The sequence below is a fragment of the Desmodus rotundus genome, chromosome 1 (genome assembly GCF_022682495.2).
Source record: "Desmodus rotundus isolate HL8 chromosome 1, HLdesRot8A.1, whole genome shotgun sequence".
NCBI classification, from domain to species: Eukaryota; Metazoa; Chordata; class Mammalia; order Chiroptera; family Phyllostomidae; genus Desmodus; species Desmodus rotundus.
In genome coordinates, this window is record NC_071387.1 from 128,516,022 (window position 1) to 128,660,200 (window position 144,179).

Sequence of the window (144,179 nt, forward strand, 5' to 3'; positions counted from 1 at the left end):
AAAATACTAATAGCAGAACCAGGGAAACCAAGTGACAACTGCACAGACCTTAGTAAGAAGGAGGTAGACCAAAGGAAATTGGGGTATGAGCTCCTCTCACCATTCTGTTATTTTCTTTTTTTCTTTTTCCTTCTTTCTCTTTTTCTTTTCTTTCTTGTGCACTTTCTAAAGAATCTTTTAAAAACAAATTTTGGGTGTCATTTGGTCCTGGTAACCATCCATTCACAGGGAGGTAAGAGGAAGAAGTGTGCATTGGTAACAGGGAGAGATGGTAGGTCACACGTGGGCTGGCAAACACAATTTTTCACTGGTGGAAAAGGACTGTGGGCTAAATTACTTCCGAAGACTATTTATAAAGTCATTCCCTATTTGGTACCTTTATTTGCTTTGTGCAACAAAGCAAGCTCTTGAAATTTAAAAAATTTCAGTTAGTTACCTAAAAAACTTCCCCAGGACGTGACCAATATCCCACCCGCCAACAATGAAGTGAACTCAGGGGTTTAAATTTCCTTCCCGCAGGCGATGATCAGGTGAACTCCGGAGTCTGCTACCCTGTCTCACCCAGTCTGAACAGGTGACCATGACCTGCGCTGGGTATTACCGCCTCACACTCACCCTCTGACATACCTTGAAGGCAGCACTTTTGCAATGAACTCACACATTCTGAACTGAACTCAAGGAATGCAATAGCCTTCCCTGAAATTCAGAATTTCTCTCAAAAAACCTGAACATTTTAGTAACTTAATTAATCTTTTTCCATTTTTCAGATTACAAAAAGGCACAGAAGCAAAACCAGTTTTTTAATGCCTAATCCCACTCAGTCTATTCATTAATATGAGAATTTGCTAAAGGATGGAGTAATAAATTGCAAGCCTCTGAGGCACCGACTGTCTCACTATTGGGTTGGCATTCACTAAAATTTACAATGATGTCAAAGTAGGATCTTTGCAGTAACACTTCATTTGCTCCAGCCGAGTTTTACTCTAAAATACTGAGGAAAATTCAGCACTCATCCAGTGTATCTCTGTGCTTTTGACTAGTTAACATGTTAATCAAGGAAAGGGCTGTGCTGTCCAACTATTAGATAAGTTATTTGGAGAAGAAAAAATATTTGTCTATGAATTTGGATGAAATGTTTCCAAGAAGAAATTATAAATGGGCCCTATTTTAGTTCTTTCCTATTATGAATGACAGGCTTAACATTCCTAGAAACCTTAAGAATATAATGACTCCATCTTTAAAAGCCTCCAGGGATTACTGTACATTAACGTATCAGAGTCAGTAAATTATTCATCTATAAATTAATCTTAATTTCTACCCCCTTCAATTTGAAAGCTAAACTTCTGAGTCTCCACTTCAGCAACTTTGTATCTGAAGAGTCTACATCTGTAAAAACATTTCTAATGAAAACACAAAGACAACCCCCAGAGAAGCAAATAGAATGAGACTTAAGTATATAGCAGCAGCCTTCCTACAGTTACATTCCTAACAACAGTGGATTCTGATTGGATGCCAAAGAGCGGTTATATAACACAATCAGAGAGCACTGTAGTTCTTTCGGGTTTTGTGAAGAATGTAGGTGCTTAAACAATTCTGTATTTCTCCATTTACACCAAGGTAGATGGGTTACATCTTTGTCTGAGTCGCGGAAGCACAGGGCCCATGGGCCAGGAAGAAGCGTCATCTGATTGTGTTCTAGGGCGGGGGGCAGAAAAGTGCATGTGGAGCAGTCTGGGCTCCAAGGCCTGTGTCGCAGTTGCCAAAACACAAGTATCAAAAGATGGATTTAAATTTTCAAGTCAGAACATATTAAAAATTATTCAACCAGACTTTATTCAGCATTCCCATACAAATCATTTTATCAGTTAATAAGACCACCAGCCAACAATAAGACTATAGCCAACAAACAGACACTAAGCCTATTTTAGGGAACTAGTAATTCATTGTGAAAATTCTAATTTGTCCATGGTTTGGACTATTTACTAAATTAAACCACCAGTAGTTTTTAAAAATCTTTTTATTCTTTTTTGAAAGGATAACAAAACCTTAATTTTATAAACCTGAAGGCATTACAAGCCCATGTTTCAAGGATCCTCCAATTTACTTTTAGAAGACAGGCTAATGTTCACTCATTTCAGGTTTTGTTAACAAAGATGCTGCAAACATAAAATGACGTCTCTGGGCCATTCCTACGTCAAGGGCTGAGGAGATCGTATCTTCAAGGATGGATTGACAGGCAACTCGTGTGCAGAAACTTTCAGCACAAAAACACTGGGTAGGCAGATGAGGCAGAATTTGAAGCAAACTTCAAAAAAAGTGTGGTTAAGAAAATATATATAACAAAATTTTAACCATGTTAAGTGACTAATTCAATGGCATTAAATATATTCACGATGCTGAAGAACTATTTCCACTACCCATTATCCAGACAATACACAATCTTTCGTTCACTCTTTTCTTTATGAATACAGCCGATACTGAGTTGCATGTGGCAGGCACTGTTTTAGTCCTGGCATATAGCAGGAAGTAAGACAGACCTGACCTCTGTCCTCGTGGGCCTTATGTTCGGGGTGACTGTGCTTCTCATTGGCTCCAAATTCTATAAAACTTGTGGGAAAGAGGGCCACTTTGGTAAGATACTAATGGCATGATACAGGCCTTGTCAATAATCCATTTCCGACATCACAGGGTTGCTCAGAGATGTTACAGCAGAACATTATCTACCTTTCACTATTTATTTTTGGTCACTGCTTTTATAGGTACCAGACAGTAGAACGGGTGAGCTATATTCTTAACTGGCCAAATGTTATACCCTGTGTCAGCCTTCTGCACCCGTCATTTAGTTCAACATCTGATTAAATTTTGTATACCACAGAAACTCATCATGGAAAAATACTTCAGGTTTTCTAGTATTTCCAATTTTAAATGTGGGATTTTATTTATATGAAATGTCCAGAATAAGCAAATCAACAGGGACAGAAAGGATGTTAGCAGTTGTTAAGGGATGGGGAAGGGGGGCAGTGGGAAGACTGAGGCATCATAGCTAATGGGTATGGGGTTTTTTTGGGGGATGATGATAATCTTCCAGAATTAGTAGTGATAGATGCATACTGTATAATACGCTAAAAACCACTGAATCGTATATTTTAAAATGGTGAGTTTTATTTATGGTATATGACTTTATAAAAAAAAAAAATCAAGTTAGGTATTCAGTCAACCTGGACATAATAGTAGTGAGAGGCCAAATTTTAAAAGTGCATGCATACCACCAGCGGACCCTTCTTATAGACTGCAAGAACCAGGTCAGTCCCTTTTGAGGTGGCTGAGGACAAGCAGTATGTATTGGAAAGATCCGAGGCCTCGCAGTCATGCTGGGCAGTATCTGGACAGAGCAGTTAAGTAGACAAGAAAGTCATCTGATCACACTACACGACCTACTTGTACGATGTTTGTGCAGTGCCCCCAAACATCCCTTAGTCATACTCAGAGTCCCACATCTGCAACAGGAACCCGGCTCTGGAAAGAAATGCTGGGAAGTACCTATAGAGAAACTCGGCACCACTCGGCAACCCTGGGAGACACGGTGCGCCCCTCCCACGCAGTATGTGCTGACCTTAGACATGGAAACGACTTTCTCCATGTGAAGGAATCACAAACATTCTGAAGGTGAAATTTATTTCACATTAAAATAGTGACGAAAGGTCTGCTGTTGTATGTAGTAATGAGGAAATTTATTCATTCACCACTTACTTGCTCAATTCATTCATCTACTGTGGTCACACTCAACTCCCAGGGTTTGGCAATAATTTTAAAGCAATCAATATAAACATGCTAAATGCCACATACAAATGAAATGGCTGTTGCTAAAGGACTACAAAGAGGTGTTAAAATTTCACTCTTCCAGTTTTAAGACCTGTAGAAAGCATACGCAATGTAAGCCCTTAAACACCAGATACAAAGTGACTTGATGCGGGAAGTGTCAAGAGCTTTCTCACTAGGTTTAGAACAAAGTAACAGATTGATCAGGAACTCAAACATGCATACAATTATGATTTTATTTCTTAAAATACATAGCCAAAAGATAGCTTTACAGAAGGCAAAATAAACCACACATCCATTTTAGAAAAGCCCTTCTCCTATCTTTAAATCTAAGGCCCCCTCTAGTGTTTGAGATCAGTCACACAAAGCACTCAATGCAACTGAAGGCACAGTCACCACTGTTCACCGGGGACCTTCCAGAACAAAAAGAATACTCGGTTCCATTGATGTGGCACAAAAATCAATGAGAGAAAATGCCTAACCATAATTAATATTTCAGATTCCTGCGATGATTCACATTCATTATTCTCTCATTCAGTAATTTCTGTTATTTACTGCTAGGTTGTTTTTAGATTAATACTTTGTTAATAAAGAAAAAAACATATAATGCATGTAGGGATTTTAATCTCCCAAACAAGGTATATATCTCCTTGGAAAGCAACAAAAAATTGAGTGTTACCAAATAGCCTATTCTGCTTTTATAGAAGTTATCAGTAACTAATATATATGTGTAATTTCCTAAAGTACATACTTAAATTTATTATGTTTGGGAATCAGAAATTTCACACTAGATATTAAAGCTCACCAAATCTGTAAATTTTGTAATGAACATGTTCAGTACCCTGTAAAAGGATGTGGGAAATGATGCTTTGAGGGCAAATATTAGCTCTGAAGAGTATGATGTAAAGGGATTCTTAAGTTTATACAGACATGGCACTTAAACCCAATGATTTAATCTCATGTACTTTTAAAAAAGATTGATTAAAATTAGGGGGAGAAAAAAATGTTTATTTTCTCAGCTAAAGCCTTTAAGTGTCTGTTCCCATGTTCTAAAACAGAGTTAACAAAAGAAAATGATGTGATCTCCAGCAGGAGGCTGACAAGGACCTTATTAAGCTATTACTTCATATTCTTAATAGTTAAGAGCAGAATGAAAATTTGAAAATTAAATCTTGAAACAAGTTTAATCTGTATTAACTATTTAAATAAATGACTGATTTGTCTCTCAATATTATCATATGGCTTCTCTGCACTGATCCTGCTTTCTGTTCTCAAGCTTGTCATTTGTAAATGCTTTAACCAAGACATTTAAAATGAGTTAAATAAAGTGGGTTACATTTACAATTGGTCTAAATAAGATATCTATATTCAAATGACTAAGACACAACATGCTTACAGTGCAACACACACTCTTTTGGCTCAACATGAAAAGTTACATAACTGGAAATCGCTGCAGTCATTTCTCCTAGAACAAATTTAGTGAAAAGCTGTTTTGAAAGTTAGCCATGAAATTATAAATTATGAGAAACACAGAAGAGTCATTTAAAATGAGTATATAAAATGCAATTACAAATTAAACCAGAATGGGAGGTAGCATAAAGTAAATAAAATCAAATAAATACTATACAATAGCATATAAAATTTTGCTTATAAAAATTGAAAATTGTATCTTAAAACATCCATTTTACCTTCATCTAAAGGTTTTACAATGAAATTAAAATTTGGACCTGGAGTCTATAAAGATTTTCCAAATGTTGTTAATTACTGGTACTGTTTTTTGCCAAAACCTCTCTGATCTGTCGGTCAAGTTCACTTATTATTCGGTCCTCGTGATTATACACACCCGTCCTCATCAAAGTATCCCTTTCTTCTATTAGGCGAGTCAAATAATCATCCAAACCTCCTTCCAATGCATTGCCTTGTGGACCATCCATTTTTCCACTTGCAATCTCTCTGGAATCCTGGTACTGTTTTTGTTCTTGTTGCCTTAACCTGAGAAGTCAAGAACAAATACCACTCTAGCAGGCAACAAATATTGTTTTGATTTTCTTAACAACGCCACTTAAAACAAAATGACTTAATGGTAAAATTCGTTTTTAGTAATATTTTCAGGAAGAAAACAAAAACCAGTGTTACACTTGGCAAGTCAGAGTAGGCACACTTATAAAAGACAGTTTTAAAAACAATACTTGTTTTTCTAATTATAAAGCACATGAAAACTGTAGAAATTTTGGAAATGTGTAAAAAAGAAAATATAGTTATCATAATCTCATCCAAAGATCAATCTAAGTAATAATTTTCTGTATTGCTTTTCAATTAAAAATGCATATGTATTTTAAATACATATTTTTCTAAAAAATTAATATTATATATACACTGCTGTATACTACTTTTTTCACTAATGAATCAAGAAGAAAAGTCCTTACTATATGAATTTTAGTTCACTAATTATTCATAGAAAGTGAAATTTGATAAATGTACATTTTAAGACTTGGTATGGATATCTTCAAGTAAGAAAGGAGAGCAGGTGCCAGCCTGGGATTTGGGTATTTCCAATAGGGTATCGTTAATCAAACTGCCTTGAAAATGAAGAATGTGCTTCCCAAATGAGAGTAAGGGCAAGTTTGGACATGGAGTATGTTTTAATTTAATTTAGAATGAACAATTAAAATGTAACTTTATACCCTTCTATGTAACTGGCTACAAAAATGTTTTAATTTGCAACTACTCCTAAGTTTGTCTTTATAAACAGGATAAAGCAGCTGCACAGAAGCCGCTGCTTCTAGAAGGCGTTTGGAGCAAGCAAGCCCATGAGAACCAAACCCACTTGTGAGTTTACATGTGCAGTGGGCAAGAAGAGCAAGAGCCACTGCGAAGTGAGTCCTGCTCTGACGGACAGGAGGACAGGCCCCGACAGGGTGCAGATCTGTTGGTGGAACACAGCTTCATTTGTTCAGATGACCCTCTGAAATGTCAACTGATTCACAAAAAAATTGGGAAGTGAAGAATACTATCCAAGGACAGCAAATATTTCTATGTGTTTTCGGGCAAAAACAAAAAGCCTAAACAGAAAGGCACTGTGCTTTGGGACTGGGGTGGAAATCAAGTGGTTAATGGGATACTGGTAGCAATTTAAGAAATTCATGTGCATGCATGAGGGAAGATGATTTCTGAATAATTGTTTCCCCTGTCCGAATTCTTATAGCTCTCTTGGAGGAAGACGTAATTTAGGCAAATTAATGACATACAACAAATTATGTACCAGAAAGTCCAACCATTTGCTCGTTCTTCTGTTTATACATAAAGGACAATCCAACCTTTCACACACCTGATTGCTTATTTCTACCAAAGCTTTACTAAAATGCAAATCATCAATCATGGTAACTATAGGATCTTAGAACCCTGTAGTTGATGAAGCCCATAATGAAGTCAAAGGAAACGTTACTTCCCCGGCAAACACTATGTCTGCACTCCATTCATACACTCCTTGTCACTAGGAACCTACTGCTCTGTAGAACTTCCGAGGAAAAGTACCTTCTCATGTTGAACTTAGTATGCCTTTATGCTTTCCAGTATCTGGCTATGATTCTGCTCAAGAGGATAACCTACTACTTTACTTCTTTTTAATATCGGAACCTTCCAGATACGTAAAGGCAGCTATCTATTACGTACTCTGCCCGAGAGTTCTCTTCAAGTTCAACATCCCTTAGTCTTAGAACCACTTCAGCACAGCAGTGGTGATTGCAGGGTGGAGGGGGATATAAGGGGACAAAATGGTAATGGAAAAAAAAATACAAGAAAAAAAGAACTTCTTGGTCACACTCCATCGGAAACTCTTAGGTAGCTCATTTCCCTTAAAGTGTGTTGCACATTGGTTAAGAACACCCTAGAGGTGTTGAGTACTGAACACTACCTTCGTGAATATTCCTAACTCCACTGGTTTTTGTCAGGCACGTCACACTGTTATTAGTGGCCACTTAAATCCTCAAGGCTTCCTTATGTGAACTGTTTTTTAAATATCAGTCTATCACTTAAGAAATTTTTCTTAGGACTATCAGTCAAGATGGCGACATAGACAGACATAGCTCGCTTCTTTGCACAACCACATCAAAATTACAACTAAAATATAGAACAACCATCATTCAGAACTACCAGAAATCGAGTTGAATGGAAATCTGACAACTACGAAATTAAAGAAACCACATCCACTCAGACTGGTATGAGGGGTGCAGATGTGGAACAGGCTGGTCCCACACTCATGTGTGGTAGATAAAAATTTGGGAGAGATCTCAGGAGCACGGAGTCCAGGCCCCACACCAGGCCCCCCAGCCCAGGGTTTCAGTGCCAGGAAGTTAAGTCCCTACAACTTCTGGCTGCAAAAACCAGTGAGGATTGAGTCAGTGAAAGAAACTGCTGGAGCCCCAAGCAGTTCCTCTTAAAGAACCCACAATGGCCTCGCCTGCTCAGACTCACTCCCTCTGAGCTCCGGCAGCAGGGTAGCAGCTGTAAGGCACCAGTGGCATACTGGGAGAAACTGAAGTGTTTGGCATCAAGGTGAGCCGAGGCCATTGTGCCTTTTCTAAACCTTTACGCCACAGAGCCTAAAAGCTGGACCTTATCTGAGACTATCAACCTGGCTAACACTGTTTGACTGGCCTTCTTATGAACCTACCCAAGCTGTTTTTCCATATGAATGGCTGGTCTTGGTACATGCTGTACAACTTCCTAAATCCTCTCAAAACAAGTCACAGCTGGCCTCAGAGAGCCACAGGCCTGGCACTAGCAGCAGCCAGCCTAGACTCACAGCTTGGCTTCACTTAGGAACCTCCAACCCCAGCACACATACCAGTCATCTGAGATTGCTTTATAGCTTAGGCAGGGCAGCACTAGGCAAAACACAGGTGGGGGCTGACCTTGGCCTGCACCACCCAGGAAACCCCAGAGCCAGTGTGCCCAGTGGACAGCTACAGACCATGTTGGAGCACCACCACCCTACCTTGCACAGAGGGTGGAGGTTGGTAGTAAGTGGTCACAGCCAATCCTTGCAGCTGACTGGCCTGGGTAAATCCCTCCCATTATCTGCCAATAGTAACCAAGGCTCAACTACAAGAGAAGTGTGTACTCAGCCCACACAAAGGGCTCACCACAAGCACCTGACTTGGGTGATAGGGGAGGCTGTGCTACTGGACCCTACAGGACACCTACTACATTAGGCTACACTACCAAGATACGGAATCAAAGCAGCTCTACCTAGTACATAGAAACAAACACAGGGAGGCTGCCAAAACGAGGAGACACATCACCCCAGTGAAAGAACAGATCAAAACTCCAGAAAAAGAGCTAAACGAAATGAAGATAAACAATCTATCAGATGCAGAGTTCAAAATACTGGTTATAAGGATGCTCAAGGACCTTAGTGAGGACCTCAGCAGCATAAAGAAGACCAGTCAGAAATAAAGGGTTCACTAACTGAAATAAAGAACAATTTACAGGGAAACATCAGTAGAGTAGATGAAGCCAGAATCAAATCAATGATTTAGAACATAAAGAAGCAAAAAGAAAAAGAAAAAATCCAAAAAACTGACAGGATAAGCAGCCTTTGGGACAACTTCAAGGGGTCCAACATTCGCATCACAGGGGTGCCAGAAGGAAGAGAGAAAGAACAAGATATTGGAAGTCTCTTTGAAAAAATAATGAAAGAACACTTCCCCAATTTGGTGAAGGAAATTGATATGCAAGTCCAAGAAGTAGAGAGAGTCCCAAACAAGATGGATGCAAAGAGGCCCACTCCAAGACACATCTTAATTAAAATGTCAAAGATTATAAAAAAACAACTAGAACAGGAACAGAATCACAGAAATGAAGATCACATGGAGGGTTATCAGTAGAAAGGGGCAGGGGGGAGAATGGGGGAAAAGGTACAGGGAATAAGAAGCATAAATGGTAGGTACAAAATAGATATAGGAGGAAGTTAAGAATAGTATAGAAAATGAAGAAGCCAAAGAACTTATACGTACAACCCATGGACATGAACTAAGGGGTGGGAGGGGGGTGCAGGGCAGAGTGGAATAAAGGGGAGAAAACAAATGGGACAAATGTAATAGCATAATCAATAAACTATATTTTGAAAAAACAAAATGCCAAAGGTTAAAAGATAAAGAGGGAATCTTAAAAGCAGAAAGAAAAAAAGTTACGTACTTACAGGAGAGCTCCCATAAGACTGTCAGCTAATTTCTCAAAAGAAACTTTGCAGGCTAGAAAGGATTGGCAAGAAATATTCTAAGTCATGAAAAGCAGAGACCTACAGCCCATATTGCTCCACCTAGCAAAGCTATCACTCAGAATCAAAGGGCAGATAAAGAGCTTCCCAGACAAAAGCTAAAGTAGTTCATGATCAATAAACCATTATTATATGAAATGTTAAAGGGACTTATTTAAGAAACAGAAGATCAAAGCTATGAACAATAAAACAGCAAAAAATACATATCCATCAACAATTAAATCTAAACAACAAACTAAGCAAACAAGAACAGAGACAGAATCATGGATACAGAAAGCGTTTTGACGGCTGCGAGACAGGAATGGGTGAAGAGGTGAGGGGGCTAAGAAGTAGAAATAGGTAGTTACAGAGTAGCCATGGGATGTAAAGTACAGCATAGAGTAGCCAAAGAACTTACACATATGACTCATGGACAGGAACATCATGATTCCTGTCAGGATTGCTTGAAGGAGCGAGGGGTGCTTAGTAGAGGGGAGCTAAGGGGTACATATCAGGACGTAATAGCATAATCAATAAAATATAATAAAATTTATAAAAGTTAAGGGGTTGTAATAAAAACAAGATTTTTCTTACAATTTGTAAAGAGGACTCTGCTTTTGACTGTAATATATTTAATTTTGTTGGATTCAGTTCTCTCTGAATCCTAATTTATTAAGCTATTAAAGATAACATTCAAGTTTGTATGACCTACGAATTTGATAGAGAAAATGGTTATCTTCATTTAAGTCACAAAACAGTACTTAGCAAACAACAGAGGCTTAATATATATTCGCTCAACTGAAGCCAGGAAGTGCTACATCACACACTGCCTAGCGCTGGGGCGGCACCCTAAGGGCACAGTGCGTCGGGCAGCGCGTCTGCGGCACGGGTGAAAGCGAGCCAACGCACTGTCCATCTGGTGAAGGTGCAGTGCCCATACCTGTACAGTACCCAACTCCTGATGATGATGATAAATGCCTATCTCGCTGATCTATGTGTTTGTTATACTGTACTTTTTATCTTTATTTTAGAGTGTACTCTTTCCACTTACAAGAAAACAAGTTTTCTATGATCTTGTTACACAGGCAGCAGCCCCACACATCTATTTACTGCGTCTCTTGACTGCATCCTGTTCTCGGGTTTGACCTAATCTTGCACTGTCTGGTCAGGAAGGCGCTATGCAGGCCTGTAGCCCAGGAGCGATAGGCTATACCGTATGGCACTGGTGTGTGGTAGGCTCTACCATCCAGGTTTGTGTAAGGGTTCTCTGTGACGTTCACATAACGAGAGAATCACCTAACAACGCATTTCTCAGAACGTATTCCTGTCATTAACCAATGCATGACTACCTGGTGGCAAAATTTTGAAAGGCAAGGATCATATTGTAATTAATTTGTTGTATCTTCCAAGTCCACACTACACAGTAGATGTCATATAAACATTTGAATTAAAAAATAGCATGAATTGAGCCTTATAGCATAGCATCATAGACTCTGACCTTTTCCAACTGATATTTATACCTTAATATCCTACATGTACTTATTTAATTCAGCTCTGAACCCACCTAATAGTGATTGAGTTTTTCCAGCTTATACAGAGATGTCACGGGATATGGTGTCAAATGAACCGAACTGTCCCCCCCCCCCTTATTAATATGCTGAAGCTCTATTCCCCAATGTGATGGTCTGTGACTTTTTGGAGATGATTAGGTTAGATGAGATTGTGAGGACGGGGACCTCATAACGGGATGAGCGCCACTGTGCAAAGAAACACCGGGGAGCCTGCTCTCTCTTCCCACCATGTGGGGACAGTGGGAAAGCAGCTGTTTGTAAGTCAGGAAGAGGGTTCTCACCAGAAACCTGCCATGCTGACATGTGATCTTGAACTCTGCCCTCCCGAATTGAGAGACAATAAATTGTTAATTGTTTAAGCCATCCATCCACGGTACTGTATGGCACCACAAGCTAAGACAATATGCTCTACTAAAACAGAAATACTATTTCTTGATAAACTAAGTTAAAAAGTCTTCCCTAAAACTCACCTCCAAAAGGACTATAATTTCTTATTATGCTTCTTCCTAAAGATGACTTTTCTAACAAGAAATGCTGCTGAAATTGAAACTAAGATGAACGTGACACTACAGGGACGCCCTGTGCAGCAGAGGAGCTAAAAATGCAACTTCTGGAGTCAGATCTGAACTCTGGCTCCAGTGAGTTGCTAGCTGTGTGACCTTGGAAAGGGTACTCAAATTTCTTTAATTCTCGGTTTCCTAATCTCTAAAATGGGGATAATAGCTTCCTCAAAAAGTTGCTTTGAAGATAAAAGAAAAGAAAACAGGCATGTGAGGCATTTAAAACAGCTCCTGGCACACGGTAAGGGTTCAATCAATAAAAGCTATTCTTTACATTATTATTGTAACTAAATTTGAAATTTCTTACATTTTTTGTAATTAAAAACTTAGTATAATTATCTTGAAACAGTAGCAATAATCCTGTAATTACGGAGATATAAAATTTAAGATACTAATGCTATGAATGGAAATGAAAAAGCTAAATAGATTTATTACAGCTACATTCATAAAAATTTTGAGTGTAATAATATTCTTGGGCGTGACTTTACAAATCAGCTATATTTTATAGTATATGATCTGCTTTATTCTTGAAAGACCTGACATACTTTCCCTGGACCAATGACCAATTAAAAGGTTGTCCCAGCCCTGGCTGTGGGTTCAGTTGGTGGAGTGTTGTCCCACGCACCAAAAAGGTTGCAGGTTCAATCCCCTGTCAGGGCGGGTATGGGAGGCAGCCAATTGATGTTTCTCAATCTCCCTTCCTCTCTTTCTAGGGTCAAAGGGTATATCAGGTGAGGATTTAAAAAAAAAATTATAAGAGGTTGTCCTATTGGAGCTTCTGTTTTGTATGAAAAAGAAATGTAATGTTCTAGTTACTATACCTGTTCAATTCATTTCTTATATCCAACAATTCTTGTCGCTCAGTTTTTACTGAATCTTTTTCCTCAGAAGCCAGGTAACGTAGTCTCATCTGTTCCAATTCTTCTTGCTGCTTTTTAAGACGAGCCATTTGACTTTCTTGCTCCCGCTTGAAAGAAAGAAACAAGCCAGATCCTTAATGTTAGGAATAAATACATTTCATGTGACTTTCGTGAATCATAATCCTGTTTGACGGTACCCGTCACATAGCCATGCACTGCCAATTCTATGAGTTGCATATTACCTAGAAATGACCAGGTTCTCTTTTAAGACTCTTTCCATTATTTCTCCTCTTATTATAAGCCATAATCTTTCATGGCCCAATCTGTGACTGAGGTTAGCTTAATGGCATAAGATAACAGAAGCTGAAGGGAAGAGAGTCTGATGACAACACAATAAATTGACCCAAGGATCAATGGCAAGAGCAGCATCTAAGAAATGGTTAATTACACAAAAATGTATCCAGAAAAAATCAGTAATTGTCCCTACACTGTCACTAATTCTACTCCCATCTTGGGTAACAATACGCCTTTCCACTCTTCACTCAGGCTCATACACAAACCTACGCACATGACAAAGTGTCTTTAAAATACATGTGTAACATTCCACAGAATGCATATTCCATGCTTTCCCCCAACCACTCTCTCAATAACACAGACTTCCGTTACTGCAAGCAATGCTGCAATAAAACACCCTATCATCTAATGCCACACACAAATGTTTCTACGTATTTTTTAGGGACAGGTGCTTTTCTTTCTTTAGGACAGAACTTCAAAATAGGAGAGCTAGACCAATAGGTATGTGTCCTCTTTGAGACAAATAAACATTTACTGAATAACAGAAAACCACTAAATCACAAGTGTACATTTTGATAAAACTTCACAAAATGAACCACTCGACCACCATCCAGATCAAGAAACAAAAAATGATCAGAACCCTAGACGTCCCTGCATCTCCATCCTTACCCAGACATAACTACCACCCTATTTTCTAAATAAGTTCTGACTGCTTTGAACTGTATATAAATGCAATTGGACAGTATATATTACTTTATATCTGGCTTCTTTCACTTAACATCGTTTTCAAATGCATTATTATGTGTAGTTGATGATTCAAGTTCCTATTTGCATTCCACTAGAAAAATATACAATTTATTCATTCCACCACTGAGGAACATTTGGGTTTCTAGTTTTGTATTATAAAGCTAATATGAACATACTGTACACATCTTTTAGTCCATATTTGTATGCATTCCTATTGGCTACGTACCTATGATTCAAACTGCTGGGTCATAAGGCTGTGAGAACTTCAGCAGTAGTAAGTATCGTTAGTTTTCCAAGCAGTAGTACACGTTTACACTTCCACGTGAGCACTCCTGTGTTCAGTGTTCCTGCCAACATTTGGTAATGTCAATTTTTTCTTTTTCATTTAGGTTGTTCTTATAGATTATGTAGCAGTATCTCATTGTGACTTTATTTTGCATTTTTTCAAAGACTAATGAGGCTGAACATGTTTCAATATTTTTAATGGCATTTGTTTATCTCCTTTTATAATGTTCCTGTTCAACTACTTGGCACTTTGCTCTACTTGGCTACCCATCTTTCTTTACTGATGTTCATAGTTCTTTATATACAGGGTGGGGCAAAAGGAGGTTTACGGTTGTATGGGAAACAGTTTATTTTTCATGTTATTTATTAATTGTATTTTTTATATAAACTGTAAACCTACTTTTGCCCCACCCTGTATACTGGGTAAGTTCTTTGTCACTTACTTCCAGGTATTCCACTGCCTGTTATTTAATTAGATGCAGCATCTAACAGGAAATACCTGTTATTCCACTGTCTTATGGATTCCTTCACTTTTGTTGAAAAGCCATCTGTCAGTCTTGCTGCTGCTCCTATGAAGGTAATGTCTCCCTCCACCTGCAGAGCTTTTAAGGTTTTCTTTGCTTTTTGACAATTTTTCTGTGATGCATCTAGATGTGATTTACTTGGTATTTATCCTGCTGAGAGTCAGTAGATATTCTTGAATCTGTGACTTGGTATCTTTTTCACTTTTATAGAATTTTCAGCCAGTATTTCTTCGGATATCGCTTCCTCCCTACATTTTCTATTTTCTCCAGGAGGTTGCTATACGCTGAATGTTTGCATGTTCCCAAAATTCTTAGTTGAAACCTAATCCCCGATGTGATGGTGTCAGGGGATGGGGCCTTTGGAAAGTGATTAGGTCATGAAGGCAAGCCTTTATGAATGAGGTTAATACCCTTATAAAAGAGGTCTTACAAAGCTCCCTACCTCCCTGTGAAGATGGAAAAAGATGGCCATTTATGAACTGGAAAGCAGACCCTCACCAGACACAGAACCTGACAAGGTGTACGCACGCTGACCTCAGACTTTAAGCCTCCAGAATAGTGAGAAACAGATTTCTGTTGTTTGTAAGCCACGGAGTCTATGGTATTTTGTTATAGCAGCCCAAATGGACTAAGACAGGGGTCTGCAGTTACAAGAGGTAGTCAGTCCCATATACTCTATCCCACATGTTGTTTAGGGTCTTTGCTGTTATTTTCCATCTTTCCCCCTCTTCTCTTGCTTTAGTTTGGATACTTTTTACCGACTTCACACATCCTTGCCTCTGCTATGCTTATTAATCTGCTCTTAAGTCTTCTATTGAATTCTTACATTTCACTCACAATTCTTTTCAGTTCCAGCATTTCTATACGACTCGAAAGATTCCACTTCATCATTGCATTTCCCTGTCATCACCCACTTTCTGGAACATAGTGTTAGTAGTTATTTCAAACTCTGTATCTGGTGACTCCAAAATCCTGATTACCTGCTGATTTACTTCTTCTGAGCAAAAGACATAAAAAGGCATTCCACAAAAAGGACATGTAAGTGGCTAATAAACATGAGACGATGCTCAAAGTCAATCAGGGAAATAAAAATTTAAGCCACAACATGATACTATTTAACACCCACCAAACTGGAGAAGGTTAATACATCTCAATAGCCTTTGGACACGGTGCGAAGAATAACAACTACACACCACACGTGGGGGCTGCGCGCAGGAGCTGCATCCTGCAGATTTACACAGCCACTTGAGAAAGCAATCTGACAGTATTAGGTGGAGAGAAAAAATGAGCAATCCCTACTAACAAAAATCCCACTTTTAGATATCAACACTAGAGAAACTCTTATACCTCTCTTACATGTAGAAAAATTTTGTGTTGTCTTATTAAAAGAAAACTTGGAGGCCCTGGCCGGGTAGCTTATTTGTTTAGATTATCATCCCAATATGACAAGGTTGTGGGTTCCATCCCCAGTCAGGGCACATGCAAGAATCAACCAATGAATGTGTAAATTAAGTGGAGCAACAAATCAATATTTCTCTCTCTCTCTCTAAAATCCATAAATTAAAAAAAAACTTGGAAAAAAAATGTCTACTTAGAAAAGACTGGATAAATAGTGGTATATTCATATCTTTAAATTTTAAGTAATAAAAATTAACTATAGCTAGCATCAAAATAGCTAAACCTCAAATAATTCTGAGTCACATAAGGTGGTTACAAAAGAATAATTCAAAGAGAATGATCCCATGTATATAAAATTAAAAACATACAAAAGGAAACAGTGTGGTTTATCAGCATTTTAAATATATCTTATAAAATTATAAAGAAAAACAAAGGAATGAGAAATACCAAATTCAGGAAAGTAATTACCTCTGGAGAGGGTACAGTTGAGAAGACAGAGGGCTTCCCAAGCACTGGTAACACTCTGTTTCTTAGCCTGGGAGTGGGGGTTGTGGTGTATACGAATCTTTTTTCTTCTTTGGAGTGTGCAATATGTTTCATTAAAAAATTATTTTTTTTTAAAAAGAAAAAGTACACCAAATTGTTGTATCTTCCCGAGGAGATTAGGTTACTGGTGATTTTTATTTTCTATGTTATAATGCTGTAAAGTTTGCTTTTTTTTTTACTACTGAGCAAGTAAATTTGCAAGCAGAAACAATAAAAAGTTCACTATTTTATTTAGGTTACTTTATAAAATTTTAACATTATAAAACTTGAAACATTTTAGTTCTAAAACATATAAAGCAAGCCTTGAATTTTTAATCAAGAATCCAGAATTAATAATAATCACACACGTACACACAAAAATTAGAGTGTAGTGAAAGAAATCCTTTCTGTTGCCAGGTGCTCTGGGTTAAAGACTCCTCAATCAAGAGAGTATAATCTTTATTTTGCCTTGGCTGCCTATAAATCCAGAGAGGAGATGTAAACATACACACACTAGACTAAACAGCGGCTAAAAAGTGGCCACTACGTACTCTCCCACTCACACATATCATGTATGTCTGTGGGAAAAAAGCTTACAACTAAACTAAGGAACTCAAGTAAAGTTTTCTGAAAATAACCCAGAGCTGACAAGTCAGTAGGAGGGCCTGGATGCTTTCAAGACACAGTTTTTAACCAAGACTTGGACCTCCAACTGTTTTCTTAAACAAAGATTTACGTCCTATCCCTGGCTAAATTACTTATAAATTAATCAAATTAATTACTCTGAATGGATAAGCAGGAGGCTGGACAAGATAGTGCTGATGTCAGCCAATGAAGTCTGTGTTGTTTTAGCTAAATATATCAGCTTAGTTTTAAACAGATCTACTGTGCTCAAATATGGTGAGGGACCCACATCCTACCCAAAATCTTAGTTCTTAGTCCTCAACACAAGGAGTAAAGCGATAATCTTAACTTGAGTATTTGTAGTACAATTTAATTCAAGTATTTGTTTTGGTTTAAAAATATTTCTATAGTATATCTTCATGGAGATGGAGGAGGAGGGGAAGGAAACTAAATTACTCCTTAAATGTATCACAACTAGAACTCTGTAAAGTCAGTGTTACACAGTATTTATACCAAAGATACCAAATCCAGAATGTTTGGGTATCATTTCCTTGTTTTCTAAGTTAGGGCCCATTTTATGCGATATTTATTAATATTTTACAGCTATCACCTACCCAGTTACAAAAAATTAAAAAAACCCAAAAGTTTACAACTTGGAAACACAGACTTTTATGGTTGTGAATTTGAAGAGTTGTTTCTAAATAATTAGAAGGTTATGATTTTTTAATTCACAGATTGACTGTACTAGTTCACCTCTGAGTAATGGAAATCTCTGTTTAAACATTCTTTTGGCAATAGGCACCAAGCATTAGATCTTATTTCCAAGTTTTACCAGCTGGGTTTTGTCATTAACATTTATTAACAATCTAAGATATGACTTTTGCTGTCTAATCCGTACTACACAAATGTTTTGTATGGCCCTCCAGAGGATTTTGCTGTGACAAATTACTGGCAGAGATTATAGTCCCGTGGCTATTCACCAGAGGCAATGTAAAATTAACATGGTACTAATCCAATTTAAACAAAATGTTGCACAAACAATTCTCTGAACAAAAGCAGAGAATTCCAACTTTATATTCAAACACAATGTTTTTAATAAAACATTTTTGTAAAAAAATTGAAGTAACTTTCACACATATGAATTGTGCCGATTTGATAAAGTTATTAATTTTAATCTTTCAAGGACAGTTAGTGGCAGAGCATGATTCCCTTTGGTAATCCCAATGTCTGTTACATTTCTTCTTAAAGTGTTTTCTCAAATGTGGCCTACAGAACATCAGTGGTTCCTACGGAACTTGAAATCTGTTCACGGTGTCGTTTCTCAAGCAGAACATTTATGGGGCAAGGAATAGAACTGGTCTGTAATGAAGATCACTGCATTCATAAAAAGAGACGGTTTTCATGATGCAGTAGTTGACAGTTGAATCAGTAACTTAACATTGTTTTCTTCATAATACTCTTACAATAACTCAAAAGAAAGGAGGCCTCTGAACTTTTGTGATCCTCTCTATTACTAAGAAAAAAGCTAAAATTACTTTGTCAATGGTTTTTAGGCAGGAAAACACATGGAAAGGGAGAGTAAACAGAAAATAATGAATCAAATGTAAAGATGAAGATGACAGTAAGTGTATGAGGATACACGTTTGTAAGGAGTAAGTGGGTGGGTCTCCTTTTGAAGGAAACCACTTCAGTGCCTCAGTGTAACACTGACAAAGAGTCATTAACTTGGAAGATTCCTTTCAGAACGTTATTTATTTACTTGTATTTTTAGAACTATCTCAGTGAAAACAATGTCATCTGTCAATCTACAGATAGGAAGTTTACTCAAAGTAAAAAGCTTTTGCATGGATATTTCTTAATGAGAAACATGATGAAATTATCTCTGTCAATTATTATTACTCATTTCTCCAAAAGAAATGCCCTAATCAGCAACTAACACACTTCCATCTTTTCATTACTAATTTTGGTAGTGCCTTATAACCCAGGTGGGAAACACAAGGCCCGAGGGCCGAATCTGGCCCTCCACCTTGTTTCTACCCGGCAGCAGCACGGAGCTCCTTGCCCCTAGTTAAGGAGTAGTTACATTTATACACAGTCCTAAAATTACATTCGGACCTTTGAAGGCAACCGCAAGGCTGATGTGGCCCCCAGTGAAAATATGCTTGACACCCCTGCCTTATAATTAATTATCATTGCATTAGCCTCTTCACCTTCACACAGCTACTTTTTCAACAAAAGGCACTAGCTCCCATTTCTTCCCCTTGTACTCTTTGGAAACTTTAAATGATTTCAAATATAATAATGATATTTGAAACATTTCTCCCTTAGCTTTGAGTGAGAAAATACAATGACAACCTGTTGTCTTCTCGTTTTCCTAATATTTATCTTCATTTGCATTGCTCACTGCCCTGCTATATGCTAGTTAAATATCAGATGAACTCGAGGTTCCCCAGGGGAGAAAACTGCTGTATCAAGAGCATCTGTCATGGTGCCAAGATGCATGTGTTCATTTTTTTTTTTCATTTACCGACCAATAAGTACTTGCTGAATGAATGAAAAAAAGAATGAACAAATGCAATTAACTACAGATGTTTCTTTAGACTCAATGCACTCTCTTCTCTTTATGTGCAAACTTTAGGGAGCACACCTACTGACACCTGCAGATGTGTACACTTGGCCCTTACATGTGTTTGTTTCCTTCTGTACAGTTTTCTACAGAACATCTATTAAAACTACCGTCCCAATACAAAGTATTGTTATTATTCAAACTATATTCTACTCTACTCCCCTATTGCTGTTACTATAAAACAGTATCTTCCTGTTCTTAGACTTAACATTGTTGATACCTATCATTTCTTTGGACAGTGAGTCGTAAGTACTTCTAGCACTTGTTCTGTTCATCAATATCCAAAGCTACCATCTAAATTGGGTGCCCACTGACTGAAACCAAGAACACTACACAATAGCTTTATGGCTCATCTCTTTTTTCCAACAATTACCACTTATTGAGCATGTACTACATACAAACACTATTAAATGCTTTTAAACCCACTTATTTAATTCTCAGAACAACCTGTGAGGAAAAATTTCAACATACTAATGAGAAGAATAATCAGAGAAGTTAAATTACCCAAGCTGCAGAAGTAAAGAGGTCCATCTCAAATATCGTCTCTTGTATGACCCCTTTCCTAAGCCCCATTACATAAATGTACCCTGTATGGCTCTTTTCAGGGCTACTACCATTAGGTAGTAAATGTTGTATTTATAGCTTTCTTCCCTAGTACTAAATTGTAAGCTCCCCGGGGGAAAGACTTGTTTTACTTATAATCTATAAACCTAGGGCAGTACCTTGAATATAGGAGACCCTCAGTACAAAATATGATTATTCACTCATCTGTCTTGAGTTCTGTGAATATACATAAAATATTTGCTATTGTTAATACAGTGGTCCCCCCCCCCGCCCGTGGTTTTGTTTTCAGTGATTTCAGTTATACATGGTTAAGATCCAAAAATATTAAATGGAAAATTCCAGAGAGAAACAATTCTTAAGTTCTAAACAACTGCACACCATTCTGAGTAGTGTGGTGAAATAATCATGCAGCCCCACTTCACCCCACCCAGGAGGAGAATCATCCCTTAGTCAAGCACAGCCACACTATACACACTACCCACTCGGCAGTCACTGAGGAGCCCTCTCAGGCAGCTGTTGTGGTATCACAGTCCTGTGTTCAAGTAACCCTGATGCTGCATCACACTGGCTGTGTCAGTCACCTCACTTCATCCCATCACACATCATCTCACGGCATCATCTCACATCATCACGCGGTGAATACAGTAAAGTATTTTGAGATAGAAACAAATAACTTTTATTACAGTATATTGTTACAACTGTTTTATTTTTAGTTATTGCTATTCATCTCTTAACTGTGCCTCATTTATAAATTAAATTTTATCATACATATGCATGTATAGGGAAGAAACAGTATATACAGGGCTCAGTACTATCTGTGGTTTCCGGCATCCACCAGGGATCCGCTATGATTAACACAGGACTACTATGTTATTTTATACTTATAATCTCAATTCATCTATAAGCTATGTTAGCCTCATTTGCCTTATTTATTCTCATGCAGTCTAGTACATATTCCTTTATGAAGGTGGTAAGCACTTAGTGCAATACCATAAGGATGCTTTAATAGCATTTGATGGTTATGGAGATACATTAAGAAAAATTCAAATCTGAAAAGACCCTATGTACCAAATTTCATTTAGAATAAAACTGACACATTAAGAGAGAAGCAAAACTTACAATAAGATAACACATTATTGATCCATGTGTTATCTAGTAGAAGGGAAAAAATGTAGAATTCAGTAAACTATCACTTTTAAACCCTTATAGAATTATGTAAAAATTCCCTGTGATTCCTTCCTTAATTGAATAAGTTACTGTGTCTTCTTAGGAATAACATTTAAAGTATGTTCTTAAGTTTGAGGACATGTTAAATGTTTTAATTTATCCTTAAATTTCTCCCCTCAAAAGGTATTCCCAATAGAAAGAAATTAAGACTGAAGAAAGGAATCGCAGTAAAAGAAATCATCCAACTTCTGGGAAAGAGAACAGCTGGCAATTAAAGAAAAGGACCTAAAAGTTTGATGTTTCAGTTTTTAATTTACAGAAGGAGGAACTTATATATAACAAAAAAAAAATTAGCCCAAATCTCAAAAACAGCACTGGAGATTCAAATGCAGACTTCTGAACATAACAGGTATTGCCAAATATGCAAACTTGTAGAGAATCAAGGGAAAAAGACATAAAGAACAATCCATCATCAGCCATAAACTACATACCTGTTTAAGTCTGGCGAGTTCTTTCAAAGCTCGTCCCCATTGTTGCTTGTAATGTAGTTTAGACTTGGTTGCAGATTCCAACTTTCTTTCAAGTTCAACCTAACAGTGATTAAAATCATATCAAGTGAAACACTATACCACTGAGTACAATCACTGAAAGATAATATATACAGAGAGTCTGGCTTAAGAAAAGAGTTTATATAGTGTGACATACGACATCATCTAAAACTGTTATATAATTTACTATAAATATTATGGCACATGAACATTTTCTTGTTTAAAATATAGTCGTATTTTTACTGCCTAACAGCCTTTACTAAAAGGAACTGAATTAGTCTTAACCTCCAGACAGTTACTGTAAATGTATTTAAAACATGTATATTATATAAAGATCATGGGTGAAAAATCTTTTTTTTTTTTTTTTAACAAAAAGCAGTTCTAAATGTTAGCATTCCAATTTAGTTGGCATTCTAAATCTTAGAACCAACTTACTCCTTTTGGAGGCCTTTCGTTATGTGGAATTTTGTCTTATAACAAGGAAAGCTAATAGATTCTTTTATAACTATATTTCAGCAAAAAATCATAAATAGAATGCCGAAAACAGTGAAATGTTTAATCAGAAAGCAGTTTACTAGGAAAGAGTACAAAGTCAAAAATATTTTAAGAATGTTAAAATAAACCCAAGTGAAAGACAAATAATGCTCCTAATAACCATCAGCTAACTCTTATTTTCTATTTTTCCTCAAATATATAAAGAAAAACATGAAAGTGATTCAATTAAAAAACCCAGGCTATTTATACTTGCAGCAGGCAGTCTGCTGTGCATGAACTGAAGCCAACTTGGCTCTGTTTTGGAATGTACTCGTCTCAGTGGTTCAGCCCAAGTACCAAACAACTTCATGCAGCCGGCAGACAGCTTCACTATGTAAGTGATAATGTAATAATGCGCCTCAATTACAGTGAAATCCTGCTAATCTAAACTGGTCCAATTTTTTACTATGAAATCAACTTTTTCCCATACACACAATTCCTACTGTTCTGCAGGAAAATAAAACTGAAGACACTATACAAAAATTCAAACCTCAGAAAACTCATATGAAAATAAAATGAAAGGAAAAGCAGATTGCCAAATTCCTTTCACAAAAGACCAGAACATTCTCTGCAGTAATATATGACTTTGCGGAGTCAAAGTCTCTTCTGCTTTACAAATTCCTTGTGCTTGGATTTAAATATGTTGACATTTTATAACTAGATTCATACATCTTAAATTGAATAATACTCTGAGATTATCGAAGATGACTTTCACTTATGCCCCAAAGATTTAACATACTACTTGGAAATTTAACAATAGGACATATGTCAGAAGAATAAGAAAAATCTTTTTAAAAACTGTGAGGTAAAAAAGCAGTCTTTGAGGAAGTCTAGTATCGTGATGGGCCCAAGGATAAGAGTTGGGGCAGGGACGAACCTGCAGAGAGTGCGGAGGGTCAACACACTGACTCCATCAGAAAAAGCTGTCTAGGTGGGTTACAGAGGTTTTGCCGCGATTATCCAAATAATTCACATCTGCATAGTTATTCACACTAATTTAAAACACGTGTATAGTCAATACATATACTTTATTCTTACAAATAAAAAATTGTAGCTAGCAAGTCTGACACATAAACCTCATTTTTCTAATTTATTCCTATTACCAAGTCAATTATTACTAACTTTATTTTTAAGGACACAGATGCCTCTATAACTCTAAAGAAATATATGCACCCAAGTCCCAGAAAAATGCACACAACCAAAGACCTGGAGTTAAGAGCCCTTACTGTGAGTAGATTTGAGGCTTGGGAAGCATTTGTGCTGATATATCATATAGACTTCTCTCTTGAAGTATTTCCAGTTTTGGTATTTTATATTCCTAATGCCCTTTCCTTAGCTCAGGCTCTTCTCATCTTCTCTTGTCTCCTCAGCCTCAAATCTACCTATCTACAAATTTTGCAAATCACTATTAGATCAATTCATTCTCTACTAAATAATCTACAACAGCCACTTCTTGCTTATAGTATTGAGCCTAAACTCTTCCGCTAGGTTTCAAGGCACTCCCAAATATAATTTCCATCCTACTCACTCAATCTGCTTTCTCGGTATTCCTCAACAGGAAACCCTCTACTCCAACCACCACGTGGGTGTCCCCTACCCACCCCTTTCTCTTTGCCTGAAGTACTTCCTGAGCCCGCCAATGCTTTCTTTTTCTTCTCTGCTTGCTTAAAACTTCATATTCAGTGCAAACACTACTTCAATCTGGAACTGTCTTAAAATTATTATATTCTGAACACCAAATGATTTCTCCTTTCTGAACTGCAAAGGGTTTCTATTACATTCCCTGGTATTTGATTATACACAGTCATTTAAGGGTCTCTGAGACATTTCCCCAATTACACTACAAACTCGCTTCTCTCATTTTCTTTCCCCTTTTGCCCTAAGGGATGAACACACAGTAGATACTCATCGAATATTCTTAAATACATAAACAACCTATGTATGTCCTAATTATAATGCTTCCCATATTTTATTTTTTCAAAGTCCCATTTTTTAAGCAATCTAAAGACACTTCCTAGCTAAAAGCAAATCAAATTATTATTCACTTCTTACACAATAAAGGGATCAAGAATTACATTTGATAAAACTACTGTTCATTTCCTTTTAGACCGTTTCAGTGAAAAGGGAAACTGTCCTACTGAAGAGAATGGGTAATCACAAAAGGAAAAAGCTCTCAATCAGACATAACCAGAAAGTCAGACTTAATCAGATACTTCTTTATTCATGCCTTCTTTTTCGTGTTTTTGTCTTTGTTATTACTTAAGAAATAAGATTCTGCCCTCTTCTGGCTCCAAAAACACTTACAAAGACTTTCCAGAAGAGCTAAGAAGCCTTGCTTACTATGCACTGAAACATGCTGAATGAAGTCATTAGGTCTGACATAGAGGCTGCCCCATTATGCATTTTTTTCCATCTCTCTTTCAAATTCGTGGTGCTCTTTATATTTTTAATGATTCGTGGTGCTCTTTATATTTTTAATGTTTAGTGATTTTACCCTTTTGGTAGTTAAGGAATTTTAAAAATCACTTAAATTTCTATAGTAGATATTATCTAGTTCTAGACTATATTTAGAAAAGATGAAGAAGATAAAGCTTCTGCTCTGATTTTGAGATAATTAGTCTCTAAATTTCCCAAGATAAAATGGAAACATTCCTTGACACTTCCTTAGCAGAGCCTGTGAGACTCGATGAGATACTGACTGAGTGGTTCCAGTCTCCGGTAAGTAGCACGGTATTCACATTTATAGACACAGAAATACTTTAATAATTGGTTTTTCAAAATAAGGGTGGGAAACGGCTAGCTGGATTTAAGTTCATTGGTAGAGGAATGAGGAAAAGATGAAAAACAGAGGAATCAAGAGACTGTCTAGGTATGTAAGAAGCATAATCAACAAGACTTGTCCATTAAATAGATGTGGGGGTAAAAAGAGGAACCAAAGATAGCATGGCAATTAATGGGCCGCAGAAACATTTAACGGGTTCAGAAACACTAGAAGAAACCAATGAATACCCTCCTCAATTCAAAAGGCTTTCTTCACCACACTTCCTTCCATCTCCAAGCTTTCCATACATTTGCACTTTTTGCTTCTCGATGTTTCTTCTTTCGAAGAGTAACTTCTGTGCTCAATCTCTTGTTTTGTTTTTGATGCCAAATTTTCTATACCCTCTGCGAACTGGCTTATTAAAGGGCAGTGACTTAACTGTCAAACACATGGCCTTTCTTTCCTCAGCCATTTTTGACTTTCCATTCATGAGAGATTATTTTTATTTTCTCATTCTTAAAACAACTCCTTTTCTTTTGTGCACCACACAAAGCTGCATTTACTATTTCTCCAGATCTTTTTAGCTTACTTCCCCAACTCTTGCATCTTGTCTGTGAAGCTGAACTTTCCCACTAAATTTTATTTTCAGTTGTCCTTCCTAAACACTCCTTGAACAATTTTATCCACTTCCAAGGCTGTTATTGTAATTTATTAAAATGACGGGACCAACTCTGTCTGTCTAACCCTTTTCTCTCTTTCTACTATATGTTCTCATTTTTAACCATATGTAGTGAACTTCTCCACTTTTTCTGCTAACATCTCAAATGTAATCTGTCTAAAACCAGAATTATCTACATCTTCTATCTCCCCCAAAAGTTCATTAAAATTCATTAAGCCAATCTGGTAAAGTTGATCATAATCTCTGACTTTTCTTTCCAGGTGAAATACAAATTCTTTAACTTAGCATCTAAGGTCTTCCCACATTCTCTTACCAGGCTTATTTTCATCTACGGTCTTCCCACATTCTCTTACCAGGCTTATTTTCATTTTGAAATGAAATCAGAATTTACTGATGAAACTCTATGTTCTAGTCAAGCTATTTTCCAAATAGGCAATAGACTTTTTAACCTCAATACAATACTTCTCCTTGGGATAACCTCACCCACATATTTACCTACTTAAAATTTCACCTATTCTTGGGTTCCATACCCAGTTTCACTTTTTTGTTATACTTAATGTGTAATGTGCAGAAGTGACTTTGTTTTCCCTTTGCATGCAGAGCATTTATTAAGAGAAAGTTAGGTGATACTATTATTTACCTTTCACTATACTTATTTAAGTAAGTTCCTTGTCTCCTTTAAAAAAAAAAGATTTTATTTATTTTTAGAGAGGGGGAGGGAGGGAAAAAGGGAGAGAAACATCAATGTGTGGTTGCCTCTCATGCATCCCCTACTGGGGACATGGCCTGCAACCCAGGCATGTGCCCTGACTCAGAATCGAACCAGCCACTGTTTGGTTTGCAGGTCAGTACTCAGTCCACTGAGCCACACCAGCCAGGACCCTTGTCTCCTTTTATAACTTATTTACTTGACTCTGTCCTGAACATTTTTGTATCATTCACGACAGCATTTACCATGATGTCTTAAGTAGTACAAATCTTTGCTGGATAATGAAAAACCAATTATATCAATTAGCATCCTTCCAGGAAGTCAGAAATCACTCTAGGTCTTTCAAACAGATATAATATAATATAGGAATCTCATTAGACAGCTAAAGACAGAGCAGCAATGCCAAAGAGGATATAGTGAGGTAACATAGTGATTAGCAAGAGCAGGAAGTCCCTACTTCTTCTAGGTAGGAGGGATTACAAAAGAAGTAGTTCTTGCTATCAGGAACCCAGAGACTGGGGGTGTCCAGTGAGCTAGAATCACAGTGAGGACTGTCCAAAGGAAGCTGGCGAAAGAGTGTCTTGTGGGAGATAGCACCATAAAAAGATACGACTATTATCAGGCCAAAAAAAAAGGAAGCAGAGAGAAGACAGAATTGCCCTAGCATTGACTCCCATCCACCAGTCTTCTGTTAGTGCCCCCTAGTGGCTGAATCTATAGAAATGAAAGGGCAAGGAAGCCTTCAGTACAAAGCTGAGAGGGAAAAACAGGCAATGGCTGGCAATGACATTCTTAAACTTCTAACAGTGGTTTTTCTGTTTATTACCTACTATCTTCCTGTATATGCTATATCTTTTTAATAATGCCTAAAATTATCAGCACATATTGTAAGAGCACATATTATTCAAACTTAGGTTGTCTGTTGCACATTATACCTTTTTTAATGCCTAGAACCTAACTAAATGTCCTTTCTATTTGTGGGGAATCCCAATATAAGTGAGAGGCAGGATCTGGCATCTAACCACAGAAAACAAAATCGAGTGGATATCCCTTCTTCCAAGCTAAGAGCAAAGTACATACAGGCCTGTGATTTAAATAAATGCTCCTGTCTGGGACACTGAATCTAAAGGGTAGGAATATGCAGAGAGAGTATTCACAATGGCTACTGCAAAACTGGGGCTTCAACAGTATGACACCAGAACCAGGGAAACAGAACCAGTGCCATGCCAGTGGCAGCCCCAGCAGCAGCATCCTGAGTAGACTGTTTTGTGATAGAAGTATGCCTTCCTTGCTCACCCTGGTTCCTGCCCATATTTTGAAACCGCTTCTTCAGCCTTTCTGACAACTTCGTGAATTCCTTTATTCCTAGAGTTAGTCATTTCTGTTGTTTGTAACCAAGGACTCCAATTAGTATAAGCTACTGACAATGTCATGTGCCTTGAATTCTCTGACGTGTTAATATCAGAATACTTCAGTGAAATGTTACAGTGTATATCCAAGTGTCATTACTGACTTCACGAATTGATCATTAGGACTAATTAAGTTGCCATAAATTGACATGGGTACCTTTTCCAAAGTGAGAAGGTTTATTTCAGACTGTAGACGGATTTCTGGTTTGTTGCTTTGCTGATCCTTGAACTGATGGAACTCTTTTTCCAAAATCTTATACTTATTTTCAGCATCATTAAGCTGTATTAAAAAAAAGTATTACAGCCATTTTAAAACAGATGTAAGTTCAATATTATAGAATTCAACAGTGTCGTTTTTTCTTATTCTAAACATGTTCATAGTAGAAAATTTAGAAACATAAATATATGAGAAAAATTAAGATCTCTAGCAATCCTAAAAATTTAGTAAGTCAAATGATTGACAACATACAAAAACTTTTTTTAAGAGTATAAAATTTCTTATGGAACCAGTATCATAGGAAACTATTTTTGTTAAATTATAGATGGCAAATGAAAAAGTTACCTTATAAAAATACTGATGCTTTATACTTAAGATGTTACAGGTAAGAAGATTGAAGATTATATAGATAGAGCAGACTGTCATCAATGAAAATCAAGTTTAATTTTAATGCAGTATTTATGGTTCTTAAAATTGGGCACTATATGAATTTTGTACTTCAAACACTACTATTACAATTTAAGGAAATGTAAAGATTATTTGGCCCAACCCCTTCATACTTATAGGTAAGAGCACTGAGGGTCAAAGGGCTAGTGAGCTAGTCAGTGGCAGAGGCATGACTAGAATTCCAATCTTGTCATCCCCCGGGACATGCTCTAATGGAGGGCAGGAGATACTTCCTTAATTCAGAAGAGCTAGACTGCCTTAACTAAATACTCCATAAAGATATTCAATCTGAGATTCAAAAAAAAAAAAAATCAAACATAAATAAGCACCGTTACAGATGCTTCCCCAAAATATAAACCAGTATAACTATCCATCATTAGATAAGTCAATTATTCCTCCATTAAGACATAAGAAAACTAAATTTGAAATACTAAGAAAATGTGTGGTAAAAATAGACCTTAAATTATCAATAATAAATTGTTTTATGCCAACAAATACAAACAATTCTAATTAGAATTTATCAGGCATCTTTAGGTAATACTATACTATATGTGTAAATATTCCAAATAACAGAAGTTTCCTTCTTTGAACATCTAGACTTTTATTTTTAAATTTGAATAAAAATCTTTCTAAAGTATCTCACCTGCTTTAAACAAAACCTAATAAACTTAATATTTAGTATTTGTTTCCTATCATTCAGGGACTTTATCATAACCAATTGCTGTGGTTACAATCAGGTGGTAAAGCAGTGAGCTGTCAGGCGGACTAGGCTCTTTTTCCTTTGCTAAGTGGTCCATAAACTACGTTGCTTTTTTTGAGTTCTGGTAACTGCCTTTACGTATCTGAACAGAGATACTTTATCTCCATCAGTTTTTGGCTGACAGTATGTCTATCGGTCCCTTCTACCTATCTAGTTAGAATTGTACATATGGTACATGTAACCTGATTCAGAGTAAGGGCCTGAAAAGGTTGTACAAAGAAAATGTAAAATGTTTACAGTCACGCATGGGCTTGGCAACATGGGTATCTCAGAAACTTCTGCTGCTCCCCACCCCCCAGTTTTTTCTCAGGTCTTTAGATTATGTTTTAGGAGTTCCTTGGGTAAATTTTCTGAATACTAGTTCTTCCCACAAAGATGTTAGCTAATTATACCAGTCTGGGACAAGGTAGAGAGCTGGGTTTTTTCAAGAACTCCCCTGGTTCTCTAGATGGCTGAATCTTCCCAATAATTGGGAGAGGAGAAGCATTTGGTAAATCCCATCACAACTGCCTACTTTTTAACTTTATCTTTCATATTTTAAATGAGATCTCCATAATGACAATCAAATTCATATTTATGACTGCTAAATAATGTGACCCTAACTGACCCTGAAGTGCTATGAACACTATTCTTCATGCCAGAATTTACCGAAGACTTTGGAGGCATTCATCATACATACCCAATCTACAATGAAAATTTCCAACATAAGCTTAATATTGAACAGATTGATGCTTTTATTTTTTAGCAAATATGTATTAAGACCAGATTATGTGACCAAGGCTGGCTGGGCGCTAGGCATACAGATACAAAACTGAAATACAATCTAACAATCTGACACTGATCAAATTACTACACTAATGAAAATTAAAAAAAGAGAAGAATATCCCATGAAAATATATAACAACTTGCAGAGCAGGGGTCAAGGACGATTTCCCTGGGCAAACAGCACACACAAAGATCCTCTGGTTTTGTGAAGCTAGCACAGGGTGCTGGATGACCTAAGGAGGACCGGTGTGGCTGGTGTACAGGGCAAATGCGGAAGAGCGGGAAATGAGGTGAGAGAGACAGGCTAATTCCAAACTACACAGAGGTTGTAAGGCAAGGTAGTTATTCTGATCTTTATCCTATGAGCAACAAGATGACACTGAAAGGCTTTAGAGGAGAGTGTCATGATTCCCAAATGTCAAAAATATCCCTGGCTGCAACAGGAAGAACAGGAGTAAAGAACACTTACAGGAAGTTCAGGCATGGATGGGAGGGTCATGCTGGGTTTTAAAAGCCTTTACACATTCAATTAGAGATGTCAAAAAGGCAGTTAGATCGCTGGGTCTAGAGTGCAAAGGAAAGGTCTGGGATAATAAATGTGAAAGTCCCAGAGGCAGATTGTTTTTCTTCCCATGGGCATTAATAAGATTGTTGAGTACAAAGTAAGTCTTGAACTTGAAGTCTAAAATGTACTGGCTAAAGGAAAACAAGCCTGCAAAGGAGCCTGAGAGTGGCCAGAAAAGCAGAGGCGAGAAAGGAGAGTGGTGTTAGAGAAGTTGAGAGAAGAGAATATATAAAAAAATGACAATAGCGTTGATGTCAATAACTGAGTGAGATGAGAAATGAAAGGTGCCCACTGAACTTAAGTGACTGAGCCACTGGTGGCTTCTTTGACAACTGGCTGCCTAGAGCACTGGGCATGAAAAGCACAGTAGGGTGGGTCGGGAGGTAAGTGTAAGGTGAGGAAATGAAGAGGAGCGCAGACAATTCTATCATGAAATCTGGTTCTTAACTGAATTCAGTCCAGTGACAAGAAGTATATCTATGTTTGCTAAAAGGAGATTTACCAGAAAAAGATTTTAAGCTGAGAGTTACCTGAAATGTAGCATAATCTCATGCAAATAATTGTAAGAAAAGGAAAATTATTCCAATATAATCCTTAGCTTTGACTTAGGAAAAGAAGATCCAATTTAAAGTATATTTAAATGTCAGTGTAATAAATATTAATCGTCCAAATTACTGTGAGTTTTTGTAACATTTTAGTGAACCATACCTATCATTTCTAGATGCAAATAAACTCTAAGTGTAAAGAGATGACAGGTATTTCATCCAACCTGCTGCTGAAGTCGGTGTTTATCCTCTTCTAGCTGCTTGATCTTTAACCTTTCCAGTTCTACTTGGTGAACACAATCTTCCTTGGCCCTGCGGATAGAGCTCTGAAGTTCTTGCAAGTTCCGTTCACGTTCCGATTTCAGTTCCTTTCTTTCTCTTTGAAGCTTAAAAACAAGGCATCTTTGAGAGGCTGACCTATTATGAGCCGCATTATACTGTTCAATATTCTGTTCTATATAAACAGTCAAATGTTCAGACTGCTTACAAATTTACTTTCATACACTTTCCAGTAGAGACTTAATCTCCAAATATAGTGAAATTATAAATTTTCAATCATTTAATTTTAATATACAAAGTGTATACAAAAATCCACTTATGACTTGTATATATTCAACTGAAAATGTCCTAATCACTTAAAATTCTGACTTGAATAAATCCATTTAAATGTATAAGCAAATAAACCCAAGATCCTTTTCTTCTTTTAGAAAACTTATTTTCTGCCTAATCACACAGAAAGTAGACTCTTAGTATTAGGAACAAATATACATTTTAAGTTTAAACATCTACAACAATTTAGACATCCCAGAAAATGTATAAAGATAAGGTTTGGGTGATATGCTGAGAAAACTTTAAGAAACATATTTGGGTAGGTAAGGAGCATATAACTTTAATATAGAAGAAATTCTAATTATTTTGAAATGACTTTTATAATAATTTTGAAAAGTAGGGTAAATTGTAGTAAGACCTAACAAAAATGCTAACTAGGCCTACTACTCATCTGTTCTTGGTATCCAATCTTTAAAGGGCAAGAAAGAGAGATAAGTTACTTCTTACTGAAAACAAAATTAGGATTCTGGACCCCTGAGTTTGTGCTACATTTTCTCTTGCCTCTAGGTAATGCAACTATCCATTCCTTTACATAATGGGGAAGTTAACCAAATATCTCCACTATTGCAGAAGTCAACCAAACTGGCTGAATAATAATCAACCATTTCAAACAATAAATACTTCCTACCTATTCCTTACATTCTAAAACACAAAACATGCTTTACCCAGGTGAAGAGCAGTTTTTTTCCATAATACTCCAAAGACAATTTCTATGAAATATATTTTATATAAATGTAAAGAAATAAATGAATGGTTTAAACCTAATATACATATACAGATTCTGTGAAATAAAGATATTTGATACATGGCCCTGACTGGTTTGGCTCAGCTGGTTGTGCACTGTCCAGCAAAGAAAAAGGTCACTGGCTGTATTCCCAGTCAGGGCACATGTCTGAGTTGTGGGTTCTATCCCTGTGGGGTGCTTACCAGGGCAACATACGCTTCTCACATTGATGCTTCTCGGCCTCTCCTCCCTCCCTTCCCCTCTTTCTAAAAATACATACATAAAATTGTTTTTAAAAAAATATCTGATAGACAAATACAGTACCTCTGATTCTGTACTGGCAAGCTGCTGCTCTCGCCTCTCTAAATCAATTAGGGTTTTTTGAAGTTTTCCTTCCAGAATAGTATACTCAGCCACCTAAAATATAATAAATTACCTTAAATCTTTTCCCCAAACTCAAAACACACACAATTTCAAAAATATATACACAAGACACTATCATTAACATTCTTCCTTTCCTCCTTAAATTTCTATACAAGATAGTACCTTTTTCTTTACTAGTAATTCTCTCTCTCGGTCCCTTTTCTTCCATTCCTCTGCAAGAGCTTGCATATGAGCCAGTTCTTTCTGCTTTAGCTACAAAAGGAAGAAAAATAAAGCCAGGAAAAAACCTAAATATTTCAAGTAAACAAATCAGTTGTTTTCAGTTAAAAATTAAGCGATCACTGCCCTGGCCGGTGTGGCTCAGCTGGTTGGAGCATTGTCCTGTAAACCAAAAGGCTGAGGGTTCGGCCCCTGGTTGGGAGTGTATAAGTGGCAAAGACTGATGTTTCTCTCCCTCTCCCTCTCCCTCCCTTCTCCTCTCTCTAAAATTAATAAGCTTGTCCTCGGGTGAAGATAAAAAAAAATTAAGTGATCATTGATATGTTTCTTTCAGGTGCTCTACTTTCTTCTTTTTTTTTTTTAAAGGATGCCCGAGGCAAGTGTTAATAATACCCATATAATTCAGGAGAGTACACGCTAAGTTCTGTTCCCTAACTCCCATGTTTAAAGACTCACGGTTCCAAGTTCCAGCAGGGTACACTAAATGAGGAGCTGAAATTTGAAGAAATCCCCATGTTTTTAACCTCTGAACTCTAACCTTCAGTCCTAATTTTGCCTAAGACAAAGTTTAGGGGAAATGTGAATGGCTTCTGCCAGTCCGTCACATTTAGAATATTTTGTTCTCAGTTTTTCTTTAGGAGTAAGGTATTCCTGACTCACAGAGGGACTAGATAGGGGTCCCATGGAACACAGCATATTTCTCCTTTGCCATAGTAGGCTTCACCAGGCAGAGAAAAAAAAAAAAGTTTTAAAGTAACATTTAAAAAGTAACCTGATTTTCAAAGATGTCTTCTTGCATCTCTTTCCACATTTCTAGCTCAAGGGCTGCTTTGTATTCTAAGGTTTCTCGAGGCTCTGCCTGGATTTCTGAAGGACAAGGTACGGGAGGAAGAGAAGATGGCTTCTGTTGTACAGCAGCTACACCCTAACATAGGAATGAAAAAGCACATTGAAACAAATACACTCACTCACATAACATTAGATCCATTTTAAAGAGTGACTTGACAACGTTTAATGATAGGTACCTGAGATGAATCAGAGACAAAAATCTCACGTGTTTTTACTAGTCCATAATCTTCTAGAGTCATTGTGTAAGAAAGACTTATTATCCTGTTATTTGACCTACAAATGAAACAAAAATATATTAAAATTCATGGAAACATTTTTATATTTCTCCTCTTATGTTCCCAATGCTATAGCATTGAGTTGGTAACATTTCCTGCATCTGGCACTCGCTGCTGAAACTGCAGCAGTTCCTGGAAGCTTCAAAAACTCCCACATACGTGATTTTATTGGATCACAAACACCCTATTAAGTACACACCTCTGTTTACTATAAAAAGACCTACAAGAACTGTAGGTTACTTGAAAAAAACAAAGTATAAAATACAGGAGAAGTTTTAACTATCACTGCCCACAAGTTATTACTGCTAAAATTTCTTTCTTTCTTCTCTTTGTTTTATCTGTAGGTATATGTAATATGTACATACACATAACACTGTTTTGTCCTTTTTTTTCTATTTACATCGAGATCATTGTCTTATGTCATAACTATTAATTTAAAAATGTAATTTCAATACCTGTAAAATATACTAAAGAATTTATGTAGTAAATAAACTTAATTCCTCTATTCTTGAATATATATAGGATTTTCTGAGTTGTTATTATTATTATTATTTTACTTTTCCTGGGATGAATACACTTGTACATAAATCTTCTGCTAGGCATGAGCACTGACTCAGGATAATTTCGAGAAGTAGAATAACTATGTTTTTATGAGTATGGTTATCTCTCTGTAGCACAGAACTGCATGTAGCATTTATCATTAATTAAATAAAAACAACACAAAATGTTAGAGGAAAATAGAATCTGAGCAAACACAAACAAAAACAAAAACATGGCTTAGTCTAAATCAAATATATTCCAAAAACCCTTGGTTAGATAAAACTTAAGTCAACGTATCACACACAATTAGAACTTAATCAACTTTTAGATTTTCTTCCAATCGCATATATTTTAGAAGAAACTTAAAAAGTATACTGAAGCACTACGACCTCTGAGGTTTTTCACTTAGGTAAATCTAAAACTTCTCAGTCTAGAGCAGGGCAATAAAAGTTAGTATTTATAACAAACAGCATTAAAATAACTTCAAATTGTAAGGATTTGATTATTTTCATTGTATTCTACATATGATGATAAAAAGTGCTAATTTTTAAAAGAGATTTTCAAGAGCAGGAGTTAAAAGAATTTTCAGTTACCCAGAGTATCTGATTTTCAAAACACCTGTTCCCAGATCTTCCGAGTGAATGAAAGTTTTACTAAATCATCACTCTCTGGAAGTGGCTACTGAGGGGAAAGAGTAAGGGAAGGAATTTCAGTAAAACTTTTTAGATCTCAGCTTTTTACTGAGCCTAATTTCCTTATACTTTCTTACTATGCCTTAAATAGAAAGACACGTCATATATAATGCCAAACAATTTAAATTTCTACTGTTAAGTTTTAAAGATCACTCAACAAATACATTATTTTGTCTGAAATATGTGAACTCCAGCTTTTCACTCTGGCAATGAATTTCAGGGCCAGAAACACATTTTTTTTAAAGGGCAAACATTTGTAACATTCTCAGACTTCAGTAATGACGTAAAAGTTGAAATATTTTTTAAGAAAAGTCATTGCCAATGCAAAATAATGTAAGAATACATGGTAAATTTGACCTTGAATTACTAAATAAAAAGATCCTGAATTTACAATTGCCAGGCTAAACGGAGGGGAAGGAAATACTCAACAGTCCGAGCAAATATTACGGTATTATATAAGAATAAATTCTTCACGTTGTGAGGGTATAATGGGTATTAGAAAGCTAACGAACAACCAGGATATAGTTCCCACAGGTCAAACAAAGATCAGAAAAAAGATGCTATGACGAGATAAGGTTATAGCTCATCAGAATAGATCAGAATAGAAAGAAAAGACATTTGCAAAGTGCATTACCCTTGTGCTGCTGTAATAGGCACACTTTCACTGTGAGTTTGACGCCAGCACTGTTCACCATTAGAACCTAAAAAGCGAGTTTTCTCTGAAGACAAGATGTTAGAAAGCTGGATTCTGGCGATTCCCAGAAGCAAATCTTTACTCATTTTATCCTTGTGCCATAATTCAATCAGCAATGGGATCCTGAGGAAGAAAGAAACATATTCATACCTATCAAACTCTGAACTAAATCTTTTTTGGACTAAAATCTTTGGATTCCATTAATGTAGTCAAAGATGTATTTGTTACCTGGAATGTGAAAGCTCAATTCCATAGGTAACAGAAAATTCCATTACATCTTCTACACCTCTTTCCTTGCAATAAAGAAACCCTTCAAACACTATTATTCCCACAAATGGTTAAGTTTCAGTTACCTCTCATTCTTCTTTTTAAAATATTATAAAAATTTGAATTTTGATACTATGATAAAGTAAAATGACATTTCACAGATCTCATTTTTCTTCACAAATCTATTTAAGGTAATTGAATTAACACTTCCATTTTACATTGATAAAAATGGAAAAAGAAAATAATATACTACAGTCATTCAGTGAATCAGTAATAAAAACTAAATAGTTCATACTCATCTCCGCTTATATTAGGAAAAGGCAAGACTACTTATCAAAGTTTCTTTACTACTCATAGACTGTTTCAAGTTAGTTCTAATATCTAAACTTAGGCAAATAAGATATGAAGATCTGAAAAGAGCCTTCATAACCACATAAAACTTTGTAGCAAAGGGATGTCACAGACCTTATTAGTGTATTTGTTTCTAGATTCTCAAACGCATAAACTGCTATGGATTTAAACCTACAGGAATCCCTCTTGTTTATAGAACAGACTTTTCAAGAGGTGACTCGAGAAGATGTTAATAGTATCACATACACAGTGTAGTATATACATTACCTTAAGAAGGTATCTTGCAGCTGATGAGGCATAGTCGCAAAATCGAATGCACAGTAAGACTGGGGAAGAAAAACTTCCATGTTTTTCCGAACTTCTACAGGAGGATTAGTCATAATAGGAGCTGCACTTCCAAAGAATGGATATGAGTACCTAGAATTTCAGAAAAACAAAATCTTAAGAGTTTACAGAATTTATAGTCTGTTAAAAAAACGACAGTATGGAAAAACATGGGACTTCTGGCCACGATGGAGGCATAGGTGGATATACCGTGCCTCCTCACACAACCAAAAGAAGGACAGTAACAAATTTAAAAACAAAAGGCCAGAACTGCCAGAAAATAGAACTATATGGAAGTCTGAGAACCAAGGAGTCAAAGAAGAAACGTTCATCTAGACTGGTAGGAGGGGCAGAGACAGGCAGTTGGAGCAGAGTGGACTCGAGGCAAGGCAGCAGCTGGACGACCGGGCAGGCCCATATTTGTGTGCAGATAAACTGGGAGGAACTACTAGGGAATGTGACGGACTAAGCAACTGAGGGTTGCAGTGCAGCGGCGGGGGGTGGGGGCTGGGGGGCGGGGGGCAGTGGGCAGAGTGGAGATAAAGCCTCAAAACCTCTGAGTGAAAAAACCTGTAGGGGTTGAGGCAGCAGGAAAGTCCCAGCCTCACAGGACAGATTGTTGGAGAGACCCACAGGGTCCTAAAATGTACACAAACCCACTCACCCAGGAATCCGCACCAAAAGGGCCCAGTTTGCTTGTGGGTAGCAGGGGAAGTGACTGAAAGCCAGCTGAGAGCCCAGCAAGTGGCACTGTTCCCTCTTGGACCCCTCATCCACATACAGAGCCACAACACAGTAGTATGGGTTTCCCCCTCCCTGGCAAACACCTAAGGCTCCACTCCTTACTATGTAACAGGTGTGCTGAGACAAAAAACAATATGGCCCAAATGAAAGAACACATCAAACCTCCAAAAATACAACTAAGTGATGAAGAGATAGCCAACCTATCAGATGCACAGTTCGAAACACTGGTAATCAGGATGCTCACAGAAATGGTTGAGTACAGACCCAAAATAGAGGAAGAAGTGAAGGCTATGCAAAAGGAAATAAAGGAAAATGTACAGGGAACTAACAGTAACAGGAAGGAAACAGGGACTCAAATCAACGATTTGGACCAGAAGGAAGAAGGAAACATTCAACCAGAACAGAATGAACAAATAAGAATTCAAAAAAAATAAGAGGCTGAGGAACCCCCTGGACAACTTTAAATGTTCCAACATCTAAGTCATAGGGGTGCCAGAAGGAGAAGAGGAACCAGCAAGAAATTAAAAACTTAGCTGAAAAACGTAACGGAGAACTTCCCCAATCTGGCAAAGGAAATAGACTTCCAGGAAGTCCAGGAAGCTCAGAGAGTCCCAAACAAGTTGGACCCAAGGAAGCACATACCAAGGCACATCATAATTACATTAGCCAAGATGAAAGATAAGGAGAGAATCTTAAAAGCAGCAAGAGGAAAGGAGACAGCTACCTACCATAAGACTGTCAGCTGATTTCTCAAAAGAAACCTTGAATGCAAGAAGGGGCTGGGAAGAAGTATTTGAAGTCATGAAAGGCAAGGACCTACATCCAAGATTACTCTATCCAGCAAAACTATCATTTAGAATGGAAGGGCAGACAGAATGCTTCCCAGATAAAGTCAAGTCAAAAGAGTTCATCACCAAGCCCTTATATAAAATGTTAAAGGGACTTATCTAAGAAAAAGAAGAAGATCAAAAGTATGAACAGTAAAATGAGGACAACTCACAACTATCAACAACTGAACCTAAAAAACAAAAACAAAACAAAAACTAAGCAAACAACAGGAACAGAATCACAGAAATTGAGATCACATAGGGGGTTATCACTGGGGAGGGGGAAGGAGGAGAATGGGGGAAAAGGTACAGGGAATAAGCAGCATTAATGATAGGTACAAAATAGACAGAGGGAGGGTAAGAATAGTATAGGAAATGGAGAAGCCAAGGAACTTTTATGTGCGACCCATGGACATTAACTAAGGTGGGGGAATGCTGGTGGGAGGGGGTGTACAGGGTGAAGGGGAATGAAGGGTAGAAAAAAAAAGGGAAAACTATAATAGCATAATAAAAAAGTACAATATGAATATTATGAGCAAACAGAATTTTTAAATAAGTGATAAAAATACATTATTGTTTACTCTTTTCACCAACTTTAAAATATACAAATATTTTGTGTTGATATAAAATAATAGAAATTATACAGAAAATGCACCATTTGCATAGTACTACTTCCCAAGTTGCTTTACAGGTAATCCATCAATTGTCCTCTGTAGAAGAATGACAATTCTGGGGTCTTGAAGGCAATAACACCAAATAAGGAAGAGATAGTAATTTTGATGCAATCCACATAAGACAAAGAGTTAGGAATGAAAACAACTCACTAAATAAAAACTGAGTTCCCATTTGGTAAAGAGTTGCTTAAGGGTTCCAGTCCTCTCGTTTTCATCTTTGAACTCCCAGGGACAAGTAAGCAGTTTCCGCCACATAGTAACACTCGAGGAAATCTTGCTGAATTTAATTTCAAAACCTTTTTTCCTTTATACAATCATGTCTTGATCTTTTATGAGCTAAAGAGCCCTTAATCAACTCCAAAAGGGTGCTTTTATGGTACCGTCTTTAAACAGAGAATCAAGGATGAAAGCAACTCAGATATACTACAGGTGAATCAAAGAGTGACACAACACTTTTTCTTCCTTTCATCATAAAAACCAAACCAGATAAAACGGAAGAATGCCTGACTTGAAGTTCTTTTTGTATTTAAAGCCAAATACAAAGATATTACAATGCTCACTTAAATTTCATGGTGTATCTTATTATTCATTATGAAAACTAGAATTTAAAGCCACTACTAAAAGTTGCTTTCCTCATAAGAATCCTATGCATTCATTCCTTCTCAATATAATTATACATCCATTGAAATCAGGGAACCTCAGAGAGTTCATACCCTAGAAATTCACTACCCCACTATAGGTTGTTGAGATTAAAAAACAACACACAAACTTTTTCAAATACCACTGCTACCTTACAAATCCCATTACATAGTTGCAAACCACAATTTCGTACCAATGCAGGGCGTAACATACAATTTATCAACACAGAAAATACTAAACGGCCAGCATTTTTAATAACAACTTAAAATGAACCTTAGACAGGACCAGTAGTCCTTTTTTAAAAATTTCAGTCTTTCCCCTTTTCTTTGCCAAGTGAACTACTAGCCTCCCTCACATACTAACTTCTGAATCTGTCCTTCACTAGGTTGAACTCTTTGTTTATAGGACACATACAGTGTAGTGTATGTACCCCGTGGACCCCTGATACCCGGCACACTTCTGGCATAGTGCAGGCACGTCACGATTAGACAAACAGCCTCTACGGCAAAAAGGAAACACAAAAGCTAGGATTAATGCTTTCCAAGTGGTTTGTATAAGGCTTCCTCTTCACGGCATCTAATTTTACATCATCCCTGTTTCTACGCTTCTGGCCACGTTCTCTTTAGATATTCTAAGATCAGATTCCCTAGGACAACAGGAGAGCGACCTCAATACAGGAATAGAGGGAGAAAAGATACCCCCCGCCACAAAAAAAACCTGAGGTAAAGAATAATAATTCTATTTCTAAAAACAATTTTTAAGAGATGTTACGCAAACTCGGAGGAAAACTGTAGCTGTGAGAGGAAACTTTTCTAGCCTCAATATTCAAGTAAAAACAACATTTTAGCAATGACTCTCTGCCTCCAACACGAGGTAAAATGCAGAACTTAAGCTGCGATGGAAAGACTTCCATTCTATGAATTCACAATCACACTGTGCTGGGTCCCTTCGATTCTGTCCATTACTCACATCAAAGCTCGGGGGATTTTGGAAACAACGTCATAAGAAATCAAAGAATTGAAACATTAGATCTAAGTATGAGTTGATTTATGCCTCTGAAAAGCAAATATGCTTCAAATAACAGCAGGAAGCCATGTGCAGCCACTGACATTCCCGGGAATGGCGATCCGAGGTGACAGGAAAATTTACTCCCTTCAATCACATAAAGGCCAACAACCTCATTGCAAATGCTGCTGCTTGCTCCAAAGGAATTTATGAGAAGAAACCAAATACTCCAGACTAAAACACATTATTGTATTATATTTAATTTCTATCTCAGCCACAAGTCTATGAAAATATAATATTACTAAAAACAAACTAGTGTATAAAGCCATTTAACTGAAGGAAATACATATTTCAATTTTTTATACTGGAAAGTGTGGACACATTCCAGTTACAGTTCATTAAATTTGGTTTTTAGAGTCACAGCTGTAAAATGTAGGTTTAGGGAATATAACCTCCCATTATAATACAGGTTTTACAGAAAAATCAGATACCTTCCATTATTTTGACCTGTGGCACCATTTCCAGAACCACATTTTAAGTTCAAGAGTCACATTTTAAATAGGACCATTAATACATTATTATCAATACTTACAATTATTTCACTGGGACAGTTAAGACTGTTACCTCTCCTATCACCAACGCCAGCCTGGCTTACCCTCTTTTAGTACACTAATTCAGTAAGTACTGTAACTTCTTTGGTGACATTTCTCTCTCTGCAACTTCCCAAAAAGAGTGAAGGCATTTCTCCTCAGAAAATACTACTTTGAAACAAAATCACAACACACCTTAACATACAGTTGATTGGAAATCCAACTTCCAAGTCATGGACACTCCTCAAGTCTAGTGAGAAGCAGAAATGATGCGACGTCGCGGGAACAGCGATCTTCTGTCCCGAGGCTGTTTCTGCAGCATTGGATGTAGTCACCGGCTGGGCCAGCGACACGGGCACAGAAGGACTGATGGCTGAAGCAAATGTAACAATGTTTCCTTAAATAATTCATTTGCTAAGTTTTTCTTAAGTTATCCAAATACTTTAAAGATATCTCCTTTACCTTCAAGTAAGGAATTTCACCATTTGGTTTTATAAACATATGAACTGAGGCATAAACATCTTAAAAGTGACTCATCTCAAACTGTGCAAACTTTCATTCCCATTATAGAACTGTGCATAAGAAAGAGCTTACTCTTAGCATGTACTGCAAAAACGGAAGCCCACAGTACTGGGACAGTTATGTGTGACAGCTGCCTGATTCCCAAAGGCAGCTGATCAGAACTTAGCATTAAGGGTTCTATTTTATACTTAGTGCAAGTATAATTACAGTACTTTTTGAAAAGCAGTTTTGGTTAATTTAGGGACATATGACATAGTCTAATGAAAAGCGAAAACTTGAAAAAACAGACCTATCTGGCGTAACCCTGTTACAGACCAGAGATGTTCAGTGCGGGTCTGTCCTACAGCAGCTCAGTGACAAAGCTGCAATCGCACCCACATTCCTAACTCCTCGTGACCACTACTCCAGTTACTTACACTTCTAAATGTAACAGTAGACCCGTATCTGATGGATGGAAAACCTTCTAAAGCCAGATAAATATGCATTCACAGACTCCCTCTTTGGGATCAAAAATGATTATTATGAGTTTACTATAAGAAACAGTAATCCCTCTAAAACTCCAATGTATTCAAGATAGTCAAGAATTTACTAATTAAAACTCTCTGAAAGAACCAGAATTTATAAAAACATTGTGTATTTACTCTTCAAATGTTTAAACTTCAGTCACCTTCAAAGTACTCTTCATGTGATGCAATACCCCTATCAAGACGTTTTTGTACTGCCCAGAATGGTTTTTGAACTCATCCATTTTGATGCCTTATAGTGCTCCTGCCATTTTTTGTTTCACCTCTTCCACATCAGCAAAAGGTTTCCCTTTGAGGACTTTTTTCATTCACAGGGAAACAAAAAACAGTTGCTGGGGATGAGACTGGGTGAGTAAGGAAGGTGGGGCATGAGGGTCATGCTATTTTTTATCAAAAACTGCTGGGCACTCAGTGCAGTATGAGCAGGTACACTTGCAAATCACCCAATGAAATGGTCAAACACCATTTTTATTGTTTTTGTTGAAAGAATAAAAAAAATTCACTGAGGCCAAGTGTAGCGTCTTACAACGGCAGCTGGTCTATACACTGATACAGATGAGTTCCTAGAATGCTCACTGAGTGGGGAAGCTGGTACCACAAGGGGCCCACCCTCCAGAAGATAATTCCAGGGGATTTTGGGGGGTCCTCCACTAGATGAGTGTTCTAGGAACCCTTGCATATTCTCTTTTTTGTTGTTTAATTTAATCTTTATTATATTTTTTCTCCTATATTCTTTAATTTCTTTTGAACAGGCTACTATTTCTAGTACAAAACTAAAAGAAAAACATTCTTACCGTTTTGCAAGTATATAATGAAATTAAATGGAATACAATTACTTTAAATTGATTTTTTTTACACTGCTGCACATTATTGGTTCTTTCAAAAACTCAATTTTTACTTAGATCCCATGAAAAGTCTCAGTCATTTATCAGACAGCTGCAAAGGCTGTACCTGAAAGATCTGCTGAAACAAGATCTTACCCTTTGGGTTCGGCTTTGCGTCCTTATCGTACTGTAAGCTTTCCACTTCACTTTCTGTTGCATCGTCTTTGGTTGGAGGTGACTGGTCGTGAGGTATAACAGGGGACACACTTGGTGATTTTGGCTCAGTGAGTTTCTCCTTTATGGGGGTTAAAACTCTCTTCTTTGAATGCTGTGGCTCATGTTCATTCTGGGTTTTTAACTCAATTAAAGACTAAAAACAATTTTTAAATAAAGTATAATTTGCAAAGAACTTTCCTTCACAATTAAGCAAAAAACTTGACGTTGACTTTTTAAAATATAAGCTTCCTTTCCCAGTCTGGATATTCCTAGTCTATTTTTCTTCATAATTTGCAAATTTTCTTATAGCATCTAGGACCAGAAAAAGGAAGATGAACAGGAAGGAAATATATCCAGAGCTATGTACCAAAATGTATCCTAATGGGTCAGAGGGAACATTGGATAAAAGAAGTCAGGTATAGGTATCCCTGGGAATGGTTATTCATACCAAGGCCTACACTCCTTCAAAAAAATACACAGCCCAGATGTCTAGTATGATTTTCTTCCTCTCTTCTGGTCTACTACCCTCTAAAAATATATACATATGTATTTCTTAAACTCTCACTTCAGTTTTTCTATCTTTAATTCATAAACTATACAAAGATCAATTCTTTAAAAGAACACGATGCTGAAGTTGATTTGGGGATACAGTATGTACAAGAACAAACCATGCACGTTCAAATAAGTGCCCATCTCCACTGCCTAAAGAGAGCGTAGGGACTATAAAGCACTAATGAACCAAGGACCTTATCTTAGCTCAGGTGAATCAACCCCCAAAAAACCCATTAATGCAGATTCCCAGAAACTAGGTCTAAAAAATGTTGTCTTTTGCTGGAGCTCCTTTTCTGCCAGTCACTGACTATGAGCTGAGGGTGGGGGAATAGTTTCCACTACATGGGAGGACCGCACCCAAAAGCTTTGAATAGTCACTTAAAAACCGGAGCAGTGAAAGCCACAGCGCTTTTCAGAAATGTCTTTTCAGAAAGGAGGTACCATATGATGTAGGCTACTGATTAAGAGTAGTAAATAATAAACTTTCTCATGCTAGGTAACTCTTCTGAAGTTGAGCTTCTGTGAGAATCACGAGTGAAACCGGAGAGGCTGCAGTGGGGGAGGAGGGTCACTACTTGCCTGTGTGTCTATGCCTTCCCTCTGCAGAGCCACGGACACGCCCAGAGTTGGGGCCAGCTCCACAGGAATGGGTGCAAGCTTTTGTTTGGCTCGGTTCGGAGGGTCAAGGGTAAAAGCGCCCTCAACTGTGACTGGGTGCTGGTTGATTTCTGTACTACCCTTTTTCAGTAATCCAGTCAAGGGTATTTCTGTACTTCCAAGTGACTGGTCTCCACAGCAGAGATGGATCTAATAGGAAAGGGAAAATCAAGACAGGGTTTTATATTTTCTTGTTTCTCCTAAACACAAACTTTAAAAGTTATAAAACTTAACAAGAACTTGTGTTCCATAGAAGGCAAGTATAATGCAGGTTATCTTACTGATCTGCAGTGACTAAGTAATAGATTCTGATGTGATTGTTAAACACTGTTGATCAGGCACAACATTTACCAAGAACTCGATAATAAAGCTATTACTTCTTTTTCATTTTTTCTTTCAGTACTGTATAGACATATGGTATACCCTTTTTTTCCTGTCTCTTTGGTTACTACGGTTACTTTAATATTTTACTATGCTATTTTACGTATGCACATTATACCATGTGCTTGAATTTAAATAGAAAACAAATATTTGAACAGTTCTTTTCCATTTCCAGTTCAATCCTAACTTAAACACATTTCTAAAAAAATAAGTAAGTCAGTAGACCCAGCTATATTTGGAAATTAAAGAACCTCAAATAATTGTGTTTCATTTTCTTTTCTTGCTTTTCAGACTTCATTTATTAAAAAAGTGCTTAACAGTAAAAGGTAAAGGAGAATACCCCTGGGATGGAATGTACTGTTCATCACTGATAGCTAATCAAAACTTCGACAATCCCACCTTTTACAACAACAACAACAACAAGGAAATTCCAAGCAGGTGCGTGTTATATAACTGTTCTTTTCCCTTACGATGTTGAAGCCATGGCAAGCTTAGCATTCATAGAAACAATAAGCAATCACAACATGAAAATATTTTTAGTTCTAACATCAGCAATATCTGTAACTTAGTCTTAATGTTATTAGATGTCATGATTATAATGGGCTGGAGAAAAGGAATTTTTATGACTTAAATGTTCTTGAGAATCAAACAAGTCAGTACTTTACGTAAGAACTGATATATCAAATATAGAATAAAATTAAATGCGGCTTTTCTCTGCATCTTATCATTTCATAGAGCCTTTCGCTTTCTAAATATCTTGGATTTAGCACAACCACCTCTAAAATTTAGTTCTACTAAAATGCCTCAATGCTTCTTCTCACCTCCCAGGCAAAACACAAGCCTGATCAATTGATTATAAATAAATGACTATCAAATCCTACAGATGACTATCCTATTTTAGGTTAACTTAAAGCAATTGTAATACAAATAGAACAGTAATTTTCTCTAGGTAAGGTTCACTTTTAGAGTCCAGTCCGTGTCGAAATTAGTTTATGAAAACACCCATTCAAGGGCAGGTTTTAGAAAGTTATGTTATCTCTTTGCTGTTTTTTAAAAAAATATTTATTTATTCATTAGAGACAGGGGAAGGGAGGAAGAAAGAAAGGGAGAGAAACATGGATATAAGAGAGAAACATCAATTGGTTGGTTGCCTCTCGCACCCTCCCTGGCATGGGGACTGAACCCGGAACCCAAGCATGCTCCCTGAATGGGAATCACACTGGCGACCCTTTGCTTTGTGGGTGATGTCCAAACAACTGAGCCTGCCCAGTCGGGGCTCTCTTGCCTTATTAGCAAAGGGGAATATAAATTCTGAACTCTGAAGTGGGATCTATGTGCTTGCAGCTACCTCCACCAACAGTAACGAAATCTTCCCTGTGCTCACAGCTTTCAATGCAAGTATAATTTTTTATTCCAAAGGACTGATAACTGACATATCTCTTTTCACAATTAACTAGGAAGGAGGTGTATCTCTTAAAATTCCGAAGTAACTATTATGCCATGACTTTACAAATCAGGGTAACTTCTAAAAAATTAAAAGATGTGGCAGAAAAATGACCTCCACTATTAAGATGGTTTCGGTACCTCTCCAATAGTTAAAAGAATCATTTCTAATAAAAAAACAATTTTCTGCAGTACTTACCTGTAGTTTAGACTGAAGAGCTAGGTAAACACGAAGAATTTCTATACTGCTTCGTATTCGAACAGATGCTCTCTCTGGCTCAAAGTTTGGGTTGATCAAATCATTGAAGGGTTCATTTGTAACATCATTTCCCAGTAAAGAATAGTAAAAGAAGAACTCAGGCTGTCTTTCTGGAAGTTTCATGGTACATGGAATTAACTAAACATTTAAAAATAATGAAAAAAAGAGAGTATTACTTTGTAAACCATTAAACATGCTTAGTATGTTTGATGAACTCCAAAAATATTTGCAAAACTGTTAATCATTTTTTAATTTCAAGTCTTAAAAATCACTCAAAATGTCTAAATCTCTGCCAAATTACATTCAAATTACTAGTTTGATTTTTATAAGTTTATCTTAGAAGAGCACAGAGACAAAAATAATTTTATAGATTTATATTGCTTTTAAAGTTTATATTTCATTCACCTGATCCACGAATACATAAAAGTTCATTAGGAAGAAAATGGCCAAGTGTTTTACAATTGAGTTTTCCTTATTTCCACATATCCTATTTAATCTTTTCCTTACTCTGCCATCCTCTTCATAAATGAGAGAAGGTTGTTAAAAAATCTTAATCCAGGCTATTTAATGTAACACCTTAGTCCAGACTTTTGATAAAAAAGTGTTTAAGCCACTCTATCAAAATTTGGAGACCTGTAAATGAGCAGTTGTTGAAGGGTACCTTCTGTACTAGGAGTGATCTTAAAGTTGGTAGTTTTACAGCCACATATGACAAAGACATTTGATTCTTGTCCCATAAAACATAAAATATCTTTAACAGACCTTTAATGTCCACTAGAAAATTGTTAAAAATAACAATAAACTATAAACAACTGATGTGTTCATCATCAGGAGATAGCTGAAATATATGAGGTCTGTCCGGAAAAATTCCAGCCACTGTTAATATATCGAGAACGATTTGTGCGACATCGATGTAACCTGGCAGCCAATGAAAGTGGACTGGAATGTGCATGTGTGAACAATGACGACTTCACTGTACCAGTCAGTGGGGGTGCAGATGTCATTAAATGAGAATGTGTACTGTGTGGCCATTGCATTCAAAATGACTGAGTGAGTAGAACAACAAATCTGCATCAAATTTTGCGTTAAGTGGGAACATTCCTCCGCAGAATCTATTCAGATGATTCAGAAGGCCACAGCTATGGGCAACTGGTGACTGGCAGTTTCTTCACAATGATGCAACAGCTCATGCATCACTTTTCATGCAGAGTTTTTTGGGAAAACATCAAATCACCCAGGTGATTCAGTTCCCTTACACCCCAGATTTAGTGCTCTGTGGCTTCTGGCAATTCCCAAAACTAAAATCACCTTTGAAAGGGAAGAGATTTCAGACTAATACAATATGGCAGCTGATGATGACTGGGAGAACTGTGGGAAGTCCCAAGGTGCCTACTTTGAAAGGGACTGAGGCGTCATTGTCCTATGTGCAATGTTTCTTGTATCTTGTATCTTCTTCAGCAAATGTCTCTATTTTTCCAAAGTACACGGCTGGATACTTTCTGGACAGGCCTCATATTAAGTGATCATACAATGTGTCTGCTAAATGACAATATAATGACATGAAGTTATCTGAGATATGATGTTGGGTAAAATGTTATAAGACAGTTTGCATAGTTCATATAAAATTGCTGTAACCACTTAGATTAAAACAGATTAAATGAATTTAATTCATATCCTGAGCACATAGTAAATATCTAATAGTTATTTTTTTTATGTAAAGTATAAAGTAAAATAGGTGGTCAAGATAGCAGAACAGATAAACCTTTGCCCACCTCTTCCCATGACCATATAAAATTATAGAACCACCACCATTAAGAACCATGCAAAGACTAACTGAACAGAATTCCTATAGCTAAGGATATAAAGAAGCCATGTTGAGACTGGTGGGAGGGGCAGACATGTGGAATAGGCAGGTCCTACACCCAGAGTGCAGCAATTTAGAATCAGGAGAAATATCTCTGCTGCAGAAGTCCCCACTGAGGAGCAAGGGGTCCCAGCCTTACACTGGGCTCCCAAGCTCAGGACACGAGTGCTGGGAAGAAAAGTCCCCATAACACTTGGCTGTGAAAACAAGAGAGAACTGTGTCTGAGAAAGACAATGGGTTGCTTAAAACCTAGGCGCTGCAAATCTTAAAAGGTTTGAGCACAGATTCACTTAGAAACTCACTTGCTTGGAGCTGCAGCACATGGGCAGCAGCTCAAAGATCCTAAGGGGCATATGGGGAGGAACTAAAATGACTAGCTTCAGGGCGAGGGCTACGGGGCAGGGGTGCAGGCAGCTCTCTCTTGAGGACCTAAGTGCTGGTGGACACCATCGTTCCTTTGCTGAGCCTTCCCCTCCCCAACCCCCTCAGCTAGCAGACACCAAATCTAATCTTTGCATTAACCTGGCTAACAGTGTTTGCCAGTTCCTGGTGACTTCCTGAGACCCTGCTCCACCCTACTCCCAGGCCTGACCCAAACCACTTTCCTCAGCTTTTCCACACCAGTGGCTTGCCTTGGCTCACACTGCACTTTCCTAAAACCTCTCAAAGGTCCACAAATCCCAAACAAGCAGCAGCTGACCTCCACAAGACCGGTGCCTCTTGCTAAGCAGCCCCCAATCCCAGGACTAGTGGCAGCCAGTCTCACTTCGCAGCATAACCTCTCCCAGGAGCCTTGAAGTCCAACATAGGTGGCAACCAACTGCAGATCAAGTTGTATCTCCTACCAAGTGGCCTTGGGCCAGGTATAGGCAGAAGTTGACCTTGGCTTGTACCAGAGCCCCTCCCAAGAAGACTCAGAGCCAACACACCCAGTAGCTGGCTTCAAAACAAACCAGAGCACCACCCAATCAGCTCCACAAACACCACACCCAAAGGGCAGACTTGTATCAGAGTCCCACTAAAGCAAATCCTGCTACATGGAGTCAACCTGTGCACAAGAGCTCATCTGCTACAGTCACAGCCAGTCAGCATAAGGATCAACCGCATCTACTGACATGCCTGCCACAATCAAGCCTCAACTACAACAGGAAGGTACACACCACCCACACAAGGGACACCCCTGGAGTGTCCAGCTCAGGTGACCAGGGAGACTGTGTTACTGGGCCCCACAGGACACCTACTATATAACACCACCCTGCCATGACTAGGAGACGTAGCAGATCTACCTAATACACAGAAAAAAACATAGGGAGCCAACTACAATGAGGAGACAAAGAAACACACCACAAATGAAGTAGAATAAAACTCTGGAAAAAGAACTAAACAAAATAAATACAAGCATATCAACAAAATAGAGAGTTCAAAACACTGTTTCTAAAGATGTCAAATGATCTCAGTGAGAACTTCAACAAAAAGATATGAAACATAAAAATGGATATAGAAAACCAAACAGTACCAGTCAGATGTGAAGAACAGAATGAGTGAAATGTAAACTACATTAGAGATTGGAATCAACAGGTTAGGTGAGACAGAAGATCAAATCAGTGATCTGGAAGATAAGGTAGTAGAAAACACCCAATCAGAACCGCAAAGAGAAACAGGTACTTAAAACATTAGGATAGCTTAAGGGACCTTGGGGACAACATCAAGCAAGCCAACATTTGCATCAAAGGGGTACAAGAAGGAAGAGAGAGCAACCGATTAAAAAACCTATTTAAAGAAACAATGACTGAAAACTTCCCTAACCTGGCGATGGAAAAAAGACATACAAATCCAGGAAGCACAGCAAGTCCCAAACAAGAGGAACCCAAAGAGGCTTGCTCCAAGACACATCATAGTTAGAATGCCAATGGTTATAGACAAAGAGAGACTTTTCTTCAAAGTAGCAAGAAAAGAGCAATTATAATATACAAGGGATAGTCAGCTGAGTTCTCAATAGAAGCTTTGCAGGCCAGAGAGACTGGCACAAAATGTTCCAAGTAATGAAAAACAAGGCCCTACAACCAAGATATGCCTGGTGGAGTAGCCTATGAATCAAAGTAGAGATAGAGTTTCCAAAACAAGAAAAACATCACTACTAAACCAATATTATAAGAAATGTTAAAGGGACTTAAGAAAAAACAAGACCAAAAACATGAATAAGAAAATATTGGAAAAATATTCTCACTGATAAAAGCAAACAATATAAACAGTGGATCAACCAATTATGAAGCTAGTGCAAAGGTTAAAATAGATGGCTATCAACATAGCTCAGTATTTACGAAGTGCATGGTAACCACAAACTAAAAATCTGTAAGAGATAAAAAAATGGAGAGAAAGGAGTTCAAACACAACACTATAGAAAGTTACAAAAGACTAAGAAAGGAACAGAGGAGAACTACAAAAACAATCAGAAAACAATGAATAAAATGGCAATAATTACATACCTACCAATAATTACATTAAATGTAAAAGAACTAAAGGGTTCAATCAAAAGACACAGGGTGAAAAATGGATAAAACCATAAAACCTCTCTATATGCTGCCTACCACCTTCAGACTGAAAGAAAAACAGACTCACAGGAAAGGGATGGAAAAGGTATTTCATGCAAATGGAAACAAACAAAAAAGGGGTAGCAGTACTTATATCAGACAAAATCACTTTAAAACAAGGACTGTAAGAAGAAATGAAGAAGCGTATTTCATGATAAATGGATCATTCCAACAAAAGGCTGTAACTCTGGTAAACATCTACACACTCAACATAGAAGCACCTAAATATATAAAGCAAATACTGCCAAACATAAAGGGAGAGATCAACAGTAATACAGTTCCATTAAGGGACTTTAAGACCCCATTCACATCACTGAATAGATCAACTAGACAGAAAATCAACAAGGGAACAGTGGCCTTAAGTGACCTTTAACCATATGACTGAAATGATATTTTTAGGTATTTCACCCAAAAGCAAAATATACAGACTTTTCAAGTGTACATGGAACATTTTCCAGCATAGACTACATGTCGGCCACAAAACAGGTCTCAATAAATTTAAGATCAAAATCATAATCAAGCATCTTCTTTGATGACAATAGCATGAAACTAGAAAACAATTACAAGAAGATAACTGAGAAACACATGTGTAGGCTAAATAATATGTAACTAAACATTGAATGGGTTAATGATTAAATTAAGGACGAAATCAAAAGATCTCGAGACAAATAAAAATGAAAACAGAATGATCCCAAAATCTATGGGACACAGCTAAAGTAGCTGTAAGAGGGAAATTTACAGCAACATAAGCCTACCTAAACAAGAAAAATCTCAAACAACCTACCTAACCTTACACTTAAGAAAACTAGAAAAAGAGTAACACCACCATCCAAAAGGAGTACAGGAAGCAAATAATAAAGATCAGAGTGGAAGTAAATGAAACTGAGTCTAAAAAACCAACAGAAATGATCAGTGAAACGAACAGCTGGTTATTTGAAAAGATAAACGAAACTGATAAACCTTCAGCCAGACTCATCAAGAAAAAAAGAGACAGGGCCTAAGTAAATAAAATCAGAAATGGCCCCGCCAGATAGCTCAGTTGTTTGGAGTGTTGTTCCGTACACCAAAAGGTCCTGGGTTCAATCTCTGGTCTGGGTGCATACAGAAGGCAACCAATCGATTTTTCTCTCTTCACACTGATGTTTTTCTCTTTTTCTCTCCCCTCCTTTTTCTCTAAAATCAATAAACATCTCCTCATTTGAGGATTTAAAAAAAAAATCAGAAATGAAAAAAATAATGACAGCACAGTAATACAAAGGATTGTAAGGAAATACTGCCATATGCCAAAATATTGGACAACCTGGAAGAAATGGCTAAATTCATAGAAACATACATATCTTCCAAGACTGAATCATGTGGAAACAGAAAATCTGAACAGATTGGTAACTGCTAATGAAATTGAATCAATTATCAAAAAACTCCCAACAAAGAAGAGCTCTGAACTAGATGGCTTCACAGGTGAATATTACCAAACATTTAAATAAGAATTAATACCTATACTGCTGAAACTATTTCAAAAAATTGAAGAGCAGGGAAGACTCCAAAACTCATTTTATGAGGAAAGCATTACCCTGATACCGAAACTGGGCAAAGACACTACAAAAAAAAAGAAAAATTATAAGTCTGGTGAACACAGATACAGAAATCCTCAAAAAAAATACTAGCAAACTGTAAAAAGAACATACACCATGATCAAGTAGAATTTATTCCCAGGAGGCAAGATAGGTTCAATATCAGTGAATCAATTAATGTGATACATCACATATACAAAATGAAGGCGAAAAATCATATGAACATAAGAACAAGCATTTGACAAAATCCATTGTCGATTTATAATTAAAATTTTTCAGCAAAATAAAGGTAAGGAAACATATTTTAACATAATAAAGGCCCTATGTTACAAACCCACACCTAACATCATACTCAGTGGTGAAAAGCTGAAAGCTTTTTCTTTAAGATCAGGAACAACACAAGGATGTGCATTTTCACCCTTTTTATTCAACATGGTATGGAAGTCCTAGCCACAGCAATGAGATATGAGAGAGAGAGGGAGAGAGAGACAGACAGAAAGACAGACATAAAAGGCATCCAAATTGAAAAGAAGGAAAACTGTCATTATTTGTAGACAACATGATACTATACTTAGAGAGAACCCTAAGATTCCAGCATAAACTATTAGAGTAATTGATTTGGGCAAAGTAGCAGTATACAAAATTAATAGTCAGAAATCAGTTGCATTTTTATGCACCAACAAAGAACTATCAAAAGGAGAAATAAAAAATACCATCCCATTTACAATTGCATCAAAAAGAATGAAATACCTGGGAATAAATCTAACCAAGGAGGTAAAAGACCTGTACTCAGAAAACTGTAAGACATTGAAGAAACTGAAGATACAAGTAGGATATACTATGCTCATGGATAGAAAGACTTAACATTGTTAAAATGTCCATACTACCCAAAGCAATCTACAGATTCAACACAATCCCTATCAAAATGCCAACAGCATTTTTCACAGAACTAGAAGAAATAATCCTAAAACCAATAAGGAATCACAAAAGACCCCAAAAGCCAAAGCAATATTGAGAAAGTAGAACAAAGTTGGAAGTATCATGCAACCTGATAACAAACTGTACTTGAAGGCTATATTGTAATCAAAACAGGATGATACTGGCATAAAAAAGAAGACATATAGATCAATGGAACAGAACAGAGAGCTCGGAAATAAGCTCAGGCCTGCCTGTATGGTCAGTTAGTCTATGACAACGGAGGTAAGACTATACAATGGTGTAAACACAGTCTCTTCAATAAATGGTGTTGGAAAAACTGACATATACATGCAAAAGAAAATATGAAACTAAGATCGCTTTCTTACATCATATGCAGGAATAAACTCAAATGAATTAAAGACTTAAATGTAATACCCGAAACCATAAAACTAGAAGAAAACATAGGCAGTAAACTCTTTGCCATCACTCTTAGTGATATTTTTTTGAATATGTTCCTTGGGCAAGAAAAACAAAAAATATTAATAAATGGAACTACATCAAACAAAACAGTTTTTACACAGCAAAGGAAACCTCAACAAAATGAAATGACAATCCACTGAATAGAACACTTTCTCCAATGATATATCTAATAAGGGTTTAATATTTAGAATGTGTAAGAAACTCATACAACTTAATAGCAAAATAACAAACAATCCAATTAAAAAATGGGCAGAGGACTTAAATAGACACTTCTCCAAAGAGGACATACAGATGCCAAGAGACCTATGAAAAGATGCTCAACATCACTAATTATCACAGAAATGCAAATTGAAATCACCATGAGTTGTCACTTCACATTTGTCAGAATGGTTATCATAAATAAATCAACAAACAGTGAGAGCAAGGATGTGAAGAAAAGAGAACCCTGGTGCACTGCTGGGGGGACTATAAATGGGTGCAGCCACTGTGGAAAACGGTACAGAGGTTCCTCAAAAAATTAAAAATAGAACTACCATATGAGCCACCAACTCCACTTCTAGGTATTTATCCAAATAAATGCAAAACACTAATTCAAAAAGATACATGTACCCCATGTTCACTTAGCTATTATTTGCAATAGCTAAGATATGGAAGCAATCTGAGTGGCCATCAATAGATGAATGGACAAAGATGTGGTACATACATAACAAAATGTTACTCAACCATAAAAAAAAAGAAAAGAATGAAATCTTGCCATTTGCAACAACATAGATGTACCTAGAGGGTATTATACTGAGAGAAATAAGTCAGACAAAGAAAGACAAACACCGTATGATTTCACTTATAGGTGGAATATGAAAAACAAGCCAAACAGAAACAAATTCATAGATACGGAGAACAAAATGATGACTGCCAGGTGGGAGGGGTGTCCAGGGGGTGGGTGAAAATGGTAAAGGGATTAATAAGTATAAATTGGCAGGTATAAAAATAGTCACAGGGGTGAAAAATATGGCATAGAAGGTATAGTCAATATAACTATGTAAGGTGTCAGATGGGTACTAAACTTATTTTGTAGTTATATAACTGTCTAATCATTATGCTGTGTACCTGAAACTAATCTAATATTGCATGTCAACTGTAACTTAAAAATTAAAGAAATATAAAAATAAATTAATATTTTAAAAAATTTTATAGACACAAAAAAGTACCTAAACTGTAAGGTCAGAGCTCAATGCATTTTCACAAAAAAACACATCTGTGGGACTAGCACTCACATCAAAAAAATAAAGCATTGGGACTTCTGGCCAAGATGGAGGCATAGGTAGATACACTTTGCCTCCTTGCACAACCAAAAGAAGGACAACACCACATTTAAAAACAAAAAAACCCCAGAACTGCCACAAAATAGAACTGTATAGAAGTTCGAAAACCAAGGAGTTAAAGAAGAAACATTCATCCAGAATGGCAGGAGGGGCGGAGATGGGCAGCCAGGGAGGAGAAGACTCAAGGCAAGGCAGTGGCTAGAGGACCAGGCAGCTCCACATTTGCATGCGAATAAACCGGAAGGAACAACTGGGTAGTGAGACAGACTGAGCAACCCAGGGTTCCAGTGCAGGGAAATAAACCCTCAAAACCTCTGACTATAAAATCCTGTGGGGGTTGAGTCAGTGGGAGAAACTCCCAGCCTCACAGGAGAGTTCAATGCAGAGACCCACAGGGTCCTAGAATGTACACAAACCCACCCACCTGGAAATCAGTGCCAGAAGGGTGCAATTTACTTGTGAGTAGCAGGGAAAGTGACTGAAAGCCATCTGAGAGCCCAGCAAATTGCACTGTTCCCTTTTGGACCCCTCATGCACATACAGAGCCACAACATTGCAATGTGGGTTGCCCCGCCCTGGCAAATACCTAAGGCTCCAACCCTTACTATATAACAGGTGTGCTGAGACAAAAAACAATATGGCCCAAATGAAATAACACATCAAACCTCCAAAAATACAACTAAGTGATGAAGAGATAGTCAACCTATCAGATGCACAGTTCGAAACACTGGTAATCAGGATGCTCACAGAAATGGTTGAGTACAAATGCAAAATAGAGGAAGAAGTGAAGGCTATGCAAAAGGAAATAAAGGAAAATGTACAGGGAACCAACAGTAACGGGAAGGAAACCAGGACTCAAATCAACAGTTTGGAACAGAAGGAAGAAGGAAACATTCAACCAGACAAGAATGAAGAAACAAGCATTCAAAAAAATAAGGAGAGGCTTAGGAACCTCCAGGACACCTTTAAACGTCCCCACATTCAAATCACAGGGGTGCCAGAAGGAGAAGAGGAACAGCAAGAAATTAAAAACTTAGTTGAAAAAAATAATGGAGAACTTCCCCAATCTGACAAAGGAAATGGACTTCCAGGAAGCCCAGGAAGCTCAGAGTCCCAAACAAGTTGGATCCAAGGAAGCACACACCAAGGCACATCATAATTACATTAGCCAAGATGAAAGATAAGGAGAGAATCTTAAAAGCAGCAAGAGGAAAGGAGACAGCTACCTACCATAAGACTGTCAGCTGATTTCTCAAAAGAAACCTTGAATGTAAGAAGGGGCTGGGAAGAAGTATTTGAAGTCATGAAAGGCAAGGACCTACATCCAAGATTACTCTATCCAGCAAAACTATCATTTAGAATGGAAGGGCAGACAGAATGCTTCCCAGATAAAGTCAAGTTAAAAGAGTTCATCATCACCAAGCCCTTATGTAAAATGTTAAAGGGACTTATCTAAGAAAAAGAAGATGATCAAAAGTATGAACAGTAAAATGACGACAAACTCACAACTATCAACAACTGAACCTAAAAAACAAAAACAAAACAAAAACTAAGCAAACAACAGGAACAGAATCACAGAAATTGAGATCACATAGGGGGTTATCACTGGGGAGGTGGAGGGAGGAGAATGGGGGAAAAGGTACAGGGAATAAGAAGCATTAATGATAGGTACAAAATAGACAGAGGGAGGTTAAGAACAGTATGGGAAATGGAGAAGCCAAAGAACTTATATGTACGACCCATGGACATTAACTAAGGTGGGGGAATGCTGGTGGGAGGGGGAGGGCAGGGTGGAGGGGAATAAAGAGGAGGAAAAATTGGAACTGTAATAGCATAATCAATAAAATATATTAAAAAAATAAATCATTTTCCGTAAACAAACAGCACACAATAAATACTCAACATGGTTCTTATTTTACATAAAATATATTATTATATATAAAGGTATTACTTTAATCCTGTAATTTTAAACCTATTGGTTTAATTGAGCAGATTTTAGTTGTAGATGTTTATATTTTGAGAGGTAGCACCTACACACCACACTGTTAGGGACACAAATTCTGAAGTAAACCCTCAATCCCAAACCCAGCAATCTAATCTAATATTGCCCATGTCAATATTCACAGCAAGCCCAACCTTAAGACAAATTACTTAATCACTCTCTGCCTCCATTTCTTTTAGGGTGGTTAAAAGGATTAAAAGATGTAACATATATTTAATTCTATAACACCTGGCACATATTTAGCTGTTAAGTAAATGGGAAAATGTTTGAGGAAAAACATATGCTACCCTTAACAATGATTATTTCAGAGGAGTTTAAGTAGAAGAGGCTTTCATTTTTTTACTTGCTTCCATAATCAGAAAATAACAAATTTTAAGGAATAAGGGTGGCCCTTACATATTTCATACTATATTTAATTTTAAGTTCTTCCTACTAAGAGAAGAGATTCTTTTACAAATCTGTTGCATCCCTGGATTGAGAAACTATGTTTTTTTACACTTTATCTTTCAATATTTAAGAAAAGAAGGAAGCAAGATTATTACCACCTTGTCTTGCTACTCCAAACTCATTCCTCCATTATTCTACTACAACTTTATAGGTCAAGTTCTAAGTCACTGAGTTGTATCTGAAAGAGAGATATGTTTACTAATAGATGGTTTTTCACATAGTCTTTGTCTAGCTTGAGAAGAAAAAACTAAATGGCTAATATTTAAAATCCTTGGTTTGTCTGTAAAGAATGTACAAAGTAAATACTACACAATACCCAGGGATAAATAAATTACTGGACTTAATTTTTTGTTTTTAAAAATTATTGTAAAATACACGTAACAGAACATTTACCATTTTAACTGTTAAAAAGTGTACAATTCACTAACATTAAGTTATTAAAAATGTTGCACAACCATCACCTCTGTCTAGTTCCAGAAATTTTTCATCACCCCAAGCAGAAACAGGATAGCTATTAAGCAGCCACTCCCCATTCCCCCCTTTCTCCAGCCCCTGGAAACCACAAATCTGATTTGATTCCTCTAAGTTTGCCTGTTGTGGATATTTTGTATAAATGGAATTATACAATATATGGCCTTTTAAGTCTGGCTTCTTTATTTCACTGAGCATATTTTCAACAATCGTCCAAGCTACAGTATCAGCACTTGATTCCCTGTATAGTTGAGCAACACTCTACTGTATGTATGTACATTTTGTTTATCCATTGATGGACCCCCGGGTTGTTTCTATCTTCTGGATATTGTGAATAGTGAACATTTATGTACAAGTTTTTATCTGAAATACCTGTTTTTAATTCTCTTGATATATACCTAGGAGTGAAATTGCTGGATCATATGATAATTTTGTTTAATGTTCTGAGGAACCTATTTGGCTTCATTTTTTAAAAAGATTTTATTTATTTATTTTCAGAGAAGGGGGACGGAAGGGAGAAAGAAAGGGAGAGAAACATGGATTGGCTGCCTCTCACACCCCACCAACTGGGGACCTGGCCTGCAACCCAGGCATGTGCTCTGACCAGGAATCGAACTGGCAACCTGACCTTTCAGTTTTCAGGAAGATGCCCAATCCATTGAGCCACTCCAGCCAGGGTTTGGCTTAATTTTTAATAGCGATAGCAAACAGCTTGCCAGACAAATCTGCTTTCAAAAAAAAACCCCCAAAAACAAGAAAAACAAAACCAGAGTGATTTGTCCCAACAGGTTACCTTGCATTATCAACAACTATTAGTTATAGTGTGGATTCAATAGGTCAATTACCTCCAACAAGCCTTTACACACAAACATAGCTTCACAGATACAAACTATATACTAGGCACTTTAGTTATTACGTTATCTCATTCCTCATACACATTTGCAAACTGGTTGTATCACCACTATATAACAGAAAATTCAAGCCTCAGACTAGTGAAGGCAGTTGCCTAAGCTAAAGAAACCAGTAAGGAGACTGAGATTCCAACTCAAATCCACCTTACTGCAAACCCCGTAAGAGGCAAGGGAGCATAATCATGGAATAAAGAAAATGTGAAAAGTAACCCCTTGGCCAGAAATATGTAGGCCATTTATTTGGTGTAAAACATTCCTAAGACTTGGTTTCCTCATCTTAAAAATGAAAACTAGTAATTCCCTAAAGGTGTGGTAGGATTAAATGCAGCAAATGCAAAGCAGCTGGCACAATGCCTACCTCACAGCACATGACACACAGTAACTGATTGTTAATATTTAACAATTATGCCTCTATAGGGAGTTGAAAAACATTAAAAATAAAGTGGCAATTTGAAATGCTTTGCAGATATCTCACAACACAGTAAAAATGCAGTGGACTTGTTTAATGTGTGCTCTGATGTGGTTAATGAAACCATGGTGGACAGGACTTTCCCCCGAATCAGAATGGCATATTATGCTGGGACAATCCACAAGCAGAGAAGAAAAATAAGAAAATTATTTTGGGGGAAAGACAAAAGCACATAAAGTATCAATGAGAAAATGACAACAGCAAATTAGGAGAAAGAGTAAAGTGCAAAGAACAGTACGCATAAATTGCTTTTTGTAGTGGGCATAAATTGTGTGACAAAGTTAAACGTATTTCCTGAGAAAAGTCTTTACCTGATAAATCTTACAAGTCAGATAAATATGTGGTCACTAACTCATTTCACTTGTGAATCTGGACTATGTGGGAATGGTACCTCTAAGTAAACAATCTCATAAAAATGTTAGTCATAAGTCATTCTCTATTTTTGAAACTATTAATTTATTTTAATTATGTTGCTACAGAACAACATAATTAAAAAAAAACAAAACTGGACTTGGTCCTCAGAAGGGCAATGGGTGGAGACCAGCTAATTTTGTGCTGAGCCACTCTGGGGAAGAGGCAATCTGCTGTGGGCCGCACGCGTTCCTGCGCAGTTTTGCTGGCCGTGCCAGGACTGCAAGGCCCTGATCACTCTCACCCAGGCCATTTCCTAGCGTTGTTTATGCAGCTGGTAACTTGGAGCTAATGTAACATGTCTTCGGGACAAAAACCAGGACTACGTATGATAAAAGTGGTGTGTTCCCCAAGTTCTGTGTTCTTCAGCTGTGCTGCAAACTCACTGTGACCCTCTGTGTCCCCATGCAAGTGACAGGTTCACTGGCTAGCTTGTAAATACCAGACCCGCCAGCTATTAAGCTATGACTGAGACAAAGTGCTCCCAACACTGCACATTTCTGCAAAACGAAAATTATCCAATGCTTTGAAAAAATCCTTCCATACCAGTCCTTATACTCACTGCCACACTGTACAATGGGAACCAATGTTTATTGGCAGTCTTCCTTCTAAATCCCGAGACACTGGATTTGTTCTTACTACCAAGATCCCCACAATTTGTTCTTTTCCTAAAGCAAAAATGCTTCCTGATCAAAGAAAATAGTTTTCTACTTTATTTTTAAAAAGTAAAATAAAAGTCAATTTGCAAATCTTTTCAAGACCTGAAAGCAGATTTAAGAAAATAAAGTTCAACTTTCAAGTTCCTTATGAACCACTCATCTGAGGGGAAGTCTCACCTGCTCCAGCTGGGTGGCGAATGCGATGGTCACTGACATAGTGAAGAAGTCAGTGCAGCTGTCCGCTGGTCCAATCTGATGGTAGCCGCCTTCCTCGTTCAGCACCGCCACGACATCCTTGGGGTCCAGTCCAGAGAGGCTGGCAGGTACTTTATGGAGAAAAACAAACAAACTGCATTGTAGTTTGCCATTAAAAGATTTTGAAAGCTGGTTAAACTTTTTTATTTGCAGTTTTCATGGACACATTTAATATCTCAGTAAGGTTTCCATTGATTTTTATATGTAACCACCATTTTCTATCTGCACATGAAGTCATATTTGGAAGTAAGGTGACATTTTTAAAACTTCAATTTAATTAATCACAGAGAAAAGGCATCACAGGTTTTCTAAAGGAAGTGAATATAAACTGGGAACTGAAAAATAAGCAAAATTTGGCTAAAAATAGAAAGGTGACTGAATAGAGAATGAGGGAGTAAAAAAGCATTCTGGGCAGAAGGAACAATATGTGCAAAGACTGAGCAGCAAGAGAAAGCATGTACTGGCTGACGTGCTGAATCAGAGAGGGAGGACTGACCTAGAAGAGCTAAGCCTGGAGGGGTAAGCAGAGCCGTATCGGTCTTCTTCAATGCCATGTTACAACAACTGGATAGTTTTCTAAGAATAAGAGAACACCATGAAACAATTTTGAGAAGAGAACTGATATAATCAAATAGACTTTGATATGAAGAGAATGGAGAGGGACAGGGTTTTTCAAATTGATCAAGGAAAGAAAAACAAAACCGCACACAACTGAAATAAGAGACACTATTCATTACTAGGGAGAACGCAGTGAAGTGAGCACTCTCCATGTTGGCAGGTACAGACTAGTGTATAACCTTCTGAAAGGCATCATCTCAGGGCTTATCAAAATTTTATGCACACATATTCCGTAAACAAGCAATCACTCCTGACTCCTTCAGGAGTTAATCCTGAAGCAATGAGCTCACTACAGCCATGACTAAGAACTGCATAATGGTAAAGAACACAGACACTAGAGTCACGCAGACCAAGGTTCCAATCTCAGGTCTGCCATTCACTAATTATATAGGGAAACTACCATCTCCCTTAGTCTCATTTTTTCTGCAAAGCTTTTTGTGTTGTTGAGAAGGTAAAATTAAACAATGGAAGTACTCGGCACAATATCGGACAATTAAGCACTTGAATAAAGGTAGCCATTCAATTCTAAGGCTAGGGGAGCTTAGAATCAAAATAATTGTGACAGGTCTCTCACAGGAAAGGGAGTTACGAGTATGGACGGGAGAAGAACTTGGGTGAACCCTGTGGTGTAGGACTGGATGGCTGAAGGTGTCTCTGTGCATGTATGCCGTCCGATAAATGCAGAGATAATAAAGAAAAATGAGAGAAATACAAAGGTATAGATACTCGTGCATATATGTAGGGTGGGGCAAAAGGAGGTTTACAGTTGTTTGTATGTACAGTTGTAATACTTCCTGTGTGTACATGCACAAATTCTCTACTTTTTCCGCTGAAAGGGCCTGAGTGCAGCAACATCCCAATAGCAACTGGCATTCCTACAGCCTGGATCCTGACTTCTACATAGCATTCTTTACTAAAAGGCAACGGCTCCTTGAAGAAATGGCTGAATCCAGGGCTGAGACAAGAAATGTATAAGATGAGCCTGGACCACCTTCTTGTGCCAGAAAACAAGAAAAAACTCAAAAAACTATGGAGATAGTCAAAAGGAAACAGAAGAAGCTTGCAGAAGCTCCCACTGCCCAGATTTGGGACAAATGTGATCGGTAAAAATTGTAACCCACTAAATAAAATGAGAAAACTGTAAGTCTTCACTTATACAATATAAATAAACAGAACGTTTAATGAGGAAGAAATATTTTTATAATTTTATAATTCTGCCCCATAACACACTTACTAATTACAAAGGAAAAATAGTAAGTTTATAGTTGAGAACACAGCCACACAACACCTTAATCAAGTAATCAAAGTGGTCATCACCAATAAGGGAACAAATCAAAATTCTGTGTCACCTGACAAGATAGCAGTAAGAAATACACAGCACCACTTCCGTGACAGTCCTGCCAAAGGAGTATGACCTAAGTCTAGTATCAGACACACACGAACAGTGCAGGGGCGCAGGGTCACCCCGAGACTCGGACTTAATTACAGGACGACAGAATGCCTCCCCGCCCAGCAAACATTACCACTGCATCACTAGAGGCCTGTTTTCCTTTTATGCAATGCATCATTTCCACCTTTGAACAAAAATATTACAAAGTATACTAAAAGGCTAAAAAACAATCATCATCATCCAAGCTTTCATTTTAGGAAAATAGAGAGGAACAAATTCAATTCAAAGTAAGCAAAAGAGAGAAATACTAAAAACTAGAGCAAAAATCAATGAACCTGAAAACAGGAAATCAATGGAGAAAAATCATCCCAAAAGCTGGTTCACTGAAAAGATCAATAAAATCAATAAGCCTCTAGCCAGCCTTAGGGCAAAAGAGAGAAGACACAAATTACTAAAATCAGAAATGAAAGAGGGAACAACACTACAGATCCTATGGACATTAAAAGGATAACCAAAAATACTATGAGTTGGGATTTGAAACCCAAAACCCAGCAAAGGCATTACAAAACAACAAAACAAAACAGATTAATACTCTCATAAACATAAATGTAAAAATCCTCAACAAAATATTAGCCAGCTGAATACAACAATGTATAAAAAAGAAATATACACCGCACCACCACATGGGATTTCAAAAATCAATTGATGTAATCCACCACATCAACAGGCTAAAGAAAAACCACACGCTCATACCAACAGATGCAGAAAAAGCATGAGACAAAATTCAACATTCATTCATAATAAAACACTACCAGCAAACTAGAAATAGTGACTTCTTCAACCTGACAAAGAACATCTACAAAAAATCTACAGCTAACGGCACACTTAATGGTGAGAAGCTTTCCCACTAAGATCAGGAAAAAGGAAGGAAGTCCCCTTTCACTACTGCTTTTCTTTCTTTTTAAAAAATTTTTATTGTATTTTTTCCCAATCTTTATTGTATTTCTTTTCCATTACCATTTAGTCCCTTTATGTCCCCCTCCCCCAGCAATTACCACACTTGTCCATGAGTCCTTTTTCCTTTTTGCTCAATCCTTCCATCCACTGCTTTTCAATATCACACCGCAAGTCCTCGCTAATGCACTACCACATGCAAAGGAACTAAGAGACATGAAGACTGGAAAGGAAGACATACAACTGTCTTTGTCTGCAGATGATATGACTATGCACAATATATCCATCTATGGAAACACTCAACAAAAAACTCCTGGAGCCAAAAATAAGTGATTATAATAAAGCAGCAGGATACAAGATTAACATATAAAAGCCAAATGCTTTTCTATATACCAGTAATGAACAAGTGGAATTTGAAATTAAGAAAAAAAAATACTATTTACATCAGCACCCAAAACAAATATTTAGGAATAAATCTAACAAAATATGCACAAGATTTATGTAAGGAAAACTGCAAAACTCTGGTGAACAAAATCAACAAAGAACTAAACAAATGGAGAGATATTCCAGACTTATGTCAGTTCTTCCCTGCTTGGTCTATAGGGTCAATGCAAGCCCGATAAAAATCCCAGCAAGTTATTTGTGGACATCGATAAACTGATCTTAAGTTTATATGAGAAGCAAAAGACCCAGAATAGCGACTTAATACTGAAAGAGAACAACAAAGTTGGACTGATACATACTCAAATTCAAGGTGTACTATAAAGCTACAGTAATCAAAATTGTGGTAGTCAAATGATCTTTGACAAAGGAGAAAAGGCAAAGATAGTTTTTCAACAAATGGTGCTAGAACAAATGGATATCCACACGTAAAAAAACAACAACAAACAATCTAGACCCAAACCTCACTGCCTTCACAAGAATTAACTTAAAATGGATCATAGACCTAAGTGTGAAGCAAAAACCTCCAAGACTTCTAATAAAACACAGGAAAACCATGGATGACTTGGGACATGGGGATGACTTTTTAGATACAATATCAAAGGCATGAGCCACAAAAGAATTGATGAGCTGGGCTTCATTACAATTTTAAAAACTTCTCTACTAAAGACAATGTAAAGAGAAGAAAACGACAAGTCATATTGGGAAAAATATTTGCAAAAGAGATATAGGACAAAGGACTGTTATCCAAAATATATTTTAAAAACCTCTTAAAATACAACAATAACAAAATAAGGAATTAAAAAATGGGCAAAAGACCTCAACAGACGCTCCACCAGAAAGATATACCGAGAGCATGTAATCATCTGAAAAGACGTTAACACCATATATCACTACAGAATTGCTATCAGCACAAGATACTAATCTATTACAATGGCCAATATCCAAAACACTGACAATACCAAATGCTGACATGGATATATAGCAATAGAAACCCTCTCGTTCATTGCTGGTGGGAATGCAAAATGGTATACCCACTTTGGAAAATAGTTTGGCAATTTCTCGTAAAACTAAACATACTCTAACCATCCAGTAATCACACTCCTTAGTATTTACTCAAATGAAATGAAAACTTAGATCCACACAAAAACCTGCACAGGGGTATTTGTAACAGCTTTATTCCTAATTGCTAAAACTTGAAAGCAACCAAGATGTACTTCAGTGAGTGGAAAAATAAACTGTGATACATCCAGACAATGTAATATTATTCAGCACTAAGAAGAAGTACGCTATCAAGGCACAGAAAGATATGGAAGAACCTAAAGTGCCTATTACTATGTAAGACACAACAATCTGAAAAGGCTACATATAGTATAATTAACAATGTGACATTCTGGAAAAGGAAAATCTATGGAGACAATAAAATATCAGCGGTTGCCACGGGTCAGAGGGAGGGAGGGATGAACAGAGCACAGAGGATTTTTAGGGCAGTGAAACTACCTTGTAGGATACGACAGTCGTGGATATGCCATTGCATGTTTGTCAAAACCTGTGGAATGCACAACACAAAGAATGAAACCTAACAGAAACTATGAAGTACAGGTGATAACGATGTGTCCATGGAAGTCCATCAATTGTAACAAATGGACCACCCTGGTAAGGAATGTTGACAATGCGGGAGGTGTATCTGTGTGAAGACAGCGTTATGTGGGAACACTCTATACTTTCCAGTATTTCTGGGAACCTAAAACTGCTCTAAAAGATAAAATTTATTAATTAAAAAGGAAAGAAACAAAAATGAAGATTTTGTTAAACTACAGTTAATAGAGAAGAGCATAACCATTTACTAGCATTCCTGTACTCACCCTAGAAAGAAAATTTCCCAGGTAGCAATTTTTAAAATCCCTACAAAATTCTACCTTGGTCTGTTATATATCAAATAAAGAAAAGAAAATCTTTCCTAATTTTCTAAGCTTTGTAAACAAGAGCTAAGCGCAACAAGTGCTGCATGTGTACCAACGTCACAATATCTGTCTGATACAGTAGAGTAGCATCAGTTTACACTCCTGTACATATATATACCTTCCTGTAACTCCCCGCCACCCATCCTAAGGTTCTGATCCACAGATGCAACTGCTCGAAGAAAAGTCCTTGGAGATGATGCACAAACCTTTTCCATCTCGAGGAGGAGCTCCCTTTGCTTTAAAACTGTCCACTGGTGCCTTTGAATCTGTTTCCAAAGCAATGCTTATCTGTATTTCAGACTTGAACTTGGTGTATTTATTACTCAGCAACTGGTACCATTTTGGTGCCTGGAGAATAACAACAAAACACCTTCCCAGTTAACAGGAAATAAATAGTAGTGGGAAATGTTCTATAAGGTTCTAAATATATTTCCTGTAATTTCTCAGTACTTTCTCCTCTTAAAACATTTTTTCCACATTTTCCTCAAAAGAAATTAATCCTGCTTAGGAAGCTTACTGAATTTCCTCTTGAAGTAGAAGTTTAGAGTATCTTTCTTGCGGCTATTCCTATGCTTCAACAGATAATATACTAAGAAAACACAACTTATTTCTTTCTATCTTTATTCTCATGTCCCCAATCTCCCTTCATTCCTTAAACAAAAAGACTACCAATTCTCCATTTCCCTAGCCCTAATTTTTCAATTTTTCTGTTATACCTATTCTGCCTGGCACATTTCCGCTTTGTTCTATTTATATCAAATAAGGAAAAGAAAAGCTTAATGTTAATAAAAACAGTAAGAAAATACTAAAGTAAAGGTCTAAAGGTTGAGTTCTGGGTTCTGAACTATGTGTTTGACATTAAACCATAAATTCTTTCTCACAGAATGAAGTATCCCAAATTCCCCGGATGCTTCCCCCAGAGTAACATCAGAAAGCCCGGCCCCCAAAGGTCACAGCCCACAGCCGTCAGTCTCTCGGCCCAGGACCACGTGTGCTGCCAGTGCAGAAGTCACTGATGAGCAGGGCACTGTTTCCATAGCTGGAAACAGCATTCTTACTCTGACCACTATTCTATAAAGGCACAGTCCAGTGCTTACACTGATCAAAAAAACCAAAAGCAGCTGTTTTGGTTTGATAAGTTCTGTCTGATAAGTAAAATAGGATTAACTAGGCCACAGTTTTAAAAAATCACAGCCAAGTTTATTTTTTAAGGTTAAACTTCATAATTTGTTGTGGTACTTTTATGTTGTACATCTTAAGACAAATTGTTTGTTCTTATATGTCTTGTGACAAATATTTTCTAATTTTAAGTACAAGCCTGAGAAAACTATTTTTATCTACTTGCAAACTTTATATTTTTGTTACATAAGACACAAGCAAATCTGAATTCTTCTATGTTTACATTTATTTACAGAAATTCAAATTATTTTTAACTTCAAATATTTTACTAGCCAACTTCATATATTTTTGCTGGCAAACAGAACAGATAAGCAAGACAACAATTGGTTTTCCTACTAACTAATGTAATTTTAAAACATTTCTCCTTAGCTTCGATCACAAACACGATGACAAACTGTCCTAGAGCAGGAGACAAGGAGGCAAGAAATGCCGAGGGCATTTAGAGGCATGACCTCCTCTCAGACTTCCTCCTCCGGAGAGGATTTACCTTCTTCGTAACCAAAGCACCTGCAGAAGTGTCTTCCAGACACTTGGAAGCTGCAGCTGAGAAGCGGGGTAAGGGAAATATCAGGGACACAAGCATGACCCCAGGTCCTTTTTTAGGACCTGGGGCAGACTGGTGATGAGTTCCCAAGGACTGGAGATAAACAAGTCCTCTTTTAAAGCATTTTAAAATTCCAGTTTCTTTTGAATGATTCCAAATTTGGGCTAGGCTGACTGGCTTATTCGCAAATATCATTGCTATCAGCAGTAAAACAAAATGTTAGTAACAGATAAATTTGTCTTCACAGAATCCTAATTTATGATTCAAATCAAGTACAGAGAAGTTTAAAATAAAAAAGATTAATTTTTATTCTACTTTCTTTTAAAAACTGTGACAAAACAAAGACATAAAGAAAAACTAAAAGTAAACATGGCTAAAGTCAATAATGTACAAAGAGGTTAAATGATAATCAAAAAGACACAAGAAACATTTTCAGTAACAAAAAGCCCTAACACAGAAATCAGGACCCAGAGCTCGCTCTCCTGCATGGACCGTTCTCTCCCTCTCACCCTCCCTCCCTCCCTCTCTCTCTCAGTGGGGGCAGGGCAGGGGCTGCTGTTTACACAGAGTTAGGTGGGTTTCCATAAGTTCACTTCCTCTGTTAAGTATGGAAGGCAAGGAGCAAGAAGCAGGGAAACCAACCAGAAGGCAATTTGATAGCCAAGGTAAAAAACAATGTTGGTTAAGGTTTGGCAGGGAAAATGCAGAGTAAGCAGATGGATCGGGAGGGAAAAAACTAACTGCAAAGGATGGCTACAGAGGCAGAAAAAGGGAGGTATCAAGAAAGACTTCTATATTTCTAGTTTGCAAAACAAGGAGGAGAGTGAGGTCCCCTCACTGAAGTAAGGGACAATGGAAGCACACCACCTTTGAAAGCAAAGCTTAGGAGTTGCAGATGTTAAGCTCACAGTAATAGCAGCCTGAACATAGGTTTGAGCTCACAGAGAAGTTTCTTTGAGAAAGGCAGGTTCTAGGTCAATGACATGATTAGAAGTCAGGATTTTCTAAATCAAATGCACAAACTAAAACGTAAGAACTGCCACAGTAGCATCAGGTCTAGTATTCCACACCCCTTCCATCAGTCTGATTGCTATATATTGAAAAACAAACAACTGTCTAACATAATTAAAAACATCAAAAGTACAGTACCTGCTTTGTTTCTTGAGCAGTTCTTAAGTCTAGAAGAATGTAACCTACAGTTTCCTTGGCTGAAGTTAAAGGATCCAAGGCAAAACACTGGAGTTTGATAGGAGTACGCTGTAGCCTGTAACATCATTTACGTGAAAAGTAAAATAGCTTTTGCTTAATATCGAACTGACTTTCTATTACCCTTGAAAAAGCTGCCTACTACTATCAAGATTCCATATTTTCTGAAAAGACTCTTCAACTGGCAAGAACTATTAATTGTAAATACTTATATACAAAGCACATCAAAAATCTTAGTCTCTCCCTTCTAAGAGGCTGTCATCGAGGTCAGTGTTTTTCAAGCTTCTGTAATTTTTAGAACTCTTTTAAAGTAAAAATTACCATTACTCCTTAAGTTTGTTTTTATTTTTCTTATATTGTCACACACAAATATACACATATATACACAAATATAAAAAAACTGCAAATATACACATATACTTACAGCTGTTTTTGTACCTAAAAACCGAAATAAACTAAGGAATCAAACACCATAAAATCATAAGCTATTAAAACTACCAATGTAATGTAATACATGACAAGCTCCATAAGCACGGCCGGCACTGGTGGCCCATGAGTTCTTCTGCACCCGGAACCCCTACACGGCTCTTGCAGTAAGCTGATTACATTTTGTCATCGCCTTTACCTAGTGGGACGGCTGTGACACCTGCACATGGCACGCATCATCATTTACGTATCCACTTCTGTGTCATTTTCTTAGCCCGTACACTCCGAGTGGTGCCACCGGGCACTGGCACAACTGTACAGACAACTACCAACGTAGGCACGAATGTCTCACATCGGAACTCAGTCTAGGCAGACAGTCCAGAAGTCACTGGGAGGAAATACAAAATTCTGATAGTCCCTAAAAATTTAACATCCTTACAAATAAACCCATGGGCTGGCTAATCTAGCAACAGAAGAAAATAAATTTCTCCTTGCTCTCATTTTTAACTTTGCCTTTTGATTTATTAGTAAGAAAGAGCAAGTACTGAAGTGATTATGTGTTTCCCAGAAGTAAGTATCTTCTCAATCAAATAAAAAGTATCAGTGTTCTTGCCTGCTTCTGGTCATCAGAGTTCATGAAAAAAAAAAGAGGCTATGACTTATAGTCTGCTTTATAATAAAGTGTTTAAATGTCTTAAAATCAAGTACAAAATTAATTTCAAAGATCCTTTATATAATTATTCTAATACATATCTATATATCCTTGGCAAGCCAGATAAAATATACAATAAATGAGTAGAAATCACAATGAATTCCAAAGCATATTTAATATTGGGTAGACATCACTACAGCACTTCTAGATACCTAGTCAGTCATACATTAGCCAAAAAAAAAAAAAAAAAAAAAAAAAAAAAAAAAAAAAAGCTAGGAGTAGTGGCTACAAGCTTAGGCTCTGGTGCCAGACTGCCTGGAGCTCCACCACTGTCCGGTTGGGCTCTACCACTGCCCAGCTGACTAACTTAGGACAAGTTACTTTACCTCCTTGGCCTCAGTTTCCTCATCTGTAACATAGGGGAAATACCTACTTCATAGAGTTGATCTGATTTTTAAATGAATTATTGTTGCAATGCACTTTCAAAATTTCCTGGCACATTAATATTTGTTGAGGGATTTTTTATTACTATAATCCAATGAGATATATGAATTTATTTATAACAGCCTGACAAAGCGCAGAGCAAATTGACAATATACAGTCACCTGTGCTGATGGAGTGCTTTTCTGTCAATTTCCCAGGCTAACTCGGTGGCAAATAGTGGCTGGTCAGTATGGTCCACAGGATCAGTAGCTAACTGTTCTCCATCAAATTTTGCTTCTACTACAAGCACATGCTTTGGACGTTTGGGGAAATGGCGACCTGGAAAAAAAGACTATATAGGTTAAACAGAAGTATACAAAAATCAAATGTCATTTAGCATGTACTTTAAAAAGTGAAGTATGTTGAGAGTGGCTGACTTACCATATAGTCCATAAGCTACCTCCCTAACACACATTCACATACATACCCACCCAAACTCAGTGTTCATAAAAAAAACATGAATCAGCCCGGGCTGGGCGGCGGGGTTGTAGCACCATCCTATACACCGAAAGACTGCGGGTTCAGTCCCTGGTCAGAGCATGTATGGGAGGCAACTGATCAATGTGTCTCTGACATTGATGTTTCTGTCTATCTCTTTTCCCCCTCCACCCCCACTTCCTCACTCTCTAAAATCAATAAACTACCCTTGTGTGAGGATTTTAAAAAAATGAATCAAACTCAAAGCTGTAATTTATAAATTAGTGCTTCTCAAACATTAATGTGCATATGAATCACCTGAAACCCAGTCAAACTGTAGATACCGGTTCAGTAGGTGTAGAACCAGTGGGCCCAGAGTCTACATTCCCAACAAGATCGTGGGTAATGTCAATGCTATTGTCCTCGGTTCACACCTTGAGCAGCAATGACCTCAATAACATTTAGAAATAAAGAGTTAAAAATGTGATTACACCAATTTTAGATATTACCAGCACATAATACAAAACAAAGGCATCTGGCGACTTAGGAAATAAGTTAGCAAAAACAAATTTACCTGCATATTAATTTTCCTGTTAACACAGTTAAAATTTTGCAAATTAGCCAAAGAAATATAAACATATGTATTCATTCATTCTATTCGCAAGGACAACGTTGCATATTTGCAAGGAATATTAAAGCATTCTATCTACCCATTCCTTCACTGTTTACTGAAGGCATTGTCAGAGACAGGTATTATGTCAGAGGATGGGATACACAAAAAAGTCAAACAGAGTACTTGCCCTCAAAGAATGAAGGTCTAGTGGAAAGAGACAAAACACTGGAAACAGGAAGCTAAAGAACTAAGGGAGAAGCGGTAAGAACTTACAGTCAACCTGTTCAGTGTTCTGGTGAGGCGGACCTTGGTGAGGGCAGTTTTAATCACTGTTAAGTAAATTCATCCCTGCTGTTACTCACCCTGGGTACAAGTCTGCGTAGGAATTAAGCTGATGGGAAAGACTTTGATTGCAAACCTGTGTTTCACCTAAGGCTCTCACTGAAACTCCTTAGTAGGAATCTTGCTACACAGGGCCTGGCTCTCCCAATTAGCACTCACAGAAGTTTCTTCTGGACCTCATTTTCAGCTGTTCTAAAAGATCACTAGGTTCCCCAAATGAACTTCTTCACATATGTCAAAAAAAAAAAAACCCCTATATTTTCAGACTATCATAAGTATAACCTCCAATAAGCCTGCAAACAGAGGCTATGACACAGTGCAATAAATAAGGAATACCTTGAGAACAGAAACCCTGTCTTTTTTATCCTTGAAATTCAGAACATGTCCCACATCCTGCAACGTGGTAGAAACCCAATCATTTTCTTTTGCATAAAGGGCACTTCTAGAAGTGTAGCCAAGAAATTGCAAGCCAATCAATACTACTGTACAGTTGAAGGACTGGGAGCACACGACTAGGTGGCCTCAAAGATACGCAAGCGGTCTACCATAAAGGATATGCTATTGTTTTTTATTTTTTTTGAAATTGAATGAAGTGCCTTAATTCCCTCATGTGCTCTTTCCATTAAGTCCATAAGTCCATTCCTTCATAAGTCCTTTTCATAAGTCCATTGCTTTCTCATCGCTAATAATGTCCTCTTTCCTTATCTGAAAAATAGTGTTAAGTAGATGTTAAAGCCAGCTGGTGAAAAGTTAAGATTTTTAATGACAAACTTCTAGCTGTAAGATAAATAATACTGGGGTGTAGTGTACAGCATGTTGTAGTATGAACACTCCGGTATGGCGTGTTTGCGAGTTGCTAAGAGTATTTCCTACAAGTTCTCATCGCAAGGAAAATACCCTTTTTTCCCTTTTTCTTTTGTATCTGTATGAGATGATGGATGTTAAACTTACGGCGGTGAGCAATCCACAGAGTAGTCATTGTGCTGTATACCTTAAAATTACAGTTATGTACGTCAATTATCTCAATAAGGCTTTAAAAAGATTTTTAAGTAAATGTATTTGGTGTTAAAAATAACCAAAAAAAAAAAATTGAAAATGTCATTAGGGCTCAAACTCTTCTCTTCTAAATATATTTTTTATAAAATAATATATAAAACATTTCTGTGTTCCTTGCCTTAACTCTTTAAAATATGGTAGTTAATCCAGAATCTTTTTTAATGTATTTTGATCATGCTATTACAGTTGTCCAATTTTCCCCGCTTTATTCCCCTCCACCCTGCACACCCCCTCCCACCTGCATGCTCACCCCCCTTAGTTCATGTCCATGGGTCATACATGTAAGTTCTTTGGCTTCTCCATTTCCTATACTATTCTTAACCTCCCCCTGTCTGTTTTGTACTTACCATTTATACTTCTTATTCCCTGTACCTTTCCCCTACCTCCCATTCCCCTATGATAACCCTCCATGTGAGCTCCATTTCTGTGATTCTGTTCCTGTTCCAGTTGTTTGCTTTTTTTAAATATTTTTTATTTTTAGGCTCGGTTGTTAATAGCTGTGAGTTTGTTGTCATTTTACTGTTTATATCTTTGATCTTCTTTTTCTTAGGTAAGTCCCTTTAACATTTTATATAATAAGGGCTCGGTGATGATGAACTCCTTTAACTTGACCTTCTCTGTGAAGCACTCTATCTGCCCTTCCATTCTAAATGATAGATTTGCTGGATAGAGGATGTAGGTCCTTGCCTTTCATGACTTGGAATACTTCTTTCCAGCCCCTTCTTGCCTGTAGAGTTTCTTTTGAGAAATCAGCTGATAGTCTTATGGGAACTCATTTGTAGGTAACTGTCTCCTTTCCTCTTGCTGCTTTTAAGATTCTCTCCTTATCTTTCGTCTTGAGTAACGTAATTATGATGTGCCTTGGTGTGTTCCTCCTTGGGTCCAACTTCTTCGGGACTCTCTGAGATTCCTGGACTTCCTGAAAGTCTATTTCCTTTGCCAGATTGGGGAAGTTCTCCTTCATTATTTTTTCAAATAAGTTTTCAATTTCTTGCTGTTCCTCTTCTCCTTCTGGCACCCCTGTGATTTGGATGTGGGAACGTTTAAGGGTGTCCTGGAGGTTCCAAAGCCTCTCCTTATTTTTTTGAATTCTTGTTTCTTCATTCTTGTCTGGTTAAATGTTTCCTTCTTCCTTCTGCTCCAAACCGTTGATTTGAGTCCTGGTTTCCTTCCCGTCACTGTTGGTTCCCTGTAGACTTTTCTTTATTTCACATAATGTGACCTTCATTGCTGCCTGGGTCTTTTTTATGCTCTTGAAGTACCCAGTGAGTTCCTGGACCACCCTGATAACCAGTGTTTTGAACTGTATATCCAATAGGTTGGCTATCTCTTCATCGCTTAGTTGTAGTTTTTCTGGAGCTTTGAACTGTTCTTTCATTTGGGCCTTTTTTTTTTTTTTTGTCTGTGTGTCTGTTATATAGTAAGGTGCGGAGCCTTAGGTGTTCACCAGAGTGGGGCAATCCATGTCACTGTGTTATGACGCTGTATGTGGGGAAGGGGCCCAGGAAGGGACAGTGCCACTTGCTCAGCTTTCAGTCACTTCTCCCCACTACCCACAAGCAAACTGTATCCTTCTGGTGCTGATTCCCGGGTGGGTGGGTTTGTGTACGTTCTAGGACCCTGTTGGTCTCTCCAATGAACTCTCCTGGGAAGCTGAGAGTTTCTCCCGCTGCCGCCTCAACCCCCACAGGTTTTGTTCAGTCAGAGGTTTTGAGGCTTTATTTCCCTGCACTGAAATTGTGTGGTCCCTGGATTGTGTGGTCTATCTCGCTCCTTAGTTGTTCCTCCCAGTTTATCTGCATGCGAATGTGGGACCACCTGCTCCACAAGCTGCCACCTTGCCTCAAGTCCTCTCCACCCAGCTGCCCGTCTCACCCCCTCCTACTGGTCTGGATGAATGTTTCTTCTCTATCTCCTTGATTGTTGGACTTCCATACAGTTCAACAGTCTGTCAGTTCTGGTTGTTTTTTGTTTTTAAATGTGTTGTTGTCCTTCTTTTGGTTGTGCAAGGAGGCACAGTGTGTCTACATACGTCTCCATCTTGGCTGTAAGTCTAATCTGGAATCTTCTGAATTTGCTCCTCATTTAAAATTTTAGGACATATATTTATACATATCCCATTCTAAGCACTGTATAATCTGATTCCCATGCATATCTCAGGAAAAGAATTCCGTGGCTCAGGTAGCCCCCGGTTCTTCCCAGTAATCCATGCTCGGCTGGCAGGCCTCCCTCGGTTCCCAGCACCATCAGCTGTGTTGCTGGGATCCCCAGTTCTCAATCCAAACCTGCACAGCACCTTCTCCTGGGGGGCCACCAACAAGAGTCCTTTCACCCCTTTCCTTCCTGCAGTGTCTCTCCTGCATTCTTCCAAACTGCTAAGAGAGCGAGCTCTGCATCGCTGCCACATCTTGCATTCCAGCTTCCTAAGCTGCGGCAAAGGGAGCCCCAAAGCCATGTGGTTCTCCCTCTCACCAGAGCTGCCTGGGTCCCCATCTTCTCCAAAGCTGCATGGTTCCAGGATATGCTATTCTAAGAAGTACAGACATTATCGTTTAGGGCACCAAAGGATTTTAAGAAAATGAGATTTGCATTTCAGAAAGAGTATCCCCAGATAGTAGTATAGACAGTATAGTTTCTAGAAAGGAAGAAAACATTTATGAAACAGACTACTGAAAAGATTATTATAATAGATTAGGTGGATAATGAGGGTCCCAAAACAGGGCATTCACAATGGAAGCTCATTTATTTAAGTTTATATGAAGCATCTGCTAGTATTTTTAAAGTAAAATCAACAACACTTGGTGATAATTTGGAAGTTGGGGATGGGGAGGAAGGGGATGACCCCCAGGTTTTTGACTTGAGGCGACAGCGTGGTTAAGATGAATAGAAATGCAAACACAAGAAGAGGAACCGTTTGGAGGGAGGGCCAAGAGTTTTAGACATGTTTTGACAACACCGAACTGACATCCGTGACTCTAGGTTCTCTTCTCTTCACACTGCTACTACACTAAACTTGCAAAACACCTCATCCTACTTGGGAATATATGCCACCCCCTTAGTATTTAGCACATTAAACTATTTGTCTTTCAAGAGCCTTCAAGGCCTGGTCACTCTAGGTATACAAGCTTATTTCTTGCCACAATATTCCTAAATATTCACCTTCCTCTACCCCGCTCATCTTGCTGACCTCTCCACTGCCCATGCCCAAATTGTCCTGGGTTGTCCAATCGCCTGGAAGGATGTTCTTCCATCCCCCTATCTAAAGCTTACTTACCATTGTAAGCGCTTCAGCCATCATCCCGACCCACCCCCAAAACCTATGTTTATAGCCACATCACATATTTCTAATACAGTATATCCCAACATACTGTGCCCTGCACATTAATTTGATATTCCCAAGTAGACAAAAGCCTACATCTTTGAAGGGAAAGAGAGCGCCTCTTATTTCCATTTTCTCATAGCATGGGGTAAGTCCAAAAGCTTTTGTTAACGAAACGATAATGGGAATTTAGTCCTATGTCTTTTAAACAATTAGTAACCTAACAGTTGAAACTGTCCCAATACTTTAAGGCTTGTCATTCTACCATTCCAAAACTCAAAAATTCAGTTTACGCTGTTTACTTCCCACTCACCCTGTGAAAAGTGCCAAACCATCATAAAATACCCCCCATGGCAGGGTGGGTGCAGGCGGAAGGCCAGTCCTGCCTCTGGCTCACTCAGCGTGACTTCTTCTTGCATGTTCTTTATAACCTATCCTCAGTTTCCCTAGCAACTCTCACGCCCTCCACTTCCCTGCAGTCTGCTCTCCAACCACACTGAATTTAAGCAACCACAGAACGCGCCTTGCTTTTCCATACCCTAAGTGCTCTTTGCCTGCTTCCCTTTGACTTTCCTTTTTTCACCTGTCAAATTCCTAACCATCCTTTAGTACCCTTAAATATACGTCACCTCCTCCTGGGAACCTTCCCCAGCTTCCCTAAAGATGGTCATTCCCTCTTTCTTACCCTGATGAATTATTTGTTGACACATTCTCCATCCTACATCTTTAGCTTTTGGAACCAGGACTGTTTTATTCTGACATTCCCAACACTGTGCCTGACACTCAATGAGTCTCCAGTAAACAAAAGTCGGTAACCCAAACTCCAGGACACCCATAATAGTACTAGGGCCTCTCGACAACCTTTAAGTTCTCCATCAAGACTTGTAAAGGCCATGCCCTCTGCAATACTCTGAAACTGCAGAAAACATGAATTTGAGTCAAAGGAAAATTCTTGCAAATGCTGAATAGACCGGGAGGTCGCTGAACAGAACGTGCTTTCCAGGCACACTTTCAGCTCGTATATAAAAGTCATCGACATGCTGCTGCTTCTGGAAATCGTTTTTCCTACAATTTCTGGGGCTACGGCTAGTCACGCTAAATATCACCTACCCTTAATAGCGTTCATACTCCCTTCAGAGACTTTTAAATCAATTGCCTCACAGTCCTCACCACGTACAAGTCTTTGGGGACCGTAAAAGCAAAGATGACAAGGTTCTTAGGGCTCACCAAGCCTCGCTCCCACATCACTCCGTTAAAATTCAGGAAGCAGCAGTTGCATAAGTCAGTCCTGGGCCGCTTACCTTCCACGATGGACACAACGATGAGCAGAGGGTCGGACTTGGAGACCATGGCTGCGGTCTGCGGCCGGCAGGCAGGGTCTGCTGGACGGAAGGGGTCCCCAGCTGAGTTTCGGGCAGCCTGCGACCCCCGGCGGGGCTGCCGGCGCGACTCCCACCGCCCGCTCCCGGCCCCAGCTCCGCGGCCGGGTCCCGCCGCAGCCCGCCGCGATCCCGGCTCCCCGACCCCGGGCCGCCAGCCCAGCACCCAGCCCCGCCCGGATTCCAGGCAAAATGCCGCTCCGCCACCCGGCCGGGCCAGTCTGCAACGAGAGGCGAGCCCGCCGCCCAAGGACCTTTTGCCGCCCGCGTAGCCGCTTTTCAAACGCCCGGGCAGCCACCGCCGCGGCCCTCCGCTTCCGCCTAGCAACCAGGCCCGCAGGCCCAGAGCCGCGGCGAGGCCGGAGGACAAAGGGTGATAGAGACCAGGGCAGATGGGGATAGAACGCCCCTCGGCCCGCTTCGCCTCCCGCCCTTTTACGCTCGGCCCCACAGCCCCTGGGAGCCGACTAGTCCATACCGCACAGCGCCCTCTGCTAGCCGGACGGGGGAAGGCGGGCGGTGGGGGCGCCGCGGCCGCGGGGGGCGGGGGTGGGGGGCCAGCTGCACAGGCGCACTGCTGCAGTAAAGGCTTCCAGAAGTTCCCTGAGGAATAGCGGGGGTGTTGTGTGTTCTCTGCGTTACGCTCTGGACAAAACCTGGGAAATATAGCAATAAAGATTTTTTTAGAAATCTCGCTGGTTTCAAGCCCTACTGTTAGAACGGTTTAAAGATCAAATCACAGAAAGATAATGAGTTAAGTCTGAGTTCTAAAATTGTCCTGGCACAGCACCTCAAGTTTGTGCGCTTTGCAAACAAGTAGCGTCAATACGGTAATTACTGTAACTGGTGGCGGTGACGTAAGCTCTCCGAGAATTTCCTGTACAGGAAAAATTACCCTAAAACGAAAACATCGTCACGTGGGCAGAAAAATTAAAGGTATATACGTTCGGCTACTCTGTGACCAGAAAGTAACGCATGAGCAAAAGCAAGACCAAAAATTAAACAAGGCATCCAAATGCTGTGAACCGACATTTTTTTCTCCAATGGAAAGACTACATCAGATCAGGATTTGGGACCCACCTCTGCCAGTTACATGTTGGGCGACCTTAGGCAAGCCATTTTACCTCCTTGAGCGTCAGTCTCAGCTATCCTGTAGTAGTATACATGAAACCCTAGCTCAGCACTTAAATGTAGTAAATTCCATTTAGTTATTATATTTTAATGTGAACAATCTTAGAACTTAAGTGAAAGAAGTAGGAACTGCCATCAATACAACTGGTTTTGCTTTAGAATATCCAGCAGGGCTCAAAATCTAGATTTTAAACCATAACTCAATACCAGAGAGTAACTTTAGTCAGAAAAAATCTGACAAATCATTAAAATTAACTAAGAAATTCTTTCACATAGTAAAATTTCACATAGATTCCTTTCCTGGATTCCCCAACCCCCTTAAAAAAAAATAACCACTATTACTGTACTTCTAACATCATCTCATTATAGCTACTGAAAAATCAACCTAGTTGGCAGGATGTTGGGTTTTTTTTTTTAACAGACTGTACAAATTAACAACATGAAATTTTCCATCTATCTCATCTAGAAATGGAATTATAATTCCATCAACATCTAGAGCCTCCTTGTCTGTTATTCAATAATCTAATTTCCTTTCGTATGTGATATTAAACAGTAAATTCAGTTGTAACATAGATCATTATATTTTAGCTTAATTCATAAGAGAAAAATTTTGTTATAAGTTTATGAAGCATCAATTACTGTTTCAAAATACATAAGTAAATGCCAATAAAGTATAAAATTTTGTGTATTAGACAATGTGAGATTCATTACATTATAAACATGCAAATTCAATCCGACAAGTTTGAGTAAACATGTACAAAAAACCACAAAGCATTCTGACTCACTTTAAAGCTTTCTTTTTCTGTAGCTATTTTACATTTTGAAAAAACACTTTACTTGTACAATGTCTCTATATTTTCAATCTTTTCAACAACTTCTGTAGCCCACCGTAGGAGGGACCATGAGCTGCATTCCCTTTCCTCAGCCCCTCCGCTCTTCCTGTCCTCTCCCTGCCACACAAATAGTCTCACGCACACTTAATAAAACTTAAGGCAAGTACCCAGGGTGATTAAAATTAACACATCTGTTGAATAACTGCTATTTTTAAGAGCATGGTGCCAGACCCTCACCTTCAGTAAGTGTTTAGAAAAAAGTCACCTTCTGGAAGAGGGAGCAGGAGTGGAGGAAGTAACTGGTATTCACTTAGTGCCAAGGCGATCTGACTTCCAATCCAGGGTCTGATCTCATTAAACTTTGCAATTAACTTGGCTGCCTTTAATTCCTTGAAGAAGGGCCATGGATGTCAATGGTGGGAGAGGAGAGTGTAGCCCAACAGCAGAGTGACATATATCTGCATTCCAAGATCCACAATTTATTAGCTTTGTGATTTGGCTAAGTCATTTTTCTCTGAACCTCAATCTTCCCCATTGGTAAAATAGGATTAATGGTCCTTATGTCACATGGTTTTTACAAGGATTAAATGGCGTTGCATCTGTGAGAGGCCTAAACTGTGATGAAATCCCTGAATGTGGTAGCTATTTTTTATTGTTAATGTGGAGCAGAAACAATGAGATTCTTATACTAGTACCCTGACCTTGGCCTATACATATGTTCTAAGGGCAATATCCTCCCAAACAGCCCCTCTGCCTGGCTTTTGTGAAAGACCACAGAAGAGCATCCCGAAATCAAATACTCTTTCAGGTCAGGCAGGTGCTGTCAACTAATTAGTGAACTGGGCTGGGCCTGGCCTGCACAGAAGCAGAGCCCTGTGGCGGTCTAAAAGGGTGGCCCTTCTCTGCCCCAGCTGGTTATTGCCGTGCAGTGAAAGCCAGTTTCCCCAAATTTCCCCAGGAAACTAGAATGACAGATTTTTATGTGAATCCGTCCAATTTTTAAATGTTAGCAACTAAGTTCAGTTAGGCAAACAAACAAAAACAGAGCGTGAGCCAAACCAAAACTTCTGCCTGCCACAGATTTGTTACCTCTGGCCTAAATTCATTAAATGTTTATAACAGGTGTCCCTGAAGGGTAGAGAAATGGAGTAGTAAGGAAAGAAGTAGAGATTGTCTAAAACTGGGAAGGAGAGGGATGAAGGAGAGTGAAGGGGACCCACATTTCTCTCCCCGGAAGAACCTTCAGGAGGGGACAGAAAAAGGGACTCAGCCCATGTGGTCCCTATGGAAGTGAGACCTTAGGCCCCAATATATCATCATTGGCACAGGTTCTTATGCCTCTCATTTGACACAAAACTTGTGAACTAACTAGACTTCAAGGGACCATGGAGGCTTGGCTGATGGACAGTTTATCAGTGACCAGTGTGGGCAAAAACTAGCAAGGCCGCCCCAAATATTTGCTCTGTGTCAAAATCCCAGCATTTTTGAACACTTTCTGTATGGAGGAGGGAACCCCAAAGATGACTGAGATTCAAGTGCCTGTTGCCTGGCAGAAGGAGCTTGGAGGTGAATTTAAGAGTCGAAAGAAAAGCTACATTTCTTGCACTCCCTCCTTTGTGGCCTAAGCTTTATGGGGTTGCTTTAGGCTGGGATGACCTCTGAGCCACCCTACCATAAGATGTGTCACAGTAGCTCTCTCCAAGGCCAGGAATAGAGTAGAGGGTGTGAGAATGTCCTCTACTCCACAGAGAACAGACAGAGCTGGAGATAATTCTGGAAAGGTGGGAAAGGACGGCAGGCCATCAGAAAAGGCTGCTTAGCTGCTTTGGAAAGACGCTGCCGTTGGTAGACTGCCTGCATGCTGGAGGCAGAGACTTTTGAGAAGGCTTCATTGTAGGGGTAGAGGAAGACGGTAGATGCTAAAATGAAAGACCCCCCTCCCCCGCACTGTGACTCTGTGACATTGAGAAACACTATGTGACATTGTGGGACTTTGATTCACCTTTGTAATGTCTTCTGAGTATCATTTTTTTTTTTCCTTTAAAAAGCTTCCTTGCCAAATACTGAAGCCAATAGTGGAGGAAGAGCTGGTGCCAGCCTACTCAGCTGTCTAGAGAAATTCTCCAGGCTTCTGGGTGAGTAGTTTGGCCCATAGAAGTCTGACCCCACTAAATGGAAACATGGCATTTTCTGTAGGACAAGATATCTCTTGCACAATTGTTTTATTTAATGCTGATATCCCAAGTACACTCAAAGGGTATAAATCTCTCCCCTACCTCTATGTTATAATGAACAACAAAAATTAAACCGGGCAATGAAAAAAAAGAAAACAACCTTCTCTTGAATTAGAAAGCTGCTAATTATACGGCCTGGATTCAGAGAAGATAGAAGCTCCTCTCAACGTCTTGCTCACTTTCCTAACCGATAGCACAGACAGCTCCCCCGGCCAGCGGCCAGCAAGCTTAGCTGCACGTCTTGGTGAGCGGTATAACAATGTCAAGCCGTTATGCCTTGACAGTTGCATAACTCACAAAACTGTCCTTCCCAAATTACTGCATGTGTTTGTGATGCCAACGTCATACTTTTTATTTGCATAAATGTGTACATTTCCAAGTAGATTCTAACAAGCGTAACAGGCAACAGGATGTTGAGTGGGGCTTTGTTGCCTTGGAGTCATCACTCGTGACCCAAAGGATAAAAGAGAAGTGTCATGTCTTCCTCATTATGAAGAAAACCCAAGATCGCTAAGACCCAGACACATCTCCCAGGCTTTGTAAGAGGTGACCACACTGGCTTTGCTACCTCCACCATCAGTCCAGCACCCACCTAACACTATATTGTAAGATGATGAGCCAAGGAGTGGTGAGTGATGAGCCTAAGGTCCTTCTTGTTGTAAAGGGTGGCAGGCTCCCCCTCCTCACCCGAAGCTGAGTAAAAGGGATTGTATCCCAAGGAACCTCCAAGAGGACAGGCCACCAGGTGAGGAGACTGCAGCAGCAGCAAGATGCTTTGGGAGGTACAGAATACAAGATAGAAACAGATCTGGTTTCAGAAACAGATCTGAAAACAGATCTTTGATTAGGAGGGGTAAAAAGTGATTGAGTTAGACATGTGTCCCAGAACAGAATATATTGCATTGGGAAGCCCACCACCACTGTGCCATTCCCACCAACATTGCCCATAAAATTAATTCATACATGTGTCCCAGGGGAGACTCAGCATTTAGCTGGGAACTGCTAAGTGCATTAGAGTCTGATGGATCTAGAACAGAGAAAGAGCAACAGGCAAGGGAGGACCATGCCTATATCTGCTAAGGTAGGGATATTTGTAGTCTCTCTCCACTGTACCACAATTCTTTGGAGTGAAGGGGCCCAAAAAGAAAGAGAGGAGAGGGAATAAAACAGTTGGTCTCACTTGTTTCCTAATCTTAAACCCTAGGGAGGAAATTTTGCAGGAACAGGGAGGATGGGAAGAGACAAGGTTTCAAACAAAAATGACGTAGGATTTTAAATTGGATTAAATTGGCCCAAACTGGTATTTTAATAGCTGAAAACGATCGGAAAGCTATAGAATCTGACTAAGCTGTCATAAAGGAATAGGAGAAGGAGACTCAGTGGAGCACAGCTGGAAAGAGTGATTGGGGAAAAATGGATCCGTTTCATATTTGTACTGACCGAAGTTCAGGTTGTTGCACAAGCCAGTTATTTAATAAGAACAGTGATGTCCTATTGACTTCTGACCTTTTCAGCAACACTGTGGAGAGTAAAGCAGGGATGTTATCACTTTTTTTAAATAGACTTTTTTTCTTAAAGATTTAATTCATTTTTAGAGACAGGGGAAGGGGGGAGAAAGAAAGGGAGAGAAACATCAATGTGTGGTTGTCTCTCACGCACTCCCTCCTGGGGAACTGGCCTGCAACCCAGGCATGTGCCCTGACTAGGAATCGAACCCGTGGCCCTTTGGTTCGCAGGCTGGCACTCAATCCTCTGAGCCACACCAGTCAGGGCTCCTCACTTTTAAACAGAGGAGAAAGAATGAAGTTGGAGCTCAGGTCTGAGTGCATGTGTTAAGCTACCCCACTGATTCTCAAGCTGGGGTACACCTGTGGCCACTGGTTAGTCAGTAGTCAGAAATTAAAACATTCTTTTTATGTTAAAACAAACATGAAGCTGTATAGATACAATAGACAACATGATTTTTAGGATAAAACATAACCGTTCAAAGAAATTAGTTTTGGACCACATCTTCAGACTTCACCCCATGCAAACCCAATTCATGTTATGGGGTCTGACTCTCCAGTTACAGGGTCACTTAGTGGACCTGCAAAGCTCCTCACTTATATTCTTGAGCCAGATCCACCTTAAAAGCTGTTTGTAATAGTGAAAGGGGGAAACACAATGTCTAGAGGGAAGTATGTCTTACTTCCACATAATGGTCCTTGGGGTTGGAAAAGATTAAAGTTATCCTAATTATATGTTGAAATTGTCATTTCAATACAGTGAATGAAGTTCTTAGGAAGAAGGTTGACTTTCGTATTCTAGTTACTCCCAACTTAAGTGGCTGAACATTTAGCTGAGAGGTACTCCTAGGATTGTTGAGTGTGATAACAGAATATTAGTATATGCTATCAATTGTTACAAATATTAATTATTTTTGTCATAAAAGTGATTGATGTCCCAGATGAAAGTTTTGTACAAGGTAAAAAGCAGTGATTTTTTATAAAAAAGTTTTTGGATTATTCTAACATTAACCAAAAATATATAATTTTCCATCAATCAGTGACTGTAAATTCCCCTAAGTTAGAGAACACGTCTATTTTGTTCATTGCTGTATAACACCCTAGTGCCCAGAAGAGTGTCTTGAGTAAACGTGTAATAGAGGCTCAATAAGTTCTTGTGAAATAAGTAAAGTTTAATTTACAACAGCATTAGAATTATTTCTGCACCGGTCACAGGCAGTAATAGAGACGGAATTGTCGCATGTGTAGAGAACAAAGGTGAGGACATAATTTGGTGCAGATATATAGCTTCAAGATTGTCTTGTTCAGACCACACCAGACCTTCCCTGATTATGTTAAGAAACACTTTGTAATCTGTTTGATTTCAGAAACTTTTTAACAACAGGGAAATAAATGGTTTATTAGACTAAAGGAGAAAGGGAAGATTTATGGTGATGTTTTGGGAAAAGACTCGAAGATTAAGATGACTATAAAGCAAAGGATTTTGCAGGGATATCAGAGATGAGAGTGAGTGGATTAATCTTGAAAAATATGGTTATCCTACAAGAATTAAAGGGAAAAAGAGGAAAAATTGAAGGAAAAGAAGAAAAAGAGAGAGAGAGAGAGATAACATTAAGCTTCTATGATTCATTAGTGGTCTCACTGGCAGTGCCATAAGCAGCCTGACAAGCCAAGAGGATTACAGCATTAGAGAGTGACAAGGGTACTTAAAGTAAAGAAAGAAATAATTAAAAATCCAGACATCTGCAAAATTTAAATCAGTATTCATAGATAAAATGAGGTTTTTCTAAATATGTTTTTTAAAGTATGCATTTGTCAGTCAGTTCTAACAATTCTTTTTTTTTAGGAAATAGGATTTCTAATTTGTCACCATTAAAAGTCTGAATTTTAAACAGATTCTTGGACTGAGGATTCAGACCCATCAGCTTGTTCAACTTTTAGTACCTGTCTCATTCCCAGTAGCTTTTCCAGAACTGCTATCTTCGCCATGAAGCTCTGCGACGTATGCAGCATTTGACTTCTGTTGTTGTTGTTTTTAAAATTGTATTTATTGATTATGCTATTACAGTTGTCCTGAATTTTCCCCCTTTGCGCCCCTCTACCTAGTGCCACCTACTCCCTCAGGCAATCCTCCCACCATTGTTCATGTCCCTGGGTCAGGCATATAGGTCCTTTGGCTACTGCCTTTCCTATACTGTATTTTATATCCCTGTGGCTATTCTGTAACTACGTATTTGTATTTCTTAATCCCCTCACCTCTTCACCAATTTTCCCCCTCCTCCCTTCCATCTGACAAAACCATCTGGTAACTTTTTTCTCTTGCTGCTTTTAACAGTTTCTCTTTATCTTTGATCTTTGGCCTGTTAATTATGATGTGTCTTGGAGTGGGCCTCTTTGCATGCATCTTGCTTGGGACTCTCTGTGCTTCCTGGACTTCCACATCTATTTCCTTCACCAAATTACGGAAGTTTTCTTTCACTATTTTTTCAGATAGATTTCCAATTTCTTGCTCTTTCTCTTCTCCTTCTGGCACCCCTATGTTTGAATGTTGGACCTCTTGAACTTGTCAAAGAAGCTGTTTATACTATCCTCTTTTTTGGGGGGGAGGGGGGATTCTTTTTTCATGTTCTGTGTGGTTGGTTTTTGCTTCCTGTGTTCCAGATCAGTTTTGGTTCTGAGCTTCATCCACTCTACTGTTGATTCCCTGTAAATTGTTCTTTATTTCAATTAGTGGATGCTTCATTTTTGACTGGATCTTTATTAAGCTGCTGAGGTCCTCACTAAGTTCCTTGAGCATCCTTATAAACAGTGTTTTGAACTCTGCATCTGATAGACTGCTTATCTCCATTTTGTTTAGCTCTTTTTCTGGAGTTTTCATCTTTTCTTTCATTTGGGCCATGTTTTTTTGTCTCCTCATTTTGGCAGCCTCCCTGTGTTTGTTTCTATGTATTAAGTAGAGCTGCTTTGACTCTGTGTCTTGGTAGTTTGGCCTAATGCAGTAGGTGTCCTGTAGGGTCCAGTGGCCCAGCCTCCCCTGTCACCCAAGCTGGGTACCCAAGGTGCACCCTTTGTGCAGGCTGAGTACACCCTACTCTTATAGTTGAGCCTTGGTTGTTGTGGGCAGATCAATGAGAGGGATTTACCCAGGCCAGTTAGCTGCCAGGTCTGGCTGTAATCACTAACCACCAACCTCCATTGTCTGTGGAAAATCAGCTGTGCATGGGCAGGGTGGTGGTGCTCTGACATGGTCTGCTGTCCACTGGCTGCACTGGCCCTGGGGTTTCCTGGGTGGTACAATCCAAGGTCAGCCCCCACCTGTATTTTGCCCCGGGTACCCTGCCTGAGCTGTAAAGCAACCTGAGGTGGTTGCTGCTTGTGCTGGGCTTGGAGGTTCTCAGGTGAAGCCAAGCTGTGACTCTAATCTGGTTGCCACTAGGTCTCACAGAAGTCAGATGTTGCTTGTTTGATAGGATTTAGGAGCCAAGACCAGACATTCATATGGAAAAACAGCTTGGATGGGTCTTTAAATTGGGTGGGGCAGAGCCCCTGGGATCTCCAAAGTGGGTCTCACAGTTTTAGCCAGGTTGATGGAGTTTCAGATAGGACACCAGCCTGCTGGCTCTGTAGGGGGAGGGCCCAGAAAAGGGACAATGGCCTCTGCTCTCCTTGATGCCAGACACTTCTGTTTCTCCCTGTATACCACTGGTGCCTTTCAAGTTGCTACCCCAGTGCTGGAGCTCAGAGGAGTGAGTCTGAGTAGGTGAGTCCTTGTGTGGGTTCTTTAAGGGGAACTGCTTAGGGTTCCAGCAGTTTCTTCCACTGGCTCAATCCCAACTGGTTTTTGCAGCCAGAATTTCAGGGACTTACCTTCCTGGCACTGGAACCCTGAGCTAAGGGGCCTGGTATGGGTCTGGGACTTCTCATTCCTGAGATATCCCTCCTGAATTTTTATCCACGTGAGTGTGGAACCAGCCTATTCTGCATCTGTGCCCCTCCTACCAGTCTGGATGGATGTGGTTTCTTTAATTCTGAAGTTGTCAGACTTCTATTCGGCTTGATTTCTGATGTTCCTGAGTGATGGCTGTTCTATATTTTGGTTGTAATTTTTGATGTGGTTGTGCAAAGAGGCGAGCCATGTCTGCCGATGCCGCCATCTTGCCCGGAAGCCAGCATCTTGACTTTTCTAACAAAAACATAATGAAGTGAGTAAATTGATTAGCAAGTCTTTTCTATGTCTTTTCCAATGTGATCTGGAGTCAATTTAATTACCACTTCTTTCGATCCATTTGTCTGCATCTTTGGGGTCATGATTTCCCTTTCCTTGTGGATTTGGCCAACCTGTTGATGCTGAGCAAAAGAAGTCTTCCTAATCTGAGTCTTGCATTTTTTAGAAAAACCAACATGGAATAGATGATGCAAATAACCACCAGTAATCCTGACATCAACATGAGCTTCAGTCATAGCCGATCAATTTTGGACCATGGAGCCACATTTTGTCATGGGTAAGATCCATGCCATGGAGATTAGGCAGGCAGTTTCGGGTCTGAACATCCTCCGAAATTAGTTTGAATTTTCTAAATGCCACTTCACCATTGTGGAGATCAGTTAAGCGGATCTCAGCCCTGGAGACTGTCAGGTGTGATTTTGGCTCCTTGAGTTCTGTGGCTAGTGTTTTCCCAATGCTCCTTATCTTGAACATCACACCACTCTTTCTTAGAAGGATAGTCAATCATCCAGGCAGTACTTATTAGCACACTGGTTTTGTTATCCCTGTCAGGGAATATAAACATACCAAAATGATGTCTATTTAGTTAGAATAGATGAAGTTAAAAAAGGCATTTTATTACTTATTATTATTTTGTTATTGGAGTTTTAACACTGTTTTGATACAGTGCATCCGAAATTCTTGTTTAAATTAACAAGTCATTATGTTAAAGCACAAATTCAAAGAAATACAATCTATTAATTCAGTTCCATAGGATAAGGACCTTGTTTGTTCAACTCTCTTTTCCCAGGATCTAGAATAGTACTTGGCACAATAGGAATTCAAGAAATATTTGTCCAATGAGTGGACAGAACTATAATAGATTTTAGATATAGATGGACTCTACACCTAACAAGTTATCATATGTTTAACTAACATTCTCTATTATAAAGTAAATTTATGAAAATATTAAATATTTTCTTGGAATATTCACTTCATTAAAATAAAATGCTATAATATTGTTTTGTTACATTTGGCTAGCAGCTTTCTACCTTTGTCGGACTTTATACTTCAATTTTTTAAAATGTAAAATCAGAAGTGTTCAAGGACTTTTTTCCTATTTCTTACCTGAACCGAAGGAGAACCATAAGATTCCCAGGAGTTTCTTCAAATTTCAAATATCCTAATTCACCTCGCTGTCTATCTTGGAAAATTTATCTCTGAACTTAATTAGAGAAATTGAATATATTTATCATATATCTATGTTCAGTCAAGTTCACTGGTGATTTTTCTTTTTTTTTTAAGTTAAAGTAAACTTCGAACTTTGGGAAAACTGAGCAGACATTCCAGGACTTGAGTTTGCTTCCATTTAAAAAGTATTAAATGGTATAACAAATGCATTGGACCCAATTATCATCCATCTAAATAGGTAACTCACCTCTTCTGAGAGCAGAGCTTAGGGAGTGCTCCTTTTACACACGTGGTCAGGTTTCTTTTCTTCTTGTCCTTTTCCCTGAAATGTTTCTGCCTGGATCAATTAGCTTTCTCCCTGCCAAACCTGGTTCTCATGAGTGTGGATGCCTAATGTTATCATTTTGATATGAAAAAGGTGGAGACTCATAGCAGTTTCTTGTTTTCATAAACTTAAGTCCATTTAAGTCAAACAACATATTTAATCTGGTACCCAGTAACCAGACGGTTATTTCATACTCCTTTTTCTCAGTTCCCTTACACCAACCGTGGCTAATATTCAAAGATATGTTCTTTATTTTGGTCAAAATTTTACTCATTGAGATATTTTGTTTAGGAGTCCTCTTCCCCAATCCCCCCCGCCCCCCAAAAGAAAATATTCTTACTGGATTAAAATGTTTTAAGTTTTTGGAAATAGAACCTACAAATTGTCTCATTTATTTGTTTGGATCTTACCAGATATTGCTCTCTATTCTACAGTCTCAAACATAAACCTCCACAGACACAGAATAGAATTAATTTAATACAGTTTCCCTTAATTTAAGAGCATTCTATTTTGGTATAGCTATTTCTTTTTCATACTTTCCTGTGTCAGCAAAATAGAAATCAATTTAAATTTAGATGATCAATATTCAGCTAGCCTGAATACTTTATTTCCTCTGTGGCCACATGCTATTATAATGTGTAGGAATGTAGGAATGTAGCAAATTAAATATAAGTAAATAATGGAGGGTGGATGGCAAAGTGCCTATGGATCTGTAGTGGGCAAAATAAATCCTGCTGAGTTTAATGGAGAAAAAGTAAAAACCCCTAAATAAGCATCTTTGAGGGGCAGAAGATTTTTTTGTCAAAATGTAACACAGGTTTTCCACAGTTATTGTGGCACCTAAGTAATCTTCAAAAACATACACTTTCAATGCATTTGCATTTCTCCTAGAAAATAATTATGTGGCTTACACTGTGTCTGTTTTTATCACTAGCACCTCTCCCCGCGCCCTTAAATGTATTGATTTCCGAGACATGCAAGCTGCAAAACAAAATATGAAATGATTTCATCAAAGAAGGAAAAAGATGACTTGTTTTTTAAAAACGTTGACTTCCTTTTATTTTTATAATTTTAATGTTATTTTAGAATATTTCAATGCATTTAAAGGAATGAATGAAATATCTGAAAAGGCACCACTTTTGAAAAGCATATGGGTTATTTTTGTGATACCATAGTTATTAAAATTCTTCAGTGTAGTTCTTCAACTGGTGATATGATACATAAATTATGCACAAAGACATGTATTTTGGTCACTTATCATCACTGATATTTAAGAGTAGACCCTAAGGACACTACAGGTAAAACAGTTTAAGCACAAATTCTATTCTGAGATGCGCTTTAAGATCATTGTGATTGTTGAAAGCCCTCAGCTCTTGTGACCAGCCATATAATTATGCTGTATTTAATGGAAACTTTTAGAATTAATATCTAAGATATTATTTAAAGTGATTAACTTAAATCAATAAAGAGACTAAAGCAACTTCTCTTTCCCTATTCATTCTAACCTATGAAGTGAAACTCAGTTCACACTAAGATTATGAGCCTGTAGTTTGAGAAATTCTTCAATATTACGCATGATATGTCAGAATTAGTACGCTTTCAGCTGTAAGAAATGGGAAACTTTACCCAGCTGGTTTACCAAATACGGACAAGCATGCACTTGGCACTTCAGAAGTAGGAAGGGTTTCAGCGTGGTGCAGTCCCTGCAAGTCCCTCCTTTATGCCCTACACCTCCAGTTGTTTCATTCTCAGGTCAGCTTCCCTTGTGGGGGCGGGGCTGTCATAGTCCCAGGCTTCACAACAGTACAAAGTGACTTCCAGAGAAGGAGGGTGTCCCTTCTGGGGACTTTCTCCTGACAGCAAGGACTTCTCCTTCCACATAGCTGGCATCTCATTGGCTTACACTGGCTCTCATGCTCATTTTGGAACAATCCTATGGTGAGGGAATACCACAGCTCACTTGCCTGGGCCCTTTTCCCGAACCAGTCACTGCTGCAAGGAGTTAAGACACCCTTTAAACCAACCAGGCCTAGCTCCAGGTTGGAGATAAAATTATCTGTCTCTGAAGCACATGGGTTGTAAAGATGTAAGAGAAAATTAGCTCCGACCAGTGTGGCTCAGTTGGTTGGGCGTCAAACCACAAAGCAGAAGGTCACAGATCAATTCCCCATCAGAGCACGTGGCTAGGTTGTAGGTTCAGTCCCAGTCGGAGCACGTGCGAGAGGCAACCAATTGATGTCTGTCTCTCACATTGATGTTTCTTTCCCTCTCTTTTTCCTTCCCTCCCTCTCTCTCTATTTTTTTTTTTAAAGTTAGGTACAGTTAGGAAGGGAAAAGGGAAAAGGGAGGGTTCTATCAATGTTTAGCAGAATATATAGTAAAGCTTTTTTTTCTAAGTTGGTAGTTTCTGTGATGTTGATCTCAATATTCAATAAAGACAACAAAATATTATAGAGCAGTAATTATCAAAGTGTGTGTTTGGGGGGCAGGGCATGTTAAAAGCATTTAGGAGTATTTTTATCCGAGTAAAATTCCTCTCCCACCTGTATGAGGTTGCTTTCTTAACGCTTTGAAAATTAATTCTCTTAGGAAAAAAAAGAAAGAAAGAAAACTAGTTTTCTTAGGAGCCACGTTGCATCTGATGGATGATAGGGTTTAAAAGATTGAGAACTGTTGTCATAGGAAAAGCTTTATAATTGAGAGGTAAAATAAATGGTTGTAAAGGAATAAAATCAAGTATTGCTATCTGGCTATTGGAATTTCAACCTGGTGTCAGCCTCTTTCCACTTGCTATTTTGGATTCACAATCCTGTGAGAAAAACTACTGTTGATTTTTAATCTCTTCAGGGGGGGAAAGAGATTTCATTACCCTGCTAGGAAGGAAATCAGCCAAACTTGTATTATTTTGTTGGTCCTGCATCTCACCTAAGACTGTGTCTCTTGGTAGAGAATGGTTCAGGATTAATGTAGCATTACTATCCCTTTCTCAGCAGAAGGCAAAAGAAATTTCTCAAAGAGCTCTGGGCAGCAGTCGTCACCATTTTAGATGGTAGAGACTCATCTTGGAAACATTGAAGGGAAATTGTTTTAACACGAGCTCAATTTTAAATTTAAGATATTTTCCAATTTTAAACAAAATAAAACATTAAATGTAGAAAATTAAGGACATGTAGAAAAGTATAAAGAATAAAATTTAAAATTTTCATAACCTCTCTAGCTAAAGAACCATTGATAACATTATGGCATATCTTCCGATTACATATAAATCAATTGTAATACACATACAATGTTTTTCGAAAGCAGTACTTTACCAGAAATTGTTTAGTACATTGCATTCTTTGTTTAATATGCCATGAGCATTTCCCTAATATTTTAATAATTTTTCTAAAACCATCATATAGTTATACAATAGATTATTTAACTAATTTTATTTGGAGAGATATTTTACTCTTGCAGATAAAACATTTTGCAAAGCTAGAATTTCCAACACAAATATAAGCCTAGCCTTCTGTTTGAGCTACCTGAGTCCTATAGTTAGCATTAAATCAGAAATTCAATAAGAAAACAAGGAATAAAACGCCAAATTAAAAAACAAAAGTGTGACAAAGACAGAGAACAAACCTGGGAAATAATTATGAGTCAGATATGTGCTGGAATTTCCCGGAAGTTTTCAGATCCAAGTCAGAAATGTTGTTTTGTCCACATGTATCTGGACTAAACTTCTGTTTAGCTGCTCCTCTATTAAGGCCTTACAAATGTCAAGGTTGGAAATAAAATAAAAGGGAAAAAGCCAAAGAGTGAACCGATGTCTTGTGGGTAGTAGGTACTTGATATGACAGTTTTCAAGGGAAGAGATGGGGAAGGCACTCTGCCCCTCTTCGTCTTTGTATGGTGGAGAAGGCGAGCCGCTCTGGGGAGTGGACCAGGCCCCGGGGAGCAAGTGTTGGCCACAGTAGTGCTGAGAGTGGTCGCTCAGGGTACAGTTGGAAGTGTCATTGCTCCAAGGAGGGTAATTCAAAGAGTAAGACCAATATTTCTTCTTATCTTTCACTTTAGGGCAGCATTTCTGAGGCTTAAGATCCCTCGAAGACCACTGCATGATTTTTCCGTATCTGCCTACCACTCATGTTATCATTAATATTTTTGTCTCAAGTTACTTTTTTCTTAACTTAAATATTTATGCTAAATGAAAACATACCACAATTTTAATTGAAAAACAGAATCACTTACCACAAGTGGAAATGGCAGGTGACCTCATGAATTCAATGAAAACAAACACACAACAAAAATAGTATTTAGTTAGGGCTAGATGCTGTTGCTTGCCAAAGGCTCTTGAGCTTGAGGCCTGATTGCTGTTTGTTTAGCAAACAAGTGGGAGAGTGGGTAGGGAAGAATTAACAAGTGTTAAAAACATTACCAGCAAATCCAGACTGCCCAAGGACTTCCTCAGAACAGCAAGGGAATGAAATCACTTTCACTATGTGACTCAGTGTTATTTATACCACCTAGCTTCCTGTCCAGCGGTGTACACCCCTCGCTAACAAACACTGTGCTGAGTGAAGCTGCTGCCGGTAAAGGGGGTAGGGAAAAGAGCCCAGTGTTGCCCTTAGGCCGACCTTAGGAGCTATTAGGAGTTGAGGAGTTACCATAGGCCTTTATATTCCATGAATGAATGATAGACTGGAGAAGGTATGCTCTCATATTTTGTAAACTCTCCCATTATGGGGCATATTGTGCCCACCCTGCCCCCCATTCCCAAATTCTTATGTTGAAGTTTTAACTCCCAATACCACCGAGTGTGTTATTTTTTTGTGGAAATACGAATTTTAAAGAGGTAATTAAGTTAAAATGAAGTCGCTAGAGTGGATCCAAATCCAATATGTCTGGTGTCCTTAAAAGTAGAGAAAATTGTGTGGTGAGGACCAGAGGGAAGAGGGGGCCGGAGGCTGGATGGAGGTGGGCAAAGGAAGGGAAAAGGGGGACATCTGTATAGTCTCAACAATAAAAATGAAGAAAAAAGAAAAGGACAGAAAAGCGAGGGACACACACAGACACTCAGGGAAGACCACGTGGAGACATAAAGAGATGACAGCCATCTACAAGCCGGGGAAGATGCCTCAAAAGAAACCAACAGTACTGACACCTCGATCTTGGATTTCAAGCTACCCAGTCTGTGGCAGTTTTTTATGGCAGCCCTAGCAAACTAATATATCTTCCAAGTGGGAAAAAATTTGGAAGGAGACAGATTTGTACAACTGCTTTGGCTTGTTTCCTGGAATATTACAAAGGAACTAATGTCTAGAGCCCATGTGGAGACCACTTGAATTTGGTTTCTTCGTGGTGAAGGGTGTTTTAGGGCTACTAATGGGAATCGTGTATAAGGAGACATCCAGTAACACACAAGTAAGGCCCTGAGGTGATTAGAAACACCCCTGTGTGTACTGACGTCATGAGGTCTGTACTTCACCGGGGGAAACAGTCTTGGGTCACATGGAGCCATGAGTCTGACTGACCATGTTCTCAGCAGGGTGGCCTTTGTCACAAGATGCAGGAACTTATTCCAAAATGGGCACCCCTCCACCCTAAAAAGCACAAAGCAAGCAATAAGTGAGGTATTAATCAAGTTGTCTTCGTCAGCGGATAGCCATCTGTCCTGGTGCGCAAATTTAAAAGTCTTACCCTGTCCACCAGGTCAGCCCGAGACCCAGTCTGGCCACTTTGAGACGTATTGTGTTGGCCAAAACGTCCATTATGTTTTTTCCATACCATGGCTCCGATAGTGCTTAGTGGTCTTTAACTTCATTCAAAGCAATTTTATTAGATTGTATTGTGACAGCTGTCATATCAGCATGCATTTAAGAAAAACATCAACATTGGTGAATTTTTTGTACAGCCATTGATATTGAAGATGAAAGAAAATATGCAATATTTTCAGCATATTATGCTTTATTATTTCAAGAAAGGTAAAAATGCAACTGAAATGCAAAAAAAGATTTGTGCAGTGTATGGAAAAGCAAAATTCAACTGACTAAATGTGTCAGAAGTGGATTGTGAAGCTTTTTGGTACTATTGACATTTTGGTCAAATAATTCTTTGCTGTGGGGCTGTCTCATGCATTGGAAAATGTTAAATGGCACCCCTGGTCTCTACAACTGGAAGCCAATAACAGGAAATAGCCAACATACTAAAAATATCCAAATCGATAAAGTTATTGGTGAAAATGAAAAAATGTAACCGACTTTTTGGCCAACCCAATAGCTTGACTTCTGAGGCTGACAGCAGGCTTCTGTTACAAAATATGGATCATCCCTTTAGGCATGTCTTCTTCTAGCTTCTTTTTAGGTTGAAGGGATGATCCAGTTGATAGACTTGTGAGTACTAGAAATCAAAAACTTTCCTGCGTTCTGTTACTTCATCCTCCTTGAGATTGAGACAGTGCTGGGCTGTGGAACAGCAGATACTACTGCATGAACTAGATGACCCAGTGATATTAGGGAGAAGCATCTGACTCAGCAATGCCCCATTCCCAGGAGGTAGTTATTTTTGTCACTTGACTTTTTAAGTTTTTGCTCTTTGTGGCTCCTGCTAGTCCCATTGAAATCAGGAATTTTCTAGTTGACTACTTCATTCCTGGCAGTTAGCAGGGTGCCTCACATACAGCATATGCTCCATAGCATTCTTTTGCAGTGATGAATAAGAGCCTGGGCATAGACTACGAAGCTAGAGCAGCTAGCTTTTAACCTCAGCTGTGCCATTCACTAGCTCTGTGACTTTGGGCAAATTACTTAAACTTCCTGGATCTCAGTTCCTTCATCTGTAAAATGGGTACAGTCATACCTACTTCATATTATTGTAAGGATTCAAGAACTAACACAGCTCCTGGCACATAAGTGTCTAGCAAATATTAGTATCCTAATTGTTGTAAGAGAACTGAAAACTGGATCTCCTTACTTAGGTGTGGTAACTGACAGAGAACAAACTGTTTGGACAAAGTTAGACCATGCGAATCATGGGTTTTATTACTACTATGTTTTCTGGGTACCATGTAGATTCCAATTAAAAAATTTTGACCACCAAAACATATGTTTGGAAATTATATTGTATAGTAGTGGTTAAAAGAGTCATAGTTTATTATTTTTATTTTAGAAGTTTTGTGTTCAAACCTGGTCAACATATTTTATGCATAATTGACTGATAATTGATTGTGTAAATGAATGCTGTTATTTACTTAGAATAGTCTATATGAAATAAAATACATTAAAATATATTTAATATTATTATATATTTAACAGAGCCAATATCTTTATCCATTATTTAAATGTCCATAAAGGATAATGACATTAACATAAACCACTATAAAAACTTCAGATTATGACTGATTTATGTGAGCATCTAAATGAAACTTCTGTAAAACAATTATGTGCAGTAAATGTCTTTTAATCACCTGTTATCTAGAAGCCAGTATAGGTGTGTGGGTGGGTGTTTTAGGAACTGAGTCCTCTGAATACAAAGAATGTAGTTAAAAAGGGAGGATAACAAAACTTGAAGTTCCAGTTTAGCCTTAGAGATATGTCTAATAACAGCCTTTTATGGAGGAACAAGTAGGTGGTGATCAATTTCCCATTTTGATTGTTATTTTTGCAGGAAAAATACAGGTTTCTAATCATGATTTCTTACCCACGAATCTGCCTTGTAAAATGCTGTGTTTCTAGTTTTGATTGTTTATTATTTCTTGGACTGATATTGATTTTCCATCATAGTAGGGCGTTTACAGGCACATGGTACATGCACAATATACACATAACATCTCCCCCCCCACCCCCGTCAGTGGAGATTCACTCCACTCTGTGAAAACTATTAAGCATGTCTTCATTAATTATTTTGAAGGAAACCCTGTCTTTTAAAATTCTTTAATAGAGTTTATAAGGAACAGTTTTAACATGAATCAGCTGTGTCACACAATTGTAGATACTTTTAGCTCATTTTCCCCAAGTTTCTCAAAGCAATCTATAAACAAATATTCATTGTATATGCTGTAAAAGAATCCAAGAAAATTATGAGATAAAGTCCCTGCCAAAAAGGACTTCACAATCTAATTAGGAAATAAGATACCCTCATAAAACCAGTAGTGAACAAATGAGCAAGGAGGGATTTTACACACACACACACAACGGCATTTTATTCAAATTTTATACAAATGTTTGGTATTCCCCACCCTTTCTCTAAAAGATGGTTAGAGTTAGAGCTTGGTGCTTTTACTTTTCACCCTGGTTACTTGAGGCTTGACCAGGGTGAACGATCGATCCCATGCTTTTCAAGAGCAGAGTAATGTGTCACAGACACACACATTGATTCAAGAGCTCATTTTTCCCACTGGAAGAGTAAGAGTCACAGTCTGAATGGGGAGCCAGATTAAATAAGATGCTTCCTCTCTCCTTGAGATATATTCTTTTCATAGTAAATAAAGTCTAAAACACTCTGTTGTGGATATGTTTCTTGATAAGCTAGAACTGAAGCCAAAGTCTCCACTCATTGTTTCCACAGAGAAAATCTGCACATATTGTATTGCATCCTTTGGGGTTAAAAAATTAACCAGAAAAATCTGTGCAGTGGCAGCAAACCCACATATGATGTACTTTTGCTCTCTTATATTTTACTCTTCTCTGCAAACCTGGGCAGGTGGCACCTACTTATTTTCTAGGCTCAGAAAGAATAAGAAAAGGTATCATCTGCCTGTATATCACATCTTTTAGAGCCCCTGGAATAATGCAAAACCTGGAAAGTTAGTTGAGTAGATGTCTGAAATTTACCAGGTGCCTCAGGAAACAATAGAAGGGCTTTAATTTAGGGTGGCTTGCTCTCCCCGATGTGATGTGCGGTACCTAATTAAAGCATAACTGGGACACAGGTGGCTACCTGATTTTCACAAAGGGACCATGCTGTGTGCTAATCTACTTCCTGAGTTCCAGTTCTTTTCTGTAAATGATACAGAGAGTAGGCCTTACATACTACCATTTTAGAGTGCACAAGAGAATTCACGAGGATTATAACCTGAAAGCAGTGTGCGCACACATAAATTAGTTTTGTGTTTACTTTGCCTCGATTTCCACTGCTAGCGAATAACCAAATTTGTCAGATGACTATTAGAAATTATTTTTTGCAACTGTCATTTGAACTCTTTTAACAGTAGAATATAATCCATTTGCGTTATTTTGTCCTAGTAATATGCATTTTTTTTCTTAGCAGGATTCTATTAATTTGCCCGCACATTAGGAATACAACTTAAAATTTGAGGTTTCTAAACAGTAATGTAAAAAAAAAAAAGCAGCTTCTTTGGAAATTAGTAAATTCATGTTGCTTAGTCTTGTATATAGTGAGATCATTGGCTGGTAAGAAAAATATCACTTAATAGAAATATGGGCAAAGGACAAAATCAATACAAATGACCAATAGGAAAATGAAAACATGTTTGAATTCAGATTTAAAGAAATGTAAGTAGATATAACATTGAGATATAATTTTTCACCAAAAGTACTTTTTAATAAACCTTTCAAATGCCCATGGTTGGTGAGATGGTGAGAAAAATGCCAACTCTTACAATGTTAGAAAAAGTTAGATTGGTACAAATCTTTTGGAGGACAATTTGGCAAAATATAATAACCTCAAAAAACAGCATAGTCTTTAACTTGATAATTATACTACTAGTAATTTCTTGCAAGAAGAAAATAAATCCTCAAAAATATCTTTTTTTTTCTTACCCTTCCCTTCCTTGAGCCCAAAAATTTTCCGGTGTTCTCTCAATACTGATTTATTGCCTTTGGAGTGAAAATACTACAAGTGGTGTGAACTGCTTCACTAAAAGCATCAGAAGTACAGTATGCATCATAAGCAGGAGGGAGTGATAGTCCCTTTATCTATCAATCCCCATCCCTCTCAATGGCTGGTGTATTTCTTTTAGACTAATTTGTGTGTTATATGGTGAGTGAATTGCAAGCAGCACATGTTGGAATGCTTACTTCAAGAACATCTTATATGACCTTTGCACATCAAACCAAGAGATTAAGGTAACCTAATTGTTAATCAATAAAAGATTTATAAAATAAATTATGTTGTAACCATACAATGGAATACTATGCAGCTATCAAAAGTGATGGGGATTAATTAGCTCTGTATTTAACATGGAAAGATGCACAGAACGTGATGCAGGTTAAAAAAATATTTGTAGAAAACAGTACAGCATACAGGGCTGGGCAAAAGTAGGTTTACGGTTATGAGTACACAAAACAGAGTTCTGTATTCTTGTATTATTATTTATTTATTTATATTGCATTATTTATTATTATTAATCTACTTTGCCCTCCCTCTTTGTAGTATTCTTAATCTTATAAGCCTACATGTTGAGAGATAACTGGAAGTATATTATTAAAAATATTAAAAGTAATTGTCTCTCGGTGCTAAAATCAGGGGTGGTTTTAATTATTTTATTACATTTTTCTGCATTCTTAAAATTATTACATGGAATATGATTTACTTTTATAGTGTGAATAAAAAGTAGTTTATCTTTTCTTATTTTTGAAGTAAAATCTGCTTTTATTAATGACAATGGTACTTAAGGAAAGCTAGAAAATACCTCAGTTCCTTTGATCTCTATAGGGGGACATGCGTATTATAATTATGCAGCATTTTTGGTTAATCAGTGTGAGTCTTTGTGTCTAAAGCTTTGTCTCACTAAGAGTAAACAGTAAAACAGGTGTGCTAGGTGGGGTAGACCATCTGTTTCTCTTTGCAGAGATTTTAAGAGGATGGAAAAGGATTTAAAATCTATCTTCACTGACTGAAAAGCTAGAAGAAGAAAATTAATACCTTCCCTAAAATCCAGCATTGCCTCCTGTTATATTTTCAGTAAACATATACTTAGAAACTACCAACAATATTCTTCACAAAGTTTTGGAAATACAAGTTTGACTCTGGCCAGAGTCTCAAAGTTCACTTGTCAAAAGGATGTTAATTAATAGCTGAGGTTCAGGTAGAAACAGCCATAAACACTAAGTTAGTTTCAGAAATACCTGTTTATGATTAAAGCTTTGTTTTGTACTAAAGGTTCAGGGGCCCCTTAAGTTAAGTAGTAAGAATCTCAACCTGTCCTCTTTGCTTTATTATTTTCTTCTACTGTCTGAAGAGACAATCACCTTTGGGTCCCTAACAGGGAAGTTGATAAGATTTCACAAAGGTATTATTTTGCTATTTAAAGGGGACACAAAATAGCTGTCTTATTAGAAATTATTAAAGTGGTACAGCTACTTTGGAAGACATTTTGGCACTTTCGTACAAAACTAAACATACTCTCAATGTGTGATCCAGCAATCACATTTTTTGGTATTTATTTAAATGAGTGAAAATCTTAAACTTAATGGTATTTACCCAGATGAGCTTAAAAAATAAAATAAAAAGACCGTCACATGAATGTTTACAGCAGCTTTATTCATAATTCCCCAGATTTGGAAGCAACCAAGATGTCTTTCAATGGACGAATGGGTAAACTAACTGTGATACATCCACACAATGGCCAAAAGAAATGAACTTCCAAGATATGAAGAACATTAAATGCATATTGAAAAGATATGAAGGAACCTTAAATGCATATTGCTAAGTGAGAGAAGGCAATCTGAAAAAGCTACATACTGTATGATTCCAACTATGTGATATTCTGGAAAAAGCAAACTATCAAGATAGTTAAGAGATCAGTTGTTGCCAGGTGTTTGTGGGGAAGGAAGTATTGGGGATGAATAGGTGGCGCGTGGGATTTTTGTGGCAGTGAGACTACTCTGTATGACATCGTAAAGGTAGATGTATGTCATTATACGTTTGTCAAAACCCATAGAATGCACAACACGAGGTGAAGCCAAACATAGATTATGGGATTTATTGTAGTTAATACTAATGTGTCAATGTTGGGTCTTCAAATGTATTACACTAATGCCAGCTATTAATAATAGGGGAAACTAGAGGCACAGTCAGAGAAATGGGATATTTGTGAATTCTCTGTACTTTCCACTCCACTTTTCTGCAAACCTAAAGTTTTTGTAAAGCATAAAGTCTATTAATTAAAAACAGACAGGCAAAAGGTCATTAATGGCTGTGATGCAAATATCTGGCTCCATGATAGAACTCTGAAAGCTTTGCTCTTACAGGCACTGCCAGACCTGGGCTGTGGCTTCGTGTTCTTCAGTGTATAGAACACCATGTGAATGATAGAGTCATAAAAGAATTACATTGGGTACACACATACATTGTATGCGTACATGCTATTATATTAATTTTTATCACATGATGCATTAGAATATTCTGGTCTCAAACCATACTTTCAAAATTTTTAGCACTGGATTCCTTTAAATATCTTAGTCACCATGTCTTGTATTTATTTCAGAGATTTCAAAGTATGAGAAAGTTGATTTGGAAGATCTGAAATATGACACCACTTGGTCTTGATAACTACACAGTTTGAACAGGCAGAGCATAAACTGTTTGTAATTATGTATTTTATGTTTTGAAATCACTTGGCTTAAAACTCCAGTAGCCGTGAAAATGAACGACACTCAGATCTCCCACGGCGGAGTGCATAGTTGATTGGCAGCGCAGCCCTCGGGATCCACCTCAGCGTTGGAGCTGAGGCCACAGTTTCCCTGGGCTGCTCCCAGCGGCAGCTAAGTACAGAGGGACTACTCATGCAGGCTTATGGCTGCCAATCGTGGCACTAATCTACAAGGCAGCTTTCACTGAAGGACTTCCCCTCTGAGACCCCTGCAGTCTGAGACTTCTTTCAATTCTCTTTCCTTCTCCCTCAGCTTTCACAGGTATCAGACCTACGCTGTGGTCTGATGGTCTTCCTGCCTACTCATACTTCCTCCCCTTCACTTTCACAACCATTCCTAATAAATTTCTTGCATGGCTAATCCTATCTTGGCACCTGCTTCTCGGAGGACCTGAGCTAACACCGAGACCAATATCTAACACATGGTCATTTTTATCATTTGAAGCATAACAATGTCAATGAAAATCTATAAAGCTTACACCTCTACTTGTATGGATCAAGCTCTGATATCCATGAACCACAAAACTTTCTGTTAATTCTGTGAACATATTCTGAGTAATTTTTTTAATTTGAGGGATACCCATTTAATTGCTTATCGTTTGCCATGCAGTTCTCAAACAGACATTGTATCTTTAGAACTCATGTGTTTCTCTTTCTCTCCTATTGGTAAGAAGAACAAGAGTTAAAGAGAGATTTCAATGCCACAGGTGCTTACTAAGCATCACTGTTTCCTTATTTATGTTCTATAAGAACATCTTATCTTTTCTATGTAAAAGTAAAATTCCCTTCACTATAAAAATAATATATTTTCCAGTTAAAAAAACCTTTTTATTTTGCAATAACTGCAGACTCACAGAAAACTGTTGAAATAGTGGAGAGGTACCATGCATCCCTCATCCAGTTTCCCCAATCACAAAGATTAACATCAACGTTTGCATACACACAAAAATATTTCAAGCTCTAGTCAATGGCCAGCTTATTTTTAATTAAGCAAAGTGGATATTTTTCAATAATTTTAACAACTCTCTGGAATTCACTTTAATCAGCCAATGGGATGTATCTAATGTGACTCTGTAATGTGTGTCAGAATCACTTGGAGAGCACATTAAAGCAGAAATTGCTGGGCTTCTCTTTAGAATTTTGGATTCACTGAGTTTGGATCAGAGTCCTAGAAGTTGTAGCTTTAATAAGTTCCAGGTGTGCCAGTGATGCTGGTCCCGAGACCTCTTTTTGAGAACCAAAGAATGAAAATCCCAAAGGCTACGGCTAATTTCTCCTGTTTAGAATATAAGGTGAAGCAACTCTGAACTATCTGAGAGTGAAAACGCAATGCATGAGCCTAGTCTGTAAATGTGTGACGAAAGGTTTAGAAACAGCAAAGTCCAGCTAACATGGAAAGATTGTATCTTCAATAAAATTAAATTACTATAAAGTGATTGGGATACAGAAAGTTGAAGCCTAATTAGTTGAATTAAAATCTGAAGAAAAAAGCTCTTCAGAAAGAGAGAGAGAGTAGTTTGTATAGATTCTGGAAAAGGAAATCCTTTAAACTAAAGTTTGTATTTATTCATCATTATCCAGAAGAGAGAGCACCTTGACTGATTGATATGAATATTCAACCTGGAATGTGACCTAAAGTGGCCATGCATGTATCAGACTTGATGACTCGAATAATTCAGAGCACTTAGTTATCTCTCAATTATTGCACTTGACTTGCATAGGGGAGAGAGATGGCACTTACCTTTATTTTCTGGCAAATTTCTGATCTGCTCAGAAAAGATATTTTTATTCAAATAAATCAAATTATGGATTATCTTTGCATCTCATATGAGTTTTGTTAGTACCTCAAGCTGAATCAACACTAAGGACCCGGGCAATAAAGAATTTCCAGATCTGTATGTACTAGTACCTGTAAGGGCTTACTGGGATGGTCAAGTCAGATTCAGTACACACGTTTGTATTTCTTCTCTATAAGACAGTAAAACCATTGTTTATACATCCTAAAAAAAATCATCCATTTTAAACACATGGAGGTTTTTTTATTATTACCAAAACTCTAGAGAAGTTACCACTGAGTTTCCAAGGTAATTACAATGTAAGTACTGTCAGGAACTATAAAGGTTCACTGACTGTAAAAACCTGTGGGGGTTGCAGCAGCAGAAGAAACTCCCAGCCTCACAGGAAAGTTCTTGGAGAGACACACAGGGTCCTAGAACGTACACAAACCCACCCACCCAGGAATCAGCACCAGAAGGGCCCAATTGCTTGTGTGTAGCAGGGGAAGTGATTGAAAGCCAGTGGAGAGCCCAGCATGAGGCGTTGTTCCCTCTCAGACCCCTCCCCCACATACAGTGTCACAATGCAGCAGGGTGGATTGCCCCACCCCGGTGAATAACTAAGACTCCACCCCATACTACATAACAAGGACTCCAAGACAATAAAGTACACCCTGAACGAAAGAACAGATCCAAACTCCAAAAATAGAACTAAGCAATGATGAGACAGCCAACCCATCAGATGCACAGTTCAAAACACTGGTGATCAGGATGCTGACAGAAATGGTTGAGTACAGACACAAAATAGAGGAAGAAATGAAGACTATGCAAAGGAAAATAAAGGAAAATATATAGGGAACCAACAGTAATGGGTAGGAAACTGGGACTCAAATCAACAATTTAGACTAGAAGAAATAAACATTTAACCAGAACAGAACAAAAAAAACAAGAATTCAAAAAAATGAGGAGAGGCTTAGGAACCCCCGGGATAACTTTAAATGTTATAACATCTGAATCATAAGGGTGCCAGAAGGAGAAGAGGAAGAGCAAGAAATTGAAAAATTATTTGAAAAAATAATAAGGAGAACTCCCCCAATCTAGCAAAGGAAATAGACTTCCAGGAAGTCCAGGAAGCTCAGAGAGTCACAAACAAGTTGGACCCAAGGAAGCACACACCAAGGCAAATCATAATTACATTACCCAAGATGAAGGATAAGTGAGACAATATTAAAAGCAGCAAGAGGAAAGGAGACAGTTACCTACAAATGAGTTCCCATAAGACTATCAGCTAATTTCTCAAAGGAAACCTTGCAGGCTAGAAGGGGCTGGAAAGAAATATTTGAAGTCATGAAAGGCAAGGACCTACATCCAAGATTACTCTATCCAGCAAAGCTATCATTTCGAATGGAAGGTCAGATAAAGTGCTTCCCAGATAAGGTAAAGATAAAGTTCATCATCACCAAGCCTTTATTGTATGAAATGTTAAAGGAACTTATCTAAGAAATAGAAGAAGATCAAAAACTATGAACAGTAAAATGACAACAAACTCACAACAATCAACAACTGAATCTAAAAACAATAAAAACAAACTAAGCAAACAACTAGAACAGGAACAGAATCACAGAAATGGAGATCACCTGAGGGTTATCAGCAGGGTAGGGTGGGGGTAGGATGGGGGGAAAGGTACAGGGAATAAGAAGCATAATTGTTAGGAACAAAATAGACAGGGGGGAGGTGAAGAATAGTATGGGAAATGGAGAAGCCAAAGAACTTACATGTATGACCCATGAACATGAAATAAGGTGGGAGAATGCTCGTGACGGGGGGGTGCAGGGCAGTGGGGAATAATAGGGAGAGAAAACGGACAACTGTAATAGCATAATCAATAAAATATGTTTTTAAAAAGATGTATGAAGATTCTGAGATTTTTGCCCTACTGGTTAGCTCACCAGTTAGTCTGCCACAGTATCATGAATGCTGGTAGAAAGTGTATTCACGATATAAACATCCTTGAGATTTTTCAGAATAAACTAACATACAGGTAGTGCTTCACTTATGATACTTGCAGAAGCATGAAAGGCCCATGGAGAATTGTCTCTCAAAACATATACATTGCAAAAGTTATCAGTCTTGTAAACGTTAACTAATAAACTAGTGGTTTATTTGTAGAAACTTCATCCTTCCATGATTCTATTTATATAATTAGAGCTAGAATAAAGTCTTACCCAACCTAGTTGGCTTTGAGATGAGGGTAGATTGGTTAAAATATGCAATATAAAATGGCATATATTTTTTTCAGTTCATGCCCTTTCAAATACTGACTCTTTTCTTCCTTGATATTTCTAATAATCTCCATCATTGCAAGTTTTCACAGTGAGTATTTAGTTTCTATTCTTTTCTCCTTTAGAAATGTTAGAAAATATTCTGATTCTGATTTTATCCTGCAAAGCAACTCACTAGTTTAGATTCACTCCTGAATCATGGACATTTTGAAAGGTTAGTAAAATGTTATGTTGTTTCATTATTACAATGGTGGTTGCAGCTTTTGTCTCTCTTCTGCTTTCTGTGCTTCTGTTTATGTCATGCTGCAGAGCACTTTTGATCCTCCCTGGATAACTTGTGCAACACATAATGTTTCCTATCAGAGATCTGGAACTGCAGGAGAAAAGACAATCTCTATTGTCTGTTTATGCTAATTGGAACATACTGTCTAATTTTCTTTTTCTCAATGAGATGTAGAAAATGATCATTTTATCTCATTTATTTTTTTCAAAAAGTGTTTAGCATTTTACACAGAATAATCAAGTGGCTGTCTTTAAAATACTGTAAGTAACCTTGAAGAAATTTCCTGTCACATATGGTTAAATTCTAAGGGAAAAATTATGACAATCATTTCTAATTTTTCGACAATAATTGTCTGTGGCAGATTCATTTGATGTGGATATTAGATTTGTCGGCAATGGAACACTCTTAAATTGCAGTCTGGTATACTTTTATTCTAAGCAGGCTGATTGCTGTAAGAATAAAAACAGTTTTAGCCTCTTCTAAAGCTCATTATTTTGAGGGGCAGTCTTTGGCATGACAACAAGAACCATTTCTGGCTTGTGGCCAGCTTTGTCTGCTTCCACAGAAACGCTCAGTGACAGACTGCAATCACAGACCCCGTTGTGGGAGACGCGTTAGGGGTTATGTAGTTCCATTTGTTCTCAACACTTCATGTGGTATAAATCCGCAGGTGTTGGGGTCCCATCCCAACAGGAAAAACAAAACCCCCGAATAGAAAATTTCATCTGAGAAGTTTTGTGCTACCACTATAATGCCTTAAAATTTGCTCAGAAAACTCAGGCATGAGATCTATGGTGCATCGATGTTTTTCTTAGTTGAGAGCCACTGCTGGACAGGCTGAGGACACATAGCTGGCTAGTGGCCCACATCCAGCTAATCAGGGATAGAGCCCACATCTCTTCCCTCTCAGATGTGTTTTTCAGTATCTTGTCTCCTGGGGCACTGGGCAGATGCTTAATTGCCCCCGCAATGATCTAACCCTGCTTCTTTTTATACCTATACTCTGGGCAGGACTTCATTTGATGAGTGAATTAGCCTCAGGCATAAATTAGGCAGTTTTCATTAATGCTTAAAGGTCATTAGGGTACCATTAGTAAATTAGAGTTTTAGTTTAACTAAAAGGCATCCTAGTAGCCTGAAATAATGTGCACCTCTAAGAACATTAAACCAGAATTGAGGACATTTAATTTAGTAATTTAACAAATAATCCGGAACTTTTATTCTCTCAAAATTATTTCAGAATCTACATTTTTCAGAGTCTGTCAAGATGGAGGTGTAGGTAGAAACACTTTGCTTCCTGACACAACCAAAAGAAGGACAACAACCAATTTAAAATCAATAAACAACTAGAACTGGCAGAATAACAAATTGCATGGAACTCTGACAACCAAGGAGTTAAAGAAACATTCACCCAGATCAGTGTGCTGAGACAAGGAAATATGGCCCAAATGAAAAAACATATCAAGACTCCAGAAAAAGAACTAAGCAACAAGGAGATAGACAAGCTATCTGATGCAGACTTCAAAACACTGGTAATCAGGATGCTCCCAGAATCAATTGAACTTGGTTGCAAAATGAAGGAAGAAATGAAGGCTACACAAAGTGAATTAAAGCAAAATATCCAGGGAACCAACAGTGAAGGGAAGGAAACCAGGACTCAACTAAATGAGTTGCAACAAAAAGAAGAAATAAATATCCAACTGGGATATAATGAAGAAACAAGAATTCAAAAAAATTAGGAGAGGCTTCAGAACCTCTGGGGCAACTTTAAGCACTCCAGCATCCAAATCACAGGTGTGCCAGAAGGAGAAGAGGAAGAGCAAGAAATTGAAAGCATTGTTGAAAAAATAATGGAGAACTTCCCCAATCTAGCAAAGGAAATAGACTTCCAGGAAGTCCAGGAAGCTCAGAGAGTCACAAACAAGTTGGACCCAAGGAAGCACACGCCAAGACACATCATAATTATATTACCCAAGATGAAAGATAAGTGAGACAATCTTAAAAGCAGCAAGAGGAAAGGGGACAGGTATCTATAAACAAGTTCCCATGACTATCAGCTGATTTTTCAAAAGAAACCTACAGGCAAGAAGGGGCTAGAAAGAAATATTTGAAGTCATGAAAGGCAAGGACCTACATCCAAGATTACTCTATCCAGCAAAACTATCATTTAGAATGGAAGGGCAGATAGAGTGCTTCCCAGATAAGGTCAAGTTAAAGGAGTTCATCATTACCAAGCCCTTATTGTATGAAATGTTAAAGGAACTTATCTAAGAAATAGAAGAAGATCAAAAACTATGAACAGTAAAATGACAACAAACTCACAGCTATCAACAACTAAACCTGAAAACAACAAAAACAAACTAAGCAAACAACTAGAACAGGAACAGAATCACAGAAGTGCAGATCACATGGAGGGTTATCAGCAGGGTAGGGTGGTGGTAGGATAGGGGCAAAAGTACAGGGAATAAGAAGCATAATTGTTAGGAACAAAATAGACAGCAGGGAGGTGAAGAATAGTATGGGAAATGGAGAAGCCAAAGAACTTATATGTATGACCCATGAACATGAAATAAGGTGGGAGAATGCTCATGGGAGGGGGAGGCATACAGGGCAGTGGGGAATAAAAGGGAGAAAAAAAAACAGACAAATGTAATAGCATAATCAATAAAATATACTTTAAAAATCTACATTTTTCATTTGATAAAATTTTATCACATTTTCTTCACATAATCACTTTGGTGACTATTGATGAATCAAAAATTGGTTGTATATTCATTCATCTGTGTCACATACTTTTACTGAGTGGCAGGAACTTGAGAATAAAGTAAATCTGATTGTCTCTGAATGCAAGTCACTCAAAATCTAGGAAAGAGTAAAAAATATCTAAACAGAAAGTCACTTAGCTTGAATAGGAGTACAGTGTCAGAAGTGTTTTAAGACCTTTACTTTCTAAAATAAGTTGAAAATTCCTGCTTTTGATATGAATATAGAATCAAATTATATTATGATAATTAAGACTATTAATATAAAATGATAGCATATAAACATGAAATCATATATTTCAATAACTGCTTATTATTCAAAACAACATTTTTATAGTTTTCTAATAAGTACATGAACATCATCTAATTTAATCTTCAGGACAATTCTGAGACATAAGTAGGGAATATAGTGCTATTATCATGTTATAGGTGAGACACTGAGACTTAGAAATTTGGCACCTAATGTATGGTAACCAGTTCATAGACTGTTAAGTCATTGAAATGTCCTCCTTCTGATCTCTGTCATTGCTTAATGTCCATGTGCTGGGGCTCAAACAATGCAGCTTTTAGTACCAGGCAGCGTTTTTTCACCTTTCATGGGAAGCCAGAAAGAAATCTAAATTCACTTTTGCCTCTGTCTCTTAGGCTGGGGTACAACTTAAACAGAACAGAGCCCGTTGTGTGTTCTAGGCACCCTGCTCAAGAGTCAGTTGACCTAATAAGCGTGGGTTTATTTCCAGGCTCCCTATTTTGTTCCACTGGTCTACATGTCTGTCTTTATGCCTGTACCACACTGTTTTTAATAGATGGATGGATAAAGAAAATGGGGTCTATATATCCAATGAAATATTACCAAGCCTTAAAAAAGGAGGAAAACTGTCATTTGAGACAATGAGGACAAACCTGAAGGATGTTGCACTAAGTGACATAACGCAGCCGCAAAAGGACAAATGCTGCCTGATTTTACTTATTTGAGGTATCTAAAAGAGTCCAAGTGATAGAAGCAGAAACTACCACAGTGGTTGCTAGAGGCGGGAGGGCGGGAGAAGTGCGTTCTTGATATTTAGTTCTGCTAGATGCAGAAGTTCCAGAGATCTGCTGTAGCACATAGCACCTGCAGGTAACAATATAGCGTTATGCACTTCAGAATTTGTTAGAGAGTACATCTCATGTTAGATCTCATGTTAAGGGTACACTCCCCTCTCCCCCCGCAAAATGTAACCCAGGTGAGAGGTTGAATAAAAAGGTCTTAACCCTGACTGGCTAAATTCTCCAAGACCAAATTAAGAAAAAAAAAACTACATCTAAAAAATGTCTCTAGCATTTTCCTAATGATCAAGCAGAACTTTCTTTCATTAGACACACATACAATGCTCAAGTCGTTAACTCTTCTCCTTTCTGAAGGTGAAATGATTGAAAGAAAGGAAGGTTGCCCTTGCTATTCCCCAGGGTCTGGTACTACTCTATTTCTCTTAATCGTTTTCTAACTAGCTTATTGCTATGAATGCTGGTGATATGTGTCTGGTGTTATATTTTTGGAGATCTTTCCTTTCTTGTCATCTGGGAGGAGTTTCGAGTGAATATAGTAAAAACTGTGGCATAAAGAGTCAACATGGAACTGTTTTTTCCCAGTTCATGTCCATTCCATACATCAAGTTCCCAGAACTAACCTCTTTACACTTTTTAGTTTGCTTCACTGGTTTGATAATTATTCATGAGTATTTAGATATAGTGCTCAAATTAGGAAATAAATAATCCCAATGTTTTTGTACACCAATTAGACACTGCTAAGTTAAAGAGCTATTTATCTTTCAAATGAAACTATATTTAGAAATCCTTCAATACTAATTAATTTATAGTAATATAAGCAGTCTCTCATTTTAACTTATATTTATAAGGACTAGATGATGTTCCTAAAATAAAATAGAAAACCATATAAGTAACCTGATTGTTCTTAGACCTGTGAGGTTAACTTGGAAACACAATGTAGTAAAAGGACAAAAAGGCAAAGCCTAGGTGGGTCTAATTTGGGGCTCTACCATTTAATCACTTAAGATCTTGGGCAGGTCATTTAACTTCTTTGTGCCTCGGTTTCCCCATGTTAAAAAGTAGGAATAATAAGAGTGTCTACCTCATGAGGTTGATAATTTAGGGCATGTAAGATGCTGTCTGTGTTTCTGCTAAGTACATTTCTTAGTAGAAATGTTGTCTGTGGTCATTATGGCTCATGAACTAATGTCAATGGAAGACCACTGGTTCATTCTCCTGCTTACTATTGCAGGGATTCTGGCTCCACATAAGGTCTCACCAATTTATTTCTGGGATTTTTCTATTATAGTTATCATGAGTTCACATAAAAACTCATATTCTTCCACTTTGGCCTTGTGACAAAGCTGATGTCTAGCCATACCAAGGGTGCTATTTCTAGTCACTTCCAACGTCAGATTCCCACTGCACCAAAGCCAAGGTCTGTGCCTCCTGGAAGGGAAAGGAATACTGGTCCTCCTGCCTCCTGATGTCATGTTCAATTCCCCCTGAAGGGATTGGCTTCTGTGTTTCATGACTTGCCTCTTTCTTCATAGACTCCACACTTCGGGCCTTGGCTGGGGGAGCAGTAATATCTGAGGTTAAAAACCCATTGTCCTCTCTCCTCCTTCCCTACTGTTCAATGAGAAAGTCTCCTGCGAAAGGACTCATGCAAGTGTTTTGCAGCAGTTCCTTAGATGTGCATGGGCTGGCTCGAATCTCCCCACAGGCTCAGCTCAGGACTCAGATCTCCGCTACCTCGTGCGACAAAGATGCTAACAAACTCCTCACACCTTCTTTGAGCAACCAGTGGAAAGAGACTCCTCTTAGCACTCCCTTTTGGGAAATTATACATTCCTGTACTGTTTTCAGTAAATACATTTTCTAACAAGGTAGAGCTTTCCATATGTTTTTGTGATTTTTAGCATGCCACTGAGTGAGTACAATAAAGCCTGAAGTGCGTGTTTTGCTGGTAAGACAGTCTAATGTGTATATGCTTACTTAAACAACTTTCCATCAAAAGTACTAAATTTCTCCATAATACCAGCAGTTAACAATGTTCTATCAGTTGTGCCAATTAACTGCTTTAATGTTACCTAGAAGGCTTTTTCTTGGAGATTCAGGATGGCAGATAGAAAGGAAAATTAATATGCATAAAGCTCTGGGGAAAATATGAAGGTTTTTATGATAGTGAGACTGACAAATTACTTTTTTCTGCAGAACATCCCCGAGGGATAATTTTTATATGCACAGGTATGGATACCCACTGTCTACAAGTTTAGCAGAAACACCATTGGCTGCAGGTTGTATATGATAATCTGAAGGCTGGTGTAAGCCCCTCTCCTTGTCTCCCACTAATCTGCTGCACCCTGGTGATTACGAATCCCAGGTCCCATCGTTAACACTTTCCACTATGAACATGGTGCCATACAGTTTGTGACTGGATTGTTAATATATCCTGAAGTATATCTAACCTCCAGTTGATGTTCCCATCTGTTGGTGTTCCAGCTTTGCAAGTTTTATCTCTGAATCAACTTAATAGAAAATGGTAATGTTTTGAAGCATGAATAATAACTTGGTTCTGGAACTCTACTTGCCCCTGTATTTCTATAATGCACATTTTTATTTAACTCCAGTGAGCCGGGAATATTAAAAAAAATGCTTTACACAGGATTCCTAATATCTGCATTACAGCAGCCTCTAACTATGTGTCAATTCAAGTGCATTACACGAAAAGGGAATGGATTAGCCCTGCATGGAACAATTGGAAACAATGCAGCTTGCCTGAAACAAAGGCTAAGGAAAGACATTAAGCATAAGGACACATGCTTACCATCAGGGCCAAGCTCTGCAAGTAGCAGTGAAAGCCTGAAAAAAAATTAATATGTACCAGTGGAAAGGGCTATTGTTCATTGTCAAAATCACTGCAATCACCCCATCACCACTGCCACTAATATCATCTCGAAAACATTTATGTTTAGAAACTAGTCCTCATGGAAAAATCAGGATGCTTATTTTAATATAAAACCAGATTTTATGACATAGTAGAGTATATATTATTTATAAGTTTTAAAAGGAAGAAGAGAACCCTTAAAGGAAATACTGCAGTCATTCAGAGAGTGCAGATGTTCCTGTTTTGGTCACCCGTCTGCTCTCATACAGCTTACAGGAACCATTGGCAGCTTCAAGTAGCCTTTCTATTGCTAGGAACTAGAGCATATAAACCAACATTCCCTTAGCCTCCTGCAAATGACAGAGCTAATGAACAGTTTGAAGTTTCGCAATTTTAGAAGAGAACAGTCATCACCCTAGAATACTATACTGCATCTGAATATACGCGAAGGATGCAAATATAGTCATTTCCAATCTTGTGCAACTAGAAGCAGAGACACTGCACCAGGCCTGCACCCTTCATTACGGTGCCACTAGGCTGTCCATCAGTGTCAGATTCCTACTGGCATTTCCATTAACCAGGGAGGAGGGGGCGGGGGAAAGGGACGTAAAAGTAAGACGAAGTTCTTAGCACTTGAAAGGAAGCTTACATATTTGCACTTAATATTTTCTACACATTGGTGATTTGACAGGTGCAATGGGAAAGACTAATGTCCAACTTTCTTTGGCATTTATCTCAGCTTACTCTTTGTCCCCAGACACAAACTCAGCTGGAAGCACTGAGAAAAAGCACTGCATGATCTGAGCTCCTTAAACACATGGACTATTTTGTATATGAAAATGTCCCACCATATGAATAACTTATTACTTATTGGCATCCAACCCCTCCAAAAAAATAATAATAGATTTTCACCTACCCGCCTGTGTATACTCCTTTGGTTCCTGCTGGTGACAAAGTCCAGTCTTCTACCATGTGATTACCTAGGGCATGGAGTACAATGTATAATCGCATGGACAGAGATTATTCTCCAGAGAGTGAGAAAACCCATATGGAGTGAACCTTTGACCCAGCACTCATAAATACAATGAAAGCATTTGCCAATTGAACTCATTGGCTAAAGACAAAAAAAAAAAAGACATTTTCAAGAAACAAACCTGACTGCCTAGTAGTTTCTATCAAATCAGTTACCCTCAGCACCTTTGTACCAGGTTAATAATCCTATCACCTCTATTCTTTACTGAAAAGGCTCTCATTCCAGACACCTAACAAGCAAGCATATTTCTGAACCTCAAATGAATCCTGATTTGGAAAAAAGTACGGAAAGACATTTTAGGGGTAATTGAAAATTATTATGTTAAGGAATTAATGTTAATTTTTAGAGGCAATATGCTATTATATTTTTTTATAAAAATGTCCTTATTCTTAGAAGTTGCAGATGAAATATGGGTAACCTGAAAGTAATGGTTATTATCACACATTGCCATGAGGAAATTGTCTAGTTAAGAATTTCCAATAGAGGCTAGATGCCAATATATTAGCTGTCTTTTGTTTGGAATAATACTATCCTTAGGAGCACGTAGGAAGTGAAAACTCAACCTCAGTATATCTGTCTGGTATGATAGGATGTGCCTTCAGAAGGCACACACGTGCGTACATACACACTTAAAATGAAATGGAGTGAAAAACTCATAATCTGATAATATGCTTATCAATTCCCCTAATTATTTGTTGAAATATCCACTATAAAGCCTTTTCTGTGTCCTCTGGAAATATACATACTACTTCTAATTATAGGGAACTTTATGCTTTCCTGTCTGTCTTGTTACTGAGTACTCTCTCTTACCTTTCTCTTCTCTTTCCTTTCCCTCTCTTTTCCCTTCTGTCATGGATTATTAATGATGGTTGGCAGTGATTTATTAGTCTTCTTATGCACTGTTTCTTAAGTGTATCATTGACATTAGCTAATTGCCAATGCCATAACTCTGCCATAATCCGTCACAGTATTTTTCATCTGAACACTTGCTGTTTTGCCCAACTTCCATTTATTGCTAATATCCATCTAAAGACAAACAAATACAATGCAGTCTACTATGCTTTGTTGACAGTAGTGCTTTGACTTAGCATATTTAAAATGTGAAACTTGGCTTAAAGGAAGCTCAGATGTAATATAATATATTGTCATGCATGTATCTTTAAATATTCTCTTTAAAGCTTTAAAACCCAATATAATATAGCAGTTACTAGGCTGAAGTGATAGTTTAGTCCCATTTGAAAAATGAGAAATCACCCTGATTTATAGTTTGTACCATACATTTATGGTATACATATCAAAAAAGCATGTCTACCCAGCATTCTATTCTCAGACATTTCCAAATACTTATAGCAAATGATGTGCCTTATGAAGAACTTGAAAAACCTACAAGACCCAGAACATTAAGTTGTGATCAACATGTTTTTGGTGTTGGGTATATTTAATTAATTGTCAATACCCTTAAAATGCAATACATGTGTTGTCTAGGTGCTCTAGATGAGTGTATATTTCTAACTGTCAATTATCATTAGTCTCTTTTCTTAAGTGTCCCGCTTGCACATGCAGTGGACTTTATGTATTGGTCAGTTTTCACTTACATGCTTTTTCTGTGTGGGAATATTAACTAAGTCATTTCAGTATCCAGAAAAAAAAGTTTATATAATACGTAGTTATGAAAGTTTTTTCTCTCCGAGTATCACCAGGAAGAGTCTGATATTGAACTTTCTATCAACTTCCCTCTAGTCGTGTAGTTTAATGGCAGTAAATGTGAGCATTGCTTGCAGTAGCTTTAAACAAAGACTCCCAACCTACTTATATACTCTGGTGGCCAACCCCAGGCTCTGCCTTCTTTCTTTGGAGAAAGTGAGGTGCAAGGTATTAACAATTCTGAATAAGCAGAGTATGAAACTTGATCTTGAATCTTTGAGTTTCTTAATTAGAGCTTATTTGCTAGGCCTCCCATGAATCTCCTCTTTAATTGGGACACTATTAGGATGTCTAGGATTAGATAAAAATCAGCAACTTCCATTGATTAATCCAGGAAAAAAATATGCAACATGACTTAGTTTAGATTTTAGTGTAATTTAAAATAAGCTCTGTATTTCTGAAATTGTTGATTAAAACTGCAAGAGGTGAAGCAGAGTCAAAATACTTTGTTTGACTATTTCCACTCAGTGATCATTGTCTTTTCTATCAACAAAATTCTTGTTCTCAACAGAAAGTTTGAAAAATAAAAAAGGGATAGGAAAAAAACTATAAAATCACTTGTAATCTTTCTTGATTTTGGATTACGTCTTTCTAATTCCCTGTTGTACATCTCCATATCACCAGAATTCCCCTTTGTCACAGTTATCACACCTAATCATATTAATTTAATGTTTGCTTTTCCCTAAAGACTTCAACCTTCTGGAGGCAGAACTGCCTCTGTCTTCGGCCCTGTCATGTCCGGAACGCCTAGTACAGTGTCTGGCTCATAGCAGGCACTGAGCAAATATTGGCCATGGCAGGGTGGCTGTTTTCTATGCATTTTTATACATATATGTTTTGCTTTCAAAGTACACTGCTCTACAGCACATATAGCATGTTTTCAAATAAAAACGCTTTTATATGAAATTTAAAAATATGATCACAGGTGATACAATAATTGATACCTCAAAGTTTAAATATATATATATATATATTCAATAAATCTTCAAGTAAATACTTCAAAACATAGTGCATATTCCAAACCAGATCATACTCACACAGCAAAAAATCCATAGAGCCAAGCACAGTTACCCAGCAAAAGACATTCATCTAAATATTGATAATGGTGTAGTGGATTTTTAGAATTTATAGTACCACATCTTTTAAATTTGTGACAATTTCTCAATGGGATAGCGGCTGAATTGCAATGCTCTCATGAGAATAACTTAAGCTTTAAGGAAAAGAGGAGGGAGGTGAGGTGTGAGAACAAATCACTAGCCTAGCTGGAGGAGATGGAGTCTTCTAAGACATTGTAAAACCAGTGCATGATTATAATGGTGACAGATGCTTTAATGTGCAAAAAAATGATAGCACCTCTCACCCAATATCCAATAACTGCATATTTCTCAGATCTGAAAGAAGATCTAAAATGAAAATACTGGATTTGATGCCTCGTATTCACTCTACAACTCTCTATGAGTACTAAAATCTCATTAATCACCAAAGATAATCATCTGTTTTCAAACCTCTTCTTCACTGACCTCTTTTGTTTTCTAATTTAATATATACTAAGGACTGCTCTAGATATATCCCAATTATTTTCATTTTCTTTTAATACTTTGTATTGGTTTTCTTCTTCCCTATCTGAACCATGATTTTCTCTGCTTTTAATGTAGTGTTTTCCTTTTCTTGCTCTGCAAATATTGGTGATCTTTCATTCTCTTGTGTTATGTGCTCTCCTCAGGCAATTTCTTATACTTTTATAAGATGTTATAAAAGTATAAGCAACCTCCAGAACCCTATTTCCAATATCCTGGTCACGTAATCAAGAGTGGTCTGGCTTCTGCTTCACACATCGTCCAAAGCCTACATCATCCCACCTTAGCCACCCAATTCTATGTGTGGCCAAAGCTGCTGCTTCCGGTTTCTTCTGGAACTGTATTTTCCCCATTACTTTTTTAAAGCCTGATAAGATTTCCAGTCCATTAACTTTTTATCTTTCTCCTAATAATCAACCCTTTGATTTTACTTCCTTTCAAATATAGCTTAGTCATTGTAATTCAACACTTTAATATTCTGTTGCCTCTATCCAAAACTCTTTTCCCAATTGTTCTACTGTCTTCCCTTCCCACCAAGCACACTCGGGCTCTGCTGGAGAAAACCCTATACTAGGCAGGTTAATGTTGCCCTATAATCATAAGTGTTAACCTTAGTCCTCACACAAACTCCGAAGGTATTTATGTTACTTACCTATTTCTCCAATTCTTCACCATGATTTTTCTAAACTGTTTGCCATTATCCCCAAAACTTTGGAATTTATTCTCATCCAAATTCTTAGTTACTCCCCAAAGATTTTCTCATCTCCTACTTTACTGAGAAGAACAAAATCACAAAGGTAGTTTCTTTGACTTGTTATTTACCCACAAACTTATATCTGTATCCACTCTTTCCTCCTTCTATATTACTATAATTCACTTAACAAACATTTATTGAACATTGTGCTATGTGCTGGAATACACAGAAGATTAAGGTAGATGATGTATTATAGAATTGTACACTTGAAACCTATATAATTTTATTAAGCAATGTCACCCTGATAGATTCAATTAAAAATTAAATAAAATTGAAAAAAATGTTAAGGTAGATACAATCTCTTGTCCCTATGGAACTTATAGTTTGGTAGAGAAGAGATTTATTAAAAACCTACTTTAATAATTAACTACATTTGTGATAGGTGCTATGATGAAAACAGGTGCTGTAAGATCGTATATACAAGGGGGGACCTGACTTCTATTTAAAAGGTAACTAGAAGTTGTTCAGGCAAAAGTGTATATTTGTAGAAGGAGTTTTAGTCAAGGGCATGGATAAGGGCATGTCACGTCCAAGGAGATGAGCAATGGTTGATGTGTCAGGAGTAAAGAGACTCAAGTGTGTGAGACCCTGAAGGAAGGTAGATCCTTGTTGATCATGCTAAGGTTTGGGCCATTTTTCCAACAACAGAAGGACATTTAGAGCCTGGGAGTATATGATTGGATTTCTTTTTATTTTGCTGTGTCTTTAAAAAACAAGACACCTAATTTTGTCATTTAAAAACTGTTCAAAATTGGGTGGGAGACAGTTGTAGTATGTAGAGCAGAATCCTGGTTAGACTGTACTGAGGAGTGAATGTGAGAGCAGGAAACGGATCAGCAAGAGCATATTCATCTTTCTAATTTGGTCACAAAGGAAACAACGGTTACTGCAGGAGGATGTGAAATCACAGGGAGCTTTGCTTTGTTTGGGACACATTTGCATATGGATATGGTGGAGAGGCCAAGAGTGAATGTAAGGAAGATGTTGCTTTTGCAAAGATTCAGAGAAACCTAAGAAATCGAACTTCTCTAGGGGGGCTTACACTGTAATTAGGTATATGCACACTTGAAAGATGCCTCCTGACACCAGGAAGAACAATATGGCAGATATATTAAATTGCATTGTTTCAGTGTGAGGGAGAGATCGGGTGGGGAGATTAGGGAGGATGTAAACTGAGCCTTGAAAAATGGGTAAAATAAAGACATCCTGAACTATGATGATGGGAGGTTAGATGCAAGAGGCAGTTCATGAGAAAAGTCTATTTCACTTTGTGATGAGGCTGATATAGACAATTGGAACTGAGGGAAATTCCAAGGTTTCCGACCTAGGTGTGTGTGAGTTGCTGGTAATAATTCTGGAAATAAAAGGGCTGGTGCTCTGCTTCAATCTCAGAGGTGATGTTTTTTCTCTCTCTAATGAGGCAGGGAACAAGGATTGGGCGATGTAAGACAAGGGAAGAAATAGATGAACTGACCAATATCCATGAACTACCGAACTCAGTTTTCATTTTGTGGCTTATTTTCTCTTAAACTTACCCAGAATGGCAAATGTATGCACATTCAAGTGAAAGTTCAAAGTTATTATCTGTTTTATGTGTCAATTGGCAGAAAAAGAAAGGAGTAATAATGTGTTTATTGGTGAGGGAATGGGAAAATCAGCATTCCCATATATTTGTAGTCACAGAGTCAGTCACAGAAAACTTGGTACAGCCTGGCAATAAGTATCAAAATTGTTCTTTCAGGGGAATTCCATTTCCAGACATTTATCTCAAAGAACGAATTGCAAAATGTACAGATATGAGGATTTTCATGGCACAGTTATTGATGACTGAAAAATTTGGAAACAACTTACGTGTCCATAGTTTTGAGTAATGCTTGATGTACAGTATCTGTACAAGAAAACATCATAAAGATATTTTTTAAACAGTTTATATGTATCAATGTAGAAAAATGTTCACAAAACCAGCAAAAAAAAGTTAGTGAGTACGTATGCTATGTATGAGCACACTTATAAAAAATTATTTACTTAACACAAAATAGAAGTCTGAAATGAGACACAACCAGGACAAAAAATTATTTTGTAAATGTGTGTAATCAACTATTAAATGTGATTGGGAGTGGGATTATGGCTGCTGTCTAGTTTATTTTTGCTTGTTCACATTCTCTTATATTTTCTAACTATTTGGTGATTGATACAAATTTCTCTTATAAGGGAAATATTTTTAAGCTGAAAAGTCCAAATGTAAACAGTTTGAGATAATACATACCTATCAATATTCCCATCCATCTTCATGCTTAATGGGTTATTTTTGAAAAAAGGGAAAATAAATTGAAATTCTGGAGCTAATATGAATAAATGAAAAGCCATTTTATCCTTGGACACCACAGACTTTTCTTCTTAATGTCGTATATGCTGAAACGTTCTCCACAGACTGGAAGGTATTAATGCCCCGCTCTGAGTACCCAACTAAAAGTAACAGGCAGCAAGTAAAAATGGCCCTTTAAAATTTGATAGATGCCCAAATAAATTTAATTAGCGGCAGATTTTCCAGAGCTGAGATTTCTAATAGTGTGAACCCATTTCTAATAGTGTGGTCCTTGGTCCCAATTAGAGAATTCGGGTCTCTCTATGATAGACACAACTTTTAGTTTAGGATTCTTGGCACTAATGTACATATAAATGTGCTTTTCACTTCGAAGTCTCACTGAAATGAGTGAATGAATTGATGAAAGAATAGTTAAATAAATAATTATATGGCCAACAGGGCAACCAGAGCATCAGAAAGTTTGAGAAGCTGAAGGTGAAAAAGAAAATAATGATAATAACAATAGTGTAGTAAAAGTAAAATAATGGTTGCTATAAAGTAAGGCAAATACATTGTTTTTAGAGTCTACTAAAAGTGACCCCATTGAATGATAGCAGGGAAATGCTGTCTCCATCAGTACTGACTACTACAAAAATGTACCATAGACTGGGTGGCTTGGACAACACACATTTATTTTTACAGTTCTGCAGGCCAGAAGTCTGAAGTCAGGGTGTGGTATAGCTGGGTTCTCGGTGAGGACCCCCGTTCTGGTTGTGTCATCACATGGCCTTTCTTTGGCGTGTGCAAAGGCATTCATCACATCATGGAGGCTCCTCTCCCAGGACCTCATCTAGGCCCAATCACCTCCCAAAGTCCCCACCTCCAAATACCGTCATGATGGAGATTAGGATTACAACACATAAATTTGCGGTGAGGGGGTCACAAATATTCAATCCCCAGCAAATGCCAACATAAGTTACAGAGGTAGAATGTCTCCTTAATCATATTCTTCCTGGTTACTCATCAATTGATGCCATTGTTTTTATAAAGAAAAAATGGGTCAAGAAAAGTTGCATAGTTAGCATGAATACCTAGAAAAAAAGAGACATCAGGGAGAAAACTTAGCAGTACCCACTCAGCTTGTCCAGTGGAGGATAAACCCTCTAGCCCTAGTACTGCTCTACCCAGTTGCTGTGGCAGGTGACCCTCATTGAGAGGCAGATAAATTGGGTTTTACAGCGTGATGTCATTGTGCATTGAAACATTATAATTGTCCCTCCTCCCCTCTCAACGACCGCCATTATTTCTCTCATTTCATGTTCACTGAATAGCTTCTGATTGTAATGTGCTTTCCCACACAGATTTCCTACAGGGAAGGAATGTGCTGCTCTTGCAGACTTGAAAAGTCCATGGGATAGCCACATTTTCCCTCTCACCAGCTAGCTGTCATGCCCATTGATACAAGCCGTCTTCCATACTCATCTGGTATATGCCAGATATCTAAAGGATAAATGCAGTCTGGTAATGTTGATCCAAGAAGATGAAATCTGCTAACGATTTACCCATCCATAGAATTTGGTTTATAGTTTTCCCCTTTACCCAGATGCTGCCCTTCTCATGGGTGGTTTAAACATCCATATGGATTGCCTGCCCAGCATTTTGGTGTCCTGGTCCTTCAGCATGCACATACTCCACTAGCTTCCCCTTCACTCCAGGCATCCACCTGCGCCCATGGCCACATCCTAGATCTTGTCACCACCATCTAAAACTATTTTACATTCCACATCATTAACTCATGTCATTTTGTTCTCTGACCACAGCCTTTCCTCTTCCGAGCTTGGCAGTTCACTCCTCTTAGGTCAACTGTGTCTTAAGTTTCTTTAAGGAATCAGAGCAGCTCAGAGCTTTCTCACAAAATTTTGTAGCCACTTAATACAGACTTTTACTCATTCATCTTTCTTTACTGTGGTAAAATATACATAACATAAAACTTAACATCTTAACTGTTTTGAAGTGTAGAACTTCGTGGCATTAGGTGCGTTCACACTGTTGAGCAACCATCCATCTCCAGAACTCTTTTATCTTGCAAAACTGAAACTCAGTACCCACTAAACACTAACTCCCTGTTCCCTTCACCTCCCTCTACCCCAGCCCCTGGCAACAATTATTTTATTTTCTGTCTCTATGCATATGAATATTCTAGTACTTCATATAAATGGGATCATACAGTAGTTGCCTTTTTGTGACTGGCTTATTTCATTTAGCATAATGTTCTCAAGGGTCACCCGTGTTATAAAATGGGTCAGAATTTCCTTCCTTCTTAAGGATAAATGATATCCCATGGTATGTATAGACCATGGCTTGTTTATCCACTTATCTGTTGAGAGACACTTGTGTTGCTTCCAACTTTGCCTATTGTGAATATAGCTATACTTATTCATCTTTTTTATTGCTATCAACCTCTGAAAGGCTTTATTAATTGCTCATTTGTAAACCAAAACAGTACTAAAAAATTCCTCAAATATTTGTCATTTACTGTCCATCTTTGATTTTTCTGAAAATTATTGTGACAATTCAGACCCACTTTTTTGACTAAGCTATTTTATACTTGTGGTGTGCTATTCATTGTTTGCCTATGCTATCAATGGATATGAGGACAGCTAAAATAAGTTTAGCAAAGGTATGTGGGGCACTTCCTTAAGAGGGTTCAGACTAATAATGTGGCTTTCAAATATAGTTTTTCAAAGCATTTCTTATTAATTGCATGGCCAGCTGTCCTCTTTTTTAGGCACACAGGAAAATTTTTTTTCCACACTCTCCCTGCAGTTAGGAGAGGCTCTAAGACTAGTTCTGGTGAATGGATTGCAGGAAGAGTGTGTGTGTCTGGTTCAGGCTGAAGCAATGTAGGCTTACTTCTGGGCCAAATCTCTCTCTTTCTCTGCCACATCCACTAAGGAGACCACCCGTTCCAGATGGTATAGCTATAGTATGGTGTAACTGCTAACAAATGATCACTGAGTAGCCATATGGAAAGCATTTACCCTGGACAATTGCCCAGAACCTCAACAGACATTTTGTAAGCAAGAAATAAACCACCAAGACTTGTGGGACTATTTTTCTATAACATAACCTAGTGTATCCTGACTAATACAATAGTGGATTATTTAAGCAAATTGTTGATTGGTATACATCTGTTAATCATGCAGCAATTAAAAAAAACGAATAAGGACAATATGTGTTGAAATAGAGACCCTCCAAATATATTTAACTTTAAAAATCAAGATACAGAATAGAATGTATAGTGTGTCCCTGTTTGGATAAAATACAAATAATCAGTTACATATGCAATGAATATCTATGAGATATGCAAAAACTGGTAAGAATGGTTGCCTCTGGGAGGAGGAGGCAAGAATAGACGGGTGTGGGAGAGAGACTTCTTTTTACTATTTGAATATTTAAAAATATTTAGCTTTTAATAATATTTAAAAATAATTGTGCATGAGTAAACTGGTTATAAATAAATTAACAATAAAAGCAATAATGAATCTCTAAATTAATTCAGTGGTTTGGGTATCAGAAGGAAAAGAAGAAATTTGAGAAATCATGCAGAATTCAGATTGGCAAGATTTGATAGTTTGTGAATATTAGAAATAAATGGAGGACAGAGGTCAGAGATAATCATAATGTAAGTTCCATGAGGGCAAGAATTTTTGTTTATTGATAGCACATATGGACTGACTAACTACAAAAGATATCAATTATTGTTATGTTCATACAGTGTTTTGTCCTTAGCAATTTACATTAGGCTTAGAAGTAGGTAATGCCTTTCATTTTGCATGTAATGCCATTTCAGTAAATTACTTATTTATTTTAATTTGGCCTGATTGTTACCTTCAACTTCAGGTAACTATTTAATGAGAATATATTAACAAAAGATAAAATCAGACCATGGAAATATGGAATCAAACATAATTTTTCAAGTTTACCAAAAATTAAATGGTTCGGAATTAAAGGTCTTTACGAATTTATAGCTAAGTAGAAAAATATAATTTTTTTAAAATTCAGAAATCTTTACAGAAAATAACTTTGGTAAGTTATCATAGCATTTACATAAAGCTATTCTTAAATTTTGTTTAAATTGTTTTGTTTAGAAGCTTTCACTCATTTGTTTCAAGTGACTACATGTTTTGCCGAACAGCTCTAAGGTTTGTTTCCTGTCTTTTCCCCTGTGATTTGTTTGAATTTTGCATTGATACATAATAAATAGCATTGCCCATGAGAGCTATCACCCTTATTTTTCTTGAGCATTCTGAAGACAGTTCAACCATATAAAAGCCAGTGGTAGTCTATCATGTGTCGTAGAACACTTTCTAATCTCCCAAACATGTGAGGGGAAGACAAATTGCTTGATGATCAGGGAACCCTTTTACATCTAAGCAGCCCAATTCTTTCTTCAAATAAAGGTGGAAGAGGTGCTGAGAATCTTCATGTAACTCGATGAGGCAGATGGGATCACCTTTCTTCTTCACAGCCAAGGGGAGCCGGGTGACTCGGAAAGGGATATGGGAGGCATCCCTCAGTCGAATAGCTCTACTTCCCAGCAACTATGCTTTGAGCACAGGTGCAGGTGAAAGCCTACCTGATCCTACGGACAACGAGGTTTGATAATTGTTGATGCCTCAGCTGAAATCAAGAGGCTTTAACATGCTAACCCACTCCCTTCTCTAGTCCAGAAAATCTCTGACTAGTGCCTGATCCTGCATGACCTCAAGCATTTCCTGGGCTGCTCTCATACTGCACAACTAGTACTCTGGCATCTTGTGTGAACTCTGTGGAGAAAGCTTTTTCCCTGACCCTCCCACTTTCAGATGTATTCCTGCTTTCTCAGCATCTGACCTCATTCATAATTTTTTTCTTGTCATTGGCGTCCTTTCTTCATCGTGATTTATACTCATCCCCTTGATGATGCTGCATCTGGCTGCTCAGGGGAAACACATCACCTTGCCCTCTTGGTGTCCACCACCCTCAGGCTTCTGCAGGCAACAACCCACAGTGTATCCTGATCCCTTGAATGGATTCTAGACAAATAAACATGGGACTTAAAGAAACTGTATCCAAAAAATCATGTAATTAGTTGCCTCCAGTATCATAAGGAAATATGACAGTCAACTTGTCACTGTATTTGTCAGCATGATGATATTCTGCCCACAAATGTTAAATCTCATTTCAATAAATTGCTAGAGGTTATAAAAATTCTTTTGCAATATTGAAGTTGTTTTGAAACAAGGCTATTTTAAATATAAATTTCTTTCATAGAATCGTAGTTTTTTAAAACAACAGCTTTTTGCTTATTTTAGTTGTAGGTTGACTTAATTATTTTTATTAATGTACCACATTATAACTATACTAACCACATACTAATGTACCACATACTAACTATAATTATATTTGAGAGTTGATTTTTTAAAAATGCCTTTTTTGTGGATGTGGGAGGAGGGCTTCCAGCATCTCTGTACTCTTACTATTTGTGCAGAATCCCCAGTGTGCAATCTCTTGTTACAGAAGCTCCAGTAGTCAAATATCCCATTGACCCTCCTGGAGGCTTACATTCAGGCATGTGACCAAGACTGTTCATCAGAAATTTGTCTTGAAAAATGTGGAGGCATCTGAAAATCATTCATGATGATTTAGCTGAGGGATTTATCTTAAAAGAAGGTGATTGTCCTCATGCTTTATCCTCATCTAAACTCATTTCTCTAGACCAGTAAAGAGAGTCAAGTTTCAGGATGCTTTGGGGGATTATGTGGGCGTACACAGAAGAAAAAGTCCAATAAACAAAAGATTTGCAAGATGAGAATGCACACCAGAAATTCCTTATGTTGCATGTAAACACCTCTTTTCCTCTTATATGGTAGCAACTATACTGACTTTTTTTTTAAACAAGATTTTATTTATTTATTTTTAGAGACAGGGGAAGGGAGGGAGAAAGAGAGGGAAAGAGACATCAATGTACTAGAGAAACATCCATCAGTTGCCTCTCACATGCCTCCAACTGGGGACCCAGCCCTCAACCCAGGTATGTGCCCTGACTGGGAATCGAACTGGTGACTTTTCAGTCCACAGGCTGGCACTCAATCCACTGAGTCACACCAGCCAGAGCTACACTGACTTGATAGATTCAAGTCCTCTAATGATGACCGTAATGAGGGATTCCACTAGCTTATATGATGTCTTTGTGTAAATTAGGAAGAGCTGCTCCTTCTTTGAGATACTTTACTGATATCTGTCAGAAAATTGTTATGATATACTGATTTTATTAGAACAAGACTTTACTACCTTGAGCCAAATAATTGGCATAAAATATATACAATATTCCATAACATAAACAATGTGCTTATATATAGCAGGCAAGACTATAACCCTTTTCTTAGCTTGTTTTCCAATAGCACAGAAAGTCCAAACTCGCTAGATAGAAGCTTTTGCTTTCAAATCAGTGAAACCATAATTGCTTATCAGGCGGAGGAAATCTTTGAGTCCTAAGAATTCTAAATCAACAGAGCCCCAAGAAGGAAGGACAAGTGGATCATTAGGTTTAATAGTGAGACATGCCACTCCCATCCACTGGTTCGTGAACCCAAAAATTATTGCTGTAGAAGAAAAGCACCACGTGTCTGTCTCTAGTTCAGAGCACAGACTGTATCTACAGAACAGCACCCCAGATTGGCAAGATGTTGCTTTCTGAGCTACATAACTGAATATTCAGTTGGCCTTCTGCTATTTGATAAGGCCAATTGCTTTCAAGTGCTGGCACGTATGAGACCAGTGATCCTATGGGTATCAGTATATTGCCTTGTTTCACTCAAAAAGTAAACTTACTAAAAGCAACATTTTGGAAGAGAAGTGGCTAAGGAACAAAGTGTTCATGAAGTCCATACAGACTGCACTGCTTGCAGATATATGGCAGTCAGGCAAAGCACATTCAAATCCAAAATAAATGTCTACTCCAATGAAGACCAAAACTTCCCCTTCACGGAGAAATGTAATCAGTCTGACAACTGTGCCTTTCGATCCCCCTGGAGTTGGATACCACATTGGAAGCTCACGTTTGGCTACTGCAAATGTCAAATTGCACCTTGAACCGTGGCAGTAGGCAGGCCAGCCTCGGTGAGGAGACGTCCACGTAGTTGAGCCCATGCATAGGTTCTGTTTGTCTCAGTGTGGCCACTTTATGAGATCTCACCAGGCAAGCACAGAGCATCTAATTTTATTGACAATATCTCATTTATAATGGAATGGAGACCTAAGGACAGATGTTCAATCTCTACTAGAGCCCAATAGCAATCTAAAAGCTCTTTCCCAAAAGAATGATTACTTGAGAAAGAGGACGTGCCGATGCTCAGACATCCTATGGGCCTCTGCTGTGATTTGTTTATTGGAATTCTCACAGGGTTTAGAGAGCATTCCAATCTGCTGCAGGTACTTTGAGACCTGTTGGATTCACTAGGTCATAAAGGCCAAGTAGCAGAGCTGCCTGCAGTGAACTTGCCTAACCTTCTCAGGTCCCAGGTCCCACTCAAAGCTTGCTGCCATTGGGTTACCTTGTAAATGAACCAAATAATTGCACCTATATTATATGCTGCTTTCAAAATCCAGTGAGGCCTACTAAGTGTTACGCCTGTTTCTTTAATGGTATCAGATGCAAGATGTATTTACTTGTACTTCACATTGGTGAAAAAACCCCTATAGGCTTCAGACAGGTGGGAGGCTTTTCTAAAGTCACTGCCACTTTTGATTCCTGGCTGTTTTCAGCCTGAAACAATAATGTATTAAACTAGCATGATGCAAACCATGTTACAAAATGGTGAGACAATCAAGTACTCCATGGGCCAAGTTATGGCACAGAGTTCAAGGGCTATTGTAATCCTGAAACAAGATAAGTATACTACTGTTCCTGAGAAGTGAAAAGAAACTTCTGAGATTCTCTATTTATTGAAATAGCATCTGTCAGATCAATAGATGCAAACCAAAAACCGTTTTTATTTGCTCCAGTAAAGAAAATATATCTGGATCAGCCAGTGTAATTTGAAAAATAGATTAGGTTTATGACAATTGACTAGATGAGAATTTTTGATGAAATATTTTTGAGGTCTAGGTGATTTCTGCATAAGCTAAACAAGCTACTTCTGCATCTCTAAAGTCTTTGAAAGTTGCACTTAACTTTATACCTCTCTCCCACCACGCCAAGCCTCCTCTGACAGGGAGGGGGAGTTCTCAGAATTTTCCTTGGTCCTTAATACCATAATAGCTAGGGTGACCATATAATTTATCATTAAAAGCAGTATACTTTTGATAGTGATAAGGAACACTCTTAATGATTATTCTGGAAAAACATACACACTGGTACTCCAGGGGTCACTGGCAATCCAGTGTGAGGATTTAGTTATTTGCTAGATCAATATTGCATTTAGGAACAAGGAAAATAATCATCAGAAAGGTTCCAGAACCCACTGGGCCTCCACGAGCTGGATCTGGCTCATGGCTCTATTATTACATGGTCTCTTTTAACCTCCGCTCTAACCAGTGAACCATGTTGACAGTCTGCCTCTATTCCCTGGAATTAGTGTTAGCTCATATCCAATGTCCATCCAATAATCCCTGAAAGGTCCGGGCATTCCCTTCCCCCATTGCACAATTACTCTGGTAAACAAATTGTTTCCTTTGTGGAAAGCTAGAAAGGAAATCAGATCCTACTTTTGAAGTTATTATAGGGTCCTTTCTTAAATGCATCCTGCCTTATCTCAATGCTCCAGGGATGTCTGTGTATGGACTCAAACCTAAGAACTAGGTGAGGAGCTGTGACTCTGCTGTGGTAGCTAAATGCAGGTCTCTCTAAATCCAGCCCGGGGTTACTATTGTTACATAAATCAAACCGGACCTCCAAGGGCTATTCGTAGGGACTATTACAGGCCTGGAGACAATCAGGGTCAGTGGAGGTCAGACACAGGGACTCAGATTTCTCTAGTTTGATAACTTCCTCAGGTTAAGATTATTACAGGGTCTTCTAACAAGGCAGTTACTGCCTTATTCAAAAAGGAAAAAGTGATTACCCTTTCAGGCATTCTATTCCTTCCATATATCCCTGTTCTTATTCATGCAGATCCACTCTTTTTAAATAGTGTTCTAATTTTCACACAAGAGACCAGGAGGAGCTGTGGATTCAATTGACATTATTCAATCACCCAGTGGATCAAATTTTGAATTTTATTTTTGGCCATTTTAGCCCAGCAACTTCAAGAGACAAGAGGTTTTGTGTGTTTGCTTTTTTTTTTTTTTTTAAGCAACACTATAGAAATCTGTTGTCATTCACTAACTTCAAGCTGTTTGGAATCATCTGAAACAACCACTCCATCCAACTTTCCTTGATCTCCTCATCCCAGGTTGAACATAGGATTTATTGTCTACACCAGGGCACTTTGGAGAGTGAAAAAGGATGCTAATGAAAATTATGCTGGGACAATATGCCTAAAATCTCCAGAAGAAACTGGACATATAACCACTCTACTCATGCTCTTTATAGTGTCTTAAGGCATTGGTCTTGAAGTTGCCCCAAATCTTGTCTTCAATGGATATTTCACTCTAGGTGATAAACAGATTAAATCTGAATGCATAGGCTGTTGGAGTAGCATGCCTTAATACTAACTCAATTTTATTGTCTTTAAGTCAAGCATACCAGATAACCAATCCCAGAGTCCTTTCACTTCCATCAGGGTCTGTTCCCAGAAGTTTCCCTATACTCCCTCATCTTACCAATTTTAACACTCAGGATTCTTACTATCAACCAACACCTAACAGAGAGTGTTGGGTCACCCAGATTCCCATTAGGTAACTGTTTACTTGATAGGTTGGTATCTGGAGTGCCTGTAAGATCTGATGCAGGGTCATTTAGTTTAATGGTATCTGATACCAACATCAGATCTATCTCAAAGACAAGGATAACAAATCTTTTTCAGATATATTTTTGACATTTGACTATTATCATGTGTTCTAATGGGCTGTAGCCTATTCAAAAAATTTTACACTAAGCATTTGCTTTCTACATTAATGAGAAAACACTACTTAATCATTTGGTGTTTTAGCCAAGGCAATATATTCGTGTAATTTGCAGTGTTGATATATAATTTAGATTCAAACTTTCTTTTTTACTCAGAATAAATGAGTGCTTCTGGGGTGTGTGATAGTACAAGTAAGAGTAATCCAATGGAATGGCAAACGTGGAAAGAGTGATTGCTTTCGTGTTTTGGAGAAGAGATTCAGGACCAGTCTTCTGACTCTAGGATAGAATTTTGTCTCATCCATAAGAGTTGGATTAGGTGAACTATAAAATTATTTCCAGCTCCATTATTCTATGAGTTTATAAAACACAAGCAAGGGAAAATATCTGAATAATTACATATCACTCAATGTTAGAAAATGATAGTTTTGTAGTTAATTAAAATGTGTGTGCTAATATAGTTTAAGGGGTTTTTTTTTCCTTTCTTCTGATTGCAGGAGGGGTGGGCTATACAGAAAGAGTTGTTGAGTTCATCCTATGCTTTGGCAGAAGCAAATCAGTGTAGGTATACCTCAGGAAGTCATTCTGTCACCAGTCTGGAAGATTCCGAAAAGAGGTGCTTGACAAAAGCGTGCTGGGATAGAGGGAACCACCCGTATGGACACTGCATATTTCTGTTTGGGTGTGGTGCTGTTGGCTTTTTCTTTTTTGACATGGATTACACCCTTTAAATGCTGAGCTGTGTTTCAAGCTTTTTCCATTGTGGAGCATGCTACCATCTGCAACAAGAGGAGTGAGGGTGGTAAAGGGTAAAGGGGTTCATATATATGGTGATGGAAAGAGATTTGACTTTGAGGGGTAAACACACAATGCAATATACAGATGATCTATTTTGCAGTTTAATTGTACACTTGAAAACTACATAATTTTATTTACCAATGTCATTCAAATAAATTTAATAAACAAGAGAAACGCGTACACATTTCTTGTGTGGTTACAAGAAATGTTGCTTTGTGGAATTGAACTTGACCTATGTTCCAGATGTTGCACTGCAGAAAGTTAAATAATCTTTTCATATTACTATTTTGAAAAGTCCTTTGATTGTTATTTAAACGACCCATTATAGTACCTTTAATATCAAACAACTGGTGTCTTCTTTTGGATGTAAAACTTGTTAGACAGTAAATGTTTCCCAGAAAATGTTTTTTAAAAAGAAGCAGAAGAAAATAAATATTTAAAAGTAAATATCTTACAACTGCTTATGATTTAGAGACAGCCACTGTTCATCTTCTACTATATTTGCTTTTTGCTCTTTGTGTGTGTGTGACTCTTGGATTTGATTAATAGTGATAAAAACAATACTATAAGATCGGGAAAGATTTGTCCTTTCGCAACGGGTGTGAAACAAGGTTTAGGACAGGGTGTAGGCTGAGAAGCCCCCAAACCCCCATAGCCATCGCTTGGGGATGGGGAAGTACAGACCGGTTGAGAGATATTTTGTGTACTAATAAGTTGGCTAGTTTTACAGATATATTAAGTAGTTGTGGCTGACACTCAGAGCCAGGGCGATGGGCGTGGCTTTGACTTGTGATGCAGTCAGAGGGGCTTGCTGTGCCTGTGCCAGAGCAGGAAGGAGGCTCCCCTATGTCCTGGAGCCAAGACTGCCTGGACTAATAATGGCAGCCCAGAGAGGCAAAAGAGACCAGATTTTCGGCAGGTGTAGTCGATTGTGGGAGGAGTCGGAAATGGGTTTATGGAGGAATAATCAGCCGGGAATTTAAACTCGGTGCAGAGTAGCCACATTCTCTTGGCTTTGTGGGTTGAAAGGGTGTAGAAGAACCCCCAACCGCACCGTGAGGAGGTTCCACGTGGCTTCGGATTAAGAGCTGTAGAACACAGCGGCAAGGCTGATGGAGCTGGGGATTACGGGACCCTCCGGTCAAACACGGGGTTAATGCGGGATTTCTGAGATGCTGCTGAGCTATGATGGGGAATGTTAAGTTGTGGACTTTTTTTTTAAGAGATAATGTTTGGTTGGTATATTCTGAAACTAGCCTGTTTAACAAAAGGGAGGCAGGACCGTGTGTGTGTAGGTGTATTAAAGGGAGTGGGATTTAATGGAAAAATTCTGACATTATTCTAAATCTGTGTAACTTTTAAATAAACAATTCCTTCCCTTCTTACCAAACTCTGGAATTAAGAGCCACAGTTTCTCTGGCAATGGGTAATAGAACCCAAGGGTTCTGTTATACTTTGAAAGTCATTTTTATTGAATTGCTCAAAACTACTGAAATTATACTTATCAAGTAAAACTGTGATTTGATGTTTCTTTATTTTGAATCCAGTTTCCCCAGTAGAAAATTTGGGCTTTGATCTTTATCCGTGAATTACTCAACATAGGCCTCAACATGTTCAATTTTTAAAGAAAGTACTGTGCTCCACTTCTGGAATGGATTTCCCCAGGGTTCCTTTAATGGTTTGTGCCTTAATGCATGATAGTTTAAAATTTTTCCGATTTGATCAATTCCTTTTAAATTTGAATGAGATTCTGCTTTTCAGCATGTAGTCAGATAACGCTATTAACTCATGGTCAGTAGGGCATGCACTTTGTTAGATTTTGTAGTAGTGGTGATGTGAATTCCTTCAGACCTGGACACTCTTGGCCGTTTCTCCTTGTGACTACAGCTGCTCCAGACTGGTTAAGACACTGGTGTAGTCTTCATTTGTAGAACATAGTGAAACCTGGAGTTCATACCAGGCCTACTCTCAGTCTGGGTCACCTTGGCACCACTGTCTGACCAGCGGAATTAACTGAGAGCAAACAGTTATTTTAATCTCTGAAGTGTATCCAGGCTTTTGCTGTCTTTTCTCTTTCCATTTCCTTGTGTTGGGATTGCTTTATTTGCTAATATTTCCTAGAATAGGTTGAGTTTCAAGCCAAGGACATTACTGCCAGGGTAGCAAGAATAGAAAATCAATACCATATTGATTGCCAGTGAAAATGATTATGAATAACTTTAGTTACCTCTTTGTAGTTTAAAGCTCATTTTCTATCTTTCCCATTTATGGCTCTCTGAATTTTTATATTGAAAATGTTGTTATAAAATCAAAGACCTAGAAAAAATTATCATGTCTATACAAGTTTGTAAATTCTTAAATGGTGTGCTTTAAAAATTTTTTTATCATGGACATAAAAAGGACTATTTCCCTCTTTAGCTTCTTTATAAGGAAAGTATCATTTTCTTGGTCACATTTAAAATAAATTGGTCATGCTCCACCTGATCTAATTTAAGGTAAAAATACTCACACACAATAATTTTCCCTGAATTTCAGTTCATTGAAAGATACATTGCTTGAATGATAATGTATTTACTTTGTATCTGACATTTCTTTCAAACTTTGAGCATGAAAGAAAATATTTAGCAAATCTATTAACTCAGAAATATTTTAAATTTTAGAGAAATCACAGAGAACTAGGTCAGACTTTAAGGATTTGGGGGCTTAGGAAAATGTACTCATTACCTGTCAGAAAGTGGAGTGGGAGGAATCTTCCCGGCTTGGTAGGTTCCTGGAGAACTATGATTCTGCAGATAGAGGGCAGCTCTTTGGGGCTCTCCACACTGCCGACTCAGGAACATCGATCCTGATTCTACCTTTGGGAAAGCTGATTCTGAAAACTGGAATCTTGCTGTCATCTTCGATACTGAATCATTTATGATACATTGGCTGCAGGCTACAGAATGAACTTAAATGGAAGAAGTAATTCACTACAGAGATATGGATACTTCCAAAATCTAGTAAGTACTGAAGACACAGACTTCTGGACTGGTACCAGAACAGCTTTGGTGATCTAAGTGTTCATCGAAGTCCAGACTAACAAAGGAAACAGCATCAATTATTTTCCATCCCTTATTTCTTTTCTTTGATATTCAAACTCAGAGAGAGAAAGAGAGAGAGAGAGAGAGAGACAGAGAGAACAATTTACTCAGTTAGGGTCCTGGACCTGGGCAAGACTCTTTGATGGCAGAGGGCTATGCGTTTACTCATGGGCTAGCGGTAGGGGTCTCAAAGGCAAACTAGGTAGCTATAACCAGCAGAAGGGCAGGAAAAAACCCCAACAGATGTTCCCTATAGTCATTGTTTCTCAGTGTAACATTTTAGGTCTTGGCATATTCATTGTCCCAATACCTTCCTTTACCATAGCCCTACATTCTTAACACTACCCTTCTTTCTCCATAGCCCTATACTCTTGACACAATCTTCAAACTTTCCCCACTGTTTCCATTATTGGATCACTTCCAAGAGAGGATTTTAAAACTCTATTTCAGCTTTGAGAGGACCATATATTGAAGAGCTCACCCTTTGCTTTAGTTGTAGCTCAGGCTCTGCCTTGTTCTTTTTTTTAATAAAAAATATTTATTTACCTTTAGAGAGAGAGGCAAAGGGAGGGAGAAAGAGAGGGAGGGAAACATTGATGTGTGAGAGAAACATTGGTTGCCTCTGGCACATGCCCCAACCAGGGCTGGGCCTGCAACCCAGGCATGTGCCCTGACTGGGAATTGAACTGGTGACCATTCACTTTGCAGGATGACACCCAACCAGCTGAGCTACATTGGTCATGGCTCTGCCTTGTTTTTGAGATCCAGTCTTCTGGTATCCGAGATTTTAGTTCTAGTGATCATTATCTTGTCTTATTTCCTGGATCTGAGTTGGATTAGGACCCTGTTCCACTTCTTGCTAGTCCTTTATCTCCACCATAGGCTTGGATGCTTTCCTTCACTTCCAGTGGGTACCTGTTTCCTTGTTCCCTGCCATCAAACTCCCCTGGGGCTCTCTGTCTGATTGCTTCTTGATTTCCCATTGGTACTACTTTCATCAGAATACTTTTGATATTCTTGATGGGATCCTGCTGATGCCAACTGACTATCTGCCAAACTTTCTCTCTCTTTTTTTTAAATTCAAAAACCCCTTGTTGTACAGCTCTAGCTCATCTAATAGTCCCATTTAACTCTACCTTTAGATTTAGTTTAGTAAATATTAAATAGATATAAAATCCTAATGATTTTACATATATATATATATATATATATATATATATATGTAAAAGAAATACCAAATAATATTGCTAATGTAAACATCACCCAGTCTAAGAAACAGGATGCAATATCATTCTCTCTTAAAGTAACTCTGCCTGGCTGGTTAGAATGGGTCCATCCCATCTTTGAAGTCAAGGAAACTGCCAGCATCTCTGCTCTAATATGCCTGTATGATCTTAAACAGGTTACCGCACCTTCTGAACCTTGATTTAAACCTCAGATGTTTAAACTGTATGACAACATAGTTAGCACTCCATAGGTAGAAATGTACTTCCTTTACCTGAATGCTTTCAATGCGTACCTTACACTCTGCCCCTTCTCTTATGCCTGCTCTCCATGGCTGTAACCATCCTGCTTAAGCAGGTTGTTCTGAGGTGGGCTGTTCACTGGTAGTTGAATCAGAGATCCTTAAATCCCTTTCAGTAGAATAAAAGATTGGCCTTACAGCAGAGTCCAAAGGGGACCTAACTACTGAAAGGAAGGATATACGGAGGGCTCCACTATTTGAGGATCCATCATCAACACCCCTAAGTTACAAGGTTACATAAGGAACTAAAGGTTTCATAACAGGAAGTTATTCATGCATAACCTGACCCCTTAAACACTGATCCCATTTAAACATCTCTCCAGTCTTAACGCCAGTGTTTATAGTAGCTTATTAAGTAATTTGCTTTGTGAGTCAGTCTTTCCTTGAGTACATGTCTCAATTATTAGAATTTATATGCTGGATGTTTATTATTTGTTTAAATGTCTCCCTTCATTATAGACAGACCTCCCCAAATCTAGGGATCTTCCTTGCTTTGCTTATCATGTTATCTCCCTGTACTCAGCATGGTGACCAACTCCTAGTAGGTGTTCAGCATGTTAGTTTTGTGAAAGATGTAGAGACAGGGTTCAGCCTGCACAGCCTTTCTCACCATAACTTGGATCTAAAAATAGCATTTAAGTATTACATGTGCAAAGAAACCAGCTTTAAGATTGCTGCCTCATTACTTAAAAAGAACCAATAATCACATTTGCACACATTATTCACGGAAACATGCAATCGTGTCAAATTGCCTTTTTGTATAAATAAAAGCCCCTGGCCTGTATTTTAAAATTCTATGTTATTATTCTAACACTATCTACTCTCCAATTCCGATTCTCTGTTTCAGGCTGGCCTTGTGCATTCTTGAGTGGGCAGGGAGAATATATTCAGCATGAAACAGTGAGCAGGAGCTCTTAATGGGAACACTGACTCTCCTTCCCACCCCCACCTACACCCTATGTTCTCCACCCCCAGTGTGCTAACTATCGCATTATGAGTGTGGGGAATGCTCTATAAATGTTGGCAGACAGAATCACACCCATAAGTTGGTTAATTTCAGCTTAAATGGGTATTTCCAAGTGAATTGCCACCCACATCTAAAATTCCCTGGTTTTTTATACTACCGGCTTTTTCTTTTTCTTAAAAGAAACCCCATTCTGCCAGCAATAAAAATTACTCAAAATTTTCACAATTGTGATGTTGTCTTGCAAAGATTATTAAGAGTCTTTTAAAATCCAGTTTAGGAAAATATCTATAAATATGCAAAATGTATTGGATTAAGAAAAACAACAGAATTTAACACAGATTCTAAGAAGGACATAATAACTAACAGTTACTGTGTGTGGGTTGATTCTGCAGCGGCTGAACAGCTCAGAATATTGAAAGAGCCGTATTTCTATGTGTGGGCAGTGGGCAGGAAAGGATGTCCTATATGCAGGCGGCTAAGCGGCAAACACATTAGTGATTACAATGCAGGGGAAAACAGTGGTAAAGCTTATGAGCGTAAAACAATTGCACACAGACTTGGTATCCGCCCACATGCATTAAGCAGGGGTCAGTAACCTAGAACCCATGTCTAATTCTGGCTCATTTTAAGAGTCGGAAACAGTCCTTTGTCCAGCTCTCCCCAGCTCAAACTAGATCTGGCCAGTCACACGGTGGCAGTTTGAGGTACTGTAACTTCCCCCCCTCCCCCATAATGCTGTTTGGACCTTACTAACTCAACTCCATTCCAGTTTCCTGATTTTGGGATTCAGTCAACTGGGGTGGTTTTATATGACTAAGTAGTAGCTAACTGACATTTTGATGAGTCAATTCCAAAATTTATCATTCTTACAAAGATGAATCTCGAGGCTTTTTTAGGCATAGTGTGCATCTCATTTTTCTACTGTTGTCAGTTCGTCTGTGTTTAAAGGCCTTAAGAAAGTGAAACCTACTTGTTTTGGGGATGATGAAGATAAAAACATATTTGCAAGTAATTTGAATCTGGGAGTCACTTTTAAGTGAGGATAATTATTACTGCGTTAAGTGTAGTAGAGAAAAGAACAATCTGAAAATTAAACAGCCACCACAGAAGCAACATCAACCAAATAAGAACTTTTTAACTATAAAAAAGTATCTGAAAATATATAGGCTGTGACAAGAAAAGGATTATCCAATGGTAGTACTCCAGGAAAAAGACAAGACTCTAGGAGGAGATAACACTTTTAAGAAAAAGACAATTTAGCATGCCAGGAGACTCACTTGTGGAGGCTTATGAGGGGACATTTATGGAGGGAACAATCACTTTCAGAGTTTTATGCCTAGGGTTCTGGGAAGGTGTGTCTGCAACAAATTTCTCACCCACTTTTTGTACCTCTTCCCCTTGAAATTCCTCCTGGAGAGAGTCTTAGAGGCAAGGAGTGTGAGGGGTTGTGCCTAACAAGTGTCATGACGTAAGTTGAAAATATCCTTGGAAGTGGTAATGTATTATGTTATTATTAATGTTGAATTGTTTTACCTAACACCTAAAGAAACAGAAGTTTAACAGGAATTAAGAGAGGGAGATAATTTTGGAGCATGGACCATTGCCCTGGGAGTATGAGAGCATTTGTTTGGGGGGTTGTTAAGATGGGAAGGATTATCATGTGTTGGGGGGAGGTGTAGTAAGCTGGGGAAGGGGGAAGAAGACATTTTATTTGAATCACAGTTTTTTCTTGGGATAAGACAATTTAATTTTCATTTTCTGAAGTTAGGGCAAGAATGATGTTTTATACCATCTGATAGTTTCTTCGAACTCTATACACAACTGAAAGTGGAAGGAACACAGGCTTAAGAGTTAGAATTGAGTTTGACACCACTTCCACCTCGGGCAAGTTACTTAAGCTCTGAGACTAACATGTCCAGTGATTCATTTCTCTTGTCTCCTTTCCTAAGAGAATCCCATATGTCCCAGCCAGTGACAGCTCGACAAGGATTAAAGCCAATCCTAACTCTAAGAGTTGGCCTTGATGGGTACAAGCCAGTCATTCATCCAGTTCAGGCTAAAACTATATAGAGAGACATTCGAGTAGAGGGGGTACTTCTGGATATGTGCTGACTCTTCTAAGACATCTGCAATAAGAGACGCCCACTATCCCTATGTATGTGCAATGTGCTTATGTATTAAGTCTCAGAATGACTGTAGCCATCATACTAACCTGAAGGAAGTCAGCTGACAATGAATTTGACACGTGAAAGAGGGCAAAGCTGAGATAACTACAGAGATATTCACCCAGAGCACTGTTGAAATTGTGCCTGAAACCTCACCGACTACTGAAATTTTTAGCTCTACAAGCTGATAAATACACTTTACTACTTAAGCTATGTTTTGACTTACATTTTCTGTTACTGGCCGCCAAAAGACTGCTAACCAATCCATGAATCTCCTATGGGTTTTGTGAGAATTATGGCATAGCTCATGGGTTGGTATATAAATATTACCTCAAGCAACATTTCTTCATTAGGACCTTGAAGAAATTAATTCAACAAATATATGATGGGCATCCATTATACCATTATGTATAAGACATGGTACCAAGTTCTAGGGCTATGTATATAAATAAGACTGGATCCCTGCTTTCAAGGAGTTCACAAACTGCTGATATATACTAGTCCTTCAATAATTTTTGGGCTATTACTGGAAAAGTGTGAGCAAGCAGAAACTAGATTCTTTCATCTGGAATAGTAAGTTTTGTTAGATAGAAATTAGAAAGTTAATTCATGAATATAGAAATGTTGACTATGTTAGGTTACCTGAATATATTAATATTGACTGCAAGAAATAAGGTAATCCAATCATTTTTAAGAAACTGACAAATAGCATGTAGTCAATGTTAGATAGGTTTTAGCTGTGATTTTCACTTCACAAATTCCAGTAACTATTATGGCTCCTGATATCATTTAAAAATAAAAACATTCTTCTGTGATTCAAAAAATAATCTGGTAAATACAGCACAATTTGTAATGTGTACTATTTAAGTAAATTTGATATAGCGCTAAAGAACTTGAAGATCTTTCATAACAGAAGCATCATTTTTCAAGATTTCCAGCTGAGTTTCTACTGCTGCTGCTAGTATTTTCTGAGTGGGAGAGTACTATTTTAGAGCCAAAATGCAGTTGCTGTTATGAGCATTTTTTAAGAGTAGTAAAATTCAGCAGTAATGTTACTTAAAATTCAGTTGACTTTCATAGTGATTTAGATTTGCCTCTTAATAGTTTTGGGAATACCTGGTATATTGTTATGATTCTATCTAAAGTATTTCTACTTCTGACATCACGCTGAATTGGGTATCATAACGATTATTCGCAAAGCATAACTTTGCAAAGTTGATCATAATAATTTCCCTCTACTATGTCATTTATTACAAGTGGGAGCACCTACCCTGAAGTGAGTGGATCATCCTCAAAAGTAAGTTAGTATGCACCAGTAAAGAATTGGAACATTATCACTGATGTAGTAACTGGGTTGGTTTCAAAAATAACAAGCACAGGACACAAGCTATGTCTAAAATCATTTTTCCTATTATTTCATTGCAATCCACTTTAGCCCAAATGTCTCTTTAAGGTAGGAAGTAATATCACGTGATGCCTTTGAAGGAAGCAGTATGACTTTTCTATCAATCGTGATTAAAACAAAAAAAAGGAAGAGAAGGTAGTAAGATAATGCACAAACACATTACTGTTAATCACCACTCTGATGTTTCATTTAATCTATGGCTAATGAATGATAAAATGTTCTGTGCTTCCCCAATAGTTTGAGCTAAAGTTTTTCTGACTTAATTGTCTGACTGAATATTAGTTGTTCTCCAAGTTTCACAACTTCTTCACAATTCACATAATACAATGTTAAACATATTTTTTAAAGCTATGCTTTACATTAAAAACATGTAGCAGATAGGTAAATGCCAAGAAAGACAAACTAAAAAAGCTGCTATTACAATGAGAAGAACTTTCTCCCCTGTTGCATGTTGTTGGTTTGGTTTTTTTCCTTTTGTCCATTTGTGCTATATCAGCTTGAGGTCAATTCCAATGATGAATGGTTCTGTCTCCTATTCTCCCTCATCTTCATATTAAATCCTTGTCTGCTTATGCAGAATTCAAGTAATTCAAGACCATTTGGAACCGAGTCAGTCCTCATGCATCTATGATTAAAAGTGAAGGTCACTCCTAAGTAGGACAAGATAGTGTAGATCTGTTTTTTTCCCTTGCATTTTCCTGCTAAGTACAACTATAAATTGTGGAAATGGTGCAAAAGACAACCAAAAGAGAAGTGAGAAATATGGTTAAATGAATGCAAGGTAGTTTGGGACCCCAGGACTGTAGGAACAACACAGTCTTGGGGTGTCTCGAGTACCCCTACCCAAAAGAGGAAGGTCAGCTAGACCCAGAGTTTTTTGACTTTTAACCCAGCAATAGAAGGCAGCCTAGGTAGGCTCATTCCTTTCCTGAGTTGCAGCGGAGTCCTTCTGACAACCTCAGATAGGTAAGTCTGACACCACCAGTAAGGGGAATGGATTGGGAACTCTACATCTCTGCTGGGTCTGAGACCCCCATTTTCTACCAAGAGATACCAAGGTAGGCAGGCAGGATTGGCAGGAGAGTAACCTTGTCTGCGAAGCCTCTTTACCCCCACAGGCCTGAAACTCTCCTCCCTCTCCCAGAAACACCAGGGCAGCATGTAGACTTGGGGGTGGGGTGAGGAAAGGTAGTGGTGCCTCTTTTAAAGATAAATTAGTACTAATTTTACACAATCTCTTCCAGATAATAGAAGAAGAGAGGAGGCTTTCCAACTTACTTCATGATGCCAGTATTTCCCTGATATCGAAACCAAACAAAGACAGCACTAAAAAAACAAAACAACAAATATACAGGCCAATATTTCTCATGAATATAGATACAAAAATTCTCACCATAATTTTAGAAAACCAATTCTAACAATACATTAAAAAATTATACACTATGACAAAGTGGAATTTATTCTATAGGCAAAGCTAGTTAAATATTCAAAAATCAATCAATGTAATCTATATTAACAAGCTAAAGAAGAAAATCATAATGTCGTATCAAATGTTGCAGAAAAAGCATTTGGCTGCAAAATCCAGTCAATACCTGTTCATGGTTATAACCCTCAGCAAATTAGGAATAGCAGGTAATTAACATAACTTGATAACCAGAATCTACAAAAAACCCCTCCTACATCTAATACCATACTTAATGGTGGAAGACTAAGATGAAGGTAAGGGTGTCTACTTTCACCATCTTAATCAACATAGTACTAGAAGTTCTAACTAGTAGGATAAGGCAAGAAAAAGATATAAAAGGCATATAGTTTGGAAAGGAAGAAATGAAACAATTTATATGGGCAAATGGCATGATTTTTGATACAGAGAATACCAGGAAATCTACACAGTGAAATCCCACAAACTCCCAGTAGTGAGAGAGTTTCAGCACGATCACCAGGTGTAAGGTCAACACACATTTCTGTGTGCCAACAAGGAACATGCAGAAATCACAATTAAAACACAATACCATTTATAATTGCTCCACAAAAATTAAATACTCAGACATACACCTGAGAAAAGATGTACATTAAATCCCTACGTTGAAAATTATAAAATGCTTATGAAGAAAATCAAAGGAGACTTAACTAAATGAAGAGACATACCATATTTATGGATAGGAAGACTCAATTGAGTAAAGTTGTTAATTCTCTTCAAATTCACCTATAGATTTAATGCAAGGATTTAATTTTCAAATTTAAAATTTATCAAAATTTCAGCAAGGATTTCGATAGACGTAGGCTAATTTTAAGACATATGTGAAAAGTCACCAGGTTTAGAATAGCTTAAAAATCATGACAAAAATTAACAAATGAGGAAGAATTACTCTACCTAATATTAGGGCTTGGTGTATAGTTACAAGTAATAAAAAATGCGGCATTGGTAGAGGAATATACACATAAATCAATGGAATAGAAAGCCCAGAAGTAGACCCACACAAATATGCTCAACTGGTATTTAACAAAAGGGCAAAACCAATTTAAAGGAGAAATGATAGACTTTTCAACAAGTAGTGCTGAAGCAGTTGAATAAGCAATTGAATAAGCAAAAAACAAACAAACTAAACCTTCTATACACACAAAAATTAACCCAAAATGAATTATATCTTAAATGTAAATGTAAAACTATAAAACTTTCATTTAAAAAATCAGGAGAAAATCTCTGGGGTCTCCAGCTAGACAAAAACTTCTTATACTTGACACCAAAGTACTTCCTATACAAAATAAGTTGATAAACTGACCTTCATTGGGATTTTAAAATTTGCTCAGAGAAAGACCCTGTAAAGAAAATTAAAAGACAATGTAGAAACAAGAGAAAATAATTGTAAACCACAC

General features: G+C 37.9%; 1 protein-coding gene and 1 long non-coding RNA gene across 9 annotated transcripts; both read right to left on the reverse strand.

The window, feature by feature from the left end:
- Window positions 1-4,064: 4,064 nt before the first annotated feature.
- Window positions 4,065-79,451, reverse strand: CEP120 (centrosomal protein 120). 8 transcript variants are annotated; one of them, XM_045204473.2, is made up of 21 exons: window positions 79,381-79,451; window positions 78,825-78,902; window positions 71,899-72,055; window positions 70,159-70,273; window positions 67,493-67,634; window positions 61,842-61,990; window positions 47,488-47,685; window positions 45,387-45,614; window positions 44,196-44,409; window positions 42,365-42,542; window positions 37,634-37,783; window positions 36,689-36,871; window positions 34,724-34,820; window positions 34,471-34,623; window positions 33,642-33,731; window positions 33,420-33,512; window positions 31,987-32,148; window positions 28,621-28,743; window positions 22,315-22,413; window positions 13,031-13,176; window positions 4,065-5,811 (listed from the first exon to the last, which is right to left on the reverse strand). In XM_045204473.2, exons 2-21 carry the CDS (start codon window positions 78,871-78,873, stop codon window positions 5,577-5,579), a joined length of 2,961 nt encoding a protein of 986 aa, XP_045060408.2. In that variant the 5' UTR covers window positions 78,874-78,902; window positions 79,381-79,451; the 3' UTR covers window positions 4,065-5,576. The 8 variants fall into 8 exon arrangements, with proteins under 8 accessions (XP_045060408.2, XP_053766691.1, XP_053766681.1 ...); XM_053910716.2 differs by lacking the exon at window positions 79,381-79,451 and adding an exon at window positions 79,157-79,369 and having other exon boundaries at window positions 44,196-44,277; XM_053910706.2 differs by lacking the exon at window positions 79,381-79,451 and adding an exon at window positions 79,157-79,369.
- Window positions 79,452-110,404: 30,953 nt separating this feature from the next.
- On the reverse strand, window positions 110,405-114,899 carry LOC123480834 (uncharacterized). Its single transcript, XR_006656959.2, has 3 exons — window positions 114,855-114,899; window positions 113,879-113,913; window positions 110,405-111,133 (listed from the first exon to the last, which is right to left on the reverse strand). It is a non-coding gene; the product is annotated as an uncharacterized lncRNA (long non-coding RNA).
- Window positions 114,900-144,179: the final 29,280 nt, after the last annotated feature.

Excerpts from the sequence above, each read along its gene's own strand:
- CEP120 (XM_045204473.2), bottom strand. The coding sequence starts at position 78,873 with ATGGTCTCCAAGTCCGACCCTCTGCTCATCGTTGTGTCCATCGTGGAA. Across the intron at positions 72,056-78,824 it reads CGTTGTGTCCATCGTGGAAG|GTCGCCATTTCCCCAAACGT; the intron begins GTAAGCGGCCCA and ends CTTTTTTTCCAG. Across the intron at positions 37,784-42,364 it reads CCAATCAACTGTATGTTAAG|GTACTCATATCCATTCTTTG; the intron begins GTGTGTTGTGAT and ends CTGAAATTCTAG.